This window comes from Artibeus jamaicensis, unplaced genomic scaffold (genome assembly GCF_021234435.1).
Source record: "Artibeus jamaicensis isolate MK-2021 breed Jamaican fruit bat unplaced genomic scaffold, CSHL_Jam_final contig_444, whole genome shotgun sequence".
NCBI lineage: Eukaryota > Metazoa > Chordata > Mammalia > Chiroptera > Phyllostomidae > Artibeus > Artibeus jamaicensis.
The window spans coordinates 8,918,228-9,025,432 of NW_026521831.1; the positions used below are offsets into that span (position 1 = coordinate 8,918,228).

General features: G+C 42.3%; 2 protein-coding genes across 7 annotated transcripts; both read left to right on the top strand.

The window, feature by feature from the left end:
- Positions 1-700: 700 nt before the first annotated feature.
- ATXN3 (ataxin 3) lies at positions 701-33,274 on the top strand. Of its 5 annotated transcripts, none has more exons than XM_037130235.2 (11): positions 701-770; positions 8,059-8,223; positions 8,484-8,528; positions 12,735-12,820; positions 13,163-13,229; positions 15,973-16,060; positions 16,461-16,593; positions 16,894-17,060; positions 18,337-18,433; positions 24,650-24,750; positions 29,341-33,274. In XM_037130235.2, exons 1-11 carry the CDS (start codon positions 747-749, stop codon positions 29,433-29,435), a joined length of 1,068 nt encoding a protein of 355 aa, XP_036986130.2. In that variant the 5' UTR covers positions 701-746; the 3' UTR covers positions 29,436-33,274. The 5 variants fall into 5 exon arrangements, with proteins under 5 accessions (XP_036986130.2, XP_053522049.1, XP_036986133.1 ...); XM_037130236.2 differs by lacking the exon at positions 701-770 and adding an exon at positions 858-1,010; XM_053666074.1 differs by lacking the exons at positions 24,650-24,750; positions 29,341-33,274 and adding an exon at positions 18,139-18,215 and having other exon boundaries at positions 18,337-18,422.
- Positions 33,275-36,864: 3,590 nt separating this feature from the next.
- Positions 36,865-100,128, top strand: TRIP11 (thyroid hormone receptor interactor 11). Of its 2 annotated transcripts, XM_037130232.2 has the most exons (21): positions 36,865-37,375; positions 41,115-41,176; positions 45,443-45,553; positions 50,316-50,591; positions 54,228-54,296; positions 55,945-56,110; positions 57,906-58,268; positions 61,107-61,147; positions 61,722-61,805; positions 64,317-64,529; positions 65,117-68,131; positions 71,555-71,695; positions 72,302-72,495; positions 75,585-75,748; positions 76,795-76,898; positions 82,432-82,531; positions 93,534-93,615; positions 94,449-94,563; positions 94,996-95,112; positions 96,388-96,529; positions 99,604-100,128. In XM_037130232.2, exons 1-21 carry the CDS (start codon positions 37,249-37,251, stop codon positions 99,822-99,824), a joined length of 5,907 nt encoding a protein of 1,968 aa, XP_036986127.2. In that variant the 5' UTR covers positions 36,865-37,248; the 3' UTR covers positions 99,825-100,128. The 2 variants fall into 2 exon arrangements, with proteins under 2 accessions (XP_036986127.2, XP_036986129.2); XM_037130234.2 differs by lacking the exon at positions 61,722-61,805.
- The last annotated feature ends 7,077 nt before the right edge of the window (positions 100,129-107,205 follow it).

The following is a 107,205-nucleotide window of genomic DNA, read 5'->3' on the forward strand; positions in this document are numbered from 1 at the left end:
CATTAATGTATGCAAAGCTCTTAGAAGAGTGTCTACCCTACAGTAAGCCCTATTTAAATATTAACTAGTGGAACGTAGTGGGAGATGCAATGATACCTGTTTCTTTTTAAAAAAAAATTATTGACTGATTTTAGAGAGAGAAGAAGCGGGGAGTACAAGAGAAAACTTCGATTTGTTGTTCCATTTAATGCATCCGAAGGGTGCTTCGTGCATTTGCCCTGACTGGGACAGAACCTGAAACTTCGCGATATGGGGATGACACTTGAACCAACTGAGCTACGGGACCAGGCCTAATAATGCCTCTTATTTAATGAAGCTTTTAGTGGGGTGGAGGAGGAAGACAGTAAATCATTGTAATCAGATATCGTAAGTAGAAAATACAAAGTAAAGGGGAAAATAAAAAGAAAGAACCCGGGAGGTCCTTAAGAATCTAAAGCAATGGATGGAAAATGGAGACGATCCTCCGAGTGGCAGGTGGCGCTGTAGCACCTCCCCAACCAGCCAGCTAATAGTGAATGAGTGGACGTGCTATAAAGGTCACGTGTCTCCGCCTTTACAACCTCGGCGTTCCTTCGCCCTTCGCTCCACGTGACTCATCCTCGGGAGTGATTGGTCCACGAGAGACACGTGACCAGGGGTGGGCCAGAGTGGGGCGGGGCCTGAGTAGGAAGAGGGGTGGGGCCAGGGTGGGGCGGAACAGTAGGGGGTGGTCCAGCGCGGGGGCGGTTGGCTCCAGACAAATAAACATGGAGTCCATATTCCATGAGAAAGTGAGTATCCGCGTTCGGGGGTTACTTGTATGCGGTGCCGTGGCGGATGTAGCGCGGTATCGCCACCTCCCCGAGAGCTGGGTGGGGCACGTGTCGGCCCCGTCCCGGTCTTGCCGGGGGGGAGGAGCTTCACTGGAACGGGATCCTCGCCGAAGCCCCCATGGCATCCTCACCCCGTGAGGCCCGTGCCCGAGCTTCTCGGAGAGTCCGGGGCCGGGGAAGTCCCAGGAGCCAGAGGGAGTAAGGACAGGGTGGGGCCGGGGTGCCACGGGGCACCACAGAGGGGGTGACACCGAGTGGGCTCGCTTCCGTGCTTTTCCACTTTCCGTAGGATTCCTTCTCCGGTCTCTTTCCCCCCATTATCCGTAGCTAGGCACTTCTCAGACACCTTCCTCGATCCTTCCCAACTCTTCCAGTCCTACCCTTGGTAGAATTAACTTTTCCTCCTCTGGGCTCCTGAAGTCTATGTTGGAATCTCATACAGTTAGCCCCCTGGGATTATATTCATGTCTTTCTCCTGCACCACATTTGGGAATTTTTGAGTGCAGGGAGCTTGGCTCCATCCCATGGAGGGCCTGCCATTTAGGGATGTAAAGTAGGCCCGTCAACAGGGAAGTCAATTAAGAGTTTTTGTTACGAAATGTTTGGGTTTCTTTTCTTTCGGTAGACCCATTTTTCCGGATTAGGAAACCAGCTTTCTTATTAGATATTAGGGGTGGACTGAAGTAATCGTGTTGTGGTCAGCCTAGCTTGTTTTGCTTTGATGCTTCAATGGCCAGGCACTTGGAAAAATTCTGTTGTTGGCATGTGGAGAAACTCGTCTTTTCCCATATGCAATTATCAAGCCATCTGGGTGTGAGTGAAACATGCCTTGGGAGGACTTTGGCACATGATACCTTGTTTCATAAAAGTTGCATGTTTTGAAAGGGTTGTTGGTAAGTCTTATTTAATAGGAAAAAAGAGGTTTTGTTTTGTTAAATACTTGTAAGTGATCATTTATCTATTTAAAAAGCCTCACATACACGACCATCAACTAAAGCAATCAAATAAAGACTAAAGAGGCACAGCAGAAATCTAAATTGTTAAATGGAGTGCTTTTCTTTAGAGAAAACATTTCAGGAGTTTTGGCGCTAGAATACACTGATTTTTATGTTTGGGGAGGAAGGACTTACTGCTGTAGTTATCCCTAATCTTTTTTTAAAAATATTTTATTTCTTTTTTTTATTTTTAGAGAGAGGGGAAGGGAAGGAGAGAGGGAGAGAAACATCAATGTGTGGTTGCATTTCACATGGCCCCCACTGGGGACCGGCTGCAACCCAGGCATATGCCCTGACTGGGAATCAAACCACAATCTTTTGGTTCGCAGGCCTGTGCTCAATCCACTGAGCTACACCAGTCAGGGCTGTATATATGTATTTTTGTTACCGATTTTCAGAGGCTTTGGTATAAGACCAAATGTTTCAACACCATTTCTTGAGAATTATGCAATGTATATTTTAACAATATCGTTACTTATTTTAGATAGATTTCAGTGAAGGTAACTACCAAACCATGGGATGAAAGGAAGCTGAGTGATGGCCTAATGAAAATCTGGTTACGTGAAAGAAGTCACTCAATTATCAGCATGTTTGTAAGCTTAAACATATTTCAGGAATATATTTACCTTATCACAAACTTTCATGTTCTTAGCAAATGAAGGCTTTTGAATTAAAGTTCTTCAGGCATATTTCAAGAATACGGAGAACACCCATAATCATGGGGACCATTGTTAATTTCATCACAGTCTCGTGGGAATGTTAATGTGCCATTTTTCAGCATCCTCCCTTCCCCTCCGCCACATATATTTAACCTTTGCTACGTCCTGGGTTTGGAGAGCCAGAGGACCAGCTTTGGCTTTCAGGAAGCTGTGCATGAAGGGGTATCTGCCTGCAAAGGGGACCTGCAACTTGGAATGTTGGTTTCCCCATATGCAGAGCTGCTACTTTGAGTGCCCTTTTATTAATTAAAAGGTAATGCAACAAGTTGTTTACCACTGTGTCCCCAGTACTTACTGTAGTGCCTGGCCCAAAGTAGATGGTTGATAAACATCTGAGATGTTTGAATAACTTGAGTTCTTGGAGCATCTAAGATGTATGTGTTGCTGTTTAAACAATGTTTTCTGTAAATATTTTAGGCTTTGCAGGTTATCACAGATGGCATCACATATTCTTGTTTGTGTTTTCACAGTCAGGTGCAGGTTGAATTTGGCTCAGGAGTGAGAGTTTGCCAGTTCCTAACTTGAACCCTAATATTAACTGGCCACTAACTGTTTTTTGTTGTTGTTGTTGTTTTATTCGGTTGCCTGCTTTCTGTCATTTTTGTTATCACTTTGATTGCTGATGGCTCCTGGTGAGGTCACTGTGCCGTCTTAATTGGTACTTTCACATAAGGTGAATTGAGGATGGTAGCCAAACTTGTTGGGATTATATTTAAAATTAGTGAAAATACTGAAAAGAATGAGCGTTGACACCAACATGTTATGCTCTTTTGCAGTTGCTGGCTCTTAGCCGTCTGCAGTATTATTTTTGAGGTTTAGCAATAGCCGCATTCCACCTAAGTGGCGGGAGGAAGGGGTAATGCCACAGACTTGAAGCCTCTGCTTGGGTTTGGAGCCTAGCTTTGCCATTTTACTACCTGTGTGCTCCTGGAGAAGTTACTTATTATCTCTCTGCTGTAGTTTCTTCCTCTGTGGGGTGCGGATATTACAGGGTTTGCCTCTGAGTTCTGAGCGCCCAGAGTGCACCTGGCACTGGAAGTGCTGCCCTTGGTTACTCGGGTGCCTGCTGCAGTAAGAGGTGGGACCTTATTGTGTCTCAGAGGGGATGAGGTGCTGCTGGGTTGATTGGGTGGCCCCGAGGCTCATTGCAGACACACCCTTAGGTTTGTGGCTGGTTTCTTTTGTAGGCAATAGTGCCTCTGGGAGTTTGAACTAGTTTCAGGTTGGTCCTGAGGACTTTTGAGAACAGTGAGCAATGACTGGATGCTGTTCCCTTTTGTGGTTTTATGAAATATGGTAAAAACTGGAGAGGCAATCTGTTCATCCTCCGATCACAAGATGATAAAGTTTGGGCCAAAAATCATGCAATTTGGATACCTCTGAACTTTGACTATAACAGTGAACTTCTGTTCAGCTTTGGTTAAAGCTTGATAAGTGTCTGGGAATAGGTTGTGGGGAGGGGGGTGCGTAATCTTAAGAGGGGCCAGTGTACTTTTTTTTTTTTTGGTCCATGTAGAATTTGATTCTTCTTAAGACTTTAAAAGGTGATTTTAAATTTGGAATGGACAATTTGTTTTTTCCTTCCATTAAATCATAGTAGAAGTACAGAATGGTATTATTTCCTATAGCAATACAGTTTCTCTTAGGATTTGATTTCAAGTGCTTATTTTTCCTTTTTTATTTTTAATATTTATTTTTATCCTCACCTGAGGATATTTTTTCTTACTGCTTTTAGAGAGAGAGAGGAAGGGAGAGAAGGGGACATTGATGAGAGAGAGGCATTGATTGGTTGTCTTGAACATGTGTGCAGACCGGGAATCATACACACCTGGACTCGGGACCAAACCTACAGCCTAGGCACGTGCCCTGACTGGAAATTGAACCTGCAACCCTTGAGTTATGGGTTGATGCGCCAACCAACTGAGCCACACCGGCTAGAGCTCAAGTGCATAATTGTCATTTTTTAAATCAAATATTTGGATGTCACTATTTCTATATATGAGGTCTGTCCACAAAGTATTCGACCATGTAATATGAAAAATAAAGACATTTATTGAAGAAGATACAAGAAACATTGTACACAGGACAATGACGTCTTAGTCCCCTTCAATGTAGGCAGGCACCTTGGGACCTCACACAGTTCTCCCAATCACCATCAGTTGCCCCATCATATTTTCCTGAATTTCATCAATGGTCTGAAATCTCTTCCTTTTCAAAGGAGATTTTAGTTTGGGCAAAAGCCAGAAGTCACAGGGCACCAAATTGTGCTGTAGGGGGGCTGAGTCACCTGGGTTATTTGATACTTCACCAAAAAACTGTGCGTGAGACGTGATGCATCAGTGGGCATGTTGTGATGAAGCTGCCAGTCACCAGGTGACCAGAGCTGCGTCCTTTGAATCAGTCGAATAGCTTCCGCTGAGGAATGTTCAAGCTCGATGCAAAATGTGATGCAAATTCACTGCTGTACTCACTCAGTCATTTTGAATGTGACGGCCACACAGTGCACACGCTCACTCAGTGGTGTCTACCACCCCCACTGACTGGTACAGCGAAGTCATCGTTGTTCTGCATGCGCGTTCCAGTCCACGCTCCTTGGCTGCCAGGGTCCGTGGACGTCACCAAACCCTTCTCACTCCACTAACAATGGCTGGACTTTTCCTGGACGGACCTTGTGTACTGTTTAATATGGTAACCGCAGTCTGAGAGCCCTGAACTGAGGCATGCGGTCTGACAGCAGGACAGAACATTTGCCTTAGGACCGTTCCCAGAAAAGTCCTTGTCTGGTCACCATTTTCAGTAGCTCTTGCTGTTCACAGTAGCTGTGTCTCTCAGCAGAGGTTTCTTGTGTGTGTGAGATTTTTGCAGTATTTTTTTGTTGACTTGATATATAGGGAGAAAACATCAGTTTGTCATTCCACTTATTTACGGATTTGTTGGTTGCTGCTGTATGTATTTGCCCTGCCCAGAGGCTGAACTGGCAACCTTGGCATGTTGGGGCAAAGCTCTAACCCGCTGAGCTACCCGGGAGCTGCCCGGGCTATTGTTTGAGTTTTAAATCAGACACATGTAGGGGCACACAGACCCTAAGAGTGCAGCTCAGTGAATTCTCTCAAAGTGAACACATGTGTGAATAATACTGCGATCGAATAGTATATGTGTATTTCCCTGAATTCTCTAAGCCTCCCTACGGCCCCTTCCGTCCCTGCCTCTGCCCCCTGCAAGGGCAGCCAGGGTCCTGAGTCCTAACATCATAGGCTGGTTGTGCCTCTTTTTGAACTTCTGTAAATGGAATCATATGGTGTGTCCTCTTTGGAGGAGTCTGCTTTTTGTGTGCTTTTTTTAAACATTTTTTTAAATTTATTTTTTTAAAGATTTTATTTATCTTTAGAGGGAAAGGGAAAGAGAAGGAGAGATATATCAGTGTATGGTTGCCTCTCGTGTATCCCTTGCTGGGAACTGGTCTGCAACCCAGGCATGTGCCCTGACTGGGAATCGAACTGCAGTCCTTTGGTTTACAGGGCTGTGCTCAATCCACTGAGCTACACCAGCCAGGGCTTTTTTAAAACATTGTTTGCGAGAGTCATCCATGTTGTCGAAAGTAATCGTAGTTAATTCATTCTCATTGTTATGTGCTATTCCTTTGTGACTATAACACGATGTATCCATTCTGCTTTGATGGGCATTTTAGTAGTTTTCTGTTTGGGAGGCCATTATGAATTAAGCAGTGCTTTTTTGAACATTCTTATACATGTTTTGATGAACATATTTTTGCATTTCCATGGTTTGCATTCTGTCTGTAGTTACAGAATAGCTAGATCACAGAGCATGTAGATGCTAAGCTTTAGTAGGTACTGCAAACAGTTTTCCAAAGTGGTTATACTAATTTACAATTTCACTAAGTAGTAATAGCTTTTGATGTCTCTAGTCCTCACCAATATTTTAACCATTTTGGAGAGTGTAGTAGTAACACGCTGTGGTTTTAATAGTTATATTCAATACATTTCCCTGATGGTAATAAAGTTGAGCACCTTTTTGTGGTTTTTTAGCCATTTGGCTCTCTTGTGAATGCCTGTCTGCCTTGTTGCTTTTCGGTGGAATGTAAGTAGGACGTCTGTGCATCCTCAGTCTGCGTGTAGTGTTCAGTGGGGGCTGCTCTCTGGTGGTGAGAACACAGCGGAAGGAAAAGGAGGTGGAGACAAGTCCTCTCTCACCGTCCTACTGTTAGGCCCGGAATTAGATAAAAGTGGCCAAGAGGAACAAGGACTACACTACCAGGATGTGCGCTTGACCTCAGCCTGAAGGCCTAGAAGCAACCAGGTTACGAAGATAAATTTATCTCAGCCCCTGTCTCAGCCTGACTGTCTCAGCCCTCCCTTCTTGTTCCTTGTATGTGTATTCCTTATATCTTTTTCAGCCGCTGAGTTTTGTTCCCAGAATATTAGTTCACCAGGAAGAATAAGTGTCCTGCAAGGACTTATTCTTCAGGGCCCCTGTCTGTTGTGTGACATAGTTCAGAACAAACTGCAGGGTGCTGGACACCCAGCCTTATGGGGTAGATGTTCCTGGGGACGGGTTCAGGGCCAGGGTCAGCAGGAGCAGAAAGTGTTCTCCCCTCTGCCGTCATCTGGCAGAGAGGCAAGCCTCTGGTTGTCGTTCACTAGAGGGGTTTCCTTCACCTGAGTCTCTGCTTACAAGGCAAGCTTGGGAGGGCAACACTGTAGAGCGGTGTTGAGTAGGCGTCTCAGTGCTGGGCAGCCTGGACATAGATTTGGCTTGTGCGTGTGTGAGAAAGCCAGCTGCCCAGCACCCGCAGACCCTGGGGCCCGTGGGAAGTTGTGCTCCCTCACCTCCTAACGGGGCATCAGTGATCCGACGGGGAGTGAGTGTGGATGCCGCCCCCCGGTTTGGCCTGTCCGGAGGTGAGCTCTGGCCATGCTTCCGGTCAGTCTCTCTGTGTGTGCAGCATCTTCAGAGTTCGCTGGAAAAAACCTCAACTCTAGCTGCAGGTCTTCGGTAACATCAGTAACAGTTCAGGGATATAAAGTGTAGTAAGAACAGAATTTTTCTTTGGTGTGCCAATTCTTGAGATAGGGAATTACATAAACAAGCATTTTGATCAAGTAGAGGTTATCTTGTTAAAAAAACAAATGTTCTAGGGATTAAAATTTCCTTTCAGCATTAGTAATTTGCTGTGGGATCTCTAAGGATGAATTTATTTTCAGCACTGAAAATGAGGGAAGATAAATGCTTACAATTTCTAATAAAATATGATATTTGGTGTATTGCATAGATGTTTAATATAAATCTTAAGTTTTGATCATACAGCTAAATTATCACAGTTTCATTAATGATGGGATTGTAAAATGAGTGTTAAATGAAAATGCATGTGCCTCATGTTAGTCCTGTTTGAAGCTAAAGAGGTTCAGCTTTGACAGTGTTAAGAAGTTAATGATTAAATTCCTCTTTAAGGAAAGACACTGTAGAAATCTGTTTAACAAATCATATTGGATTTTTTTCTTTTGGAAACATTAGCAAGAAGGCTCACTCTGTGCCCAGCATTGCTTGAATAATCTATTGCAAGGAGAATACTTTAGCCCTGTGGAACTGTCGTCGATTGCACACCAGCTAGATGAAGAAGAGAGGATGAGGATGGCAGAAGGCGGAGTTACTAGTGAAGACTATCGCACATTTTTACAGGTACCAATTTCAAACTCATCCAGTTGCCTCTTTAAAAAATAATGTGGGTATTGAGAAAAAAAGAAGGAAAAATGTGAGTATTGTCTAGAAGAGAACATACCATTCTCCCTATGGGGATCTGCCCTGTTAATTATAACTCTGCTCTTGACTTTCTAAATGGGAATGTGTAAGATGTTATTTTAAATATGCACACTAATAACAGTTTTCCTTTCTCTCTTCCCACTCCAACCCTGCCTCAACTACCTGTCTGTATTAAACAGCAGCCTTCCGGAAATATGGATGATAGCGGTTTTTTCTCTATTCAAGTAAGTAGTCACATGCAAGTGCTACGGGTCTTTTTTGTCCCAGGCTCTGTTGAAGCTCAGGAAGTGATTGATATGAGTGTCTTTAAACTTACTATATTGATGTGACCCTCAGAAGTTCCTCCAGTAGATCGTGTCTAAGAGGATGAGACTGTACTCCAGAGTAAGTTTTCCTGTAGATAAACGTGAACTGTTAGGATTGTAGAGTCTTCAATTTAGGGTAGGGTTCTGTAAGAAGATTTTTTAATTTGCATGTGGATACTAATAACCTTAAATCTAGTAAGTCAGAGCCTTTTAAACTTCCTGTGTCTTGTGTAAATTTGAGAAAAATGAAACACCTTGCTGCCTTCCCTTTCAATCAGCTTACTGGATTCTTTTATGGTGGTCTGTGGCTGTGCTTTTTATTTGTTTTTGAATGTATATCTACAACTAGAATTCAGAGGAAGCTGTATTATTGCTTGTGAGGTTCCTTGATCTGTAGGTCTCTCGTTCTGTTGCTAATGCCTGGGAGGTGCATCTGGAGTCTCCCGAGGGACCGGTGTTGGCAGATGTCTTTGTGTGCATTCCCCTTGTGCTGTCCTGGACGCCTCCCCACCAGCATTTCCGTTCAGCGCTTCCCCGTGGACTCTTCTGGGTAACAGATACCACAGGGCTGGGATCCAGGCAGTGAGGGGCCCAGCTCTTGCGGTGTCCCGGGCGTAGCGCTGCCCTTGGTGCTGATTCACACGTGCGCACTTCATTGCCTCCACTTTTGTCTGCTGGTACCAAGTGTGCTTGTCTCTTCGTTAGCTGCCTTGGAGGGTAGGTGGTGAACATTTAGAACTCTCCATTTTATTTCCAGGCAGTTTGCATCTTATACATTCCCATTAATCAGTATTATCTTTTGTTTTTTCCTAAAATTCTGAACATCTAATAACAAATTTAAAACATACAAAAACTTCATCTTAAATCCCTAGAAAGAACTCATTTTAACAGATGTATAAGTAACACTATTACTGACATATCAGGTAGTGGGTTGAAATACAACTTTTCTACAGCAGGACACATGTCAGCCCAGTTACCTATGTGCATAGAGAGGGTACTGATTTTAAGAATGCACTTTGTGGATCGGCTGTACGTCTGGATTTTTGAGGCAGTTTTATCTAGGAATTGTGTAGATTCCTACCATAACCCAGAAACCTAGTGTTAAGAAGTGCTATTTTAAAAAATTATATTGTATTGATTATGCTGTTACAGTTGTCCCAGTTTTTCCCTCTTTGTCCCCCTCTACCAAGCACCCCTCACCCCCCAGGCGGTTCCCCCACCATCTGTTCATGTCCATGGGTCATGTGTATAAAAGTTCTGTGGCTACTCCACTTCCTGTGCTATAGCCATTACATCCCCATGGCTATTCTGTAACTGCCTCTTTGTACTTCTTAATCCCCTCACCTCTTCACCCATTCCCCCACACACCCCCATCTGGCAACTATCCAAATGCTCTCTGTATCCATGATTCTGTCTCTGTTCTTGTTTGCTTAGTTTGTTTTCTAGATTCAGTTATTGATAGATATGTATTTATTGACCATAGTTTTGATCTTCTTTTTCTTAAAAAAGTCCCTTTAACATTTCATATAATAATGTTTTGGTGATGATGAACTCTTAGTTTTTCCTTGTCTGGGAAGCTCTTTATCTGCCTTTTGATTCTAAATGATAGCTTTGCTGGGTAGAGCAATCTTGGCTTTAGGTCCCTGCTTTTCATGACTGAATATGTCTTGCCAATCCCTTCTAGCCTGCAAAATTTCTTTTTGAGAAATCAGCTGACAGTCTTATGGGAACTCCCTAATAGGTAACGTATTTTGCCATGTATAATGCTCACTTTTTTTTACCCAAATTTTTGAGGGGAAAATAAGGATGCTCATTATAAAGGGGTAGTATTATTCCTTATCTTTATGAATGTTTTTAATTATTTATGCTTATGTATTAAAGTGTAACTCTAGACAGCAATAATGATATCCATATGCAAAATAATACCCTGGAATACGGTAATTGTTTTTAAATATAAATAAAAGATTGAATTAAAAAATTAAGCAAAAGGTTTTTTCCTGAAAGCTTGGGCAAAAAAGGTGGGTGCATGTTATACACAGGAGCGTATTATACATGGTAAAATTTCGTAACTTGTTTTCTCTTGCTGCTTTTAAGATTCTTTCTCTTTAACCATTGGCATTTGAATTATGATGTGTCTTGGAGTGGGCCTCTTCGCATCCATCTTGTTTGGGACTCTGTGCTTCCTGGACTTGCATGTCTATTTCCTTCACCAAATTAGGGAAGTTTTCTTTCATTGTTGTTTCAAATAGATTTCCAGTTTCTTGCACTCCTCTCCTTCTGGCACCCCTATGATGCGAATGTTGGATCTTTTGGAGCTATCCCAGAGGCTGCTTACACTGTCCTAATTCTTTTGGATTCTTTTTTCTTCTTATTCTGATTGGTTGTTTACTGCTTGCTTATGTTCCAGATCATTGATTTAATTCTTGGCTTGATTCACTCTACTGTTGTTTCCCCGTAAATTGTTCTTTATTTCAATTAATGAATCCTTCTTTTCTGACTGGGTCTTTCTCATGCTGTTGAGGTCCTCACTAAGTTCCTTGAGCATCTTTATAACTGGTATTTTGAACTCTGCGTCTAATAGATTGCTTATCTCCATTTTGTTTAGTTCTTTTTTTGGAGTTCTGATCTGTTCTTTCATTTGGGCCATGTTTCTTTGTCTCCTCCTGTGTTTATTTCTATGTATTAGGTAGAGCTGCTTTGTCTCCCTGTCTTGGTAGCATGGCCTAACGTAGTCGGTGTTTAGTAGGGACAGTGACACAGCCTCTCCTGTCTCCCAAGCTGGGTACTTGAGGTGTGCCCTTCGTGTGGGTCCATACATTCTCCCTTTGTAGTTGAGCCTTGGTTGCTCTTGGCAGGTCGATGGGATTTACCCAGGTCATTCAATTGCAAGGACCAGCTGTAGCTACTGTCCACCAGTCTCCATCTTCCATCCTCCGTGGAGATCAGCTGTGCCGGGACAGGATGGTGGTGCACCAGCACGGTCTGCAGCCATCCACTGGGTGCAGAGGCTCTAGCGTTTCCCGGGTGGTGCAGCCCAAGGTCAGCACCTACCTGTGTTTTGTCTGGGGCCACCCTAGCTATAAAGCCATCTGAAATGGCTGCTACTTGGAGATTCCCTGGCAAAGCTAAGCTGTGAATCTGGTCTGGGTGCTGCTAGTGCCAGGCCCGGGGCTCCCTGAGACCAGCTGTTGCTTACGTGAGAGTATTTAGGGAGTTGTGAAGTGTAAGTCAAGACCAGCCATTCACACAGAAAAGCAGCTTGGGCGGGCTCTTCAGTTGGGTGGGGCAGAGTCTTTGAGGGTCTCCTAAGCAGGGTCAACGGCGTTAGTCAGGTTGTGGAGTCTCAGATATGGCACCAGCCTGCTGGCTCTGTGGCCCTGTTGGGGGAGGCTTCAAAAAAGGGGCAGTGGCTTCTGCCCACCAGCTCTGGCCTTGATGCCAGTCTCTTCACTTCCTTCCTGTATGTCACTGGTGCCTTTTAAGCTGTTACCCTGGTGCCAGAGCTCAGAGGGAATGAGTCCATGTTTGGGTCCTTTAAGGGAAACTGCTTGGAACTCCAGAAGTGTCTTCTACTCTATCCCTCCTGGTTTTTGCAGCCAGAAGTTACAGGAACTTACCTTCCTGGCTCTGGAACCCTGGGCTGGGGGGCCTGGTGTGGTGCTGGGAGACCTCACTTCTGAGGTACCCCTCCTGAATTTCTATCCATCACCCGTGGGTGTGGGACCAGCCTTTTCTGCGTGTGTGCTCCTCCTACCAGTCTGGATGGATGGGGTTTTCTTTAATTCCACAGTTGTTGGACTTCCATTCAGCTTGACTTCTGACAGTTCTGAGTGATGGTTTTTCTGTATTTTAGTTGTAATTTTCATGTGGTTGTATGAGGAGGTGAGCCATGTTTACCTAGGCAGCCATTTGACTCCCTAGAAGCATTTTTTTTAATGCTATGTTTGTATGTTAGTGATAGATGTCATGGTATATCTTATACACACTTTTAAAAAATCATAGCCTTCTGGAGAAATTGGTGTATGAAGTACAACTGTTTGCCCAGCTAACATGGCGTTCCCTACTTAAATTTGAAATTGAACAGTGTTGCTCATGAGAAATTGCTGTTTGTTTGTTTTTTAACAGGTTATAAGCAATGCCTTGAAAGTTTGGGGTTTAGAACTAATCCTGTTCAACAGTCCAGAGTATCAGAGGCTTGGGATTGACCCCATGTAAGGTTTCATTTTGCTTTTCCTACATTTCTCTTCCTAATTTTGGTTTTGAAAGTTACCATTTCTTAAAGGAGAAAAACGTATGTCTAATGCCTTTGTCTTGACGTGCCCTGTGTCATTCCCTTTTTGCCTTTTGGGGCGTCCGTGTGCCCTCGGCTGTTCTGGCAGCACGGTGTCTGGGCACCACAGTCCGAGGGCTTCCTGTGACGCCATCGTTTGCACAGCGCCACAGACCTGCGCACAGATTCACTCTGCAAACGTGATCTGAAGTTACAAGTTTTGTATAACCCTGGCCAGTAGATGAAGTTAATACTGGGTCTCTATTTTTTTTTCCTTTTCTAGAAATGAAAGATCGTTTATATGCAATTATAAAGAACACTGGTTTACAGTTAGAAAATTAGGAAAACAGGTAATGTTTCTCTTCCTTCCTTGTCATTTTTCTCATTCCACATTCCATTTGCAATTAAAATGTAAAGGATTAGATGAAGAAATTCCTCAGTCATGTGTAGGTGGCATAATTAGAAATTTCCTATTTAAAATACAGTATCAGTTTGCCTTATTCATTTATTTGTGACAACCATATGCAGTTTCACTGTATCATAAGAAAAATTCTAGCCCTGGCTGGTGTAGCTCAGTGGATTGAGCGAGGGCCTATGGACCAAAGTATTGTGCTTCGATTCCCAGTCAGGGCACATGCCTGGGTTGCAGGCCAGTTCCCAGCAGGGAACACATGAGAGGCAACCATACATTGATATTTCTCTCCCTCTCCTTCCCTTCCCCTCTAAAGAGAAATAAATAAAAATTAAAAAAAAAAAGAAAGAAAAATTCTTTAAGACCACAGCAAACGTGGTTACTTTTAAGCACGTTTTATGTGATGTTTTGTCATTAATAGAGTTGTATTTAGCATGGTAGTGTTATAAAGCCTGAAAGTGTCCAGAGGGAGTGAAGTTTTCAGCCACGTTCGCTTTAGCATAACAAGACCCTTCTCATCACACAGTGCACACACCCCCATAAAATCATTTCTGTTGAAAAGTACAAAGAGCATGACTGTGTCTTGAGCAAGCCTTTTCGAAGATTGAGAAACATACCTAAAGGGGTATTTTTTTAAATAGTTACCAATGATCTTTTTATACACAGTTCTGTTTTTAAAACAATTATGCGAAGTCTTTTTTTAGAATTTTGAATCTTTGAATGAGTGTTAATGAAAGTGGGCTAATATAATAAGGAGTTAACTTTTTTTAAAGGATTTTATTAGTTTTATTTTTAGATAGGGAAAAGGAGGGAGAGAGGGAGACATCAACATGTGGTTGCCTCTCGAGTGCCCCCTGCTGGGGACCTGGCCCACAACCCAGGCATGTACCTGACTGGGAATAGAACCAGTGGTCCTTTGGGTCACAGGCCAGTACTCAGTCTACTGAGCCACACCGGCCAGTGCAGGAGGAATTGACTATTGATATATGCATTAACATGGGTAATCTCCAAATAATTATGCTCAGTGAAAGGTAGATACCAAATACTTCCTACCGTATGGTTCCATTTATGTCAAAGTGGAGAAAATGCAAACTAACCTGTATTGATAGAAAGCAGATCAAGCAGGGGTTGCCAGGGGATAGGAGCAGGGAAGGGCGAGGCAGTTCCAAGGCACAGGGACTCAGCAGTGACACAGGCGTTCACTCCTTTGGTTGTGGTGATGGTTTCATGGGTGTGTGCGTATGTTAGAACTTCTCAAATTGTGCACTTTAAATATGTGCAGATTATTGCTCGCCTATTATACCTCAATAAAGCTGTTTAAAAATAATATGAAAAGAAAATGAAGTAAAGAAAGAGTATGTTGAATTAATTCAATAAAAGATAATTCAAAACCAAAAAAAACATCGCTATTATCTTTTTACTCAGCTGCCTAAATGCAGCTTCATCTTCAATGGTTATGTCTTTTCTTTAAGATTTTCTTTATTTGGGGGGGAAGGTGGAAGGGAGGGAGAAGGAAAGGTAGAGAAACTTCATTGTGTAAGAGAAGCATTGATTCCTTGCTTCTCGCACTCCCCAACTGGGAACCAGGCCCAGAACCCAGGCATCTGTCCCGAATGAAAATCGAACCAGTGACCTTTTGGTTCACAGGTCAGCACTCAGTACACTGAGCCATACCAGCCAGAGCTTAAATTTCTTAAGGTCCCTCCTGAGGAGCTCAGAGCTAAGCAAGTAAGGTGCAGGAGATGTGGTTGAGCAGAGGGTGACCCAAGTGGGAACTGACTGTAGGGAAGAGCGAGGGCGGGACACTGGGGATCTTTACCTCTAGGTTTCATGTATGTCTTTGAAAATTATGATCACATATTCTTCACTTTTTGTGTAGATGGTAATCCATGTATTTTTTTTTTTTAAGATCTGACAGCTTGGATTCCAGAAGTTCTTTTATATTAATTTACATGTAAATTTATATCATTATTTTGAGAGGTTTTTAAAATTTTAGTTCTTGAAAATTGTATTTTCACATTTTAAATTATTTTTGACAAAGACATAAAATGTCAAACATTGGCTAATCTTTAGCTGTAATTTATATTTTTGTTTAAAATTGCATTTTTCACTATTGACTCTTTTGTCTGAGCTCCCTTGAGGTTAAATTAGGGCTCCCATGAAGCAGCGACTAGATGATGATAATTATGTGCAGCGGTGGCTTTCTCGGCCTTTCCAAAATGAGTTGGTGATTTAAATTCCTCCCAGTGTAGACTGGCGTTCTCACAGTTGAAATCTTTGACCAAAATGATCAGTAATAGGAAAACTTTGTGTAGTCGTCATTTTTCTTCCACATCAATGTAGTGTGATTATATTAGGGTTTTCTTGGGCATGCTTTGAAAAGAGATTTAACTGTAGCTCTTAATAAAGATAATTTGAAGTATTATCAGTTTCTTTTCTTTTTGGGGGATTTAAATTTTATGGCTTAAAACAAACTTTTATTTAAAAACATTTAACATTGACAAATCATTCTATTTCAGGTTTTAGAATACGTTTATTTACTTTTTAAAAATCTCAGTTTGATGTGTTTTTACTGTTTAGATCCCCTTACTGTTCAGACAGTTTATATTTATTTTTAACATGTGAAACATCCTTATTAGTTACAATGTTCACTAACTTAAACATTGGCTTTTTTTTTCTAGTGGTTCAACTTGAATTCTCTTTTGACGGGTCCAGAATTAATATCAGACACATACCTTGCACTTTTCTTGGCTCAATTACAACAGGAAGGTAAGTTAAAGTGGAAAATTTTATAATGTTATCTTTCAAAGTAGCTGAATAAAACTAACTCATTAGATGTGAGTGTAAGAGTGCTACTTTTTAAAAGATTTTATTTATTTATTTTTAGGGAGAGGGGAAGGGAGGGAGAGAAACATCAATGTGTGGTTGCCTCTCATGTGCCCTCCACCGGGGACCTGGCCTGCAACCCAGGCATGAGCCCTGACTGGGAATTGAATGGTGACCCTTTGTTTCACAGGCCAGCACTCAAGCCATTAAGCCACACCAGCCAGGGCTTTAATTTATATTCTTTCCACAATTTTATGCCATGCCACCTCCATAGCTACCGTAATTTGTAATTGATTTTGAATCTCTACCTAGCTGTTTTAGTTTATTTTTGCCTTTTTTTTAGGTTATTCTATATTTGTTGTTAAGGGTGATCTGCCAGATTGTGAAGCCGACCAGCTCCTGCAGATGATCAGGGTCCAGCAGATGCACCGACCAAAACTCATTGGAGAGGAACTAGCACAACTGAAGGAACAGAGGTAGATGGACTCGCGTGTGCGATGTATGATAGCGTCTCATTGCGCGAATGAAGCTTTCATGCCACCGTGGGGTGGGTGGTTGTTTTTAGACCCATATATTGTAGTCAAGGTTATTGATGGAAATTGAAATGAACTCTTCGAATTACCTAAATATATTAACTTAGAGTCACATCACAACCCAGTCTTTGTATTGGACCTAATCTGCAAGAAAATGTGTAAGTTTTGACTTATACAAAATCTTCGGTTTATAAATGACTACAAGACCGGCCTGCAGTTGTTATCAGTGCTTTCGTTCCTTAGAGTCCAGAAAGCTGACCTGGAACAAGTCTTAGAAGCAAACGATGGGTCAGGAGTGTTGGATGAAGATGAGGAGGACTTGCGGCGGGCGCTGGCCCTGAGTCGCCAGCAGATCGACATGGAGGATGAGGAGGCTGATCTCCGCAGGGCTATTCAGCTCAGTATGCAAGGTACAGACCTTCTGACGCGGTTTTGCCCTCATTGGAGAATTGATTCAGATAATTCTTGGTTTCCGGGTAAACTGTGAGAAGTCATTTGACAACCTGACAGTTAACTGAGGAAGCGATGGCTATGTACAGTCAGCTGTTCTTTTAGTTTTCTTGTGATACAAATAACTTTTACCACCTCTGTTACTTTAAGACTCGTGTATTTTTATTTCTGGTTATTCCACTCGGTGATAACACTGTACTAACATACAGCAGTAAACTGAGGTTCATCTTTGTGGGCCAAAGTGCGAGGTCTCTTCCCAGAGCAGCTGTTGCATGAGTGCGTGTGTTGCGGGACACAAAGGAAGACCAGGGCAGGAACGTAAACCGACTTTCTGGAAAGCTGGCGTCGACGTCTGTGCGGTCTACAGCCCAGGTGCCCCTCCCCGAGCCTGCTGTTACTGTGACGCCAGCCCATCAGCAAAGGAGCCAGGGGATGGTGCCCCAGGGGGGCCAGGCCTGGACGGTGTCTGGGGGAGGCACACGTGGCTTCACGAGGGCGTGAGGAGTTTCTCTGGGTGCTTTTGTTTTATCTACTTAACGTGATTTTGCCTTCATGTTTTCTAATGAAATTATTCGTTGAATTTCTTAAATATCTAAAAATGGAAGTAACGGCAGATGTCAGCTTTTACAATTTGAGGTAGTTGGGGGTAATTCACTCTTCTTAGCACTCATTTCACAATCCGCGTGAAGTCTCTGGTTGGTGCAGTAAATCGCACGTGGGGACGTGCTGAGGCTGTGGTGGGTGGGACCCCAACTTTGGCGGGTGAGGGAACATGGAGAGTGGGTTTGCCTGGTGGGCATCCAGTTCAGGTTGCTTCCGGGGAATCCTGTGCCTTCGAAGGGGCAGTTGTATGTCCGGTAAGTTCGGAGAGCGCGCTGCAGTGCTGTTCGTGACCCTTCTCGCCCGGCGGCTGGGCTTCAGTCCTCACGTCCGCCGCTGTCTCCGGGTGACAGCATTGGTCGTAGTGGACGCGGGTTAGAGTTGAACTGCCTCATTCAGGTTTCCCTGAGGATTTCAGAGCCTGCCTTTGATTTGCAGTTGACTCATGTATGTGCTCTGACGGGGGATCGAACCGGCAACCTTGGCGTACAGGGGCAACACTCTAACCGACAGAGGTACCTGGACAGGGCAAGAAGCAAAGTTTTTAAAAACTTGTTCACATAAATATAAACATATTGTTACTTGACCTGGTAAGTAAAATGATTGTTTTTCTGTTCTATTTTGTTTTGTTTTCAGGTAGTTCCAGAAATATATCTCAAGATATTCCCCAGGCGTCAGGCACACATCTTACTTCAGAAGAGCTTCGGAAGAGAAGAGAAGCCTACTTTGAAAAGTAAAGTAGTTTGTACAATATTAAAATTGCGTCTTCGGTATTTACTTTGGCTGTTCTCTTTGTTGTGAACTTACAGCTTTGGCTTAAACTGTTTATTTATTTAAGACTCTCTTTTTTTAAAAAAGGACTGGTTACTGCCTGACCCTGTGATCATCGGAGTGTAGTTTTAGGGGAAAACTTGACCCCGATGCTAATGAAATTTACGTGAACTAGAGGCAAGGAAACCCTGCAGAATTTCAGTCATCGAAAGGAAAATGGAAAAAACAAAGACACTGAAATAGAGAACAAGGGGACAGTGACCAGAGGGGAGAGGGAAGGGAATTTAAGGGGGAAAAGGGGGAGGGATTTGGAGGAACAAATAGGAAGGACACAGGGACGAGAACTAAGGGGGGGTGGAAATGGGAGGGAGGTGGGGAGCACGGGGCGGGGGAGGCTGGGATGGGAGAAATAGACAAAAAACTGTACTTGAAAAATAACTAAATAAAATTAAAAGAAAGAAAGAAAGGAAAATGGAATTGGGTCATGGCAAGAACAATGCCTGATGAGCCTCCGAATGTGCTTCTCGGTTACCTGGTCCTGCTGAGTCCCGCGCCCAGACAGGTGCTGGCTTGGAGCTCTGTTCCTCTCCCCGAGCAGCGGCGCCCCGGGGCTGTTAGCATCGGGGCTGTGAGGGCAGACCACCCATCTGAATCAGCAGTTCTGAAAACCCAGCCGTGTACCCTGCTTTATACAGAGAACTCTTAAAATAGAAATTTCACCCCATAAAGATACCGTTTCCTGCAACTATCATTCACAAGTCTTCTTCCCCTTTTCTCTTTCCTTTTTCTTTTAATGATGAAAACTCATCTTAAAGATTACAGGTCTATATAATAGATATTCAGATCCTCCGATCCCAGATCAGAAACCAAAAGGCCAGTGGCTGAACCTGGCCTCTTAATTTCCCGTATTTCATCAGTTCTAAGATGCACGTATTCCCACATTTCAACATCTGGGCACCAGAGAAGCATCGTACAGTCACAATTGGCAGTAGTTAGTGGTGTTTAAGATACTGAAGCATTTTTCACTTGATGGTGAAATGAAGATAATGTTTACCTTGTTTTCTGTTTGTTTGTTTTTAAGTCACAACTCAGAAGTATATGAAGGAAATTCTGATCAACTGACAACCTCTTAATGTGAGATATTTCCAGTCTTTGTTCAGTGATAGACTAATGGATTTAATTATATAAAATTTCAAAATAGTGTTTATCAGTGCTTTTTACTTCCTTTTAAATTTTAAAATTAATTTTTATTTTCTAAATACAATAAACTTAGAGCTTGTATAAAAGCAGAAAAACCACGTAAGGTGTCCGGATTTAACAAACATCAGCACGTGACCAGTCCTGTTTTCATGCCCCGTTCTCCCCTGCTCTTCACTCTTCCACCCCCAAGCTGGGGTTATTTTGTAATAAATCTAAAGCATCATGTCATTTTATCTATATTTATTTCAGTACATGCCTCTAAAATATATGGGCTGTTTTTTTAAACAAAGCTAAATGCTGTTGTCATACAATAATGTTAGTGATTATCAAGTGATATTTATTAATGGTAATTCTATAATATCATCAGATATCTAGTTAGTGTTAAACATAACTTAGATAAAAATTAATAGCCTACTCTGGCTGGTGTAGCTCAGTGTATTGAGCGTGGGCCTGCAAAGCAAAGGGTCACAGGTTTGGTTCCCAGTCAGGGCACATGCCCAGGTTGCGGGCCAGGTCCCCAATAGGGGGCGTGCAAGAGGCAACTACACATTATTGTTTCTCTTTCTCTCTCCTTCCCTTCCCCTTTCTCTAAAAATAAATAAATAAATACTTGGGCGGGGAAGTGTTTAAAATGGTAAATTAAAAAAATTTATATCCTAGAAAACTTCTTTTAAGACATATCAAACTTAGCCCTGGCTGGTGTAGCTCAGTGGATTGAGTGCAGAACTGTGAACCAAGGGATCGCACTTCGATTCCCAGTCAGGGCACATGCCTGGGTTGCAGGCCAGTTCCCAGCAGGGGACTCACGAGAGACAACCATACATTGATATTTCTCTCCCTCTCCCCTTCCCTTCTAGAGATAATAAAATCTTTAAAAAAGGATATTAAACTTAAAAGAAAATATAATCTTATCCTTTTTTCCAAACATTTTAATTATTTATTTTTAGAGAGAGGGGAAGGAGGGGGGAAAGAGAGAAACATTAATGTATGAGAGACACATCACTCAGTTGCCTGTCACACATCCACAGCTGGGGACCTAGCCTGCAGCCCAGGCCTGTGCCCTGTGTGGAATAGAACCAGCTACCTTTTGGTTCACAGGCTGTACTCATTCCACTGAGCCACAGGAGCCAGGATTAATCTTACTATCCTTTAATAACTGACGTCAGTATTTTGGCACATCATCTTCTAGTTATACAGACATGTATGTATTAGTTATATCTATTTTCCCATGATAGGAAGTATTCTTTGTATTGATAAGTAGGATACACGATATTTCATAAAATGAGTATATATCATAATTTGTATATGAACATTTTATTGTTGCTATTGTAGTTAATAGTGTAACATATTATCCTTGTACTAAGTCTATGCCTTAAATCTCGCATCATTTCTTCTAATATTTTGAGGATGTCAGATTTTGGGGTTAAAGTACATGGACATTTTCAAGGCCTTGGTACAGATTTCTGACTGCTTGTCAGAACAATTTTCAAGTGATAACTTCTACCATGCTTTTTCAGACTCTGTGTTTTGCCAGAATAAAACTGTCCAAGCTGACATACTTTATAGAGAATCTACAAAATTCACAAATACATCTAAGAAAAGGAAAACATCTTCAAAGTATAAAAACAAACCCCTTTTATTTAAATTTCTTTTTAGATTTTTTGGATTACACATGCGGAGCTTCCTGTACATTAAACTTTTTAGAGTAGAAAGAATAATGCATTAACAGTCCTTAGTGGTTAAGTAAACTATAGCGAGCACAACGCTAGTGATAATGCAGATGTTTTAGTCAACTTGGTGCCCTTTTTGAATGAATGAGTGTCGGCGTGGCTCCCTCGTGTTGGCGAGTAGGTGACTGTGGAGGGAGTGTGCAGTGATGGTTCCAGCTTCAGCTTTCTGTCCTCTGGTTCGAGTGGAGAAGTACTGATGGGAACTTAAGGAGAACTAGAGACTATTCAGTCTCCTGTTGCTGAGAAGACATAGGAGCTAACTTCCCGGTGTGTCTCATTAACAGTGGCTCGCATTCAGAATCTCGTAGGCCTCAATAGTAAAGGAGCTGAGAAACCAATACACAGTCAAACCTCGGTTCTCGACTGTCTGCTGTCTCGAACAGTTCAGTTCCTGGCCAAGTTCACAGAAAAATCGTCTTCTTTGTCAAACAACACTCTGGTTCTCACCCTGGCATTCCTTTCATGCTGATACCTGTGTGATCAGTCACGAGTCTCTCAGGCAACAAACAGGAGAGAATGAGTGAGATGAGTATGATTTGGTTTTCGAAGAAATTGTTTCTCGAACAGCCTTCCGGAATAAATTAGGATCGAGCACCCAGGTTCCACAGTGTTGATCTTCCACCAGAGTTTCTGATCACTGAGCCCAGGTCGCTCTTTCTCTCTGTAACTTCCGTCTTGGGGAGCGTAGCTAGAAGGTTATCAAGCTGGCTTTCTTCTGACCCTCTCCTGGTGCTAACTTGTTACTCATTCAAATGTGTAGCTTTGTGGTTTGTTGTTTTTTTGTACAGTACTGGAAGCTTCACACTTAATGAGGTAACCACAGTACTCATGCAGGAAGCCTAAAAAAAACACTTAAAAATCTACCTGTACAAATTCATACATTCCAAGTAATAGTTGTTAATATTTTCATAGCCATTTTTTCAGTAGTAACCTCTCATTCCATTTTATCTATCATAAAACTCCAGGCAAAACTATTATATCAGCCACGTCATTGCAAAACCTGCTTTAACTCACATGCTGTGAGCATATAAATTAGGCCAGGTGTGTCAAACTATTTCGTAACCTATACCATGTTCCACAGGCATACGTTAGCATCATTAACGTTTTCTCATAGGTGTAACTCGGAACTGAAGAAGGATAGAAGGAATCCTTCTATCACTTGGAATGTGTTTCTCAACAAGGAGGAACAGGTAGTTTTCATGGTTGTTGGTTGCCATGATTTTTTTGGTTGTCTAATACCTGAGCCACAATGTCAGTGACGTGGCATCGTCAGGGTTCAGTTTAAGAAACACAACCTACTAGAGGTGTTTGAAGCCCAAAAGTATCTAATACAGAAATTAGGTCTTATACACTCTTAGGAAGAGCTGGCGTGCAGGCGGTAGTCCAGGCCTCCAGAACCCCAACCTGTGTGAAGAGCAGCGACCACTGCCCGAGTTGGGGCGATGGCGAATCAGGAGACTGAGTGCACTGCCAGAGCTCTGATGCCAGGATCAGGACACGGCCACCACAGTCGCCTAGACGTGAAGACTGGGCACAGGAGGAGTCTGGCCCCCATGGCAGCTGCCTCGGAGCCGAATTCTGGGACGGGCTTCTTCATGACGTCACTTGCTAACAGAGACCAACCAAAGTGGCAGGAAAGTTGCCGTGCCTTATTTCTCCTCTCTGCCTTTTAGGACATGTAGTTTTTAGCACTCTGGACTCTCTGATTCTGAAGGCACGTCAGAAGGCACAGTGGCAGTGGCTGCCGAGTGCTCTCCAAACACCTTCTGTCTCACAGTGCCATCACGTGTCAGAGGTGTTCCTGGATTGGCAGTTCATTTTTCTCACTTTTCATGAATTTAAAGTAGAATAAAAGTTACCCCTCTGAAATCGCTGTTACCTTGCATTCTGACATGTCTTCCTGAGTGAAGGAGGAAGTGGTCCAGAGAGGAATCTGACCTGCCAGGAAACCCACCCGACTCACAGCCTTCCTCTCGCCCGTCCCGGAATCGGGCGGTGATGGTGGGAGCACGCCCCCCGCATGGGTGTGCTGCCCCAAAGGCCAGCAGGGGGAAAGGACGACTCCCCACTGGCTGAATTTTCTTGGTTGCTCCTATTTGAAACACAAGATTAAGCGGGGACCCTAGGAAAAAATGTGCTGTTCTGTTGATAGTGTTACTGGTAATTTAAAAATTCTGGTTCCTTTGAAGATCCTCATGCATTTTTTGAAAGTGATGGCTTCTCAGATTGCCATCTGTTTTTAAGTTCTTTACATTTTAGCGCATGTATGTACATATGAAATCATTTTAATTATACATAAAACCAGAAATAGTTCACAGGGCTCCTGGACCCTTTGCTCGGATTCTCCAGTTGCTGACATTTCTGAACCATTTGAGAATAATTTGCAGACATGATTTCTTACTACATCTCAGTGTTTATTTTCTAAGTACAAGGACCTACATATTACATCCTAACCATCATGTTTAAATGTCCTATGACATTGTTTTTCCTGCTTAAAAATGTACAGGGAGAACTTATTTTAATGCAAATAGCGATTACAGAGCCTGGATTATGTATAATAGTTTTCATTTCTTTCATTCATCAAGTATTTGGCGAATGCCTACGATGTGACTGGAATAGTTTTGTGTACTGGGCAACAAACAGGATAAGGGGTGCACCCCGTTCACTAACTCTCTAAAGAAGGAGACAGACGGGAGTTACCAGATGCTGGTAAATTTATGCTGAAAATTAAAAATGGAGTAATGAGACAGAAGAATGCCCTGAGGGCTGCATGAGGAAGGTAGACAGGAAAGGTACCTGTGAGGAGATACTGAAACTCAGATCTGAACACGGGAAGGAGCCAGCCGTGGAAGGTTCGTGTTAATTCATACAGTAATTTGGGGTGCTTCATTTTCTCTTAAAGGTGTTTATTTTCAGTGACTTCCCACAATAGTAAGGATCTCTAAACCAACACATTTGCATAAAAACAGCTACCAGTGAATCCTTTTGTACAGTGTGTTATTTTGTAGTAAAAACACCTACCTATTAATTTTTCTGAATAAATTCAAATTTTTTGTCTAGGTTTCCTAGGATTGCACAGTGATACTTCCAACTCATATATATGTCAGACTGATAGCTCTTGCATTCTTTTGTGGTGGTCATGCCCGTGGCTTGTGGAACCATTTTTTCCCCCACGAATAGTGTTTCTCATGGCGTGTTTTTATTATTATTATTTTTTTAAAATATGCATTCTCTTTTGCATGTTTTAGGCAACAGCGGCAGCAGCAGCAGCAGCAGGATCCACCAGAACAGCTTTCGCACCCATCTGAAACGCTGACCACAAGTTCAGGAGCACTGGGCAGTGATCCAGGTACGTCTCTGACCACGAGTCACAGTTGTCACCTACTGCACACACTCTTTGACACACAGGCTCTATGTGATTGTGGCTTTTCAGGCTGCTTTCTTCTTGAATTGCATTGAAACTTTGAATGAACTTCTTGTCTAAATTTCCCTGGATTAAGGAGCCGACGGGCAAGAGCACCCCAGAAATATTTTGCTTTAAAGTTAACAAACGATACCTGCAGCTTCCCAAGTAATTGGTACATTCTCTGAAAGTTCCTCAGAGATAATGGATATTACCAGGTAGAAAATAGATGCATTTTAGCCCCTGGAAAACGACAACGACCTGAGTGTAGTCTAAATAAGAACAGGAAGTCTAGAGTTACATATTGGACCTTGGTAATAATACCATTATGGGCCTTTACATAGTAAGTGTTAAACTTTGACCAGTTATTGGTAGTATAAGTTGAGTGGAAAACCATTTATGACAAAAGACTTCTAAGCAGAATGTGTAAAGAACTGTCAACACTGAGATGAGGAAAAACAAAAATGGGCAAAGGATTTGAGCAGACACTTCACCAAATAAAATATACAGGTGACAAATAAGCGCATGAAAATACACTCAACATCATTAGGGAAATGCAAATTAAAACTACAGTGAGATACCATTGCACACCTGTGAGAATGGTTTAATAAGAAGATAGAGTTGACAATACCAAAGGCTGGCAAGGATCGGAGCAGCTGGGACTGTTACACGTGGTTGGTGTAGAATGGCACAGGGCCTTCGGAACACAGTTTAGTGTTGATAAACTTCCACTAAACCATGTGATCCACTAGTCCCACCCCTAGGTGTACACCCAAGAAGAGAAAACTAAGGCTTATGAAAATCATGGCGTGTGAATGCTTACAGCAGTGTCATTCATAATTGCCTCAAACTGGGACCTGCCTATGTGTTGTCCTTCAGCTGGGAAACAGCTGCATAGCTCGTGGTACTTCAAACAGTGGACTGCATTAGCAGTGAAAAAGAATGGAATGGTACTGTTTCTGCTGACCCCAAGCATCAGTATTAAGCAAACAGGAGAATCTGAAAGAGAGAAGACAGATAGACTAGGAAGCTTGGCCCAGAGGTTGATGCAGCGGTGATGGCCTGGATTTTCTTTGGCCTCATCTGTCCTCCTGTCACAGACTTCGTGCTGGAGGAGCCCCAGGCGCAAACCAAGAAAAATGCCGCAAGGAAAGCCTGTTCTCTGTGGCCAAAAGGGACCAACTAGCAAGACGGGAACTTTTAGATAATAACCACTAGTCCAGCCAAACTGGGCTAGGTAAATAAACCGACTCCACCACCACCTCACCTGACAAGTGGGAGCCTCGACTTGTATCCCTGACTGGCCGTCAGGACACCCTCCCCCACACCCCATCTCCTAGCCAAGGTGGTGTCGGGGGAAGCCAAGTGAGGGGCGGCACTGTCCCCTCCAGGAGACGACAGGCTGCCTTTGCCCTGCTGTTAGTGGTCACAGGGAGCCTGGACTTAAACCCGCAATGAAGTGGCCTCCCTCTGCCTTCCTGCCTGGGTGCTGTCGGGTGACTTAGTGGAGATTCAGGACTGTCACCGATCTGCAGCAGTAACAAGGCCACCCCAACAGTGTCAGTGGGAAACAGTAACAAGGCGTTCCTAGCTCCCAGTAGGGCAGGCGCAGTCCGGCAGTGGCAAGGGGGCACTCCCCGACCAGCGCCGTGTCGGAGGCGGCCAGCTAAAAGCGAAGATTTGGGTAAGACCCACGGTCTTGTAATACTCAGATGTCCCAGATTCCATCAGAAATCACATGCCCTTCCAAGAGCGGGGAAAACTTCAACCTGAAGAACAAAGACAGTTAATAGACACCATCACCAAGGTGGCACTGATGTTAGAATTTTCTGACATGGAATTTTAAAGCAGCCATTATGCAAATGATACTGTGAGCAATTACAAGCATGCCGGAGACAAATGAAAAATAGAAAGCCTTAGGGAAGAAAGAGAAGCTGTAAAGAAGAACCAAATGGAACTTTTAGAACTGAAAAATAACTGAAATTTTAAACTCAGTGGATGGACCCAACACTCAAATGGAAGGGCAGGAAAGAATCGGCAAACTTGAAAATGGAACAATAGGAGTCACCCATTCCGAGCAATTGTACTGGAAAAACAGTGAACACACTTAGAGACTTGTGGGACTATAATAAAAGAGCAAACATTTGTGCCATGGGAATCCAAGAAGGAGCCGAGAAAGGGGGTGGGTTAAAAACGTGTTTGAAGAAATGACCGAAAATTCTCCAAATTTGGGAGAAGATGGAAACATACACATTCAAGATGAGTGAACCTCAAACAGGCAAAACCCAGAGAAATAGACACCAGGACACAGATATGTAATTTCTGAAAACAGGAGACAAAAAAAAAAAAGAAAATCTTAAAACCAGCTAGAAATACTTCAATGTACAACAGGTTACATGACAGCAGATTTCTCATCCGAAATCTCGGAGGTCAGAGGAAATGGCACATTTTTCAAGTGCTGAAAGAACTCTCAGTCCAGATTTCTGTGTCCGGTGACAATTTCCTTGGAATGAAAGGGAAGTTAGAGAACTTGTCACAGCAGACCTGCCTGAAAATAATGGCTGAAGGAAGTTCTCTAAACAGAAATGATTAACAAAGTAATTTTGGAACTTCAGGAAGGAAAAAAACACTAGAAAATAAAAACATGGGTAAACACAGTAGACTTTTGAGTTTTCTAAATTATGTTTGATGATTAAACGAAGAATCATAACATTTATTTGGTTTCTAGTATATACAGAGGAAATATTTAAGGCAATTGTAAGTTGAGAGTAAAGCAGTATAAAGGGAGGTCGGGTTTCTGCATTTCATTTGAACTGGTACAGCCACCCTGGAAAATAATTTGGCAGTTTCTTCACAAATTGAACGTACACTAATCACACAACCCAAGTTACACTCCTAGGATTTATCCCAGAGACATGAAAACTTGTCCTCTAGGGGTGAATGGTTGAATGAACTGGTTCATAATGTCCTATAGGGGTGAATGGTTGAATGAACTGGTTCATACTGTCATAGGGATGAATGGTTAAATGAACTGGTTCATAATGTCCTGTAGGGGTGAGTGGTTAAATGAACTGGTCCATCCATACCGTGGAATGCTCCTCAGGATTAAAAAGAAACCAGCTGTGGGCACCCTTCTTGGAGCATAACTGCGCCCTTCTCTCGGCCTAATACTTTTTTTAAAAACACTGGAAGTCCCTATAAGACTTGCAACAGGGGAGCAGCGCATCCCAGACTGACCCCCCTGAACCTGTCTCCAAGGCCCCTTTTCTCTGACTTACTGAGCCAAAGCAGCCCTGCCTAGGCTTGGTCCTGTTGAGTCTATCCTAAGCCCTTCCTTTGTTTTACCATTTCCAGCTTTTATTTTTTAAAAATTTTATTTATTTATTTTTAGAGAGGGGTAAGGGAGGGAAAAAGGAAGAGAAACATCCATTTGTTGTCCCTTGTATGCTCCCAACCAGGGACCTGGCCTGCAGCCCAGGCATACGCCCTGACCGGGAATCAAACCGAACCTCTCAGTTTGCTGGACGATGATGCCCCATCAGAAGAGCCACACCCGTCAGGGTTCACCATCCCCAGCTTTAATAAATATACTCTCAAAATAGAAATAAAAAGATTTTAAAAAAGAGAGAAACTGTTAATACATGCAGCAACTGGGATGACTCAAGGGCATTATGCTGAGTGCAAACAAACCAGCCTCCAAAGGTCGGACACTGACTGTGTGGTTCTGTTTGTGCGACAGTCTGAAAGTGACAGATTGGTGAAGTGGAGAACTGCTTAGTGGTTGCCTGCATTTGGGGAAGGTGGCAGGGAGAGAAGCGGGTGTGAATACACAGGGGTAGCGGGGGCAGGTTTTTGTGGTTCTGTCACAGTTCCCTGTCTCGGTGGTGGTGGTGGTCACACAGTCCACACTTCAGATCAAATACCATAGAACTACACATGACATTGTCCCAATGTCAACAGCCAGGTTTGGGGGTGAGCTATGCTTATGTGAGGTCAGGTGAAATTGAGCTGACGTATACCAGGGTTCTGCCTGAACTAGCTTTGCCACTTACTTCTGTGAGTAAAGGTTTTGGAACTTTTTTTTTAAGTAATGAATTGTTGCACAACAAAGTTGAATCTTCTTTCCTTTGGCTTAGCTGCACTGTGCTAAGGGAAGGAAGCCTTACTCAAAAGGCTCCACGTGAACCTTATCATCTGTTCGTGTTGACAGGCGGGAAGAGGCAAACTATAGGGCAGAGAGTGTATCTGTGGTTCCCCGGGATTGGGGGTGGGGGTTGGCCACAGAAGGGCAGCACGAGGGACTTTGGGTGGCGGTGGGGGGGGAATGTAACAGTTCTGTATCTGGGTGGTGATGGTGGTGGTTCAACTGTGTGCATTTGTCCACACTTAGCAAACTGTGAATTTTACTGTATGTAAATTTTTAAAAATCAAAACAAAACTAGTCAGACAGAAATACATTTTTGAAGAGCTTATCTTTTGATAACTGAAAACTTTCCAGAAATATCTAAGAATTATGTGTGTTTTCTTTCCCGACAGGTGATACTATGAGTGAAGAAGACATGCTTCAGGCGGCTGTGACCATGTCTTTAGAAACTGTTAAAAATAATTTCATAACAGAAGAAAAAAAATAACTTTTACAAATCTCTAAAATATTTGTACTTCCCAGCATCATCCTGTGTGATTTCACGCATGGGGCCCATTTTGATCATGTGTCAGAGAGGACAGTATTCACTGGAGGACATGAAACTTTTAGGTGGTTTGCAAAGAAAAAGATGAGTGAGTGGCAAAACGTGTCCGTGAAAGGACTGAATAATTAATGATCCTTCAAATACTAGCCAAAGAGGCATTCAGCAATTAAAGAAATTAAAACTAGTTTTTTAAATGTTCCTTTTTTGTTTTTCAGTGTGCAATATCTAACATGTTGAAAATTAGGGCATTTTTCTTGGATCTTTTTGCAGACCAACTAATAAGTTCTTGCCACAGAACTTTTTCCATTCATTCTGTTTTCTTTTCCTCCCTGCTGTGTAGGTAATTTGGCTCACCTTCATCACCTGCTACTCGCTTCATGTCTCATTAACTGAAGTAACCTTTCAGGACAGTGGCTCTTCTCTGTGTTGATGAGAGTAATGCTTCCAGAAAGAAGCGCGTCCACCCCCTACCCCCCCCCCCGTGTGTTGTGCACTTGGGTGTTTTCTCCTGTCATCGTGTCTCTGGTCACAGTTTATCTACTGCCTGGTTTTTATTATTTTTCTACAACTCTTTTAAAAGATGGTTTTCTTTCTTGAGGTTTTGCTTGTTAAGGCCTCCGAGATGGGTTCATTATTTCAGGATTCTGGTGCATTCCTAACCTCTGAAATCAGCTCTGCACAAGGATTTAAGAATAGAGGAGCATTTTTAAAAAGTGCGAGCCCGCCCTTCCCCAGATGCGCTGTGATCTCAGTTTCGGCAGAGCTTTGCAGCTCTCTGGGAACCCTGTATCCAGCCCCTTCTCGTTTCTCCTTTCCCAGCTGAGAGGAACAAGCGCAGTGTGCGGGCAAGTCTCCTTCTGTTGTCAGACAGCATGTAGTACCCACCGTGAATGTATGAGACAAACTCGGCCTTCAGTTTTAGTAGCAGATTCTTTTTTTTTTTCTCTTGTGACTGGAGCTCCCCGTTGTGTTTGCAGCTGAGTCCCAGAGTGTGGGTGTCCGCCTCTGCTGTCCATCTTCTCGTGGGGGTAGCTTGCCAGAGATGAGGATCTGGAACATGAGAAGAGGTTACTAACAAAAACATGTTTAAATTTGTGCTGTGACTTAACACTTGCATCATGTTTGAAATAGCTTAATGCTAGAAGTCGCACAGTACTGAATGGGTCTGTAAATAAGAAAGTCTTTAATTTTGATAAATAGTCTTTAATTAGGATGCGCAGAGGGTTTCTCGCTAGGTCAAGGCGATGGCGTGACTTAGGGGACAATTAACCATGTCTTTCTGAAACGGGCATTTTAGATTCTGTCATCTGCATTGCATCCCTCATTCTCTAGTCCCATTCGAAGCCCTTTTGGATGTTGAACTATCCATAAGCTAAAATTTAGGAAGTAATTTCAGCCAGTGACTTAGAAAATTAAGGGACGGTGTGTGGCAGCACATGTTTCATCAGGGAAGTTTTTTTGATTAGGGTTCATTGCTAAGCAAAAAAGATGAGAAAATGCCTTTTGTTTATGATTTTGATACAGCTTTTTTCTTGGGAAGAGACAGACTTTTTTAGTCATTATTTTGTGCCAAATGAAGTTTCTTGAAGTTTTCCTTACATAAATTTAGACAGTTTTACTTTCAAATCTAGTTTTCTTTTGACAACTGAAAATGTTCCAGAAGAATTACAAGAATTTAGAACTGCAGAGGATGTAAGAGTTTTATACTGCTCTCAAGATACACAAATAAAAATATGTATTTGGCCTTACTTTTCCCATTGGAAATTTACATAAAACTTTTCATACACTTTAACTGATGAGCTATCTAATATAAAAATGAGAAGAGAAATATGTATAAGTTTTAACCTTAGAGTTTATAAACTTCTTATATTACATACCCTTGTTAAAAGCCTTTAAGGAAATGTGGTATGTTGACCTTCATTTATTAAGGATTTTTTTATAAGCAAAGCTGAGCATACACTGGATACATATGAATGTTTATTTTGTGTGACATTGTTACATTTGGCAGGGAGTTACAGAATCACTTGTCAACTGCCATCTTGTTTACATTGGCTTAAATTTAATCGAACGTTGCAACACCATTGATTGGCCAGTATGAAAAGATGCTAGTGTTCATAACCACAATATCAGAAAATTAAAAAGCCACACAAAGCTGTGGGTCACACATCAGGAACTGCTGTTTACAATGAACCGCCTGCAAGAAAGTCCAGAACCATGACATTTACCATAACTGCCCTGCTAACCACTTTAGATTGAGATTTCCATTCTGTTTTACTAATTGGGAACGTGTTACTGTTTAACATTTAAACTCGTGGTATCATTTTCTAATGTATAATTTGCATCACCTGGATGACATACATACAGTGGCAATGCTAGTAAAGTTTGTAAGGAAAGTTTAAACAAGCTTTAGAAATGCCACTTTCATTTCATATTTTGAGATGTCATAGATTTAATAAGTAGTTTTTTATGTTTTAAAAATTCAGAATAGTTCTGATCTAAAACCATCAATATACATTTTTACAGTAAGTAACTTATAAACATTTCTGTGTTGCACATCGTTTGAAACGGTTGCTGTAGGTAAACTCGATTTCAACTCTAAGATCTTGGCCAAATAATTTACAGTTCACAGAATATTTAAGGAGGTGCTTTTTCCCCTTAAAACTTGATTTTTCTTAAATAACACTTATTCATGCCAAAGTTAATGAAGAAATAAGCTCAAAACTAGTTGAGAATCATCATAGGCAAAACTACCACTAGTCTACATCGTTTCATTGAATATCAAGTTCAATAACGTCAGCCACATGTTTCATGCCTGCATGCTTAAAACAGTGCCATGCTGGTGCCAAGATTCACTCAGTGTCTTCACACTGGCCCATTGAGCCTGTGCAGACTTGATCTGGAATTTTAAGAATTAATGCTAGTAACATCATTTTTAAATGTACGGTAATTGGCCTAAATTAATAATGTATCAATTCTTTAAGCCTATGGACTCATAGAAAGGAGTAGGAAGCACTAGTGAAAGATACTTGGAAATTCCTGATCTATTGAGGAAGCACTTCAGTTGTTTCTTGCATAGGTCAAAGGTAAATGTTTCTAGCGTTGTTTTAGATTGAATTTACTGGGGTGACACTGGTTCACAAAACACAGCTCAGCAAAACATCACCTGGACACTGCATAGTGTGCCTGTCACCCAAAGCGCAGCTCCTTTCTCCATTCAACCTGGCCTTTGCCCACCTCCACTTCCCGCTGCCCTTCCCCCTCCGGCTGACACTACCCTGGCGTGTCTGTGTATTACGAATGTTTTTGTTTCTTTGTGGTTTTTTGCTTAGTCCTTTCACCTTTCATCCAACCCCCCCAATCCCTCTCCCTCTGACAGCCGTCAGCCTGGTTTGTGTATCCGCGCCTCTAAAGAGGAAAATGCATTAGAATGTGCTTATCTATTTTCTAAAACTGTGGGTTACTAGAAATAACTTTTAACAATTACTCTTCTGTATAAATACACTATTTGAAATTCAAGTTCAAAAAACACCTGAAATAAAAAGCATTGTCTTTTGGCTGTGACCCAAGTGCACTGGGACAGTGCCGTTTGCTCAGGACTCGATTCTGCAGCCCTCTCCGAGTTCGCGTGCCGTTAAGGCTTGGCAGGCCTTGCCGTCTGGCCCTGAGGAGAGCTGGGCTTCCAAAGCACTGTTGGACACTGAGGAGTGTACTGTTGGTGTGGATGTTCGATGAGTTGTATTTTAAATATCAAAGATGATTAAATAAAGATGTTTGCTTTTTTATTTTCGTTTTTATTTGTGGTGTTCATTCATAGCCTTACATTGAAAGTTTGGGTGGAGGATCAGAAGCATTTGCACCACCTGAGAACTTTTCGTAAGCACAGTTTCAGGCCACGCTCCGAGTGACTGTGAACCTGTGTTTTTAACAGAATGCCCAAGGGGACTCAGCTGCAGAGTGAAGTTGGAGAAGCAGTTTCCCAGATTCAGGAGCTGAGGGAAGCAGGCCAGGGGAGCCCACTGGTGCTCCATTCCGGTGGTTCCTGACTGCTGCCAAAGGACCTGCCATTACTGGAGCTGCTGGTATTTTCTCTGAAGCTGAGTCCCATGTTTTCATTTGAAATTAAATTTTAAATGTTGGCTCTATTTTTCAACCCTGAGGGCCAAATTACATTATTAACAGTTTTTAAGAATGCCAGGTTTTCCTTATTTTATCCAACTAATAACTGGACTCCACTGGGACGGATTGAGGATGATAGAATTCTCCAATTTTACTATGAGGGTTGTATATCCATTTTAGCCTTAGATGATGAGACAGCCATGCAAAGGTGTGGTGACACCAAGCTGTCCCAAGGAAACAGCAAGCCTGATGGCTCTGCGGTGGGGGTGGCTGCTTGCCTCGGACCAACAGAGCAGTCTGAAGAAGCTAGCGTGTAGTGAGCGAGATGAACTTGGGATGTACACAGAATCTTCCCATGTAAGGTTTGATAAAGGTAATATGGAATATATATTTTATTACACCCGGCACTCTGGCATCACTTTCTAGAATAGTCTCAAGCCTTTAAAAATTTTTTTAAGGCTTTTTAACCACATCCTTTACCAAAGAACATGCCAGGTCCACCTCAAGTAGCCCAAAATACTGGCTGGATGTTTGACACTAAAGGTGTCTAAGCCATGCCTGGTCAGGATTTTAGTCCAGACTCCCACTGCCCAGTTGTGCGTTTTGTGTTTCCTGTTAATTCTGTGCAGTTACTTTCATCATCATCAGACAACTACAGTTCAGTTTTGAAACCTTGGTGTCCACATCATCAACTGTAGTGATCAACATCTGTCTTTCTCTGCCACTCCTACTCCAGAACCACATAGCACCAGGACACTTGGACAATAACAGCTGTTCACTCGGCCCTCAGTCTCTGTGTGTGTGAGTCGAGCCTTCCCGAAGCTGTTCAGCCCCCTCACTCCAATTACCTTCAAGTGGACCTTCATTCCTGTCACGTGCCTTTACAGGGAATAAAACGTGTAAACATTGATAGGGATGATGCCAAATCATTTGCTGAAATGATTGTGTGCCTAGACAACCCAAGGAAACGAATTGAAATGCTGTCGAACTAATGAGGGAGGTTATTTTACAAATAAACGGATGCACAGAGAAGCAGCCTACTCAAGGTCATGCAAGCTCACAGGTGAAAGGTGGGCAGTCAGCCTCAGAGTCTGCACATCTAACCCGTGGGCAAATGTGTAGTAAACACTTCCAGAATGAGATGCAAGTGCTTTTTTAAAATCATTTCAATTTCAGGGAGACCTTTTGTGGCCTGGTGCCGTCAGATTCCAACTCCTGGAGGCATTGCCATGTTCCACTCACAACTAGTGCCACCTGTGCTTGTCCCTCCTATGAATGACATGAAAGAGGAGAAATGCAATGCATTGAGTGTTACGCTCGAAAGACCTGCAGACCTATCCTTTTATCAAAACAAAAGTCTCTCTGGCCAGGTAATTTGTGTCCTTGTACCATTGCAGAAATAGCTTGTAAATCACGTGACCTTTCTTTAAGGAGGAAAGCAAGCAAGGCAGGACACTCAGACCCATGCAATTTGTGTAACATCAAGTGCCACCAATACCATAGTGACGCAAGATAGTGAGAAGCCGGGAAAATTCCTTGTCAAGGGGAATGAAGAGAACTCAGACAAGATAGTTAAAGACAGGCAAGCAATTAACAGCCTACTAATAAACTGCAAGATCTTACCCTGCCTAACCAAGGACACTTAGGAGCAAATAGTACATATCTCTCCTCCCCAACCAGAGAGTAAGTAGCTTACTTAAATCACCCTGGCCAAGGAGATGGATAAGAGACCCAGCTGATGCCATTAGTGCCAGCCACAGCCCTGAATAGATGAAGTCAGGAGAATATTTAACAATAACCGAAAAGCCAGTTTGAGCCAGACAAATCCAAGACAAAAGTAAAGCAGTGAAGCTGACCAGCAAATGATCCCAAACTCCCCCATAAACTCATTTTCATGTGTCAGTGTATTAAAAGTCACACCTGGAAACCCGCCGAATATTCTGTTGAGACCCTCCCCTGAGAAGTCCCCTAAAACTCCTTCCTGCCTTTAGAAAACAGGTAAGAACCCTCAAGACAGAGGGCCCAGCATATGCTCTACAGCGCACCCCATGCCCCCCTTTCTGCAGGTGTATATTTTCACTCTTTCTCCTAAGCTCTAAAAGGCCCCACAAGACTCCCAATCAGGGAAGCAGCAGGCAGCACCACCTCATCCCAGACTGATCTCAGGAACTGTCTCCAAAGGCCTTATTTTGTGTCTAAATTTCTTTCCTGAGTCCACACAGCCACGTGGCTCACTGCTGCTACTGTAACTTGTTTTCTGAGTCCACAAGCCCAGCGTGGCTCGCGTTTGTTTCTGACTTCCACTCCTGCGTCTAGGGAGCCCAGTCCAGGCTTACGCTTGTTGCTGTGAACTTGCCTCTTCCACTGGAAACCTTTCCTGTTTATCCCCAGCTTTAATAAACATACTCTCAAAAACACCTGGACTCATGTCATGAAATCTTTCCTACACAAAGTCAAGAACCCACACATTCCAGACCATGACAAGGCAGACTGGCCTCAGTTCTGGTCCCTTTTCCGGGGCAGTAGGCCAGTTTCCATTAGAATAGCTTTTTTTTTTTTTTTCTGTATTAAATTGCCGTGTTGTCCTCTAATGAGTTATTTGGGGGAGAGGCTGGTCTGTGTTTTTAACTTCATTGGTTAAATTGGCTTCATGGATAAAGGTCTTCTTATATCCAGGAAGGCAGGGTTTCAACCTTGAGTTGGAAAGCCACCAGAGAAAATTTCTCCTATAAAAGGTAACCCATAGTGTGTGCTGCCTTCCTTGACGCTTGAACTTGCAATCCATCCTTTCTGTGCATCTCCAGCACCTGCCGCGGGGGTGGCCCGGGCACAGCAGCACTGCAGGAGAGGCGGGATACTGGATACAGTAACCTGCGATCCGCGCTCCCCGCGGGGTGGGAGCGCCCCACCGTGTCCCCTCGCACCACTGCCTCCGCGGGTGTCGCAATTAAAACACTCAGGGTTGACCAGCACAGCGCCGCCTTTGGGGGCGGGCGCACCCACTGAGGCTCGGCTCTGCCTTACACACAACGACCGCCCGCTGACAGCGCCGCTTCGCAGCCGGCTCTGGCGGCGGGTCCCGCAGGCCGAGGGCGGGCGAGCTGGAGGTCGGCCTCGACCTCCGCGGGTCGCGGCGACCCCTGCCGGCCGCACTCGGTCCTCCGCGATCCCATGCTCCCTTGCGCCCAGGACACGTCCGCCGGCTCCGCGCGGCCCTTCTATGCCAACGGGGCCTCTCCATGGTCCACTGCCGCGTTGCGAGTGGCTGTCATGGCGGCCGGCGTCGAGTTGGCAGGACTTGCCCACGGAACTGGGGAAAGTCACTGAGCCAGAGGAAGAAGTGGCCCAGCCCGGACGGTGGGAAGTCGTGGGAGGAGCAGAGGCCCCGCGGGGGAGACTGTGCTGCAGGGGGCGGGTCCCCGGGGAAGTGTCCGGCCTGGCCTCCGCGTTCGCGTGCGGAGCCGGACGTTGGTGGGCGCCCCCGAAGCCGGCGTTGCCTAGGAACCCCGCATTGTGCTGTCGAATCCTGAGTGTGTAGATTTTGGAGCGGAGGCAGCCTTTCGAGGACACTTGGCGGGGTCGTCCGACGGTGCTGGACGCTTTTCTCGGAGCGGACCAGGTCGTTCTCTAACCCGCAGCGATGTCGTCCTGGCTTGGGAGCCTCGGCTCCGGCTTGGGCCAAGTAGGGGGCAGCCTGGCTTCCCTCACTGGCCAGATTTCAAATTTTACCAAGGATATGCTGATGGAAGAAGCGGAGGAAGTAGAAGGTAACAGCTGGAGCGACGGGGGAGGGCTTTTCTGGGACCCTGGGAGCGTCCGTTTGGTCCCCACGTCCATCCGTCAGGAGACGTGGACGGGTGGCGGAGGAGTGTCTTTCCGCCCTTTTTTTTTTTTACACTGCTTTTGCCTCTTCCTCGCCGATTTTCTCTGATAGGAGACCACCGGCGCCGGGAGAAGAGTTCTAGTTCTCCCTTTAAACCCTCTGGCTCGCTCCGAGCGGAGCGAAACTGCTCCAATGTTGAGCCGAGTTTATTTTTGTTTGGTTTATCCACGCCCACCGCTTACTTTGCCCTGAACTTGGGGGCGGAACTCACTCATTTTGATACTCTATACTGACAGTTAAAAAAGTGCTTCGGGTGCGACACATAGTCACTTTCGCCTTCGATATATGTAACAATTGCAGTAACTGATAAGTTATTTAGTATCGTTTACCCTGTCCGATTTGAATATACTGTGGGTGCAACATAGCTAGATCTCATATTTTTGCTTATACTGGTGACATAGCGTTCCAACTTAAAATGTGTTTTTCTCCCCAGTTGTCCATTCATTGTCCGAGTAGAACAAGGGAGATACTTTATTCTTGGGTGTCCTTAGCAACCTTCACTCATTTTTGAAGTCTTCATTTTGTTTTACTAATGAAGAGTGATTCGGAGTTACATGGTAATCGATAGGGAATTACTATTTTGACTTTCTGAACTAGTACTGTTTCTTTCAGCAAATAGTATTTATATCAAAAGAAACCTTTCATCTCAGTCTAGATCTGCTTCCAGAGAGGTAATGGTTGGGTCTTTTGGATGAGAGCAGCTCCTTTGACAATTTTATTCTTTATACATTAATTAGCATTCTGATTTAATTTTTAAAATCCTCATTGAACTGAGCCTTCATTTTTATTTGTCTGAAGTAAAGTTAGTTTGATAAAAAGATAGTATTTACACTTAGAATTTCTGTGGGGTCTGTTTAGAGGGGAGAAAAATTGAGGAGCTGCCTCAACCCATTTTACTGCCAAGGGCACCTCTGGGGAAGGTTGGGAATGGGAAGGAGAGGGTCGTGTGTGCGGAGGCAGAGAAGGGCTGGATACCACCGGAAGTGACCAATGCTCCTTGGCTCCTGCGGGGGGGGGGGGGGGGACAGTTGCCCGATCCTTTGACCCTAAACAAGAAAACATGCTGAATGTCCTGCAGGCTTTTAAGGTGGAATGCATTTTGTTCTTCCCACCAGATATGTTCCTGCGTTCTCAGTGCTAATGGTTTCACCATCTACCAGTCTCTGAAAGTAGCAATCTTTGTCATCTTTGCTTTGTCTCTTTTTCATCTCTTCCAGTTGGTCACCGACTGGAAATCCTGTGCCAGAATTTTCTTTTATTTGTACTTTCCTTGGTATTACTACTGCTTCCTGACTAATGAAGTTCATAGCCCCATTGTTTTTCCCACACACTGTTTGTTTCCTATCCTGCCATCCCCACTCCACTCCATTTTCTGTTTGGTGCCAGTTACTCTTCTAAAAACTAATGTGCTTTAGAATCTCTTTACCCTGTTATTATGGGATAAAATTCAAAACTCTTAGTTATGGAAGAGCAAAAAGCTATCCAGCTGGGTTCAACCCACCTTTTCCAGTCTTACCTCTAGTCCCCTCCCCTTCTCTTCCAGGTGCCCAATGTAAGCACGTAACATACACATACATGCTTAGGCCTCATGGAACTTTGTGTGCCTGCGCAGCTTTGAGCTTCAGCATGGGAAGCCCTTCCTTTTCTGCTTCCTCCTCTGTCCTTCTTTGCCTAGCAAATATTTTTTCCTGTATGACCCTGCTCACGTGTCAGGTAGTTAGTGAAGCCATTCTGACTCCGTGGCAGGTTGAATTGATTGCAGGGGATCTGTGTTCTAACAGAACTTTGTGGAACTCTCTCTGCCAGCACTTACCATGTTGGGTTATAGTTTATTTCTTTCCTGATGCCAAGGTACTGCATTTATTCTTACATTACCAGTATGTGACATGTTTCCTGGTACATAGTAGATGCTTAGTAAAAATTGCTCAGAGACTGAAAATCTGCAAAGTTGCTTAGTGCTTTTGTTTTCCTTTGTATTAAAAGGCGACTTGTTTAACACCTAATTCATTGATTCTATAAATTATTTAAAAACAGGGTCAGAGTACAGTTCATTTATTCGTACAACAAGTATTTATTGAGTGTGTATTCAGTGTCACCAGTGAACAAGATGATAGCACTGTTGGTATGGCTGTTTACATATATGCAATATCAGAAAGTTGCTGGTCTACCAAACTAACACTGTGCTGATTTATTCAAGGTTAGGAAGCTGAGATTTCAAGTCAGACGTGGGTTGAAATTCCACTTCCATGCATTGCAAATTGTGGGATCTTTGGCCGGTTATGAAATTCTTAACGCTAACAGGCAGGGTTTCCTTGTCTGTTAAATAAGGGAACCCAGACCTATCAGGAGGTGGGGAGTATTAATAAAACCGTGAGTGGAAAATGCCCAGCACTGGGCCTAGCGAGTAGTAAGTGTTAATCACCGGTAGCTGTCCTTCTGTTTTCTTTCATGGAGGAAGACTTTTTTGGTCTGTATACCTCTCCCCTTTATCCTTAAAAAGACCAGGGTTTTTTGCGGGGGTGTGTGAGAGAAGGAGGTCTGCATTAACCATTTTTATCCCTCTTTGAAACAATTGCTTCTTCTATAATTACCTTCCTGAACAGATTAGATTGTAATTTGCTCTCTTTGGAGTAGCAATTAGTCTGTCAGAGTTTTAAGCAAGATGTATAAACAATCAGAGAAGCAGCCCCACCTGGTCATTTTCAAAACAAGAAGAGTAGGTTTGTCTCTTTTACTGAATGTCACTTGTATTTTCTTTCGATTTAAAATGTAGGTCAGAGAACTTCTTTTTATAGTATTAAAGGGCTGTGAGTGCACTGGCTGGCGTGCTCAGTGGATTGAGCGCAGGCTGCGAACCAAAGGGTCGCCAGTTCGATTCCCAGTCAGGGCACATGCCTGGGTTGCAGGCCAGGTCCCCAGTGGGGGCCACGTGAGAGGCAACCACACTTTGATATTTTTCTCCCTCCCTTCCCTTCTCTCTAAAAATAAATGAATAAAATCTTTTTTTAAAGTGCTATGAGTAATGAAAAATACTAGTACTAAGAAAAAAAACCTGTTGTGGATGATGATTTTTCTGGCAGCATCAGTGGTGCCATTTTGCTGCTGCTGACTTCTGACTCTTCTTTTAAATGAAAATGTACAAAACCAGACTGTTATTCCCATTTTAAATAAATTGTGTCTGTGTTATTTGAAATAAGAGTTCTTTTAGTGTATTTTAATTCTTTGTTTATAGGTCATTAATTATTTGGTAGTACTGGGAGCGGAAGACATTAGAAATAAGGGTTTAAACCCTACTTGCATAAATTTCATCTAAACAGAGGGATTTACTTTGTAAAACTTAATTTCCCAAATATTAATGAACATTTCCAAGGGATAAAGATATACACCCCAGGGTGTAGAAGATAGACAAAGAGAATGCTCTTTATCACAATAGAACATTTGTGGCAGTAGAAAGCTGTATAAAGCTGTATAAAATCAAGTGATATTTATCTTTTGAATATGTTTGAAGGTCAGCATGCCATTCTTTCTAAAGCTCAGTGAAATATATTTTCCTTAAAATGCCTGTTTATTAATTTATATGGTGTTGATCACATATTCAATATGTGCTGCTATTTCTTTTGTAGCAAAATTACCTAATTCTATAAGAAAGGAAATTGAAGCCACTGTTACAATCTTGCGATCAGAGGTAAGGAAAATTAAAGATTATTATTAATTAAACTTAGATTTTTCTTTTTCTAAGCCATGAAAGTTACTTATGCTTTATTTTGGTCTTCTCTTTTTAATGCACTGCTTACCACTCTTTATCTCTTGCTCTTCATATACATTTTTTTAAGCATTATCATCTTCCTTTGGATGAAGGGTATATTTACATGTCACTTTACTTTGCTGTTCCATATTCCCATCTCTGCTTCTCTATGCTGGAAGTGGGGAAACTGCCAAATATAGAAATAATAGGGGCAACAGTTTATCATTATCTAGGATTTACTCTGTTTTAACAGCGTTGCAAAATTGCAGGATTACCTTTATTGAAGTATGATGTGAAGAATGCAATTCTGTTAATCTAGAGTTTTTTAATCCCCTAACATTAGAAACTGATATTTTATATACAAAGAAGCTAATAATATAGGAATAGCAAATTAATTTTATCATCTTTCTCATTATTAGTCAGTGCCTCACGGTGACTAGTTTTGAACATTGTACTTAACAGGGAAGTTAAGGGTTCAAGGAAGGCCATAAAGACACAGAAGGACTTAACGTGGGATCCACTGTAAAGTACCAGACTCAGTGATTTACCGTAGTCTTCTGGGGAGAGCAGTGAGGGAACACTTAATAGGAGGTCAGCAAAAGATGTTCTGAGAGAACCGTGGTAAGCTCGTTTTCCTATCTGGTAAGCCCATAAACAGAAAATTGAATTTAAATGTAAGATAATTCTTACAAGAAGCATTTTTAAGCCCTGGTATAGATTATCAAGATGAGATCATGGAATTTGAAAGTAGAGGGACCTCCCAAGAGGAATTACAGTAGTAGTCGCCTCAGTAGAAAGACGGTGGCAGTTTTTGGTGGTACTTGAGAGACCTCGGCTGTAATTACCTGATAAATAGGTGCTTTGGTGACAGATGAACGAATAGCTTCTTTCTTTGTGAGGCCGAGGTGGGAAGTTGTTCCTGTAGTCCCCACAGGAGTCTTACTCCAGGCCCTCCATGAAAACTTGTGTCCGAGGCATGTAGTGGCATTAATTTGGGTGCATTTGCCAGTGTACATTCGGCACATTCGGCCGGGGGTGCGCAATAAGTAGGGCTAGCCTGCTTAGTGTGGGTCTGCTCTGCATTGAGCTTGAGAAGGAAGGTAGAAATCCTCTGTCCCTCTTTGATCTCAGGCCTGATCTCTGGTAGCGCTGTCCCTGGACTACATGGCAAACACCATTCCGTGTTTAGAAATACATATTTTTAGTATAACACATCCCCAAAGGAAAGCCAGCTGCCGCATTTGCTGCTTATTCAAAGTAATGTGAGCTACTCGTTTACTAGAGGAAAACAGACTGTTGGACTTCCCAAGGCTTTACGTAAAGGTGATTTAAACTGTGTGATTCTTGCCTTAACTCAGCACATAAGCATTTCACACCCGAAGCCCTTATGTGACTGAGCAACGAGAGAACAAGGTGAAGGTATGACCGACGCCGTCAGGAAGCGCACAACCTAACATTCTACTGAGAAGGTTGTAGAGCAGACAGAGGGCGCTGTGTGTTCCACGGGAAGTTAGATTTGCACACAGATGCTAATATTTGAAGGTGACCAAATTTAACTGTGTTTCTTCAGTTGCAAGTAACTGCAACCAGTCTGAGTATATTAAACCCTCTGTGCCAAGAAAAACAGCTACTACATGTGCCGTCTGGATCCAGTGGGCTCTTTTAGTTTTTTGATATCAATCATTATAAAACTATTAAGAATAAAGTTGTAATGAAAAACTTTTTTGGCATTTTAATAAGAACTTACATGTAGCAAATCCACATTTTTATTCTTATGCTTCTGGTTTTAAAAACATACTCAAAATAGGCAAGGTTCTTTGAATGTGGTTTACTGCTTATTAATTCTCATGCCTGAACTGGGGTGTATCTTATCTTGTAAATACTGGTTCTAGATTCACTTACATTCCTAATAGACTATAGCTTGCCATTACTTCCTGTTCTTTTCCTTTGCTTGTGTCATTAAACCAGTACTTTTGAAAACTCTAATGGCTCATGATTTTGTTGAAGAGGCTTGTTGTCTTTGCTCCATAACTACAAAGCATTTTTATTCTTAGACTTAGAAATACCAATTTAAGCAATTGGTCCTTTGATTTCTGTTCATTTTTGTGTTCCCCCTTCCCTCCCGATCACCTGTCTTCAGCGTTCGGCTGTGTATGAAGGCGTCAAGTGAGTGTGCAGATGCTCACAGTGGAAGAGGCTGTTGCTTACCTGTCTAGCGCAGCGGGGAAGGTTCAGGTCCTTGTCAGAAAATGTCACGAGATAAAGTCTTTTCTTACGATGAGAGCGCTGTATTTCCTTTTTGTTCTTAGGAATGTGCTCACCATCAGTTCTCAAGTTTGAGAAAACTTCTCGGGGCGTTGCTATTTGAAGACCTGGCTGCGATTTTGCTTCCGCACTCGGGTTCATTGGAGCCATTAGGCTCTGGAGCGCTGTTTGCTGTCCCTGTGCCCAGATCTTCTTAGTTGTGGAATAATCATTTAATATTTTCCTCTATTTGTTGAAAAATGAACAATCTAAATTTTTAGCTGTGTTCAATGAAGGAAAAAACACACAAAAACTATAAAGATGATATCTTCAGAGACCTTTTATCTTTTTAAAAAGGTGAAAGATTTATACAGTTGAAGAGAAACCAGAGAAAAGTTAGGAATATCAGTCCTTTTAGATAGTTAGGACAACTCAAAAAAGAAACTCACAAGCTGAAATGGGTTCCCTTAGACCTTGATGGTATAACGGGGGTTAAGCAGGATAGAATAATTGAAGGTTATGAGCATTTCATGGATCCCAAGCGCAGAAATTATAGCCAGTTTTTAGGGGCTGCATCCAGAACTGGAGGCCCTCAGGGGTCTTCCTCTCTCATTATTGCTCCTCTTTGCTCTTCCCTCTGAGTGGAGGCAGCCCATTAGGTATTGGCGAGTTGAAAGTGTTTGAGTTCTAGTTACTAATTGTAGTTAAAAAGTAGCCATAGGTGTCTTATTTAAAAAGCTTGGAGTGGATTCTTATGAGTAAGTTTTGACTTCACCATATTATATCGCTTCAGTTTTGCATGGTGTTTTTCTTATTAACTGAAAATCATGTAAAAGCAGCCAATAGAATAGAAAGAAATTAGTTGTGCGGACATCGGTCCTGTTTCTTACTAATATTTCTTTTAGGTAACCAAGATCTGTGTTAGATTTCTGGAAATAGGCTCCCAAAGTAGGATTTGTGTATGTTGGAATTTTTTCATTAATTTGCTCTGCTGATTTTTCTCTAGGAATTCATATAATCTTCCTGAATCATAGTTGTTTTTTTTTTACATCTATCAATAGAAAAAAATCCTGGAATTTAAGAAGAAAACATACGACCTTTTAGCAGCAGCTTTCTTTCCCACCATCAGTCTCCTTATTCTCAGTTACCATTATTAAACTGTTTGTAGAGATGTTGGATTAGCAGAATTCCTAGTAAGTCGTTACCTGCGATCACTTATAAATTCCTTTTTGCAGGAAGTTTTAGGGCCCGTTCCTCTTGCTGCATGTGTGCTACTTGCTCTCTCCAATTTCAGACATTGGTAGTGGGTTAAGGTGGTTTTATAGGTAAGCACATGAAATTTATTTCTTTCACATAGGGCAACATCTTTAAACAAGGGACTGTGATATCTGGACTGATTGAAGTATTCTTAGAATATTTTGTGTGCTTCTAACTCTAGTTTTACAAACCAAGTAAATCGGCTCGTGTGGAGGGGCCTTGGGGCTCCTGGGGTGAGGGAGACGAGGGACACAAGTTTTGGCCTCCTGCCTGTACTTGAGCTAAAAGGTTTTTTAAAAGACAGTTCTTTAAAAAAGTTCTGTTTGGGGACAAAACAAAAGTTAAAGCGTGTAATCAAGTTCGTTCATTCACCAGACATTTACTGCCTGCCGTATGCTAGACACTGGGCACACAAAGGTGGGGAAACACTGATCAGTGGCTTTTTCTCAGTGAAAAATCAAAGTGAGGAAGTTGTCTTTTTTTAGACTTTGGTTCAGAATTATGCATAATCTCTATAAACAGGCTTACTGCACCAACGACTTTAGTTAAAAGTGTATTTCGAAGGCCAGAATTTTGTCAGGCCTGTATTTTACATCTTTTTTTTTTTTTGTATGAAGCAATGTTTTTCATAATGCCATGCATATAACTGTTACATGTTTTACGTTTTAGTCTTTTTGTTGAAAGTACTTTTTTCTTTGCTTCTAGAATGAACGACTTAAGAAACTTTGTACTGATCTGGAGGAGAAGCTTGAAGCTTCAGAACTTCAAATAAAGCATCAGTCAGCAAGTTACCGAAATCAACTACAACAAAAAGAGGTAAAGGTCATGAGAGTCACTCTGTGCTTGTTTTACACTCAGGTATTTAGGAAGTTTTTGAAGAGTCATAATAGAAATCAAGCTCTGTTTAGGCTTCTGGCTAAGATGGAGGCACAGGTAGATACACTTTCCTTGCCCAGCCAAAAGAAGGATAACAGCCAATTTAAAAACAATTAACTGCCAGAAAAATCAAACTGTATGGAAGTCCGACAACCAAGAAATTAAAGAAGAAACATTCATCCAGACCAGTAGGAGGGGCGGAGATGGGCCGCTGAGGTCGGGGCGGGGGAGGCCCAGCAAGGTGTGGTGGCTGGTGGACCAGGAGGTCCCACATTCGCCAGTGGATAAACTGGGAGGAACAACTGGGGATGGAGACAGACAGCACAACCCAGGGTTGCAGTGCTGGGAAAAGACTTTTCCAAACCTCTGGCTGTAGAAACCTGCAGGGGTTGTGGTGATGGGAGAAACTACCAGTCTTACAGGAGAGTCCAGTGGAGGGATCCACGGGGTCCTAGAACGTACACAAGCCCCCGCACCCGGAAATCAGCACCAGAAGGGCCCCATTCATTTGCAGGTAGTGGGAAAAGTCACTGAAAGCTGGCTGAGAGCTAAGCAAGTGGCACTGTTTTCTCTCGGACCCCCTTCCCCACATACAGCACCACCATGCAGCCATGTGATTACCTAAGGCTCCACCCCTTAGAATGTAATAGGCACACTGAGACAAAGAAATATGGCCCAAATGAAAGAACACATCAAAGCTCCAGAATAAGAACTAAGTAACGAGGAGATAGCCAACCTATCAGATGCAGAGTTCAAAACACTGGTAATCAGGATGCTCACAGAAATGATTAAGTATGTTCACAAAATAAAGGAAAAAGTGAAGGCTATGCAAAGTGAAATGAAACAAAATATACAGGGAACCAACAGTGAAGGGAAGGAAACCAGGACTAAAATCAACAATTTGGACCAGAAGGAAGAAATAAACATTCAATCAGAACAGAATGAAGAAACAAGAATTCAAAAAAGTGAAAAGAGGCTTAGGAAACTCTGGGACAATTTTAAACGTTCCAACATCAGAATCTAGGAGTGCCAGAAGGAGGAGAGGAAGAGCAAGAAATTGAAAACTTATTTGAAAAAACAAGGAGAGAAAACTTCTCCAATCTGGCAAAGGAAATAGACTTCCAGAAAGTCCAGAAAGCTCAGAGAGTCCCAAGAAGTTGGGCCCAAGGAGGAATACACCGAGGCACATCATCATTACATTAGCCAAGATTGAAGACAAGGGAAGAATCTTAAGAGCAGCAAGAGAAAAGGAGACAGTTTCCTACAAAGGAGTTGCCATAAAACTATCAGCTGATTTCTCAAAAGAAACCTTATAGGCAAGAAGGGGCTGGAAAGAAGTATTAGAAGTCATGAACAGCAAGGCCTTACATCCAAGATTACTCTGTCCAGCAAAGCTATCATTTAGAATGGAAGGGCAGATAAAGTGCTTCCCAGATAAGGTCAAGTTTAAAGGAGTTCATCATCAGCAAGTCATTATTACATGAAATGTTAAAGGGACTTATCTAAGAAAAAGAAGACGATCAAAAATATGAACAGTAAAATGACTGACAAACTCACAGCTACCAACAACTGAACGTAAAACAAAAACAAACCAAGCAAACAACTAGAACAGGAACAGAATCACAGAAATGGAGATCACGTGGAGGGTTATCAGTGGGGAGGAGGAGGGGAGAGCATGGGGAAAGTGGTACAGGGAATAAGCGTAATTGGTAGATGTGGAGAGAAGCTAAAGAACTTATATGTATGACCTATGGACAAGAACTAAGGTGAGGAATGCTGGAGGGAAGGGGGGGTACAGGGTGGAGGGGGATAAAGGGGAGGAAAAAGATGGGACAACTGTAATAGCATAATCAATGAAACATACTTTTAAAAAAAGGAAAAAGAAATCAAGCTTTACTTAGATCCATGAAAACATTGAAAGGTTGCAGAAGTTAGTAATTACCAAGGCAGTTTAATATGACTAATTTAACAAAATTCTGTAAGGTTTCTATTTTGTTTATGTTATATAAACTGACCTTTGTAGAGTTTAATTTCTGCTTTCCAAAAGAAGAGAAGTCTTTGTATAACATATCTTTAGTTGTCCGTTGCTTATAATTTCTCATTTTATGAAACCCAGTTTCTCATCTATTTACCTAAAATTGTTTGAAATCAACATGATCATTGCTAATTCTAACTATAAGTGTTAATATATACTGTATTAGCATTTACTTGATTTTCCATGGAAAAACAGAATATTGAGTGTTTATAGCTTATTTATACTGTTCTATAAAATTTTTCCCCTTTAGATTGATAGAAATGGTTATTTTAGAATTGGCTTATCTTTTCTTTGCAGTGCCAATAATAGATATAAGACAATATAACTAATGTTATCATGATTCCTTATTAAATAGATTGTGTCTGTGTGTTTCATGCTGTTGTTGAATTCTTTTAATGTCCTGCACATAACCGGAATTTAGTAAACTGTTCTGTTGAATTGAACCATTTCTAGTATTATTACGAAGATCATTTGGGTGTTCTTCACTTTGTTAATTAAATGTTTATTTCTACCATGAATTCATAATTAGGTTTTTAAAATGTAGGTACACTGATTTTTATTCCTTTGGTGACATATTAAGATGAAAAATGAAAGCAAACCATGTTAAAGATAAATATAAACATTTAAAGAAGAGCTTAATTTTAAGTCTGTTGGAAATTTTATAAAATAAAATAGTACAAAAAATGACTGTAAAAAAGCAAAACTACAAGTTTAAATTAAAGTTAAAAGCCCACCTTTTAATTTTAAGACTCAACAGATATGAAATCACTCTGTGAAATTTCTTTGAAAGTGTTTGAGTCCCATCGTGTCAGTGTCTGTACTGTCCAGGGACGGGGAGCACACACGCATGTGACAGTCCAGCGACCACGCGGAGCAGAAGCGACTGACAGATGTCCCAGTGGAGCAGCGGTTCCCACCAGGGGTCTACAGCTGAATCCTGGGCACTCTGAAACACTGCACATGCTCGTGCTTCTCAGGAGATTCTGGTTTAGTGTCTAGGGAAACAGCCCTGGTGCTGGTGTTTTGGAAAACTCCATTGGGGATTCTAATGCTTAAATCCTCATTGAAAATGCTGCTGTGGAAAACGCTGGCACTTATAGTCCACCTAACTATTGACATTGGAAGGCAGATTACGCATTCAAGTTTAGAAATGCCTCTTTGGCACTAGAGCTTAACATTTTTTAGCTTACAGCTTGATGTAAATGTCTGTTGTGTAAAGAGAACTTTCTTTGTATTATAGCTACCTGTGGAAAGTTGTGGATTTTGGAACTTTTACCAGAACAAAAGATAATACATTCACATGCTTTAGCAGGTGGTTAGTTCTGCTATTTTTGGATGTATTTGCTGTCCTCACGGTGATGTTCGTGTTCCCTAAAGATGCAGTTTGCCTCCTGTCATTTGTGGGAGGTGGATGAAATTTGTGTGCTACTGAAACCTCCATTAGAGAAGGAACTCGGACGTGAAAAGGTTGTTTGTTGTGGCGTTGGCAGAGTTGTGTTTGGGTTTTGTGTAGTTGCTTCACATTACACGAGTAGAAACACTGTATTACTGTCTGGCTTGTCTCTTCAGTATCCAAGTGTCCTTACTGGTGGCAGGGTGTCTTTTGGACCAGCTCAGATATTTTACAAAGCTCAATTTAGGTCTCTCTAGCTTACATCTCTGTTTTGTGTAAGAATACTTGAGGCATTGTGGTTAAATCCTGTGTTCATAACTTCTTTTGGACAATGACTTGTCAAAATGTGCCTGTGGTTTTAGAATGTTTATACTGTTCTCTCCCTGAGTAAAGTCAAATTTTCACTGGCTTCTCTTTGCTGAGGCTAAAGCCAAGGCCGGCCTCCCTCCCTCCCTTCCTTCCTTTTCTTATTTTATGTATTTATTAGAGGGAAAGGGAAGGAAAAGAGAGGAAGGGAAACATCGATATACGAGAGAAACATTGATTGGTTGCCTCTCACACACTCCCAACCAGGGACCCAGCTGCAACCCGGGCCTGTGCAGGCTGGTGCTCTACTCATGGAGCCACACCAGCCACAGCCAAGGCCTCTCCAGTGCATGATTTCCTTCTAAGACTCATCAGACTCATAAGCACAGCTCATTGAGTTATCTGAGAAGACTGGAAATCAAAGCCTCCTTCTCGCTGTGCAGTACAGATCACTGCAAAGTTACTCGTGATGCCTGTGCATTTTACTCCTCACAGCCGTAATCAGTTACGTAAGACTCTTCCAATAGATGTTTTCTCCAGATGTCAAGAAACTTTTCAGTGGGTAGGCTGACTCAGCTTTCACTTTCTCCTCATTTCAGGTTCGATAATCACAAACAGAACTCTGAGAAATTGCCCATCCTACCTGATACATAGAAGATAGTAAACCCATGTTTAATGAGAATTTCATTGCTTCAGTTACCATATGAGTGAAATTATCATATCCATACTATTTAAAACATTATCTATGCTTTAACTATGGTAATTCTGTTTGTTTTTTAAATAGAAATGTCATGGTTGGTATGTTATGTGATACAAGATTTGGATTCAGTTGAAAGAGTACCATTGGATACAGTTAGGATTGGATAATGTTGAGTAAATTATAACTTCATATTAATAAAACGTAGTATTAATAAAGTGTATGTATTTTTTAAAGTACTTTCTCTAAAATGTGGGTTGTTAATATATAGGTGGAAATTAGTCATCTTAAAGCAAGACAGAGTGCACTCCAGGATCAGCTGCAGAAGCTGCAGTCAGCTGCTCATTCCGCAAGTTCAGGAGCCGGCGGCGGGCCGGCAGCCATTGCCTCTTCGTTCAGCTATGGCGTCGGTCACCACGCTTCAGCCTTCCATGATGATGGCATGGACTTTGGTGACATAATTTCATCACAACAGGAAATAAACAGACTGTCAAATGAAATTTCCAGACTTGAATCTGAAGTTGGACATTGGAGACATATTGCTCAGGTAGTAAACTTTCCATGAATTTTTGGAAACTGAGTGAATGAAAGTGCTGTGCTGTGCATGGAGCTTTCGGTGTCAGGAAGAGCTCGGGGGTGGGAAATGGAGACCTGTGTTCCAGTTCTGCCAGTCACTTTCTAAGGGATTTTAATCAGGCCATCTTTCTCCCAGCCTCAGTTTCCCCTTCTGCACAGCATTTAGAATAAATCTTCAAAGTAAAAACGGACTTGCTGTGGTTGAACCAGCACCTTTTGCCCTGGAGTCCCAAGGCTTTGCTGGTGAAATCAGGGCTCCGAGACCCGTGATGCGAAATCACTCTCCCGGGTGTTGGCCGCGGTGCCTGTTTGCATTGGTTGTATGTGAAATGAAAAGCTGATCGTCAGTATTACAGATTTATTCGACTATTTTATGTTGTTTCTCACGCATTCAAAATTACATCCTTGCTATTTTATATATATTAGTAAGGTTGTCAACGGACATGAGATTCAAAATAAATTGGGATACTGTATGAATTTAATTTCATCAGTGTAGAGAAAAATAAAGTATAGAAGTAAAGATATTATTTTCTATCTTTTTGTAGCATAATGTAATTGTGGAAAGGAGAAATCTTCCTAATTAAAATGACCTCCTTGCTTCCCAAGTGGCTAGACATTTCTAATACCCAAAATAAATCAAGAGAGCCCCGGCCAGGTGGTGGCTCATTTGGTTGGAGCGTCGTCCTGTACACCCAAGGGTGTCAGGGCAGATCCCCAGGTTGAGTTTGATCCCCAGGTGGGGCACGTGCAGGAGGGGCCTGTCGGTGTTTCTCTCACATCGTTGTCTCTCTGTCTCTCTCCCTCTCTGAAATCAATGAAAAACATGTCCTCGGGTAAGGAAGATAAATAAAATCTAGAGGACGCTCTATTCATCTTATCTCTAAAAACCTAGTTGTTCTTAAACTTCGTATGGGTAAGACTGAGCTGGGGAACTCGATAACATTGTAGATTCCCTTTCCCCCCTGCAGAGATTAGGGTTTTGTAGCCTGTTTTGGATCACTGGAAACTACATTCAAACAAATAAATACCCTAGGTGACTCTGATGAGGAATACATCTTAAGAAACATTGCTTGGGGTAAGATTTTGTAAGGAAGAGATGGATTTTGTGGATTTTTTTGTATGTGTACCTTGAATGCCTACTATATCCCAGACAGGTACTGGGATATAAAGGTGAAAACATAAACGGAACCTTTCAGGAAACTTAATTTTCTAGCATGGCATAATAAAAGTTATAATTTATAAGGTATTTTCACATGTACTATTCCAGTATGTTATTCTATTTTTAAAATTAACATATTTTATTGATTATGCCATTACAGTTGTCCCACTTTTTCTCTCCTGTTTATTCCCCTCTGCTCTGTTTATTCCCCACCCCCTCTCACCAGGAGACCCTTGCTGTCACAACTTTGAATACTACTTTCCAGCTCTTCCTTTTCTGCAAGGTTTCTTTTGAGAAATTAGCTGATAGACTTATGGTAACTCCTTTGTAGGTAATGCTCTTCTTTTCTCTTGCTGCTCTTAAGATTCTTCCCTTATCTTCAATCTTGGCTAATGTAATTATGATGTGCCTCGGTGTATTCCTCCTTGGACCCAACTTCTTTGGGACTCTCTGAGCTTCCTGGACTTCCTGGAAGTCTATTTTCCTTGCCAGATTGGGGAAGTTCTCCTTCATTATGTTTTCAGATAAGTTTTCAGTTTCTTGCTCTTCCTGTTCTCCTTCTGGCACCCCTATAATTTGGATGTTAGGACATTTAAAGTTGTCCCAGAGTTTCCTAAACCTCTCCTCACTTTTTTGAATTCTTGCTTCTTCATTCTGTTCTGATTAAATGTTTATTTCTTCCTTCTGGTCCAAATTGTTGATTTTAGTCCTGGTTTCCTTCCTTTCACTGTTGATTCCTGGTACATTTTTCTTTATTTCATTTTGCATAGCCTTCACTCCTTCCTCTATTTTGTGACCATACTCAACCATTTCTGTGAGCATCTGTGAGCAAAAGATTACCAATGTTTTGAACTCTGCATCTGATAGGTTGCCTATCTTTCATCACTCAGTTGTATTTTTTCTGGAGCTTTGATGTGTCCTTTCATTTGGGCCATATTTTTTTTTGTTTTGGTGTACCTGTTACCAGTAAGGGGGGGAGCCTTAGGTATTTTCCAGGTGGGGGCAACCCACATGGATGCATTGTGGCACTGTATGTGGGGGAGGGGTCCAAGAGGGAACACTGCTACTTGCTCAGCTCTCAGCCAGCTTTCAGTCACTTCCTCCCTTACCCCCAAGCAAATTGGGCTCTTCTGGTGCTGATTTCTGGGTAAGTGGGTTTGTGTATATTCTAGGACCCTGTGGGTTTCTCCAGTGAACTCTCCTGTGAGGCTGGGAGTTTCTCTTGCCGCCTCAACCTCCACAGGTTTTTATAGCAACGGGTTCTGAAGCTTTCTTTTCCTGCACTGGAACCCTGGATTGCGTGGTCTGTCTCACTTCCCAGTTGTTCCTCCTGGTTTATCCGCAGGCAAATGTGGGACCACACAGTCCGCCAGCCAGCGCCTTCCCATGATTCCTCTCCGCCCAGCTGCCCATCTCTGTCCCTGCTACTGGTCTAGATGAATGTTTCTTCTTTAACTCCTTAGTTGTCACACTTCCATACAGTTCAATTTTCTTGCAGTTCTGATTGGTTTTTGTTTTTAAATATGTTGTCCTTTTTGGTTGTGCAAGGAGGCAAAGTGTATCTACCTACCTCATATTACTCTTACTAGGTATATGAAGTATTTATTACTTCTGTTTTATATAGATGAGCAAATTAAAAGTTTAAGTAATACACCCATTTTCACAGTGGTCAACTTGTGATTCAAACACGTCTTCTGACCCCACATCCTATGTTCTTTCTGTCGTACTGTGTTCTTTCTTCCACCCAGAGAGCCGTTTGGGTTCCTAATCACACTGTTTAATAAATGTTGAGAGAGGTAAGCGAACAACATGCAGCTTTGAATGAGACGAGAAGAATCCAAAATTCTTTTATTTACTTGTCAAAGCAAAGATTCTATATTGGGGTGTAGAACTTCTTGGTAAAATCATTTTTTAAAGATTTTTACTGTTATTATTATTAATATTGGATAACTTTTCATTTTAGAAATTACCTTTTAGGAAGCTGCTTAGTTGTTACCAAATATGCATTTTCTTCAGTAAGTAAAATATTCTATGGTGCTTTCCTTCTTAGTTTGTTAAACTGTTAACATATTCTTGAATGGCATCTGTTTTGTTTTAAAGAGTTTAGAGTTTATTTATTTTTGGATAGAGGAAGAGAGGGAGAGAAACATTGGTTGGTTGGTTGCCTCTTGTACATGCCCTGACCAGGAATTGAACCAGCAAGTTCTTGCTTTGCAGAATGACCCCCAAACAACTGAGCCACACCAGTCAGGGCTTGAATGGGATTTTTTATTTATTGTTTATTAGTCACTATTGGACTAAGTTGCTTCAGAGGTTCTTGGCATTCTTTAATCGTAATTTGTCTGGGAAATGCCCTATTTTTGAAAAGTATTTTTTAATAAAGTTAGTCTGTGACTACATTTTTTATAAGAAGATCGATAAAATTTTCTAATTGTTTTTCTGATCTAGATTTCTAAAGCACAAGGACCGAATAGCTCTGATCAAAGTGAAATCTGCAAACTGCAAAATACCATCCAGGTGAGGCATTTGCTTATGAAAATTATAAGCGTAAATTAATAAAATCTCAGCTATAAAAGTAACTGGATTATGATATTCATTTCTTTTTACTATTTTGTATCTTATTCTTTATGACAGCTAAGGTATATAAATAAAATATATATCTCCAAAATAATTTGTCTTAAACATTTATTTATTAGGTAGTTTATATTCTGGTTCTATTTTCTCTTGTATTTCATAAAATGGTCTTTAATAAAATAATTCTAATTTGCTGAAGTTTCAGTGTTTAGGATTAAAGGATATTGACAAAATGCTGATGTTACACATTACAACTAATTATTTTCTCCTAATGCTGGAATTTTGCTAGTTTGTATCAGTTATTTCCTTCGAGAAAAATCTTTAATTACATATTCTCTTCATGGTAATGAATTGTTTTTAGTGTATGTAAAGTTTTTAGTTGTTTTTATTGTTACAGTACTAGTGTGGGTTCTGAGTCAGACCTGTGTTTGAATCCAGGCTCTATTTTTACAAGCTGTGCTTCTTTGGGCAACTTTTGTCTTATTCTTGTTAAAGGAGATGTCATCTTAATGCTGCCTTCGTAGGACTGTTTGAAGAGCAAACGTAAAGCTCCTTGCCAGGTGGTGGCACACAGGTGCATGGGATTAAAGAGGAACTTCACTTGTCTTCACAGAAAATGGAAGCTAATTTATAGATTAGGGTTCCTCATCACAAGCAATGAAAACCAGAGATGGCAAAGTGAACAAGAGGATTTATTGACTGGTGATTGATCAATTGATTGAAATTACCCAGGGTAGCTTGTTTACAGGATTGAAGGAAGATTGGAGCATTTGGGCCTCAGAAAAGACAGGAACGAGAACAGCAGCGAGGATTTGGGAAGTGGGACACAGTAGACTGTCTCCTGAGGATGCAGCTATCAAACTGCTTCTGGTTTAACCAGTTTCTCTCTTGGAGGGACTCAACCCAAGGTCTAGCTTCCTGTGAGAGAGCTGGGGCTTTCAACGTGGGCAGCAAGCCACCCTGGTTGACAGTTCGGGAGTCCCATCGAGATGGGGAAGGAGCAGTTGAGCGGGAGGATGGGGTAACAGGACAGCAGTGACACCCTGGCCAGAAGGTTGACACTGATACTGGTGGAATGTCATTAGCAGGAGTTGTTCATGGTCACACACTAGGAAAAAGTTTTTTTGGCCCTGGCTGGTGTAGTTCAGTGGATTGAGTATAGGCCGTGAAGCAAAGGGTTGCCAGTTTGATGCCCGGTCAAGGCACATGCCTAGGTTGCAGGCCAAGTCCCTCAAAAGGGACACTTGAGAGGCAACTGCGCATTGATGTTTCTCTCCTTCTCTTTCTCCCTCCCTTCCACTCTCTCTAAAAATAAATAAATCTTTTTTTTTTTAAAGATATTTTTGCTCACTTTTTCAGTTTTTTCCTTGCTGGTATTCCCCCATTAAAAATAGGGAAACTATTTTTAAGGCCCAAGAAAAGAAAGGGTGAAGTCTCAAATTGTCCAAATTTGGGGCTTGTGTTTAAATTCTTTTTAGCCTTAGCATATTTGGAGAGCTATTTTTAATAATATAGACTTTTGGACAAAAATGAAATAGCTTAGATAAATTCATTGATTATTAATGTGGTTAACTTTGTTTTTCTTTTTAAGGAACTTAAAAAGAGCCGAAGTCAGGAAATTGATGATCATCAAAATGAAATGTCATTTTTACAAAATGCACATCAACAGAAACTGACAGAAATAACTCGTCGGCATCGAGAAGAATTAAATGAATATGAAGAACGAATTGAAGAACTGGAAAACCTGTTACAACAAGGTTATGAATTTCATTGACTTAACTCACTCGGTGACATTTTAAGTGACGAACCTGGCACTGTATGGTCAGGGCACTGGTAGAAAGTTGGGCAGAGCTCTAAAGACTGAGTAACTGGCCAGGCCTGCCCCCGCCACAGAAAGGTGCGGCGGCGCCGCACAGTCACGGTTCTGCCGACACGGGAGGCCCCTCTGCCCCTGTGGTGAAACGTCGCAGTGCAGAGACCGCGTGTGCGTTCGATGCAGTGCCACTTCCTTCCAAACTCAGATACGTGTTAGTGTTCGATTCAGATAGCTTTCCCCAACTGTTCACTTTTAGATGCTTTGCTACTTATATGTAGTTATTTAACTTCTTCTAGACTTAATTTTTTAGAGCATTTTTAATTTTACAACAAAATTACGAAGGACGGGATTTCCCTTCTGTCCCCTTCTGCTCCCATCCCCCACCTGCATGTCCTCTCCCACCATCAACGTCACTCGTCAGAGGGGTCCTTTTTTCTTTTTGAAACCAAGGATGAAACTATATTGACGCATCATAATCACCCAAAGTCCAGGGTTTATTTTAGTTCATTCTCGGTGTTGTCCATTCTGTGGATTTGGGCAAATGTGTGGTGGCACGCATCTGTCATCATTGTGTCACACGGGATGTTTTCATTTCCCGGCAGTGCTCTGTGCTCCACGTGTTCATCCCCTCTTTATCCCCATGCAGCGGATCTTTCTTTTTTTTTTTTTTAAGATTTTATTTATTTACCTTTTTGGGGAGAGTAGAAGGGAGGGAAAAAAAGAGGGAGAGAAGCATCAGTGTGCAAGAGAAACATTGATCAGTTGCCTCTCGCATGCTTCTCACTGGACACCCAGCCTACAACCCAGGCATGTGCCCTGACTAGGAATTGAACCAGTAACCCTTTGGTTTGTACGTGGGTGCTCAACCCACTGAGCCACACCAGTGAGAGCCGCAACTGATTTCTTAAAAAATATTTTATTTATTTATATATTTTTTAGAGAGAGGGGAAGGGAAGGAGAAAGAGTGGGAGAGAAAACATCAATGTGTGGTTGCCTCTCATGTGTCCCCTACTGGGGCCCTGGCCTGCAACCCAGGCATGTGCCCTGACTGGGGATCGAACCAGTGACCCTTTGCTTCACAGGCCCGTGCTCAATCCACTGAGCTACACCAGCCAGGGCTGCAACTGATTTTTTTATTGCTGCTGTAGTTTTGCTTATTCCAGAATTGTCATAGTTGGAATGATACAGTATGTACCCTTTGCAGATTGGCTTATTTCACATGCCTTTAAATTTCCTCCTCATTTTTTCATGGCTTGATAACTCATTTCTTCCTAGTCCTGAAAAATATTCTATTGTCTGGATATATTTCAATTTATTAATTCATTCACCTACTGAAGGGCACTTTGATTGCTTCCAGGTTTGGGCAACTGCGAATAAAGCTTCTATAAGCATCCTTGTTGGGGTTTCTGTGTGTATATAAGCTTTCAGCTCCTTTGGGTAAATACAAAGGAGCATGGTTGCTGGATCACGTGATGAGCGTATGTTTAGTTTCGTAGGAAATCACCAAGCTGCCCCCCGTAGCAGTGGACCATTTTGCACTCCCACAAGCAATGGGTCAGAGCCCCTGTGACTCCACACCCTCACAAGCATTTGTTGGTGTCATTGTTCTGGGGTTTTACCGTCCAATAGGAGTATAGTATTACAGAATTGTTTCAACTTTTCTAGCCTTCCAAAATCTGAAGTCTGTGTTGTATAATAAGCTACTTAACCCTTGGTACATTTGTTTATGGTTCTAGGTGGCTCAGGAACTGTGGTAACTGATCACTCTAAAACCCATGAGATGCAAAGAACTATTCACGTTCTACAAACTGAAAAAGTAGAGTCTACAAAAAAAATAGAAGAACTTGAAGATACAATACAAGACATACGTAAAAAACTATCTTCTTCTGAAAATGACAGGGAAGTTTTGAGGAAGGAACAAGAACGACTAAATGTGGAAAACAGACAAATAATTAAAGAATGTGAAAGTTTGAAACTGGAATGTAGTAAGTTGCAATCTTACGCTATGAAGCAAAGTGATGATGTGAAGGAAAAGGAAAGAACTCTTCCACAGGATGCATCACTCGAAGAAGTATTCAGACCACAGCAAGCCTTGTCCGGTATAAAATGTTTGGAGTTCACTGCATACTAATTGTTTTAGAGACAACCTCTTTCTATACCTGGGTACTGTGTGGAAATGGAATATTCATGGAATTGACTGTGGAATTTGAACCGAATTGTTTGGTTTAGATTCAGTTCAGCCATAATAGATCACAAATAGGAATTTTCTACTAAAAAGGGTTAAGTATTGGTAGTCGTCTCTTAACCTCCTTTCCTCATTTTTTAAGCATTTACATGGAACTGATTGATTCAGGAGGCCATGCAAATTTCTGAGAAATGTTTGTATAGACATTTCTTGGGAGCAGAAATGGTTCCTTTTCTGGTTCTGTTCATCTCTGTAGAACCAAATATTTTCTATATGAGAATTCATGAGTGCCCAGACCCTCCAGGTAGGGAATCAGCCTACCTTCTTCCAAATTGTGTATTGTTTCGAAATGAATCTGAGCAAACCTGAGAATGATAAGAGCCATAGGTCTTCTGCCATTGTCCATGCTCTAGATATTTCGTTACCATACCAGTGCTCTACATTACAAACACAGGCAGTGACTGAGATCGGCTAAGCAGCAGTATGCACTCCTGCCGGGGAAACACAGTGGGAGCTCGTCAGTAGAAACGATGCATTGTATCCTCTTCTCACAGTGGAACTCTCACTCCACAAACTCCTTCATCCTTGCTCCAGAAGCCTCTAGCTCCTAAGTGCTCGTGAGCGTCCTACCCCATCTGTATTCCTGGCCTCGTAGTTTATCATGAGTTCCTGACCTGGATAGCCAGCCCCGTTTAAATTTAAGGCCAAGTAAGGTTCAAAGTAAAGTCTCCATGTTCCCACCCTCTTATTTTCCCTACTTTGGTAATTGGTAGCATTTACCAGTCTCCCAAAATAGGAAATTGGAAGTTACCCTTAGCGAGTCCTGTAGGTTCCGTTTCCTTAGCTTCTCTTGGGTTCCCTGGCATTTTGGTATTGAATCCCAGAGGGGCTCGAGGTGTCCTGGGAGCGGCCACGAAGGCAGAGGGAAGGCTGGGCAGTAGGGTTCTGCACTTCTTTCTTGTTGGGCCTCCAAGTCGCTCTGCTCTTTTCAATAAATGTATCTATTTATTTAACGTATTAGGTGATCTACATGAATCTACTGCCCTAGGCCTTCCCCTTTTTCTCCATTTCCACCGCTATGCCACTGAAGAACTTCAGCCAATCATTATGCCTTGTTAACTTTTATGGTCTGAACAAAGCAGGATAGCATAGTGGTTAAAAACATGATGGAGTTGGAATCCAGTTCTATCACTAACCAGCTGAACTTTTTTTTTTTTTTATAAGATTTTATTTATTTTTAGAGAGGGAAAGGGAGAGAGAGTAACATCAATGTGTGGTTGCCTCTGGCCTGCAACCCTGGCATATGTCCTGACTAGGAATGGAACCAGCGCCCCTTTGGTTTGCAGGCCGGTGCTCTGTCCACTGAGCCACACCAGCTAGGGCCTAAGTGGCTGACCTTGAGCAAGTTAATTAACATTTCTGTTTTGTTTTTTTCATCTATATGGTTGTGGTAATATTACCTTCTTCATAGTTGTGGTAGTAGTAATAAGGATTTTATGAGTTACTAGCTGCAAAGTTCTCTTTAGAACAGTGTCTAGACCATAGTAAGCATTATAAAAGTGTTAGCTATTCTTATTCTCTGTACTTCGTGATCCCTTTTCAAATTTTTTTCTTTCTGCAGCCAGAATGATTTTTCAGAAATGCAAAGCAGATTACTTTCCCGGCTTTAATACTTTGGGGCTCCCCGTGAACTTCAGGATAAAGTTTAAACTTTTAAATCAGTTATGTAATGTTACAATGCTTTGTTCCCTGTGTGCCTCCTCAGCTTCAATTCTCCCTTTCCTGACAGTCTCAAGTTGAGCCACTTTGAACTTCGTACACAGCTCCATAAGCTGGCAGTGCTGTCTCTCAGCTCTGTGCCTTTTGCATGTACTGCTTTCTCTGTGTAGAGTGTTTCTCTTTCACTGACTCTTTGCATATTGAGATTCGGTGCAGGCATTTTATTCCCTTGGAGGCCCCCAGAGCAGCTGCTTCCCTGGCCACACCAGCACCCTGACTTCCAGCCAGCCTGATTAGGAGTTTGCCCTCTCTGGTCCGTCGCAGCACCTCGTGCTCCTGTGTCACCCTGCGGTGCTGTCATGTGCTTGCTTGTCCTCCCTCTGGCTCCTCCAGGTTCTCCGTTCCATTGTCTAGCAGCTGACCTCATATTCAAGTTCAGTGTTTCCTGTGTAAACATTGAGTGAACTACTTCAGCTCAGCGCATGGTATTCTGTCTCCAGAATATATCTACAGAATATAAATAAAACCCGTTCTATTTATAGATATATTTGGAATACCATATTGAATGGTCTTCTTTTTGGTAGTCCTGTTTAAGTCACTTCAGAGAATTAATAGATTATTGTATTGTTGTATAAATATAGATTTGTGCTTTTGAGTATTTTTCCCCCCAGTCTTAGTCCTTATACTGTTTCCTTCTACACAAACTAATCAGCTCACTTTGAAACAGTTGTAATTGCTTTCATCAAGGCAATAACTCATGACTCAGTCAGAATACAATTATAATTCTGTCTTATATTGTGTCATAGAATTGGATTTTGACATAGTTTATAACTGGCATTTATATTATGATTTCCTAGAATAGTCAAAATACAAATGCAAAATAACAAAAATATGCTTCACCTAATAACACAGGGCTTACAAATTGTTCTTAAAATATATTTTAATTGGGCCTCATTTCTGAGTTTAACTTTAGGAGATAAGTATTCAGTTATTTTAAAGAAATTTAATGTGAGATCCGTTGTTTTGTTTACAGATGCTGGAAATGAGATAACAAGACTGAGTAATTTAAACCAGGTAAACTCATTTTAAGAGAGAAAGCTTTTGGCATTAGCTTACCAAAAAATGAGTATTTTGATTATTTATAGTTGCTTATTTTGTATTTTAACTTTTTTACAAATTCATGCGAATTTATCCTGAGAACATTTATCTTAATAATTTTATGTTTGCTCATTCATAACACACTTTTTGCATTATATATTGATAATTTTAAAGGTTGCATAATTGAAAAACGCAAATATATTTTTTTGAAGATTAATTTGACTAATGTTATATTTGAAGCAACAGTGGAAGCCAATCCTCTACCAAAGTGAGGAATGTATTTTGATTTCCCTTTATGATATTTAGGGAGTTGTTTCTTTTTCTTCTGATTATAGGTTATTTTGTAAATGTCTTTACATATATTTTTTCAAATGTAATAAAGAAATCTTCTCTACACATGTCTATAAAGTGAGTGACTGGCTTTTGCTTACAATTTTTATATATCACTAAAGAAATGCTGAGTAGAAACACACAGTTGTATAGCTTGCCCACTTTCTTGTAAACTGGAAACTTCCTATTATTTGAAACACTGTCTTTAACATGTTTATAGGATAATCTTGCTGAAGACAATCTGAAACTTAGAATGCGTGTCCAGGTGTTAGAGAAAGAGAATTCCTTGTTGAGTGAAGAAAAGGTGGGTGTAATGAAAATGGGGGCGGCATTGTAATGGTGTGTGTGTCCCATACCAGTCTCAGCTAAGGGCTGATTTTATAGGAATGGGTGTTTAGTTCTTGAGAATCCTGAGGAAGCTGATCTCATTGATGACTCGTAGGCCAGGTTGAAGTTCAGAGTATGAGAGGCTGGCCAGAGTCTATGTTTAGAGATAAGCCAGTGGGCACGGAGACACGAGCAGAAAATGTAGGTGAAGGTTCTTCTTCGGTTTCTGATGAAGTCCTGACGGCAGCAGCACACACAGGTGGGTCAGGAGTCAGAGCGGCGTGCTGCGGTGACCACGTCCTGCTTACCTGGCCCAGAGTGCCTCTGGTGTGGCGCACAGGGCTTTCTTAGAGGGGAGGGGTGACGAGGGGCATTCTCGGTGGTGGAAGTAGGGTCTCTGGCATATACGGGTAGCAAGGATAGCGTAAGATTCTGTGATGCCGTGTTGGGTGTGGGGAAAGGTAATTTTATGTTGTACCACTTGGGGAGCTAACTCCTTGACTAAGGCAGGTGTTTAAATATAGGGCAGTGATAAGCTGGTATTTATTACAGGCAAGTGTCTCAACTCAATTTAAGACCTTAATTTTTAAAAAGTAACACAGTTACTGATACACACATTGAGTAATACATTCTGAAAAACTTCAGGCACTGAGGCGGACTAGCCGTGCTTCTGTTGGCTGCCTCCCTCCCAAGGCCGCCTCTCCCCCCGGTTCCTTATATGTCCTGCCAGACTACAGCTGCGCGTGTACGATGGATACATCGTTTTTTTAGAGTACAAATACTTGCATACTGTTCGTACGTGCCTTAGCACACTTCGGACGTTCTCTCATGGGAGTATCTAGGCAGCGTTTCTCAAAGGGGTGCTGCACTCAAAGGCTGTTGCACTCAGCCTGGGACGATTCTTGGTCACGTAAACTGTCCTGTTCGTCGCAGGGCCCTCGTACCCACTTTTTGTGGCCCCTTAGCACCAGCCCTGTCTCTCAGTCATCTTTTGTGACTGTATCATAACTGTTTCCTCTGTTCTTTTCTGCTCCCCTTGCATTCTGCTCCTTTCAGTTACTTCTTTCTGTTAACTGGCCTAGGAGTTTTGTGTAGTTTGCAGTTCTCTACACATGTCCGATAGGGCTTGTAACTTTCTCGTGGTATTTTTGGATTTTGTAGCTATTTATGATAGCTGTTTATCCTTTCTTTTTATGTTGAATAATCCATTGTAACTCTTCCTTGAAATGTGTCTGCTCGCTGGTTAAAAATGCTGAAAGGCTGTATGTGATCTTGAGATCCACCTGGAAAAAGTTTTGTCGTTCTCCTAACTTTACAGATAGCTCTAAAAGGCATAGGAGAGTACTGTTTTCATCTTTCAGTTGTAATTCAGAATGGATGCTTGTGTTGGAAGAAAGGAATAATGAGAACTATGAGGCAGATATTCCAGTACAGTTTTCATTTGTTTCTTGCAAGGTGTATATTGAACTATGGAAATTTGAGATTCTTATTCACTTTAATGTATATTCCATAGAAATTTGATTTTTAAAAATATAGTAATGAAAGAAGGCATTGCAGCATTATCACACACATAATCAGAGGTTGAAATAATATTTTTAAAAATTTTTTTAAAGATTTTATTTATTTATCTTCAGAGGGGAAGGGAAGGAGAGAGGGAGAGAAACATCAATGTATGGTTGCCTTTTGTGCATCTCCTGCTGGGAACTGGCCTACAGGGAACAGGTCTGCAACCCAGGCATGTGCCCTGACTGGGAAGAGGTTGAAATAATATTGAAGCATTGAGAACTGTCCTACTTCTTGGATTTTGGAAGGAAAGCATTAAATACCAATAGAAGAGAACATAAATGCACTAAAAAAACACGCGTAGATATATCTTTACAAACATTGTTTGACAAGGGAGAACCTCGTATGTACTCAGCTTAGAAGGGAAAAAAAGGAAGAGAGGGTACTCTCTTGGTGAAGAAAAGGTTTCATGGTGACAGAAGCCAGTTAATACAGGAAATTCCTTTAACGAGGGAAAAGAAGCCTTTGTATTTTAATTAGAAGACACTTCTGAATGAACAGGTGTTGATTTTTCACATTTTTGTCTATGGCTGTTGGTGACCGGCTGTTAGGAAATGAAGCTGAGAGAGCCAGCCAGGAGATGGCTGGCTGTGTGGGAAAGTATGTTGTGGGCGGAGGGGTGGGGACCACAGAGAAGCAGCGGTGGGATGGGCTGGGGGGTCTCGGATGGCAGCATGTGTCTGCAGAAGCTAGAGTCAGAGGGCGAGGTTGTGGTCGTCCACTCCTGCCTAGGGTTGTAGAAACATTGTGTATACGGATGAAGGCTGTGGTTCATGAATTTTGTATGTGATTGCTGAAGTATTATTCAGTAATGTTTCTGACACAGCGTTTAAAATTGATTCCCAAAATTGTGTTCATGTTTTTATTCTCAGTGTCCCTTCTTCCAAATGATAGTGTATGTTGTTTTTCTCCTTTCTCACTTAAGGAAGGACTTCAAATATCACTTTTCAAACTAAACAATGAACATGAGGAAATGAAAAGTACAGCTGTAAAAGACATGGATTTGGAATCGAAATTACATGACCTAAGACGTGATTTGGAGGCAAAGGAACAAGAACTCAACCAGAGCCTTACTGAGAAGGAGATGCTGGCAGCAGAGTTGGAGGAGCTGGATAAGCAGAACCAGGAGGCTACAAAGGTAAGGAGCGCCATGTGAAAGACCGCGTGGCAGGACCTTCTGCTCAGGAGTCTGCGTACCAGGTTAACCAGCACAGGTGATCGGTGTGATTTAACTTCGCGTTCTAATGATACTTTGCTCATTGATGCTCTGGTTGTAAGAGGTTGGCGAAGTTTTTCTGTAGAGTGTTAGTAAATTTTTTCAGCTTTGCAAGCCATGCAGTCTTAGTTTCAGCTGCTCAACTCTGTTGTTATAATATATAAACAAATGAGCATGCGCTCTTCCAATAAAACTTTATTCACTAAAACAGGTGGCAGGCAGGATTTGCCCCATTAGCTATGGTCTGTTGACTCCTGCCCCATGTTTAACAGTTGAAATAAACAATGTATATTTTTACCTTCTTTAGTTTAAATTCTAATCTCTAAAATGATAAAATAGATTTGCTGTAAAATATTAGTAATTTTATGGGGATAGTTATTAAAGCATTTAAGAAGGATTAGAAATGTCAGGATTATTATTTTATTGTGTATGAAATTTTATTAAAAAAATTTAGGTACTAAAATGAGAGAATGTTTTAAAGTTAACATGCTAATTAATTTTTCTTTCAGCACATGATTTTGATAAAAGATCAGCTATCAAAACAACAAACGGAGGGAGATAACATCATCAGTCACCTGAAAAAAGAGCTAGATGATGAAAAAAAGAGAGTTCATCAACTCGAAGATGACAAAGTGAACATTGCTAAAGAGTTAGATGTGCAGAAAGAAAAGTTAATTCAGAATGAGCTGGTCCTGAATTGCTTGCATTTAGGCAAGCAGGAGCTAGAGGAGAAAATAGAAAATTTAGTAGATCAACTAAGTAAATCACAGAACAATAATTTAAATATCCAGAAGGAGAACCTTGAACTTAAGGAGCATATTAAGCATAAGGAGGAGGAACTTTCTAGAGTCAGGCATGAGTTTACTCAGCCTCTTAATCAAGACTCTGACAGTAATTTTAAGGATGACTTACTTAAAGAAAGGGAAGCTGACATTAGAAACTTAAGGCAAAATCTTTCAGAAGTAGAACAGCTCAATGAAAATTTAAAGAAAGCTGCTTTTGATCTCAAAATGGAAAATGAAAAGTTGGTTTTAGCATGTGGAGAGGTAAGACATCAGTTGGAAGAATCCCTTGCTGGTAACAGTCAGACTTCTCTAGAAAAAAACACTATTTTGGAGACTCTAAAAATGGAAAAAGGACAGTTAGAAGCAGAGTTGTGTCGGGCTGAAAAGAGACTGTTGGAAGAAGTGGACAAGTGTGAGCAAACCATTGAAGAGCTGTCGCGTGTGCGCGGGTTGAGTGCCGCGTTGCAGCTGGAGCAGGAGCGTCTGATGAGACTCAGCCAGGAGAAGGACTCGGAGATAGCAGCGCTCAGAAGGGACGTCCGGCAGATGGGTAGTGACCACAAGGCGGCTCAGAACATGCTGTCTTCCAGTTTGGAGGAGCGGGAGCATTTGGCAGGGCTCATGAACGAGAAAGAAATCGTTATTGAAAAGCTGAAAGAGAGAAGTTCAGAGCTCCAGGAGGAATTAGATAAACATACCGAGGCCTTAAGAAACACTGAAATTTTGAAGCAAACCTTAGAGGAAAAAGACAGAATTCTCGCATCTATGAAAGAAGAAAACAGTCACCTAAAAGAGGAACTAGAACGACTCAGGGAGCAGCAGAGCCGAGCGGCACCTGTGGCCGAGCCTAAAGCCCTGGACTGCATTACGGACCTGGAGTCGGAGGTGTCTCAACTGAACGTAATAAAGGGTGACCTTGAAGAGAAAATAAAACATCATCAAAAGGTAATTGAAGATCAGAACCAGAGTAAAATGCAACTACTTCAGTCTTTACAGGAGCAGAAGAAGGAAATGGATGCGTTTAAGTACCAGCACGAGCAGATGAGTGTCACACACACCCAGCTCTGTTTAGAGAAAGATGAGGAAATTAAGACCTTGCAAAAAACAATTGAAGAAATCAAAACCCAGTTGCATGAAGAAAGGCAGGGTGTTCAAACAGAGAATTCTGATATTTTTCAGGAAACAAAAGTTCAGAACCTTAACATAGAAAATGGAAGTGAAAAGCATGATTTATCTAAAGCTGAAACGGAAAGATTAGTAAAAGGAATAAAAGAGCGAGAATTAGAGATTAAACTTCTAAATGAAAAGAATATATCTTTAACGAAACAGATTGATCAGCTGTCCAAGGATGAGGTTGGGAAACTGACTCAGATAATCCAGCAGAAAGATTTGGAGATACAGGCTCTTCATGCAAGGATTTCCTCAGCCCCCTACCCACAGGACATCGTGTACCTTCAGCAGCAGCTGCAGGCCTTCGCCCTGGAGAGGGAGCAGCTCCTGGCTGTTCTGAATGAGAAGACTCGGGAGAACAGCCAGCTAAAAACTGAATACCACAAAGTGATCGATATCATTGCTGCCAAAGAAGCAGCCCTCATTAAGCTGCAAGATGAAAATAAAAAATTTTCTACTAACTTTGAAAGTACAAGCCAAGATATGTTTCGAGAAACTGTTCAAAATTTATCACGTATCATTCGAGAAAAAGACATTGAAATAGATGCATTAAGTCAGAAATGTCAGACCTTACTGACAGTTTTACAGACGTCCGGCACCGGTGACCAGGTGGGCGGCGTTAACAGTAATCAGTTTGAGGAGCTTCTGCAGGAACGCGACAAGTTAAAACAACAAGTAAAGAAAATGGAAGAGTGGAAGCAGCAGGTGATGACCACAGTACAGAACATGCAGCACGAGTCAGCCCAGCTTCAGGAGGAGCTCCATCAACTTCAGGCACAAGTTTTGGTGGACAGTGACAATAATTCAAAGTTGCAGGTGGACTACACTGGTCTGATCCAAAGTTACGAGCAGAATGAGACCAAGCTCAAAAATTTTGGGCAGGAATTAGCACAAGTCCAACACAGTATAGGACAACTCTGTAATACCAAAGATCTTCTTTTAGGAAAGCTTGACATCATTTCCCCTCAGTTCTCTTCCGGATCATCGCTCACTCCCCAGTCGGCAGAGGCTCGTGGAGCAGTTCAGTCTGAAACACCAAGTGAGCCTTCTCAGCAGGAGTTGGAAGAGCTCAGAAAGTCGCTGGATGACAAGGATGCAACTATTCGAACTCTCCAGGAGACTAACCACAGGCTGTCCGATTCAGTGGCTGCTGCCTCAGAGCTAGGGAGGAAAGAACACGAACAAGCAGGGGCAGAAATTAGGGAGCTGAAGGACAAACTAGACGTTCTGCAAAAGTCCCTGAAGGAGAAAGACCTCTTAATCAAAGCCCAAAGTGATCAGTTACTCTCCTTAAATGAAAATTACACCAACAAGGTAAACGAAAGCGAGCTGCTGAGGCAGGCGGTGACGAACCTGAAGGAGAGGATATTAAACTTAGAAATGGACATTTGTAAGTTAAAAACGGAAAATGAAAAAATAGTGGAAAGAAACAAGGAAAAGGAAACAGAGTACCAAGCACTGCAGGAGACCAATACGAAGTTCTCTGTGATGCTGCAAGAAAAGGAGTTCGAGTGCCACTCGGTGAGAGAGAAGGCCCTGGCTTTCGAGCAGCTGCTGAAAGAAAAGGAGGTACGTCCGGCTGGTGGGTGGTGGAGGATGGTGGATGGTGGAGGATGATGGCGGGTGGCGGATGGCGCGTCATGTGTGGAGGGAGGCGGGCAGGGGGCAGGGTTAGTTACTGGGCATTTCCAAATATTTTAAAATACTGGGTTAATTTCTTTTCACCCTGTTAAATAGAAGAGGTTAGTAGCAATTAATATTTTTCTTCAAAAAGTAGAAATGTGTTACAAGAGGAAACTTTGAAGTTAGTACCAAATTTTAGGCATATTTCAGTAGGTGCTAGTCATGGTTAACATTTCAGAAGTTTTTAATGAGAATGTAACATAATGAGAAACTCTGTGAAGCACATGCTAGGTCTTTGACAGTCGGTGTTAAGAATACTGCCCTGGCCAGGTGTCTTGGTGAGAACATGGTCCTGTACATCAAAAGGTTGCAGGGGACGTACCTAGGTTGCGGGTTTGGTCCCCAGTTGGGGCTCGTACAGGAGGCAGCTGACTGATGTTTGTCTGTCTGTCTCTGCCTCTCCTCCTCCCTCTCCCCCTCTCTCTTCCTTCTAATCTCTCTAAAACCAATAAACATATCCTCAAGTGAGGATTACAAAAAGATTGAAAGAATATATATGTTTTATCTTGTGACACAGTAAGCACTTGTGTGTGTGTAAAACTGAAAAGTTTCAGGAATCAGAAATTACCTTTACCGTATGTGATGCTCCGTTAACAAAAAGGAAGTGCTGATGACCCATTAAGATGATTTTTATGAATCAATGAGGCAGAACCTGGTGTTAACAAAACATCAGCCACGAGTGGTGCTTTTCACACAGCAGACTCGAAAGTACTCTACTCCCAACTCTGCCACTGGTGTGACTTTGGGTGTCTTTGACCTTGTTGGTTTGTTTCTGCAATCAGAATGGAGGATTGTAGCAGCTACATATTTAAAGTATCAGGAGTTTGGATATATTTAAATCTTTACACGCAGTTGATTTTGATTGTGATAAGAATATATCAAAGACCTTGTAGTACTTCATATTTTGGTTATGCTTAGTGCTCTGATTTCTGTGGTATTAGTAATAGAAGTTTGGGAAAGAAATGAGAATATTGAACAAGAGCTTCTTGAACAGTTAAGTGCTGCGAGGTATGTGATACAAAATGATTTAACTTCCTTTGCCAGTTAAGTTCTCTCTTAGAGTCTTGGATTCAAGTTTGGGAAGGCTTCATGTGCTGCGCACTTCGGTAAGGGGAGTCGTTTCCCCTGTGCCATCTGACTGAGTAGGTGTAGCTTCTGGGCTTCCCGGGGCACTGGTCTGCAGCTGGCACGAAAAAGATCTTTCTGGTGCGCAGTAACCGAGGTGGGGTGTGGTGTCTTAGGGCTGGCGGGTCATAACAGAGGAGTGTGGGACAGGGAGGTGTTCTTTTTGAGTACACTTTTTCCTTTTGGAGTTTTAGCCCCTTACACAATTTAGTTCTATTTCATTGACATTTATAGATCTGAAGTATACAGATTTAATTAAGACTCACCTTTCAGGAAGCTCCCTAAGCCAAAATTAAGTGCTTTATTACTCGAAGGTAATTAGTGTACATTAATTTTTCCCAGTACTCTATGTAGTTGAAAAATACCTTTATTATATTTTGAATATAATAAATAACATCTCTTTTTTTAGAATGAAAGGGGTGTTCTCAATAGGAGTCTTTAACTCTTCCAATCACTTTGTTCTTTTTTCAATCACTTGGTTTTTTTCTGTAATATGGAAAAAAATTTAATTGAAAAACGACTTGGAAACTCCTGGCCTCACTATCGAGGAGAGAGTGTTAAGATAAAAGGAACAGATGGTTTTACGTTTTGGCTTAGCTTAATTTATGTTGGGGGCACATTATATATTAAGGGAATGGAAAGTTTCCGTGAAAAGTTGAAATAACACTAAGTATAGATTCACACAACATGCATATTTAAATAGCCTGTCACTTTTTGTGCTTTTCAGAAATCCAGCTATCATCTTAATTTCATGGCCCTACTTTTGCAATGGTTATCTTTTTTTTTAAGATTCTATTTATTTTACTTTTATTTTATTTTAAAGATTTTATTTATTTATCTTTAGAGGGGAAGGGAAGGAGAGAGGGAGAGAAACATCAATGTATGGTTGCCTCTTGTGTGTCCACTGCTGGGAACTGGCCTGCAACCCAGGCATGTGCCCTGACTGGGAATCGAACCATGGTTGTCTGGTTCGCAGGCTCGTGCTCAATCCACTGAGCCACACCAGCCAGGGCCTTATTTTACTTTTAGAGAGAGGGGAAGGGAGGGAGAAAGAGAGGGAGAGAAACATTGATGTGAGAAACATTGATTGGTTGCCTCTTACTCGCCCCCAACTGGGGACCTGGCCTGCAACCCAGGCATGTGCCCTGACCAGGAATCGAACTGGAGACTTTTTGGTTAGCACTGGTGTACAGTCGACTGACCCACACCAGCCAGGGCGCAATAGTTATCTTTTTTCTGTTATCTTTAATAGATTGTACTTGTGTAGAATACAATCAAGAATAAATTTCCCGGCCTGACCCGTGTAGCTCAGTGGATTGAGTGCGGGCCTGCGAACCAGACAATCGCGGTTCGATTCCCAGTCAGGGCACATACCGGGGTTGCAGGCCGGTTCCCTGCAGGCCAGTTCCCAGCAGGGGACGCACTAGAGGCAACCATACATTGATGTTTCTCTCCCTCTCTCCCTCCCTTCCCCTCTAAAGATAAATAAATAAAATCTTTAAAAAAAAAATAAATTTCTCCATACAGCAAGATACTATTCCAGAGTTGCTTTCATTCATTAAATTGTTGACAAAACATTCTTTTAAAATAGTCGTGCCCGTGGAATGACGGACTGTGCCCCTCTGCCAGTGTGTTGACCGGCACTCACTCTCTCCAACGGCAGCTGCGAATGTCTCTCTGATGAGTGGGGGGGACGCACACTCTCACGCTTGTTTTGAGTGATTTGTGAGCACTGTTGTTTAGGGGAGCTTTGAACAGAGTGTGTCTTTTGAGTTCTTTTAAAAATATCTCTAATAAACTTTAAGAATCATTTGAGATTATTAGAAGAGTTGCAAAGACTGTAGAGTTTCCACGTACCTCACACCTAGTTTCCTTTGTTCCATTACACTCGTTACAACTCCTGAGCCCGTGTTGGTACATTACTGTTCACTGAAGTCCATACTCCATTCGAACGGCCCCGATCCCTTGAGGGACGGCCTCTCTGCCCCAGCACGCCCCCAGCACGCCCCCAGCACGCCGCGGCACGGTGGCACGCACGCTCAGTTTCCTTTAGACTGGCTGTCCCTCAGACTTGCCTTTTTTGGTTACTTTGACATTGGTAGCTATGTTTTAAAACTAATTAATGAAGAACTGTCTTTTTAAAATGTATTTCTGTTTAAAGCTGAAGTTATTTCTTTCCTAAAGGGTGAGACTGGGGAGTTGAATCAGCTTTTGAACACAGTTAAGTCAATGCAGGAGAAGACAGTTACGTTTCAGCAGGAGAGAGATCAAGTCCTGTTGGCCCTGAAACAGAAGCAGATGGAAAACACCGCCCTGCAGAAGGAGGTACACTCTAGGCAGGCGGCACTTCCAACACTGGCTTTAATAGCGACTAAGTAAGAAAACTGTAAAGATTATCACCTGAACCGAATTGTTTTCGTAGGCGACTGTTGTGGAGTCTTCCTCTCATGTGCTGTGGTAGAATTTGGAACTCTCAGAATGCATTTTATTTCATTTTTTCAAAGTGAAAATCATGGTGTAATCATTCATGTTGTATACCTGAACCTAAAATATACCTTGATTTTTTTAAATAAAAAAGTGAAAACCATGACATAACGTGGATGTAAAAAAAAACTTCCTGCTCATAAAATTTGGGAAAAACAAGATTTACTGAAAAAGTAGTTCTGTGACAAAAAGCTTAGTACTTTGTATAATTTCATTTTCCATTATAGCCACAGGACCAAGGTCTTACAAAGTGAACCTCCCAAATGAATGTTCAAGATGATTTCAGGAGACATTTTTTCCCAGCATAAATATACCTCTTGCAGTATGAGAAACTAGTTTACAGTTAATATACTTCAACGTGGGGGAAGTTTTTGATAACAGTGGCTTGTGGGATAGAGGGGCGGGAGCATTTTGTAGAAGAAAAATAAAAAAATGTCCTCTATCTAGGCTCAGCATTTACGTGACAAAGAATTACGCTTAAATCAGGAGCTAGAGAGGCTACGGAACCATCTTTTAGAGACAGAAGATTCTCACACCCGCGAGGCTTTGGCTGCGGAAGACAGAGAGGCGAAGCTGAGGAAGAAAGTCGCAGTGTTGGAGGAGAAGCTACTCTCGTCCTCAAGTGCAATGGAAAATGCAAGGTACCTCTCATTTCCTTAGCCTTGATGTTGACCCTACGCTCGAGTATGAGAGTCAGTAAGCATTTTTTGTATTTTACCCCATTTTATTCTCACAAAATGTGTGATCTCTGTTTTACTAATGAATAAACTCAAAGAGGTTTACCAACCTTCCACAGGTTAAGGGCTTCACACTCAGGTTTAGCTCTTAACCGGATCTGGCATTCAGAGTGAGGGCCTCTGAGTCTTAACCGTTACCCTGGATACTTGCTTCTCATAATTTTTGGAGTTTAGATGAAAATACCAACTGATTGAACTGGCTTTACTTCTAAAAGAAGTAATTTAGCTAAATTTTTGTAATTTTATTTTAATTAAATGATCTAAGGTTGAACAAGGTTTGGCTCTAAGAAGGGAGGGAGTAAAGGAAGTAGCAAGGTAAAGATCTAGGTTAGTGTGAATTAACTCTTGGTTTATTAGAACTTTTGAGTAGCCAGGGCCCTACTTATATAGTTAAAAATTTTATTTCTCTCAATAAAATGTCTTTTTTCTTATTATAAAACATATTTTTCACTTAAAAGCACATAAACCAAAAGAACATAAAGCCACAGTCCCACCCACCCAGAAATAATCTTGCTCTTTGTGTCTTTATATGCTCTGATATATTTGTGTACATATTACGTATTTTTAAAGCAAACTAGAGGTCATATATTCATACTGTTGTGTAACCTGCGTCTGTTGCTATGAGTACCAGTACACACTAAGCCGTATGTTCTGGCAGTATCGTTTCATGGCTACATAGTTACCATTTTGGGGATTGCCATAATTTCTTTAATCCAGTTGTTTATTTTTGGACATGTAGAGTGTTTCAACTTTTCAGAATTACTAGGAGTGCTGTCAAATTTTAAGATAGGTATTTTTTGTTATGACGGATTATTTCCTCGGTGTAAAGTTTTAGAAATGGAAGCTTGGTTCAAAGGGTATTTTTAAAGCTTCTGAAATATATTTCTAAATAACCTTAGAGAAAAATTATGTCTGCTTTTATTTCCATTACCGTTATGCATGTATTTTTATTTGTTTACTGCACGTTACGCTAACAGAGCAGTGAGAAGATGGTAGATAAACATCTGTCTGCAAGGAGCTGTGGGCAGGAGAAACCATGCTTCAGAGGGTTAACTGCCCCCCCGCACGGTAGGGCACATCATTGCGTCACACTCAGAAAACTCGTGTAAAGTGAGAACAGTGGGTGATTATCTGTGTGTGTTTCACACAGACAGAAGTGCCAAGACACCCTCAGGCTGTGACCTTGCTGTCTCACTTTTTGGGCCCTGTCTGCTCTGCCCTCACTTGCCCATCATGGTAATTGCCAGAGTGCCCATTGCTGAGCGCTGTGGCCTTGGCACTCCTTTGTATAGTCCGTGGGGCCCCGTGGTTTGGGTCCAGGCCATGTACCACCTCCGCCTCATTTCTTACTGTAGTCCACGTCCCACCAAATTGTAGTACTCAGTTCTCCAGATACGGCCACTGGTTTTCTGTTCCTTTTTCATTTCATGCTCTTTCTTCTGCCTTAAAGTGGGCCTGCTCTATAACAGTTCTTCTGTTAATCTCACCTATTCTTCAGGTAGCATTTCCTTCCTAAAGAATGCTTTGTGTAGCACCCACGTCCTCGAGTCCAAAACCAAACCCTGGGGTGATATTTTTTCCTTTGACCCTGCATAATATTTTTGTGTCTTTGATAGGGCGCTTATATTTTACAGGGAATTGTTGACTCATCTTACACCTTATTCCACCCAGTGGAATGTAAGGTCACTGAGGGCAGGAAGGATGCCATTTATATCGTGCCCTTCCCACAAGCATACATTCTTACACATAGCTTAATAGATCGTCAGCAAATACTTGTTTTGTAAGTAACACAAGTCTACAAACCAGACTATGGTGTTTGAGTCTTTACCTAACAACACTACGACGTGGTAACCTGTTAACCTCCTGAGTGGCCGGCCTCACAGCTCCTTTCATCTTTACAATCTCCCTTTGAGTGCTTTTCCAGTCAGCAAAGTTGAATAGAACTCGGACATTTGAAGGCAGTTGTCTGTTGGTTATCAATTTACTGCTTTTGCCACAAGAGGGTGCAGTTGGGTAAAGTTTCTTCTCAAAATATTAATAGCTGTTCTAAATGGGCTTTGATGGGCTGCCCATGAGTAAGAATTTAACTGGATTATTAAAAACTCAGGAAAGGCTTGCAGTATTTTGTATGTAATAATTATAGTATATCAGTGACTCGAGTCTGCATAGGTATTAATGTAAATCTCTTAGGGAACTTTGACTTATCATTTGGGGCAGTTGTAGGGGTTATTTAATGTGTAAGAAAGATAATGGTAAAGGATAATTAACTAGTAATCAGAGCAGTTAGTCAGTGCTCTCACCTTAGGAAGGCTGTGATTTCACATGTTAAAAGCAAGGGGGTGTCAGAATTCGTTGCTTATTGGATTTGGAAGCTGGATAAAATGATTTCTGAGGTTTCTTATAACTTACAACTTGATGATAAATTACATTCTAGAGTTTTAGCCTGGAAACAGGAAAGTTGCAGGCTATTTATAAATTTTCCTTATGGTATGACATTTCTTGTCTAGCCCTGCACTGTCTTTATTCACAGGAAGGATGGTTGCATTAACCAAAATAGGGAGAATGAAGATCAGAGGCACTCCAAGATTCTTTGAACTCTAACTGGAATGTAATATAATAGAATGTAGGGAAGGTCAGATTCACGGAGACAGAAAGTGGGATTGTGGTTGTGGGGGAAGTGGAGCTACTGTTTAATGAGTGTGGTGTTTCAGCTGGGGAGGAGGCCAGGAGTGCTGGCGGGGGATGGTGGAGACCGTTGTGCAATAATGGGAGTGTCCTCGGTGCCACTGAACTCCGAACTTAAAAGTGATTAAAGTAGTAAATAATATGTGTATTTTACCACAATAAAGAAAGTAGGAAAGAGACTTCATCTTATCAAAGTTACCTAAATAGTGTGAAATCTAATTTGCATTTAATCCAAAAATGTAGGGAAGGTGTTTCATGTTGTAAAGTGCCTAAATAGAAACAGTTTGATTTTTACTCTTTGTTTGAAGCCATCAGGCCACTTTGCAGGTAGAGTCACTGCAGGAACAGCTGAATGTCGTCTCCAAGCAGAGGGATGAAGCTGCCCTGCAGCTCACTGTGTCCCGGGAGCAGGTGAAGCAGTACGCGCTGTCGCTCTCCAACCTGCAGATGGTCCTGGAGCACTTCCAGCAAGGTGAGCGCGGTCCGTCCCCCAGTGAGGAAAGGTTACCATCGTTACTGGGAAGTTGGGCTTGTTCCGGTGCTGTTTTAGATTAGATGTGGGGATGTGGGCGTCTTTGAAAGGGTGCCCACTTGTAGGGGGGAAGATATGCAGGCATTAACCAGTTAATTTAGACTGTTTTTACAATTAAACTAAAATTTGTCTTAGTGCTACATGACCAGTTAAGGTAAGGGGGACGTGGAGAGGACGCTCCTGCAGTCATGCGTGGGACCCAGAGGAAGAGTGTCGGGCTGAGGAAAGGGGGTTTGGTATGAGGTCCAGCTGGAGGCTGAACCTACTTAAAGAGTTGACTGTCAGTAATCACTCTCCTCTGAAAAGCACAGGTCCTGTTCTTGCCTCTTCAACTACAGTTTGAGGGAACTATTTTCTAGTCCAGGTGGGAAGTAATTTTTTGGAGACACAGTAACGATGATAACCGAATATGCTTTTTCACATCTACCCCCCTCAGAGTTACTCCCCTCTGAGATCATTTATGCATCCATTTGTTTATTCATACACTTAGTAATATTGGCAGTGAATTATATGCTGGTGGCGAGCAGAATGGTGATTGGGGGATGTGAGGCTAATGGAGCAACAGGAGTTTCAGCTTTGTGCCTAAGTAAAACTCTGAACTTGAACACTGTAGACCTTCAGGGTTACTCTTGTGGTTGAAATCTTGAATTTTAAGTATAAATGTTTTCTAGATCCACTCTGCATAGTACCAAAGTGAACATGTGTTCAAAATAGTGTGGGACTGAGGCTGGGAAGGCTTTACCAAAGAGGAAGTATTTGAGTGGCATTCTGGACGGAGGGAAACTTTGGCGAGATGGCCCAGGTGGGGAAGGGTTAGGCGGAAGAGCCTGACCCCGTTACCTTAATTCCAGTTAAGACTATCACTGAGGAATGCATAACTGTTGAGACATATGAACGGTTTTTGTTGAATTACTAAAATTTCAGGTGGTTCAAAACTCTAATTTTATCACGTGATTGCAAAATACTATAACTTTTTTTCTCTTTAGAGGAAAAAGCTGTGTATTCTGCTGAACTAGAAAAGCACAAACAGCTCATAGCAGAATGGAAGAAAAAGGCAGAAAATCAGGAAGGGAAACTGATATCATTACAGGTGAGTTGGAATAATTTCCCCTGTACATATTATTATTTCCAAAGCAATTGCTTATAGCATCGTCATCCTGGAAATAATTTCCTGATGAGTTTAGTAAACACTGGTGACCAGTCTGTCCCTGTGTCATGGCATCACAGAGAACAAGGTCCTCGGGGTTTTCCTCATGGGACTAACAGCAACTATGAGATAGTGGGGTATTTTAATTTGGGGGCACAGATGACTACTTTAGAGATCAAGGAAGAAAAAATTAATCTACAGTTATTTTTCTTTTTAATATATTTTATTGATTATGCCATTACAGTTGTCCCATTACCCCCCTTCATTCCCCTCCACCCTGCACACCCCGTCTCCATTCCCCCCCCCCCACGTGTCACAAGTTCTTTAGATTCTGCATTTCCCATGCTATTCTTGCCCTCCCCCCGTCTATATTTACCTACGGTCTATGCTACTTATTCTCTGTACCTTCTCCCTCTTCTCCTCCTCCCACTCCCCTGTTGCTAAACCTCCATGTGATCTTCATTTCTATGGTTCATTCCTGATCTAGCTGTCCTCTTAGTTTGCTTTTGTTTTAGGTGTGGTTCTTAATAGCTGTGAGCTTGCTGTCCTTTCACTGTTCATCTTTTTTATCTTCTTTTTCTTAGATAAGTCTCTTTAACATTTCCTATAATAAGGGCTTGGTGATGATGAACTCCTTGAATTTGATCTTATCTGAGAAGCACTTTATCTGCCCTTCCATTCTAAATGAAAGCTTTGCTGGATAGATCAATCTTGGATGTAGGTCTTTGGTTTTCATGACTTGGAATACTTCTTTCCAGCCCCTTCTTGCCTGTAAGATCTCTTTTGAGAAATCCGCTGACAGTCTGATGGGAACTCCTTTGTAGGTGACTGTCCCTTTAATTCTCGCTGCTTCTAGGATTCTCTCCTTCATTTTAATCTTGGCTAATGTAATTATGATGTGCCTTGGTGTGTTTCTTCTTGGGTCCAACTTCTTTGGGACTCTCTGAGCTTCCTGGATTTCCTGGAAGTCTATTTCCTTTGCCAGATTGGGGAAGTTCTCCTTTATTATTTGTTCAAATAAGTTTTCCGCTGGTGGCTGTGCCTTTCCCCCTTCTGGTACCCCTATAATTCAGATGTTGGAGCATTTAAAGATGTCCTGGAGGTTCCTAAGCCTCTTCTCATTTTTTTGAATTCTTGTTTCTTCATTGTTTTCTGTTTGGTCATTTTTTTCTTCCATCTGGTCTACTCCCTTGGTTTGAGTCCCAGTTTTTCTTTCCATCACTATTGGTTCCCTGTGCATTTTGCTTCATTTCACTTAGTGTAGCCTTCATTTGTTCCTCTAATTTGTGACTAAAACCAACCAGTTCTGTGAGCATCCTGATCACCAGTGTTTTGAACTGTGCATCTGATAAGTTGGCTATGTCTTGGTTGCTTAGAAGTATTGGCTCTGGGACTTTGAGCTGTTCTTCTGGAGCCATAATGTTTTGGTCTGTTCACACCTGTTAAGTGTGAGGAGCGGAGCCTTAGGTGTTCACCAGGGTGGGGTGACCCAGTTGCTGGGTTGTGACGCTGTATGTGGGGCGGGGTCAAGACGGGCAATGGCTTTTGTTCTGCTCTCTCTCAGATTTCAGTCCCCTCTGCTGCTTCCCGCAAGCAAACTGGGCCCCTCTGGTGCCGTCTCCCAGGTGTTTGGGCCTGTGCACCCTCCAGGACCCTGTGGGTCTCTCCAACAAACTCTCTGTTAGCCTGGGAGCCTCTCCTGGTACCTCGACCTCGAAAGTCTTTCCAATCGGTTCTTTTAGGCTTTAACTCACATTGCTGGGGCCCTCGCCTGCACGGTCTGTCTCACTGCTCACTCCTTTGCATGGTTTATCTTCACGTGAATGTGTGACCACGGTCAGCCAGCCTCCCCGCACCCTCACTGGGTCTGCCCGTTGCCACCCCATGCCTGGGATCTGCCAACCGCCGCCTGAGCTCCTGGGTCGGTCCTGCCACTTTTTCCTGTGCAGCCCTGCTCTGCCAGCCGCTGACTCCGCCCCTCTTACTGGTCTGGATGAATGGTTTGTTATTGTTGGACTTCCATACAGTTCAATTTTCTGTGTTTTGGTTGCGTTTTTGTTACTAAAACTTTGTTGTCTTAAACTTGGTTGTGTGAGGAGGCACAGTGTTTCCACCTACGCTTCCATCTTGGCCGGAAGTCTTAATCTACAATTATAACTTTCTAATTTTCAACAAAATATATTAGGTACTTTATTTTGCATGGATTGAAATAATAGATATTATCCCATTAGATCTTTTTGTGCAGCATAATCCTTTAAAATATGTTTTTATTATGTTACATTTTGTACATACAAAAATTTGCATATAAGGTATAAACAAAATGAACCCTTATGAAGAGATATGACAAAAAATGACTTGTCATATCTATCTAATAAGTTTGATTAGATTCTGGTGGTAGTTGGTAGGAAATAAAATTTGTGTATACCTGTCATTGGTGGTGAATGTGCTCTTCAGGTACCAAAATATTCCAAATAAGTGAAGCCATAGCTCCTATAAAGTTTTGAAATTGTTAAATATTGAGTGTCTGCAGAACAGTGTTTAGATAATATGTATAAAATACAAGGACAGGAACCCAGTGAAGGCCCGCACACTCACCGCCCAGGGTGGGGGGGACAGAGCGCCTTCCCCCGGGGGTCCTTGTGCGTTGCTCCTCCTCCCACCCCTCCCTCACCTCCTCCCACCGCCTCAGCATGTTGTGTTCATCAGCCTTCATCACCTCGTGTGGTTTTGTCACGTGGGTGCACATTTTCACACAGCACATGGTGTGGCTTCGCATAGTTGTGAACTCTGTGTAAGTGGCATTTTGAACTATATGTACATCATATAGTTCAGTTCATTTGAACTAAAGTCTCAGGAATAATTTTCCTGAGACTTTTTTTTGCTTAGCAGTCTGTGAGTTCCAGCCGTGTTGCTGTATGCAGATTGTTCGTTATCTTTACTGCTCTGTTCATCGAATGAATATATAATTCATTCAGCCATTCGATTGATGAAGACGTTTCCAGTATCTGCTCTTCGAACCATGTGGTTATGAACTTCCTTGTTCACATCTTCTGGTACAAATCACAGGCGTTTCTCCCAGGCGGTGTCTTGCTTGGAACTGCTGAGTCGGGGGATCTGTGTGAGCAGTTCCCACTGTATTAGATGGTGGCGCATGGATTTCTGAAGTGCTTGTGCTAGTCCATTCCTACCAGTGGTACGTAGGAGTTCTCGCTCAATGTCCTTGGCAGCACCTGACATCATAAGAATGTTTTTAACTTTTTGCCAATGTGGTAGGGGCAGAGGGCTCTCTTCTCCTGGTTTTAGTTTGCATTTCTCTGACTAATGAGGTCAGGCATCTTTTAATGTTTATTGGTCATTCATGGTTACTTCCTGGTTGGCTTATTAATATGTTTAAAGTATTTTATCCAATACTTTTAGCTGCTTCCATTGGGTGCAGAGTATCTAGTCTGTCATACTGCTCAAATAGAAGTCAGATCTTCTTTTTAAACTAGCTTTGTTTTTTTTTAACTTAAAATGTAACATATATTTGGAAAAAGCAAAATTAATCGGAAGAAACAAAAAGGAATTAGTAAAGCTATAAGCTGAAATTAATGAAATAAAAATGAAACAATGGCGGAAAGAATAACAAAATCTGAATATTAATTTTTAATAAAGTCAGTATAGTTTTAGCTTTAATAATTGATTAACCATAAACAAAATTAGGCTAAATAGCATTCAAACTTACTTTACACGAGGCCTAATGTTGTGGATTTGAATATTACATCTTTGTGTGTGACACGTGTGTGACGGGCACACGACACATACGATGTGCACAGCTCTGAGATGTGTCGCGGGGGCTGACGGTGCGACCGCGGGCCCGGCAGGCAGAGCAGGAAGATCACAGAGGTGCTGGCCGAGACCCACGGGCTCAGGCCGGAGCCATTGTCCGCATGTGGTTTGGGAGCAGCATCGCGGCAGAGGGGGCTTCAGGGGCAGGCCCGGCGTTGCTGCGCACACAGGAAGTGCTTCTGTTCGGGGGGAAGCCTCAGGCCTGCTTCCGAGGATCCTCAGCTGGTTCAGTCCGTTGAAACTGGTCCACCCTGATCGTCCAGGATAATGTGTGTGCCTTCCTTCAATTAAACTGATGAGAGGCTTTGATTATATTTATGAATACCTTCACAGCACGGTGTAGATTATGTGTGATTGAGTAACTGGGGGGGCTACAGTCTGTCCAAGATGATACGTGGAAAAAGGTACCGCATTCTGCTTCAGTGTGGCAAAACTTGACCTGAAGTGTATGTGAGTGAATACTCCAGAACAGCTGAGAAAATTGTACAGAGGAGCAACAGTGAGGAGGGGCTTGCTCACTAAATATTGAAGTAGAGCCATCAATCAGTACCATATTGACTAGCGGAAGAGATGGGAAATTCAGAAACAGGGCTCAAGATAGATCTGAGAATTTAAAACTAAACCCTAAACTAAACTAACTGAAGTTTAACGGGAAAAGGATAGATATCTAACGAGTGATGTTGGTACAACTGGCTCTCTATAGGAAACAAAATAAAACTGGGCCCATGTCATACCATATGCAGAATTAAATTCCATGCAGAGTAAGGTGAGGGTGGTCCACGGGAACGGCGCTGGAAATCGAGGGTCTCTCTGGTTATTTCAGTGACGGCATGGGCTTCCTGGCATTTCGTGGTCTGGGGCCAGGATGTCAAAAATACTTCCACTGAGAAACATTATTTTGGAGATGTAAATATTTTTAAAAGTAAATGTCTTAAAAGAAAATGTAGAAGACCACATGTACACTCTAGGGGCAAGAAGGAGCCTAACCATGACTCGGACTCAAAAGGTTGTGAACACAAAGTAGAACATGTTTGACCACGTACGATTTAAACACTCTCACGTGCAAAAGTATTTGGTCAGTAGACAAATGGCAGATCCGGCGAGTGATATTGGTAGCCCCGCTGACAAGGAGTCCATGTCCCCTGTAAAATGTGCTCTCACACCGACCAGAAAAAGACAGCTCCATAGGAAGATGGGCAAGGCACATGAAGAGGTGTTCACGGAAGAGCAGATCTGGCCATTCTGTAATCAGGAAAAAAGGGCTCAAACTCACTAGTAGTTAGGGAAATAAAAAGTAATAAGGAAACATCAGTTTATACCCATCAGGCTGACAAAACTTAGAGCATTTGTTGCTATCATTCTTGACTTATTGTATCTGCTTTTTGTAGCTTTTGTTCTCTACTGTCACTTTTTTTGTGTTTTGTCACCATGTCTTTTCGTATTGCAGCCTCTTTTCCTAGTTAGTTCCTCTAAAAAGAGACTGTTGTGTTGTGAAGTGTGGGTTCCGTCTTTGATGCTCAGTTGCATGACCTTGCCCAAGTGCACCCGTGGAAAGGAAAAGGTTTCACTGGCTCTGAGATGCCTCCCAGCCCTATAGTGTGTGCAACAGGTTTGACATGCTGCTTTTTAATTACCTTCCCTTCCTCAGGAGCGTTTGGATGAAGCAAATGCTGCGTTGGACTCAGCATCGAGACTCACAGAGCAATTAGATTTAAAGGAAGAACAAATCGAACAACTTAAAAAACAAAGTAGGTTTTTTTCCTTTTCCTTTTTTCCCTGCACACTAATGTTGAATCAGATGCCTTCCCCCATCCATGCATTGGGAAAGTTGAGTGAGACCAACTTCCACGGGTGGGCGGCTTCCATTTCCACCTCCCATAACCAATTTGCTTCCGTTCAAATGTGGTGCTGGTGCAACCAGAGTCGTGAGTTGGCCCTGGCTGTCCAGTTGGTCTTCCTTGGCACTGAGGTGGCCAGGTTGTGTTGGCCATCACCCTGTTGACCACCAAGGGGCTGCTATGACTGACCTGACTTCGTATGTTTGTGACTTCTCCCCAGTCAGTCTGTGTTCATCGGCTCTGTTAGAGCTCAGCGTTGGCTAGTAAAAGGAGCTGCTTGTGTAATGAATGTCTGGGTGTGGCTGGATTTTTATGATTGTAGAAGGCGCTCTACCTACCGGCTGCTCCTCCCGGACTTGCTGATGCTTGCAAGGCTCATCATAAGCCCCGTCAGTTCCCTGAGCTGGGTCCTGTGCTTAGGGTTGTCACCTGGGCCTCAGGTAATCAGGTGGCTCATAAGCGCTTTGTTGAATTCAACATGACAAGGATGGCGTGTCCTCATTTAATCTCTGATTTAAGGGTCCCCAGGAGGGTAAAGCTATTCTCAGGCTGCCTTTGGTAGGTAAGGATGTAATGCAATCAGAAGGTGATAAGGGGGCCTAGAAACTCACCACCTCTCGGTGTCTGGGTAGTTGCAGTCACACCGAGATGTGATTGAGGAATTAAGAAGTGCCACCTAAAATAATGCAAAAGTTAGAAACAGGCAGAACTGGAAGGAGCTGACACTTCTGTCACACCGTGACCAAAGTCTGTGTTCTCAGCACGTTTGCCATATTCCCTCCTGGCAGGAAGCGGGCACTGCGTAGTCTGACTGATGCTTGTTCTGTGCATCTCCATCTCCCTTGAAGAGACACAGTCCCTCCTCTGGCACACCCTGAGTGTTCAAGTGGTTGCCCGTGTCTGGAGGCAGTATTCACTGGGAAAACAGTCTGAGCCGGTCTTGAAGGGCCAGTGCGGCTGCAGCGTTACCTGGAAGACAGAGGCGCAGCCCCGAGCTGTTCACTGGGGGACACACCGGGCCCACGAGGGATGAGCCTGAGAATCGCTGCAGCGCAGCGCTGAACTCACGGGGCTGGAAAGGCAGTGTTCGGAACGACCCCCTCGGTCTGTGACAAGGCAGGGTTGTGTGTCATGCTGCTGGAGTGTCTCCCCGAGACATCCCCAGCAGGCAGTGGTGAGACCCCAGACCTTGACTCACTGCGGTCCATAGCCATGACCAGAGGCCCTCCACTACTTAGTGCTTGTTCAAGCACCCACTTTGGCACCCGGTAGCAGTGGGGCACTCTCAGGTTTAGGTTATAAATGCCAGGGTTTAGGTGGTCCGGACCCCTATTCATGTGAAGATTACAATTAATATTCGTTGTAAATGTATAGTAACGTTGAGAGTCAGCGTTCACTCCAGAAAAAGCCCTAATTATGCTTCTACCACTGGTGTTTGGAAGGGCGGGCAAAAGGCCAGAGTCGCACAGACTGGAGGGGAGCACACACAGCTCTGTTATGTCTTCGAGCCGCTCCCGCCCTGTGCAGCTCCTAACAGTCCGTTCTTTTATTACCTAAGTGCTCGATACCGCTTCTATATCTCTGAACACTGGTGTGACTTTTATTTTCTCAAAGCTATACTCCTGATTTGATAATATAAATAAAACTTTGATTGGCTTGGTTGTTTCAAAAGAATCACTGTATATTTTCTTTCATAGATCATTAAGTACTTTAAATGTTGATTGATGCTGTAATACTGTACTTTATTTTTAACCCAAAACTTGGCCAGACAGCAAAAATATTTGCCAGGAGAAACAATTTTGAAAAGGACGGATTGGCTTTTGTTGCAAGAAAGTACGTAGAGACTTGAATCGTAGAGGCAAAGTATTGTTTTATTCCTAAGCATCTGTAGACAGATAATTAGTTGATATGCAGTTTCAACATTTAAACAATATTAGGAAACTCATTTTAAAAAGTGATATTTTATTGGAAATGCTGATTATGTCACTGCTACCAGAAATGAGCAGATTCAGTCTGGTCAAACATGAAAAGGGAACTATTGCATATAATACCAGTATTGAAACAGCAAATTGTTGATGGTTTCAGTCATTCTTGGAGTACAGAACTGTTAGAGCTGTGTACGTGCAACTGTGCTTATGAGGTCAGGGTATTTACAGGCTCTGTGGGAAAAGTAGGAAGATGCCTTATCAGGCTTTGAATAATGAATGAGAACCAGTGACTCGGCTTCATTTCCAGTGTTGCGTGAGATACTAGATGGGATCCCTTTTTTCCAAGGAAGTAACACAGAACATAGAAGCACCACAGGTTTGAGATATAAGACAAGGGTGCACAGTACTGCTCGTAAGACGATGTGCATTTAATTCCTCAAGAATCCCATTGGGGTCGGGTGCAGTCCACGGGCAGGAGGAGCTGGAGCAGAGCCCAACGTCAGTAGTTGCAGGGCTTTCACCGGAACATGTAACAAGTTTCTCTCTCTTCATCCCCTGCGCCCTAAGGGAAGTAACAATGAAAGAAAGCCCGAAGGTGATATAGGCGCTGTGTTTAATAGATAATGTTGGCTAGTGGAAAAATGACTGCTCTTCTTCCTTTTAAAAATTGCAAGGTTTTACCTGAAATACTCTTTTTTGAATAGCTCCAAAGACTTGTTTCACATGTCATCACCTACTTGTGCTGATTCTTCCATGAAACAGATAGGACAGTGTCTTTCATTAACTGTTCTGAGTTGATCAGAGTTCATAATTTCTGTGGAGTTGTCATTCACGGGAAAATGCACCCCTGGGGAAAGCTGGACCACAGCGACGACCCACGGAGAGATGTGTGATGCTACCTTACTACGTTCGTGGCCAGATTTTCCTCCTCTTACCTCTTGTTCTTTCTCATCATTCTTAAGATAAAGTCCTGCCTAAATGAAGGTGACGGGATAAAATTGAAAGAGTACAAAATATTTCTTGTTTTGATAACTATTCAAAAGAGTAGTGAATTTTGTGGTACACAAAGAAAAATAAGTTTCATAAACAGTCCAAGTTCAGGTTCTAACATTGGGAAAGTCTTTTGGCTTGTCTGCTGCTTTATACCCATGTCTTCCAAGGCCCCATAACTAATATTTTTTTAAGGAAGGTTTGGTGACTGCTTTTTAAAGTATCTCTGAGTTGAGAATGGAAAGTTTTCTTAGAGTGTTTTTTAAAGAAAATCTAGAAAACCATAAAAATGAGACCTGGTAAACCTGTGGCATTTTAAGATTGCAAATATAAAAGAAGTTTAAAATACTTGTCATGGAACTAACTTTTTGGTGTTGGATGGTAGAGCTTTTATTTCAAATAAAGACACTCCATTTTCCAGGACGTGATTTATACAAGAAAACATACAACGTCCTGTTGAATGTAGGCCAGACACATTCCCAGACGCTTTGTTGCCCAGACCTTTGGAGGGCTTTCTTTATAGATGTTTTTGGCAGAAGTGGTGATTTTAGAGGAAACATATAAGAAATACCAGATGCAGTTTTCTGAATTGCCATAAATGGTTAAAAAAATTATTTGTGACGATATAAACATCTGGGTGTACTACACAATGCCAAAATTTTAGTTAAGAAAAAAGTTTGTATCAGTTAGATAAATAATTAAGCCCTTTTCAACTTAATGGTTCTATTCTTACATGTGTGTTTTATTAATTCTTCCAAGTGTAAGGGCAGAAGGAAATTCTGTAGAGATGAGAATGTTTTGAATTAATATGTTTTGTGTGTTTTCCTTCATATGGATGAGTAATTCAGAGCATAAATCATTTATTTCTTTTGTCCTGTGTTCTGTTCTTCCTAGATATTCTCCCCTCCCAGAGAAAAATCAGTAACTCTTTCATGTATTTATCAGAAATTCGTTGTTTGCTGTGCTGTGTTACCAAGCACTAGAATAGGCATGAGAGCGACAACGGTAGGAGCCAGGCTGCCGGCCAGGCACAAAGGGGAAGACTGCCGGCGATTTCATACACACAGCAGATTGTTTCAGGAGAAGAAGCAGTCTCTTCTACTCCGCGATGGTGGCGTGGATGGGTAAAAAGGCTAGTGAAGGCGTACTTGACCTCGCTTAAATGATGAGAAGGTATAATTGAGCAGACAGGGAGTCGGGGGAAGGACATTCCGGACGAGGGGGAGGAATTCATGTGAAACTACGTGACATAATCTGGAAACTGGCTAAAGATCTGACGAGCTAGCAGTGACCAAAGTAACGCACGCGCACACGCGTGGAGTGCTGAGTGGACAGAGTGGGGAGTGGTTTGCTATGTGAAGAAACACTGTGAGTGTGGATCACAAGCGCAGATTGTGAACTGGGGCCCAAACGATGATCCAGAAGAGCAGGCAGGACTGAGCAGAGGCCGTGGGGGATCGGAGACTTTCTGACAGGGGCAGCGAGTTCTCAGCCCCATTCAACTCTTGCCGTAGGGAAAGGGGGGCCCAGTGTTGACCCGTCTTCAGCTCTTTCACGAGACCCTGGAAATGTAGGCTTTTATGTGCATTATTCCAAAGTTTTTAAATCCTCACCCGAGGATGTGTTTATTGATTTTTAGAGAGAGAGAGAGAGAGAGAGACATTGACGTGAAAGGGAAACACTGGTTGCATCCCCCCCACATGTTCCCCACCTTGGATGGGACGTGGAACCCGGGTGCCCAGGGGTGCGAAGCTGCAGCCCTGTGGTGCATGGATGGTGCTGCAGCCGCCCGGCAGGGGAGACATTCCACCTTTCAGTGTGACACCTGATTCACATCTTCTAAAAACCTGTGGCCCTAACGTGACCTTTTGGGGGCCAGAGTTACTCTGTACTGATTTGTAACAGAAAGCTCTCAGGAATAAGTTGAGTCCAGTCAGGCTGCAGCCTAGAAAGCCTTTCGTGATTAGTGCATTTTCTACGGTAGTGGTGACGGTAAGCACCAAATATACTGTAGTGACTTCACTTTCCACTAACGGATCACCTTCTGTTTTGGAGGAAAGTGGCTGGGCTATGTGAGCCTTTAAAAATTAAATACGACTTGACTCACATTAAAATATTTTTGTTTTGATATGGAAAATGCAATACAGAATACCAGAATTCATACTAAAGTATTGAAGGAAGAGGGTAGAGAGGAAATAAATTTGACCTGGTTACATAAAAAATGCATACAAAAATCTCTCCCAGATGCACAGAGTAACTCTGACTTAATTTATGGATAATCCCGTAACCTCAGCGTTGTCACTTCTGTGTCATCGCTGACCCTTACCTGGTAGGAAGTGTGATTGTGGAGAGCCAGGAGGTGCTGGCCGTGGACTGAGCACCCCGGGTTCTGTCCGACAGGGTGGGACAGGTGGGTTAAAAGAGAAAGCAAATGTGTCTGATCTTCAAGTGTCAATAAGTATGAGGTGCCTTTTAAAAATACTGTTTGGTGTTAACAATGACAGTGATCTTATATAAGTTGAAATTCTCTAATAAAAAGAGCATCTAATTTCTCATTTTTGCTTTGACTATATTAAATGAAGAGACAAATTTTTCTATATCAGATTTAATATATTAGATTGAAATTTATTTTTTAGGTAGCCAGTTCATGTAAGACACAAGACCCAGTTTATTTACTGACATACCAATCAACAGAATCATCTTTCTAACATTTTTCCTTCCTTTGATAACCTTTGTGTTGGTTCATTGAATATGACAAGGCAAAATGGAGGAAAAATTATTTATGTTAATGTTAACCAAAGTGATATATATTATTGATATTGATTAGGGCTAGATTAAAGGTGATATTTTAATGAATCAGATGAATGAGTACCAGTGCTTTATATAGCACTCTCCTGTTTAGAAAAGTCGTAATCACTCAGACTCTAAGAATCCTTCGAGGTAAGCACGTTCATTTCACAGAACGGGCAGCAGAGGCTGGCTGTGTGATAGAACCGTGCTTTCCCTACACGTCTGCCGCAGTCCCTCCGCAGGTCTTCTGACTCGAGTCCTGCTGCCGACGCGTGCACCGGCCTGCAGTGTACGTGGCGTTATGGATGGGATTCAAGACAAGTTCACACGGACTACCCAGTCCTGTGGAGGAAAAGGGGCAGGCCACTTTCTCAAGGGGAGAGCGCATGCACCCTTGTCTAAACAAGCTTTTATTGTGGGTTTTTTTTGTGCAGGAGTACAGGTACAACTCATTAATCATTGTCAGGCAGTAAGGATCAAACGATAGACAGCACACAAAGAACTACTAGGTCTTATTCTGAGTCAGGGTCTATTAGCCAAAAGGCTACAAAACTTTGGGAAACAAAACTCATTTCCTGCTCAGGCCTTTATCATTTAATTAAGAGCATTCTTAGCAAAGCAGGCTTCACAGGATTTTACATATCCTTTCTCAGGCCTAATCACCTGGGGAGCCGCCCTTTCCAGCACAGGGCTGCACTGCCCTCTGTCATTGTTTCAGGCTTAATTTCAGCAGAGGAGGCAAGATAGCCAAGGAATTAGGAGACTTCTCACAGACAGAATGAGGACTCAGGCTTCATCAAAGCTGAGGGGTGAGGGTCCATCACCCCTTTTCTCCATAGCCCCCCAAGGGGGGATCTTACCCATCATTGGCTAACTGATCAGGCACTGGGGGCCAGTTACGGATGAAGGAGCAGAAGCAGCCCTTCTGCCAAGGAGATAAGCTTTGTCTCCTTAGTGGCTTATGGTCTGAAGGTTGCTCACTCAGCCTTAGCCATGGGGAGGGTGGGGTTACAGCTCCTGAAACCAGGCAGGGCAGTTCCCAACATGCTGCGACCACCCTTTTCTTCTGAGTCAGGCAACTGTCGCAATTGACTAAGTCCAGTACAAGAGAGCATAGTCATGAAATAGCCACATGACTTTGTAAGTCAAACTTTACAGTTTTTCTGAAGACAGTGTTAGAGTGCAATGTTAATAATCACACATAAAATATGAAATTATGACATGCTGGTCTGTTTCTTGGATTTTGAATCAAGTGAGGATGGTCACTGCGCCGTCCCCGGGTGCCGCGGAGCAGGGGCTGATCTGGTTTTAGGACGTCCTGTCTTCAGAGTAACTCTTCCCCTCGACCCGACGAAACCTCAGCTGCGTTGTTGCTCAGCTTTCAGTGTGCCCCCGTCCCCCCGCCCCGCCTTCTCTCTCTCTTCGTAACTTCCAAAGTATTTTTTTGGCATCTTAGATTATTTCACAGGGATATTGTATTTGGCTAAAAACCCATTTCTGAATAACCGTATTTTTCCCTGCCTGTGTAAATACAGTTCTGATTTCAAATTGTGGTTTGAATTAATGTTCAGTTTTGTGGAGAAATGTTCAGAGTCTCTGACAGGAGGGAAGTAACGGTGCCTGGAAAGGAGCTCTGCAGGAACTCGACTGACTTTTCTGACCCTTTCCTACTTAATGTCAGCCTTCCACCCTCTGCCCCTGGACCCTGAGGGTTTTTTCTACACTTAAACACCAGAATGCAATTAAACACTACTTGCACTTGAAACAGCCCTGTGCACGCCTGTAGGACGTGCAGTGACCAGCGCTCTATCACATTAGCTCAGGACCAACTGTGGTCTGATAATGAGTTTAAGGGATGTTCGCCCTGATATTTTGGCCTTCCGGATGTTTGGACCCTACCTTTCAGAATGCAGAGGTTTGTTTTTAGTTTATGTAGTTTTAGAGAGAAAGAAGGGAAAAAAGGACATAGGGAAACATCAGCGTGAGAGAGAAACATCAATCAGTTGCCTCTTGCACGAACCCCAACTAGGGACCAAACACAACCCAAGCTTGTGTCCTGACTGGGAATCGAACCTGCAACCCTCTGGTTTATGGGACAGTGCTTTAACCACCTGAGTCACCCTGGCCAGGGCAGAACACAGGTTTTTAATCAAGTTTATACCATACTAATGAATTTTTATCAAGAATATATTCTTGACAAACTTTATTATAAAGAGATTTCTTGATCAGTTTTTCATAAAAAAAAGTCATACCTTTCTGATTCATTTTACTTGAATCAACTCTTTGCTTTGTGAATTTTACTCTGAATGTGTCTGTCATTCAGTTTTTTCTTTTTAAAAGACAGTGTGTGGAATGGTTATGTCCTGGTTGCGCTCCAAAGCCGTGCCCTCCAAACATAATGCAAGTCACGTGTCATTTTAAGTTTCTTAGTGACCGCACTAAACAGGTAAAAAGATGCAGGTGAAATTAACTCGAATAATATACTTTATATAACCCAGTATGTCAGGAATGTTATCATTTTGATATATAATCAATATAAAAATCACGAATTTTAGAAGAAAGTAGAGAGGAGAAGGGAAATCTCAGGGAAGGGAAGGGTAGAACAGGAAAGTTTAGCCTCCGTCTCCCGGCTCCCTCTCCGCAGCCTGGGGGTGGGGCGGAGAAAGAGCGAAGATGGGGCCCCTGGTTGCTCCGGCCCTGCCTGGAGCCCCTGAGTGGGGTGGGTGATTCGGAATGCTTCGCTTACTTGCCATTTCCCCCGATAGCTGGCTGAGAGCTGTGTTTGTATCTGGAACGCAGTGCTAGGAGGGGCCTGAAAAGCGCCCCGTGTGCGTGTGTGTGTGTGTGTGTGTGTGTGTGTGTGTGTGCGCACGCGCGCACACAGATGATCTACAGTGTCTGCTACTGACTCCAGCTTTAATAATATTCTCGTTCTCCTCCCACCCCCTTTTTTAATGCCCAAGCTTAAATTTCTTACTGGAAAGACAGGAAGGGAAACTAGTAGATTTTCCGAACACAGACCTCACTTTTATAATATGGTTATGGCAACCATCTCTGTTTTGGTAAATTAGACTATTATATGAATTACGTTTTGCAATTCAGATTTTTGTAATTTAGAAGACCCATAGCCAAACTGGGTCTTTTTGTGTAGAGTATATTTGGTACTATATGTAAGTTGAATTTTAGCCACTGTACAGACAACATGAAAACAAAAAGCAAACAGACCTGGCTCAGTCTGGGGGGGGATCAGAGGAAGCTTTTTGGAGGAAGTGACCTAGGAACTGGGACGTGAAGGGGGACTAGGAGTTAATAGGCAGCGCCAGTGGACAAGAGCTTTTCAGGCAGAAGGAAAATCATTCATAGAAGTCTTGCAGTGGGACTCGGAAATCCAGGACAAACCATGCTTCTCCATAAGTCAGTAGATTCTGAACAAGGGCACCATGTAGAGCTGGGCCGACTGGACGTCCATCCGCATGCACAAGCCCCGGTCGGGCCCCTGCCTCGCACTGTGCACAGAAAGGCAACACCATGTGGGTCATAGACGCACGTCTTAGGGCTACAGCTGTAAACTTCTAGAACAAAGCACAGGACAAATCTTGGTGATGTTGGGTCAGGCAGCAGTTTCTTAGCTGTGACACTGAAAGCACAAGTGACAAAAGAAAAAATAAACTGGGACTTCAACAAAATTAAAAACATTCGTACTTCCAAGGGTACCATCAAGAAGGTGAAATGAGCCCCAACCAGTGTGGCTCAGTTGGTTCGGTGTCGTTCAGCAAAGCAAAAGACTGCAGGTTGATCCTGGTCAGAGCACACGCCTGGGTTGCCGGCAGGGCATGCAGGGGGCAGCCAGTTGCCTTATCGCTCACATCGATGGCTCTCTCCCTCTCTTTCTCCCCCCCCCTCTAAAAATAAATAAAATATTTTTTAAAATAGTGAAATGAAGCCCTGGCTGGTGTAGCTCAGTGGATTGAGCACGGGCCTGCGAACCAGACAATCGCCGTTCGATTCCCAGTCAGGGCACATTCCTGGGTTGCAGACCAGTTCCCTGCAGGCCAGTTCCCAGCAGGGGACGCATGAAAGGCAACCATACATTGATGTTTCTCTCCCTCTCTCCTTCCCTTCCCCTCTAAAGATAAATAAATAAAATCTTAAAAAAAAAAATTAAATAGTGAAATGACAGCCTACAGAATGGGCGGAAATATTTGCAAGTCATATCTGATAAGAGAACTCATGTCCAGCTATTTATAGGAAATGCACCGTAAATCAAAGAATAAGTTTGTGGAAAGAGGTCAGAGTGTCTTGTGTAGCTGTGTTTCTTGATTTACAAATATAGAGCCCTGCTGCAAAGCATTCTTCATTTCTTCCAGAATGAAATTTGTGATCTATCTGGAAGTTAATAAGCATCTCCAGGTCACGCCGCCCATGTCTGAGGTACTGGGTGTGAGCTCCACGGGCTTGGCTGAGCACCCCTTTGACTAGGAACCCCTGGCCCTGTGGTGTGGCTGAATTTGGGGAAAGGGTATTTCCTGTTGACGTTCTAGACTTTGCTTTTAATATTGCTCAAATTTGGACTCTTCCACCAAGATTTTACAGATTTTGCTTCCTTTTTGAGGATGAATTTTAAAATGGTCCAAACATCCTTCTGAATCAGTCCTAAATTACAGTATCTTGATCAGTATGTTAGAATCAGTGATACAAATAGTATTTTGCAATGTACCCGAGAATTTGCCATTTCAGCTACGTCCCAAGCCATGGTCTTAGCTGTGATGCTTTTCTTAGCTCATTGAAAAGCAGAGTCCAGCCAGGAAAGTGGGAAAAGGAGAATCTAAAATTGTCCTTTCTGTTGCTCCCCATTTAACATTTCTCTGGAAATGTTTCATGCAAGGAAGCAGTGGTGAAAATCTCTTGTTTGCTATTAAGTTTCTGAAGAGAATGAAAAACTTTGGGGGGTTTATAAAATTTCTGCTAAAAAATGGATTACTTTCTTGGGGCTAAACCATATGAATTAATGCATACTCTGGCTTCCAAGTGATTTCTATACCAGCAAATCTAGTTCACTGAACCTAAGAAGGGGTGAGATGGAAGTAATTGGAATAAGTGCATATATTCAGATTCACGGTGAAGATGTCTGAAATCTCATCACATATTCATCCGGACTATTTTAATCAGTTAATGACTATTTTCATTCATATGTTTTAAAACAGACGAGCTCCGACAAGAAATGCTGGATGATGTACAGAAGAAATTGATGAACTTAGTCAACAGCACAGAAGGAAAAGTAGACAAGTACGCTCTGCCTTCTGACTTTCATAGAGTTTATGAGGATACTTTATGGTAAAAACCTGTACATGGAGATGTTCATATATGACTAGGTTTTTTAAAGACTTTTTCTTACATAGTGGTAAGATGTAGGTAGTTTTAATGAAGGGTCAGTAGAATAACTTCTCTTCTCTTGGCTTTTAAATAGTTTTCCAGCTCAAATTATTTTCCTTAAAACCATATGGAAAAGTTAAAATGTCACCACCCTTGTAAAATAAAAAGTGTATTCTTACCATTCTTTTTTTCCCTTTACTATCCTTAAAGAAGCATATTTTTCTCAAATGTATTAGATCTAGATTTCAAATGTATTATATATATATATATATATATATATATATATATATATATGTATATATATCATTGCTATTTTAAAGACTTCCATATTGTTAGCAAGTTTTAAGTAAGTGTGAGTGGGGAAATACAAGCGTAACCATTAAGCACACAAACTGTCATTACACCTGAGGTGGGGAGGGGACAATCTAAAGTGTCCCTTTAAGGGCGATACCAGTACAGTCACCGAGCATTACTGATGGTCACCATCTCAGCTGGTCATGAGGTCGAAGTTGGTGGCCAGTAGGTGATGCTCCGGGCATATACATTTCGGGTTGTTTGAAATAGTCTTAATTAGAGATGGTAAGACTTTAAGTGTAACTTCAAAATACATTATTGTTTCATGCCTTTTATAATTATTATTTTGTATAATTAAGTGTTTATATGTTTCGTGTTTATTACTCCAGCACCCTAAATACTGGGGTAGCCTGCTGAGTAAGCTTGAGCTGTGTCTGCCTCCACTTTTGTAGAGTCCTGATGAGAAACCTCTTCATTGGACACTTCCACACACCCAAAAATCAGCGTCACGAAGTGTTACGATTAATGGGAAGCATCCTGGGCATCAAAAAAGAGGAACTGGAGCAGGTAATGGAGGAGTGAGAGCCACTCCAAATGCGTTTACAGTGAAGACTTGCCTCAGACATATTCCTTTTCACTGTGTGTGGTGTAACTTTTCCTGATAGAATTTTTTCAATAATGTGAAAATGGAATCATTTCATACTACAGCACAGGGGTGGACTTGTTCAATTTATATGATATTAGATTAAATATTTTGTAACTTACATTCCACCTCGTTTATCACACTGCTGAAATTTTGAGAGCTTCAGTCCTCAACTCTTGTTCAAGATGGTGTTCGGGACGTTCCACTGTATTTGTAGCCACTGTCAGTAGGAATCGTTTGTTAGGAATTGGACTTGAAAAGCATGTTTTGCTACCATCTGAAATCATGTAAAAATGGTTCTTATTTTTTCTTTTCTTGTACTGATAATACTTTTCTGTTTTGAAATAACTTTTCAGTTGTTGAATGAAGATCAGGGTGGCGTTACCAGATGGGTGACTGGGTGGCTTGGAGGAGGATCCAAAAGTGTTCCCAACACGCCTCTGAGGCCAAACCAGCAGACCGTGTTCAACAGTGTAAGGGCTGCTTCTGTTTTTGCTGAGTGGGACCTGCAGGGTGGGACCGGCGGGGTGGGACCGGTGGGGTGGGACTGGCGGGGTGCCTGTACACCGCACGCACTCACTTGCAAAGCACCAGATTTCCTTTTCGGGTTATTTTATGCAGCCCGTTTACTTGGAGTTTGGGAAACTGAGATCCAGAAACGTAATTAGCTTAAGGATAATAAGGCAGCTTTAATAAGTTTATTGAATATAGGGTTTTTTAGCTTTTTATTTACATAGTACTTCTGTTTTTCAAAATATTAACTATTTTTATTTGTATTTGAGTTTGATACCACAGGCACACAATCATCTGTCTTACTACTAAATTATGAGATTCTTGAGGACGTAGGTTTTATTTCATGTGTGTAGGGATCTACCTGGTCACTGAGCCAGTGAGTACAGCAGGCGTCTGCTTTGCACCCAGCTGTCCTGGGGGGGGGGGGGCGAGGGGGCGGTGCGGCAGCAGAGCGCCTGCCCTCCGGGAGCTTCCAGTCTGCGGGTGGAGGCCGTGGGCGGCTGTGAGCAGCGGTGCCCGCTGGGTCTCCGGTAGGTTCCAGATGAGTGCCCGCTGAATTGAGGAGCACTGTGAGGTAGAACGTGGGGTTTCTTTACTTTATTTTTTTAATAAAGAGGAAACTGAGGACACATGATTTACTTACAGGTAGCTGACAACAAAACCCTATTTTAAATCGAATGGCATAAAGTTTATGGTTTTTGATCATTTGAAAGAATTTATATATTTGACTACAGAAACATATTTAATTGTTTATATTTTTCTTAAATTTTTTTCAGTTTTTTAATTACAATTAACAGTTAAGTAGTTTAAATTGAATAGCATAAAATGTAAAGGAAAGGTCAGTACTATGGTGTTTTAATCTGACCGAATTACTCATGAGCTTTGGCGGTATTCATTGGCTGAGTGTCACTTTAGAAAAATAGAAGTTTAATATTTCTTTTCTGTTAATACAAGTTTTCATGTCTGTGTAAACAGTTATTAAAATGACTATAGCATGTGGCTGATTTCGACTACAGGTTTATAAAGTGTTCTCATCAAAGACTAGGTTAAAGGTTTTACTTGATACCTATATAACTAAAGTGCTAGCACTTTTAATTATTCATAAAGCTTATTTATAAAAAATGATTCAGATGACATGATTAGTTTTTAATAATTAGAGTAGTTAGTATATTTTCTGAGTGGTAGTGAATACAATTTTAATATCTGCCTAATGTAAACCAAATGTCTTTTCTTAGTCTTTTTCAGAACTTTTTGTTAAATTTCTAGAAACGGAATCTCATCCGTCCATTCCACCACCAAAGCTTTCTGTCCATGACATGAAGCCTTTGGATTCACCGAGGAGAACACTGGATGCAAATGTACCAGAAAGTTATAAAGGTAAAGCCAGATACTTATTTTTGGTTTTAATTAACTTTAACTGTTAATTTATGATTATGTTTTACTTATAACTGTTAACTTTTAACTGTTTAATTTATGATTATGTTTACAGTGATACTAACTAAATTTTTATAGTGTTTTTGAAAATGTACAATGGCTTCTTCCAGAAGTCCAGTAAGACATTATATTTTGGCTTCATACATTCTGCGGTAACCTGATACTTAATTGGTTTAGATTAATTTAAACAATATGAAATACTTTCCCTTTGTATGTTGGCGTAATTGTTCTTTGTCTGTGTGAGCCACTCCGACTTACCGGTACCCTTCTCGGAAGAGGTGGTGAGGTGGTGAGTCTTCGCTTGGTTACCTGTTTTCCTTTCCTGCGGATGGTGCTTGTTGCTAATCAGGGAAGCGTAGTTTACAGTGAGGGAAAGGTGTTTTTCCCTCTGAAAACTAAGTGTTAGCTCAGTACCCAAACCTCAGCATGTTAATAGTATTTATTACAGGAGTAGTTCGACACACTGGTTAGACATCCGGGGGCATTGGGGAGCATCCTTAACGTCGGAAGACCTGCCAAAAGCGCATGGTTTGGTGGTAAATACGTGCCGCGTAATTGTCTACCCCACTGTTCACTAGAGTCTTATTTATTTATACTCATGTCCCCATATCAGCATTCAGTGAAGTTTCTTGAGTTGAAATTTAAGTATAGGCTTTAGGCTGTAAACAGCTTCTTTATTGTAAACTCTCTTTTTCTGAAATCTCTGTTTTAACTCAGACTAACATGTTTGCTAGTTGGACTGTAGAAGTACATGTTAGTACATACTCTTCAGTTTTGTATCACGTGTCAGATACTTAAATTTAGATACAATTTTAAATAATTTATATTCTGAAATCTAAAAAATTTACTTAGTCATTCAGACAAATAGTTATATTCTCCTGAACTTTTATAGAAAGAGAAGATGGTAAAATTAATTTGTTGTTTAGTTAAAAGGTTCGGATGCTAAATTTAGTGAAAAGTCTTAACTTTAACAGGTATAGACTATAAAAAACGCTTTTCTTGTTACGCTGGGTTGTGGCATCTTAGGGAAGATTCCAAAGGTCATTGTGGCAGGGCCTCCCCCTCCTTTCTCCCCTGCATTACCAAGTCCCATGTCCACCTCGATCTGTATTGGTCAGAGACGGAAGCCACTGTCATTCAGAGCTGGTCCAAGGTTTGCATGAAGAAAGTAGTTCTCTAATCCTGGACTTGGAAGTGTGTGGCCGGGCAGAGCTCACTCAACAGCACACAGGCGTCCCCCAAGTTTGGGAAGTACCGGGAAAGTACAGCTCGGGAACCATCAAAATGTAGACGTGTTGAGTTTGTCTCCGTGCTTTCTTTGCTTTAGAGGTCTTTGATTTGAGTTTCCCACAGCTGAAGTGGGCCCTTCAAGGGATCACTTGTCTCTTTTTTTAAACAATTCTTTTTTTTTTAAACTTTATTTTTAGAGAGAGAGGAGGGAGGGAGAAAGAGAGGGAGATACTGATTGGTTTCTTCTCATATGTGTCCCGACGAAGGGACCAGTTCACAACCCAGGCACGTGCCCTGACCAGCGACCTTTCAGTTCACAGTCCAACACGCAGCCACTGAGCCTCAGCAGCCGCAGAGGTTGCTCATCGAGTTACCATGGCGTTGTTGGACAACGCTGTTGAACGTCCCGTTCTTTCTCTTGTCTTGGGTGCTGAAGCAGAACTCCGTACAGAGAGACATTGGGCTTAAACCAGACACTTTTTCCAGTGAAAACTGATCATTCAGCCTAGCTTTGTAGAGAAGTACTCTGATCAAAAATTGTTCTCAAACCTCCAAATGTCTGAACGATGATTGGTTCATGCAGTGATTTCCACCCTGTGCACCACAAGAATTTTGAACTGCGCCGTCCCTGACCATTCAGTCAGGGACACTGACCGAACATTGTCCCTGAGATTGTCAGACAAGGAAAGGACAACAATCGACACAGCGATAGTCATCCAGTGTGAATGAATCTTGGCAAAAAAAATTTTTTTTGGTGTGCCGTGGAACTTCAGTAATTAGTATATATGTGCCATGAGTGCAGGAGGTTAAAAGCGCTGAGCTGATGTAATAAGTGTTTTACAAAGAGCATTTATTTTTTGCTGTTTTGTTTGGTAAGGTAATATGAACCTGATTGTTGGCATTGTAATATGGGTGCCAGCTGTTTTCCTTGTCATCATCAGTGTTGGAGGAAAACCTAGTTCTAAGTCCCTCTCCTTGCAGGTGGGTAGTTAGAGAGTTTGCCTCGTCACTTAGAAAACACTTTTAAAAAGTGGCTATAGTGTGGGAGCTAAGAAAAGAAATAACTTTCCTCTCACCTTCTGTGTTCTTTTATCTGGGCCAGTCAAATTAGCAGAGACAGATTGACAGGAGAAAATCACATTTCTAATGTGTGTGTCTGGGGAGTTCATGTAAGCATGAAAATTCCAAAGAGAGGGCGTGGCACAGGGTCTGAGATTTCCAGAGTGAGGGTGGGCGGGGCACAGGGACGAGGAGGAGTGGGCATGTGTGGAAGACCCTCGCTGGCCACTCGGACATGCCGAGACTTGGGGCGTCCGGCTGGCGGGCCCCGCCCGAGCCCGCCGACTCACCGGGCTCCCGCGGGGGGACTGCTAGGGTGAGGGCCAGGCCTCTGCGCCTCTGGGGAAATGGGGAGGCAGGCGCTCAGGCTCTTTCTGGATTTTTTCTTAATTACCAGCTTAAAAATCAATGTCCTAAACAGCAAAACTTTTGTTGCCCTTCAGTAGTAAATGAAGTTTATCAGTTCTATGATTTGCATGTAATTGTAAAACAGAAATATTAATGTGCTTAATGAAGTGGTATTCAGTCGGATATTCTTCTCTCCCCCCTTCTTTCTCCCGTTCTTTCTCTTGTCCTTCATCCTGCTGTATTTCATAGACCCTGCTTATTGGACCCAGAACCCAGCAGCATATGAATTAAATTTACTTAGGGGCCAAATCTGGGAGCCCAAAACACATGTGTAGTGCTGATGAAATAACAGACTAAATCTTTCCTGTTTCGTCACCCAGATGTGGCAGAACCCCGGTCTGGCAGAAGAGCGGACGTGAACCCGTTCCTGGTGACCCGCTCCGCGGCCCTGCCGCTGGTGAACCCCGCGGGGCTCGGGCCTCGCGGGCCTGGGCACCTGCTTCTGAAGCCCATTTCGGACGTGCTGCCCACTTTCACGCCTTTGCCGGTGTCGCCTGACAACAGTGCCGGGGTCGTCTTGAAGGACCTTCTGAAGCAGTAGGTGGCTCTCAAGCCTGAAACGACAGACCTTGCACTTTAAACAAACGATGAACACGACGTGGGTGCACTTGACCACTAAGGGGCCTTTCAGAACAGTCATGTATTTGTCTGCAGTTGTACTTTCTCCAAATTTAATAAAAATAGTCTTAATACTTTTAGAAATTGCAGGTGTCACAGGAGGCAGTGTTTGCTACATTACTGGTTTTTTCCTTCTCTGATTTGACCCAATTTAAGCTAGAAGCATTTGATTTTTTTTATTTTAACAAAAATAGAAAAATAAAAAGAGAAAAATACTGGTAGCTATATATCAACTTTTAATTTTTTTCTCTGATTTTCAAACTCATATAAGCTAGTAGAAACCTGTGTGCTTTGTCTTTTAAAAATAACCAAGAGATTTGCCAAAAAAAGAAAATAGCAGTGGCTTATCTGCGAAGTGCAGAAACTGACGTGAAGTGTGCCAGTCGTCCTCAGGGGACCGGTGTGCGTGGGCAGAGCGCAGCGCCGTCCCTGGGAGCGCACCGGGCTCTGTGCAGCTCCATCAGGTGCGACCCGCGTGACCCACCGCACGGCACAGGGGCATCGTGCGGCCCCTCGGGCTGCCCGTCGGTGGTCACAGCCGCCCCCTTCCCTGGCCACCACCCGGTGCTCTGCCGCGTCCGTGTCAGGGGTGTCGTCGTTTCCAGAGCGCTGTGCAAATGGCATCAAACAGGATGTGACCTTCTGAAATGGACTTTCTCAGCCCAGCGCCCTCGAGACCCATCGAACGGTCCCACGAGTGGCACTGGCAGGTGCTGTCGGCACCCGCTCTGCTTGTGCGGGCTGAGGCATCTTTTCAGGGAACCATCTTAAAGCTGATGGTTTTCTCACACTGCATCTGAGTGTAAAATGATACAGCTGCATTTATGAAACTAAAGTAGCAATATCACTAAACATGACCCTCCCGCCCCGTCCAGGCGTTGCCGTGAGGGCCTCGGCGGTCCAGGAGCCGTCCGTTCCCCTCAGGGTCGCCAGGCGCGGGCAAGTTACTTCAGCACCAGAGCGGGTGTTGGGAACTTGAAAATAAAGGAGTATTTCTTTAATTTTTTATAAGCCCATCATGAAAAATCCTGACTTGGGACTTAATCAGGATGTTCACGTTTGTATTAGTTGTTGATGTTGTATATTTAAAGACATTTCTTGGAAATTTTGTAAATTTCAATACGCCTTCAAAGTAGAACCATCTGTATAACAAGGAAAGGTGAAATGGTACTAATCCAACTATGTAAATAGCCCTGGCTTTGGCCAGGGTAGATTTAATTATCTGTAAATTTTGCTCTGACTCTATACTTTCTACTGTATTTAGAAGATTGGAGATCTTTATGTATTGATGGATGAAACTGGTTTTTCTGAAGAATGTGGAAACTGAGGCATTGCTGCTTCACAACATCACTAATGTCTCCTTCACTAATTTATTTATATCACCATTCTTTATTTGGTCTGTGTTACAGGAAGTTGTCGTACCGGTCCTACGGTTCTACATTAGAACTGTCAAACTGCCTCTTGTCTGTTTTACCTAGTATTTCTCTTATGAAATTATGACCCTTGGGTTTTGTATGGTCCCTTCAAAGACATTACCACTGACCACCCTAAGTTATTTGCTGCTTGCCATTGAAGTTTCATTTCAGTGTGGAGCATCTGAAATAAAAGTGTCTAAGTTTATAAAAAACACACATGATCCTTCATTTTGGAGAAGTAGAAAATGCAAAACTTTTTTCTTGTATTTTGTAAATGAAAATTTAAGTAGTGGACATTTAAGTAGCATGTTGTCATATTTTAAATGCCTTTCATGACACGTTAAGTATTTCTTTCCCTACTCAAAACAGCCTGTTCCCCCTTCACCCCATAGGTTAACATGAGTTTGAAAGCTGTTGTGGGTAAATTGCATATCTGAATGTCACTGCGTGACCTTACGTGGCTGCTATTCAATTAAGTCCGTGACCTTGGACCGGAGCTGCAGTACTTCATGTTTCAGCTGTGTCATCGTTGAAACTAGGGCTTGCTGGTATGCACACTAAGTGTTTGTTGATCTAAACCAGACGCAACTCATCCTTTTCTGAAACGAAGTTGTGTGAGAGATGGACCATCTGCATCTGCTCAGGGAACCTTTTTAGTAGCCATAGAGTGATGAAGCATATAATTCTAATGTCAGCAATAGGGCCCTGCTAACTAACTTTACTGCAATATTTTAACTACAGTAATTTCCCTGTTTACTTCTCTGCAAACGTAGGGGACTTTGTGGTTAAATTTTGCTTTCGCTGCCACGGTTTTTCACAACATTCCTAATGGCTTTCAATTCTGTAATAGAAAATCCAGCCAGACATTGAACGTGATATTTTTAGTACAATTCTGTATCATATGGTTGTTCGAGTTTTAGTTCCAGCCATTACTGCTTTAAAAGAAAAAACAACAAAAAACATGAGGAAAAGAAAGAACTTCCTTACAATCAGCCAATTAAAATATTTAATATTCCCCTCCCCCCTCAAATAAAGCCTCCAGTTCATTTAAACCTTTTAATGGTTAATCGAAAGGGGCGAAAAGACTCTCAAAACGCTTATTTCATCAGTAGGTGGAAAATAAACTCTTCAGGGACAGGGGAGTGATGAAATTTATTGAGAAAGTGCTATTCATCAAACTTTTTAAGCATTTGAATTTGATTGCTAAAGCTAATGAAGTTTTTCGTATGTCAAAGTGTCTAAAACATCCTCCACCAAAAAATTAATTTTGTTTAAGGATCGAGTCAGTTACACTTGATATTTACTTTATGATTCCTATGGAAAAAGTAACGGCACTTTTAATGTTCTGACATTTGTGATGATTTGCCAGTGTTTGCTTTTTTTTTTAACCTATGAAGGTTTCTGTACTCAAAACTGGTACATTGTCTTTTGATTTTTAGGGAAATAATTAATGGGAAATTTACAACCCAACCATAAGATTGGGTTGTGTTTTATAGAGCTAAAGTCAATGCATATCTGAATTTCTCAGGAGCACTGCAAGGCAGGGAAAAAAAAAAGCCCTCCAAATAAAAATGATATATGTGAGTTGGCCATGTCTTCATCCACAATAAAAAAAAAAAGATTCTTTAGCAAACAGCTGCTGACTTTTTCTTTAGAAGGAGAGAAATGACTTACACATGTTGTTTATAACAGCAGTTGATCAACTACCGAAGCTAATGTCTTCACCGGATGTCTGCTGCCAGGATACTGTGAGCCTTGGAAATGCGAAGTACGAACAATCTAATAGATGCTTAACGTTAGCCATAAGCCTTTTATTTTTTTTAAGTTCAAAGGTGTATTATGTATCATTGGGCTCTTGGAGTTTCTTTAAGATAAGACATATCTGCAGTGTCTTCATTTTTTCTAAGATGTGGCACTTGAATATTTTTAACCATTGGCTTGATGTTAGTGGTAGAAGGAACATGGGTCTCAAAGTTGAGAGGTGCACTGGGTTGACCCTTCCTGTGGGACCTTTGACGACATTACTTCTGACTGTGGGACTGATTTTTCTCATCTCTGAAATAACCTACGTAGCAAAATGGGGTTGGAAGGAGCCGAAGACACGTTCATTCATAGTATTTATTAAGTGAATACATGTGCCACTTGCAGACAAGTGTCGGAAGTTGAGATTATTGCCAAAAAAATGCGTCACAATGCCAGGCATGGAGTGTTAACCAAAGCCAAGACTTGTGTCAGGAAGATAGGGAGAGGTCAGAAGTGTGCAGTGCTGGCAGCTCTGGTCAAGAGAAGCTTTAAGAAAACTCCATTGGATTCAGGGACCAGGAAGTTGTTGGCTTTGACTTAGAGCCGTGTTGGCGGAGTGGTGGGAGGAATAGCAGAATACTTAAGGCAGTTGAGTAGGTGATGAGAATTGGAGATAGTGTTTGTTGGCAAGTCTTCTGAGAAATTAGATGGTGGGGGGGACAGAGGATGTTAGGAGAAGAAAGTGGGGCGGGGGGAGAATCCGGTTCAGTGGGGAGGCTTAAGCATGTGCACGAGTGAACGCTAACCGGATGGAGAGGGTGCAAGGGGGAGCTCGAGAGAAGCGGGTGCTCAGCGTCCAGACACAGGTGGAGGGATTGGCCTTGGACAGAGGGCTCCTTTGTTGGCACAGGAGCGATGGGGGGGAGGGAGAGGTGGACAGCAGGTGCATCTGGGGGGAAGGAAGTGGGAATTCTCTGAGATCGGCAGGGAACTTCATGGGCTAATGTGAGCGGCCTGGGGAGGGTCCGAGGCTTGAGAAGTTCACAGGGAAGTGGGAGAGACAGACTCCTGTCCCCAGTACTAGAGAAGTGGGGGAGGTGCTAGGGCCCTGACTCAGTCCTGGCCGGCGGATGGGAGGAGGGGTGTGGTTGTTCAAGGAAGTAACGCTTGCGCAGTCAAGGAGGAAGCGAGCTAGCAGTTAACATCCAACAGTCCTTGCCCTAACCAGTTCTAACGGAATACAAAAGGTTGTTAACCTGGACTTGTTCTCCTGTCCTTGGGGTCTAGGTCACATGAATATAGGATGTGGCGGAAGGTTTTAATGCACGTCGGTTATTTAATACATCCAGTAAGTCAATAATCCTTTTTAAATCCACCAATATTTGTTTTGGAGATGAAAGAAACTTCAAGAATGTTAGTAAGTGGATCACTTAAGGCAAATGTTTGAACCCTTAATTTGTTTTCTTCCTTGGCTACTTGTGCATCAAAATTTTAGCCCTTTGGGGTTAAGAAATGAATCATTTGCACTGTGATGATATTTTAACTGATAATTTTCAGCTGTGACTGTTGTTTTTTTTTTTTACGAGCGCTCTCTCCTTTTCAGCCCTGCTGTTCTTTGACTTTAGTGAACTACTTCTGACCCTCAGAAATTAAATCTCGATGATTGAAAATATTTGTGAACTTAATGTAAGAGTTTGGTAAAGTTGTGTCCTAGCTATCCTTGGACTGTTAAAAATGTAAAATATATTATTCTCTTGTTTGTGCAACATAAGGTATTTAAATGTCGGGGGCCGTTAAACTATGAGAAGTTTTTTCCTGACAATGGTGAATCGGTGTATATTCTTGAATGAACGCATTTCCCAAAGGGCGAGGTCCATGCCAGATGGTGAAGCGAAATATGATTTCTTTTAAAGAAAAGAACTGGAAGCAAAGTAACATAAATTTGCTTCAGGTTTCCTCTGCCGCTCCTTCCATTTCACTGTGTTTTAAAAACCATGGTGTCATCTGTGAGTTAACACATTCGTCCCTTTATAAAAGGGATTTTCAGGCACTCGCTGAATAAAAATGGAGTGGCGGTGATACGGTTACAAATTCTAGACTAATGAGGTAATTTTTTATTTTTGAAAACGTATATGGAATGTGTAGCCTTTGAACAGTTTTGGAGTCATTTCAAACTCATTTCCCCAAAGCCTTTAGCATGCCTTGCGCACGCACGCTCACCACCAGAACAGTCCAGAGACGTGTGTCCAGCCTGCATTGCTCTCTCTGGGATTGCCCTTGCCAGCTGCAGCTCCCGTGTTGAAAAATATCGCTAGCAAAAATCTGTTCTCCACAGCATTGCTACTTGACAAATCGACTTCCATTTTTTAAAATGTTTTCACTCGGTTTTTTCTTTTAAACATAGTAGCTGTCCCTGGTGAAGTAATTTCATTTCTGCGGTCATGCTTTGGTTGGTGTCTGTCACATATTTCCATCATTTGAGGGTAGACAATACGGATATGGGGAGGGGCAGGCAGCTGGCCACGGCCGTGTGAAGAGGTCAGCCAGTCCCCCTGCCAAAAAACAAGTGTTGTAACCAAAACGATCAAAAACAACCATTTGGGGGTCCTGGTAATTGCCTTTGCAGACAAGACACTGAAAACGGCTCAGGTTTGAAAAACTAGAGCTTCAGGTAAGAACCACTGGAGTCTGTAACCTTCCTGCCAGGCTCCCCCAACCCCCCACCCCCCAGCATCCTGGTTTATCCAGCACCAAGCCAAGTCTGAAAAGCAGCAGCTTTGTTGCCTGAGGGGTGAACTCCTCGGAGTGGGGGTGGAGGCTGTGCAAAAAATCGTGACTTTGTCAGTCAAAAGTGGTGAGCTTGGAAGGAAATGGGGGAAAGCTCAGCTCTGCTAGCCTGAGGTTGCAATTCCAGGTAGGGCACATGGCTGGCCAGTGGAAATGTAATGAGGAACCCCTGGAACTGAGACAGCCATGAAGGGTCCTGGCTGATGGGAAGAACTGACTCACGCACAGGGGGGAACAAGAAAGCCCAGTGGGCAGAAGGGCCTCGGCCAACAGCAGCCTGGCTTGTGTGCTTTTCTCAGTCAACACGCAGATCCATTGGCAACGGACGGAAGCCACGTGGGCTCTCGGTGTTCAATGAGCTCAACCTCCTGCTGACCGTCAAGCCACAGGCAGCAACCTCTGGGAAGCCAGATGAGGGATTAAAGTAAGGATATAAAAAGAGCCATGGCTGGATGGCTCAGCTGGTTGGAGTGTCGGCCTAATATGCCAAGGTTGCAGGTTCGATCCCTGGTCAGGGCCTGTAAAGAACTAACGAAGGCAACAACTAACACTCTCTCTCTCTCTCTCTCTCTCTCTCTCTCTCTCTCTCTCTCTCTCTCTCTCTCTGTCATCAATAAGAAAAAAACCAGCACAGACAGCAGGAGCCACACTGTCCTGTGGGGAAGATGGCTTCCTCAGTTTAAATCCAAATTTTAAAAGTCATAAAAATACATCAGAATCCATAGTTGCTACTACACATAATCTAAATTGTCCAGATTTCAACCAACAGCCATGAGTAACACAAAGAAGAAAGTGTGATCCATACTCAGGAAAAAGCCATCAAAAGAAACTTGGCTGAGCCCGCAGGGACTGCAGAGAGTGGCTGTCAGTACAAAAGTGGAAGGAAGGTCTGTTGGAAGGGTGCGGAATGAACGCTTGTGTGCGCCTGGCTCAACTTGATCAAATCTGAGCATTATGCTGTGTTTTCTTAAAAAAAATGGTTTGAACTTTTTATTAGAGAAAATTTTGAACATAGACACAAGTACATGGGACAACACCCGCTTCGACGATTAACGGCTCAGGATTATCCACTCTCATTCATCCTTACCAGCACCACCCCTCCCTCGTGTTATTTGGGAAGCATTTTTGCATTTCTTAACGCTGCAACCAGGAGCCAGTCTTGCTACATGTTGTGGGGCAGTGGGAATGATCCCGCGAAGGTAAGTGTCTCCTGTTCCTGAACTCTGCAGGGAGGCTGCAGGGAGGTTGTTGTAGAGAGACATGGTCTCTCCTACACGTGGGGTTAAAAGTCTATTCTTTTGTGCAGTATGGTGACATACATACAATGGTTGCATACATATTTTATTTTTATTTGGCAGA

Bases quoted from the DNA above. Each gene is read 5' to 3' on its own strand.
- ATXN3 (XM_037130235.2), top strand. From the start codon at position 747: ATGGAGTCCATATTCCATGAGAAA. The intron at 16,061-16,460 runs GTAAGTTAAAGT...CCTTTTTTTTAG, and splicing joins GGCTCAATTACAACAGGAAG to GTTATTCTATATTTGTTGTT. The intron at 16,594-16,893 runs GTAGATGGACTC...TTCGTTCCTTAG, and splicing joins GCACAACTGAAGGAACAGAG to AGTCCAGAAAGCTGACCTGG.
- TRIP11 (XM_037130232.2), top strand. From the start codon at position 37,249: ATGTCGTCCTGGCTTGGGAGCCTCGGCTCCGGCTTGGGCCAAGTAGGG. The intron at 37,376-41,114 runs GTAACAGCTGGA...TTTCTTTTGTAG, and splicing joins AGAAGCGGAGGAAGTAGAAG to CAAAATTACCTAATTCTATA. The intron at 94,564-94,995 runs GTAATGGAGGAG...ATAACTTTTCAG, and splicing joins AAAAAGAGGAACTGGAGCAG to TTGTTGAATGAAGATCAGGG.